Below are 144,179 nucleotides of genomic sequence, written 5' to 3'. Positions count from 1 at the left end.
AAGAAAAGTTGTTTAAATCCTAGTCAGAGTAACAATCAATCAAGAGAAAAAAAACTGTCCACGGCAGTTTAATAACAAGAGTGTTGTCCATTGCTTATATTTGAACTGTGTTAAGGAATATGATAGTGTCCACATTTTGCTTTAATTAAGGGATGACTGGCACTTGCTTACAATCTGCCCAGCATTACTGAATACCTGGGGACTGACGTTGCCAGGATGCTTAATACTTCTGACCAAAGATACAACCTTTGGAACGATCTTGGTTGTTTTTCTTAATTTTTGTTTAGGGGTATTTCAAATGAATAAGAACATAAGAGCATAAGAAAGTTTACAAATGAGAGGAGGCCATTTGGCAGATTTTGTTTTAAGTTTCTCCAGAGGTTGCTTTACACAGAATCCTGCGTTACATACGCAGGACATTTTAATAAAACGCAAACAAGAATACCAGTGCATTTCTAAAACACAGATGTAAAAGACAACATTGCCCCTTTTCATACCTATCCAGATATTTTGTTTATATTACAAAGTAGTTTTATGCAATGCAATGTATAGAAATGGTTCCACTGCTCCCTGAATCCTCTAAAAAGACATTGGTACATGTTCTACAACACTGATTTTCAAAAAAAACATTTCTATTTATTTATTTTTTTAATTTGGAGTTTGCAATTGTTCTTATTTTCTCCCCAATTTGGTAAGCCCAATTATTATTGTTTATTTTAAGCTGGGTCACCGCCGCCACCCCCACGCTGACTCGGGTGAGACGAAGACAGACACACGCGTCCTTTGAAACATGTGCCGTCAGCAGTGAGCTGAGGATACCCTGCCTGACCTAAGCTTGGTAGATAAAGTATTTATAATTCTAGCACAGTGCTTTTAACTAGCTGTGTTACTTTGAAGACTCCTGCACAGATCCAGTCCCATCAGTAAAAACTCACAGGGGGTGGGGCAGGGAGAAGGTGGTGAGCTCAATCACATGCAGATTTAATGAGTCAGACCTGAGGGGAGCAGATAAGCTCCACTGCTTAATGCAAAAAATAATTGCAGATTCCAAATTTAATAAAAAAAATTATTTAACGCTTTGCGGTCCAATGTCGGACCAGGTCCGACATTACAATTTTCCCTTTCCAGTCCAATGTCAGACCCTGTCCGACATCATCAAAAAGACTTAAAGCACAGATCTCTAGTCATTTTTTCTCCGGAAAAAAAAAACGAAAAAACCTTTTAATGGCCAAGTGAGACGAATAGGAGCCGAATGAAGCCGAAAAAAGTACATATCTCACAGCCCCATGCACTACAGAGATAACACAGACATAAACAAAGGAGATAGCTGCTTCCGCATCCAGCGCTCAAAGAAGATCAGACATTTGCAGAGCTTTTTGAGATGTTATAGTAATAAAATAATGACTTGGATTGCATTATTAAGGAGTTCGGTGATAAAACGAAAGGAAAGGATCAATATGCACGTCTATAAAGAGGTATGTGAAAAATACAGTGGACAAGGGGTGGGGTTTGGCTTGAGATACGGTACCGAGTCTCCTTTTGCGATTCAATGCCTTTTAAACCTGTTTTACTCTCGGGGAGGGGGGGAGGGAATATTTTAAACAGTGTGTGTAAAATAAACCGTGTGTGTGAAAATAAATTGGACCTGATGCGCCTGACAAGCGCTGAATAAATGGACTGCAAAGGGTTAAACCCTTTACACAAAAACTATGCACAGGCTTGACTATCGATAGGTGTCAAACGATACAGTGCATCGATAAATCGATGCATCGCCTCAGCCTTATTGAATTGCAACAACTCTCTCTAAAACCTTATCTAAGATGGTAGTTTGGAAATTGGCCTATTGTGATTGAGGACTTTAGGGTCCAAATTGTGTTTCTTAACCACAGCTACCTCAATTACTGTGGGAATTATAATGGAGGAAAGTGAGCCATTTATAATTTTTAAAATGTGGGTAATTTGAAAACTGTAATGGTCCCAGCCTCCCTGACAAATGAAGGCAGAGCATTCCAAATGTAGGAGCTTTTGTTGAACTAGCTCTGTCAATTCCTGTAAGGTAATCAAATATAAAAAAGCCGTTGTAGCCTTAATAGATGTGGTTGGTAAAATTGTGCTGGAGCCATCCTTAATACCTCAATCTACCACTGAAGCAGCAGGAAAACTCTGGACTCTGAGGCCTGCAATTTACTTCAATCCACCACTGAAGCTCTGGAGGCCTGTAGCATATAACAACATAAGAACATAAAAAAGTTTACAAACGAGAGGAGGCCATTCGGCCCATCTTGCTCGTTTGGTTGTTAGTAGCTTATTGATCCCAGAATCTCATCAAGCAGCTTCTTGAAGGATCCCAGGGTGTCAGCTTCAACAACATTACTGGGGAGTTGATTCCAGACCCTCACAATTCTCTGTGTAAAAAAGTGTCTCCTATTTTCTGTTCTGAATGCCCCTTTGTCTAATCTCCATTTGTGACCCCTCGTCCTTGTTTCTTTTTTCAGGCTGAAAAAGTCCCTTGGGTCGACACTGTCAATACCTTTTAGAATTTTGAATGCTTGAATTAAGTCGCCACGTAGTCTTCTTTGTTCAAGACGGAACAGATTCAATTCTTTTAGCCTGTCTGCATATGACATGCCTTTTAAGCCCGGAATAATTCTGGTCGCTCTTCTTTGCACTCTTTCTAGAGCAGCAATATCTTTTTTATAGCGAGGTGACCAGAACTGCACACAATATTCAAGATGAGGTCTTACTAGTGCATTGTACAGTTTTAACATTACTTCCCTTGATTTAAATTCAACACTTTTCACAATGTATCCGAGCATCTTGTTAGCCGTTTTTATAGCTTCCCCACATTGTCTAGATGAACACATTTCTGAGTCAACAAAAACTCCTAGGTCTTTTTCATAGATTCCTTCTCCAATTTCAGTATCTCCCATATGATATTTATAATGTACATTTTTATTTCCTGCGTGCAGTACCTTACACTTTTCTCTATTAAATGTCATTTGCCATGTGTCTGCCCAGTTCTGAATCTTGTCTAGATCATTTTGAATGACCTTTGCTGCTGCAACAGTGTTTGCCACTCCTCCTACTTTTGTGTCGTCTGCAAATTTAACAAGTTTGCTTACTATACCAGAATCTAAATCATTAATGTAGATTAGGAATAGCAGAGGACCTAATACTGATCCCTGTGGTACACCGCTGGTTACCACACTCCATTCTGAGGTTTTTCCTCTAATCAGTACTTTCTGTTTTCTACATGTTAACCACTCCCTAATCCATGTACATGTGTTTCCTTGAATCCCAACTGCGTTCAGTTTGAGAATTAATCTTTTGTGCGGGACTTTGTCAAAAGCTTTCTGGAAATCTAAATAAACCATGTCATATGCTTTGCAATTATCCATTATCGATGTTGCATCCTTGAAAAAATCAAGCAAGTTAGTTAGACACGATCTCCCTTTCCTAAAACCATGTTGACTGCCTCCCAGGATACTGTTACCATATAGGTAATTTTCCATTTTGGATCTTATTATAGTTTCCATAAGTTTGCATATAATAGAAGTCAGGCTTACTGGTCTGTAGTTACCTGGTTCAGTTTTGTTTCCCTTTTTGTGGATCGGTATTACATTTGCAATTTTCCAGTCTGTCGGTACCACCCCTGTGTCAAGAGACTGCTGCATGATCTTGGTTAGCGGTTTGTAAATTACTTCTTTCATTTCTTTGAGTACTACTGGGAGGATCTCATCCGGCCCAGGGGATTTGTTTATTTTAAGAGCTCCTAGTCCCTTTAACACTTCTGCCTCGGTTATGCTAAAGTTATTTAAAACTGGATAGGAACTGGATGACATGTGGGGCATGTTGTCAGTATCTTCCTTTGTAAAAACTTGTGAAAAGTAATCATTTAATATATTTGCTATTTTTTTTTCTTCATCTACGATTTTGCCATTTGTATCTCTTAAACATTTAATCTCCTCTTTGAATGTTTGCTTGCTGTTGTAATATTGGAAAAACATTTTGGAATTGGTTTTAGCTCCCTTAGCAATGTTCATTTCTATTTCTCTCTTGGCCTTTCTAACTTCCTTTTTGACTTGCGTTTGCAGTTCCGTGTACTCTTTCTGCGTACTTTCTTTTTGGTCCTTTTTTAATGCTCTGTAAAGTGCCTTTTTTCGCTGAATATTTTTTTTAATTGATCTGTTAAACCATTTTGGCAATTTAGTTTTACATTTAGATTTGTCTACTTTAGGGATGTAATTGTTTTGCGCCTCTAGTACTACATTTTTGAAGAACAACCATCCTTCTTCTGTGGGTGTTTTCTCTATTTTACTCCAATCTACTTCTGTTAGTCTCTGTTTCATACCTTCATAGTTTGCTTTTCTAAAATTGTAAACCTTAGCTTTAGTCATTACTTTTGGGCTTTAAAAAACACTTCAAATGAGACCATGTTGTGGTCTGAGTTTGCCAGTGGTTCTCTGACCTCTGTTTTAGTTATTCTGTCTTCGTTATTTGAAAAGACTAAATCAAGGCATGCCTCCCCTCTAGTCGGTGCCTTGACAAATTGTGTTAGGAAGCAGTCATTTCCACCATTTCAATTTCATCCTTCGTGCTACCCACCGGGTTTTCCCATTTTATTTGGGGGAAGTTGAAATCCCCCATTAGTATGGCTTCTCCTTTGCTACACGCATTTCTAATGTCATTGTATAACAGATTATTTTGCTCACTGTCTGAATCTGGCGGTCTATAGCACACTCCTATTATTATGCCCTTTGAATTTTTGTCTGTTATTCTGACCCATATTGATTCGGCTTTATTTTCTTTGCCCAGGTTTAACACCTGGGCTTCATCACTCTCAGACAACCAAGTTTCTGTAACACCTATCACATCATAGTTCCTTGTTAGTGCAGTAGCTTCAAGTTCTAACGTTTTGTTTCTGATACTTCTAGCATTTAGATAAATACATTTAATGGTTGTCTTACCTGAGTTGTTGTTCTTGTTTTGATGCGGTCTCCCTTCTGTTTTTTTGTTGATTTCTCCCCCCTTCCTTTCAAGTTTAAATGCTTCTGAACCTGCTCGAGGATCTTTTCTTCAAGTAGACTAGTTCCCTTGTTATTTAAGTGCAGTTCGTCCCGTCTATACAAATAGTCCTCGTTGTAGAATGTGGTCCAATGATCAGGATAGGTGAAGCCTTCCCGTGTGCACCACGTCTTCAGCCATGTGTTTTGATTAATTATTTCCAGCTGTCCATATGGTCCTTTGCAAGGTGCCGGTAGTATACCAGAAAATACCACAGTTTTGGTTTTCTCTTTTAATTTCTTTCCTAGCTCTCTGAATTTGTTTTGCAGGGATTTTGGTCTGTCTCTTCCAATGTTGTTTGTACAGATATGGACGACTACTACCGGGTCGTCTCCTGTTCGTTGTAGGAGAGTTTTATTTTCATTCAAGTGATTGTCTTATGAAAAGTAAGAACTAGATATTTATTGCTATTTCTGTGTTTTAATAGTTCTACATTTTGTTGCCTGATTTCCTTGTTTTAGTAATGTTTTCTGAAAATAAGAAAGTTATGCTATGTTGTCAGTGTAATATGTTCACTGTGGTTAGCTGCATTGAGTTTACTAGTGAGTTTACATGTAAAAAATGCTATTTTAATCAGGAACTTGCAGCTAAAGTAGTTGCTTTAGAAAATCATATTGTTACCTTATAAAAACTGAGCAGTTCATAGAGGACAGCTTTAATAACACTAGACTGTCAAACTGAGATAGAGGGCATTCCTGGCTCTTCGGTTTCTATCCGGGATGTTGGGGGTCACCTTTCAGTTGCTGGAGAGGTGCTGGAACACAGGCCTTCTCTTTTTCAGTTGCTGGAGAGGTGCTGGAGCACAGGCCTTCTCTTTTTCAGTTGCTGGAGAGGTGCTGGAACACAGGCCTTCTCTTTTTCAGTTGCTGGAGAGGTGCTGGAGCACAGGCCTTCTCTTTTTCAGTTGCTGGAGAGGTGCTGGAGCACAGGCCTTCTCTTTTTCAGTTGCTGGAGAGGTGCTGGAGCACAGGCCTTCTCTTTTTCAGTAGCTGGAGAGGTGCTGGAGCACAGGCCGCCTCCTTTTCAGTTGCTGGAGAGGTGCTGGAGCACAGGCCTTCTCCTTTTCAGTTGCTGGAGAGGTGCTGGAGCACAGGCCGCCTCCTTTTCAGTTGCTGGAGAGGTGCTGGAGCACAGGCCTTCTCTTTTCCTTTCTCCTCCATGCAATAAATAGGAGTGGATTACTGTGAGAATGGGGCTAAAGAGAAGGCTGCTCCTTCTGTTCCTGTAGTTAATATTAGGAACAGATTTGATGCTCTAACACAACATGAAGTTCTTTTAGTTGGAGACTCCATTATTAAACTCGTTGGTAGAGCCTTTAGCATTACAAACAAAATTAATGTTAAATGTTTCCCAGGGGCTAGAGTCAAAGATATTACCTCTCAGTTAGATCATTTAATAGAGCAACACAGATATATTTCTACTGTAGTTTTACATGGTGGCACCAATGATATAAGGTTGAGAGAATTGGAGATCCTTAAAGATTTTAAATCACTCATTCAAAAGTTAAAGGAGTATAAGAGGAACATTATTATTTCAGGCCCTTTACCCGTTATGGGCAGAGGTGGTGAAGCTTTTAGTAGACTGTTCTCTCTTAATACCTGGTTAAAAGTTTGGTGCGCTGCAGAGAATATTGGATTTATTGACATCTGGGATACTTTCTGGGAAAGACCTCGTTTTTTTTTTAAAAGATGGATTACATCCCAGCAGGTGGGGTTCAACTGTACTCGCTGTGCATTTGGAAAATAATTTTACTTATCTTTCTAAGTGCTGACTACATATCCCCAATCTTGGTTTTCTCCCTGAATCTAGATACTTATTTGTACAAACAATTGTTCTTTCAAAATAATCTCTGAGCTGTCCTGTAATAATCCTATTAAAACTATCAAATTAAATTAACATCCAAGCATTATAGCAGTAGGCATGGTAGTTTACCCCGAAGGGTTAATGTAAATAATCTTATTAGAGTCCTGATCATCACAGCTATACCTCCAGTAGTTGATGATGTAAACTATGCCTTGCCTTACTCAATGCTCGCTCATTATCAAACAAATCTTTTCTTATCAGTGATTTAATTTCACATTATAAACTTGACTTTATATTTCTGATGAAACTTGGCTTACTTTGGATGATAACAGCTCCTTGATTGAAGCCTCTCCTTTAAATTACTTTTGCTCAGAAAGTTCGTTCAGAAGGGTGAGGGGGTGGGCTAGCTACTATTTTCCGAAATGACTATAACTGCAAAAAAAAAAAAAGCAGAGGAGTTTTCTTCATTTGAATCCTTATCTTTACTATTAGCTGGCCAAACACCTGTTCTTATTGTACTAATTTATCGCCCACCTAAACCTGGTCAGTCTTTTCTGTCTCAATTTGCTGAATATATGTCTATACAATTAATTAATTATGATATGTTTCTTTTACTTGGAGATTTTAACCTACACATTGATAATGATGCTGATTCAAAGGCTGTTGCCTTTTTAAGGCTCTGCACTCTCTTGACTTTATTCAGCATGTTTCAAGGCCTACCCATAATCATGGGCACACCTTAGATCTTGTTATATCTTGGGGCATAGTTGTTCATATTTCATCCATAATTGATCCTAATATCTCTGATCACTTGTGTATTTTATTTGAAGCCATTATAGTATTGATAGTAGGCTCTCAGCATTAAATTGACATCAGAAATAGATTTTGGGGGATTTAATTCCTAATTTGAAGTCTGAAGTGAGAATTTTGGACGTTATTTTTTATTCTACCTTAAGCTTTGAGTCGCGTATTAAAAAGATTACAAAAGATATGTTTTTATCATCTAAGAAACATTGCCAAAATTAGATCATTTCTGTCTTTATCTGATGCTGAACAATTAATCCATGCTTTTATTTCATGTAGACTGGACAACTGTAACACTCTTTTCTCTGGGCTTACCAGCCAAGCTTTATTAAGGCTGCAGCTTGTGCAAAATTCAGCTGCAAGGGTCCTTACAAGAACTAAAAAGAGATCACATATAACACCTGTGCTTGCTTCTCTGCACTGGCTTCCAGTGAAATATCCAATTGATTTTAAAATTCTATTGCTTACATTTAAAGCATTAAATGGAATGGCACCAGATTACCTCTCAGAGTTGTTGTCTCTTTATCAGCCTCGGCATGCACTGAGGTCGACTGAAAGTGGCCTTCTCTGTATTCCGAGGGTGAGGCTCAAGAGGAAAGGAGAGGTTGCTTTTTGGTTCGGGCTCCGCAGTTATGGAACTCTCTCCCCAACCATGGCCGGGGTTCACCTACAGGATCTACTTTAGGTTTAGGTTTAAGACCTATTTTTATAATTTAGCTTTTTGACCATATATATATATATATGTTTTATGTTTATGTATGTATTTGTCTACATGTATGTGTATGTATGTGTGACAGTGTATGTAATGTATGTTGACAGTGTCGACCCAAGGGACTTTTTCAGCCTATTTTTATAATTTAGCTTTTTGACCACAGATATTGTGAGGGTCTGGAATCAACTCCCCAGTAATGTTGTTGATGTGGGATCCTATGTATGTATTTGTCAATACATGTATGTGTATGTATGTGTGTGCATTTTAACCTATTTTGAACCTATTTAATTTTTATTAATCAATTTATGCAGTTTGATTCATTTTAATGGAAGATAAGAAATTCTATAATTCACAAAACCATCTGTGGTAATTTATGTATTTGTGTTAATTTATTAATAATAATAATAATAATAATAATAATAATAATAATAATAATAATAATAATGAATACATTAAATAAATAAAATATGCCAACATTTTAGTGCAGTAATTTCATCTTGGGGCTAGTGTCCTGTTGGTTTTTATGTTCTCATAAGCCTTGATGCAGTGATCGCCTTATTATGTACAGTATGGTGTACATAATTCCTTATGTAATTATTATAATAATAGTGTTAGCTTTCCTTTCTCTCTAGTATAGAAGCAGGCAGGCAGGGCTTGCTGAAAGAGTATGAGCTAACATCCTTCCCTCCAAGGTCAGAGATGTGCAGCGCTGCTCTCTGACAGCCTCTGTAAATTCAGCACTTCCTCCAACTACTTCCGAACTCAAACAATGGGGAGTGCTAGCGAGGAGATCTTATCACTGCCGCCCCCCCAATCCCTAGAGTTATTTTTGGACTTGTTGCTTTGACTAACTGTGGGACTGTGTATTAAAAAATACTGTATTGTACGGCAGGATCTGAGTGGGAGTCTTTTTTAATACTTACTAATTGTAATGTAAAAATAACAAATCCTATTGAAGAGGAAAGAAGTGTTTCTTACCTCGTATGATGATCACCACACACAAAGTGAACTCCCAGTCTCCATTTTGCCTGGTCAGGAGAAAAAAAAAAACATCTCTTACCCAGAAGTCATTATGATATAGTCCTTTTCGACACCAAAGCTGTGTCCCTCCTCCATAAAACCAGACTTCTCTTCCTGATCATTGTGCAGATTTTTCCTGTTTTCATAGGGGCATGTGTAAGCACAACACACAGAGTCAGAGTGTTTAAAATAAAGTGTTTCTTCCTTGCAGGAGGGGCCCTTTTAGTGTTAAAAATTTTAGTTTTGTTTTGAAGTGGTCGGCCACTGCTATGATGGCAGCGCCTAGATCATTTTCTAGCGTAGTAATGGGGGAACTGGCACAGCAAGACTGGCTTCTGTCCTAAAAAAGAAGAAATTTAGTATGTATTTAGATATACAGGGGACGTTAACTATATCCTATTAAGAGAGTTTGTTGGAAGAAGACTGTTGAAAGAGTCGCTGGGTTTCTCACCAAGAAAAGTATTTGCCCTCACACAGCCTGAAAATACCATAATACCTGGATCAATTCTGTAAAAGATAGTAAGAAGTCAAAACAACACAAAAATTAAACAATTTCCTGGTCATCCTAGTATCCCAGCCTGAGGTAAGGTAAGAACTGTGTCTGCATTTTTCTGAAATGAAAACTGTACCTGGTGTTTGATGCTGAGGGGTTTTGGACTGTAGGCTGGAAGTTCAGAGTGAGACTGAGAAACCACATACCAAACTGACTGCGGGAGATGCCGGGAAACTGGTTTATAAAGAGACTGAAAATATTGTAACCTGTAGCCTGTGTGGTAAAGCTGGATATATATTCTCAGTGTTCTTGTGCTGCTAAAAACTAAGAAACCAACAGGACCTCGAGAGTTTGGAATCAACCTACAAAAGAGCAGAGAAAGCAAAAGGAAACAAGAAGAAATAAAAACACAGAAGAGGGAGAGATTGGGGCCGCTGTGCCTGTTGCAACTAAAGGCTGGTTCATACTTCTCTCTCGGATGAATGAGATACGTCAGGCGCAGACAGATATAAAAGCTGGCAGGCAACCCCGGGCAGTGCAGGGTTGGCATCCCTAGGTGGTGGAGGCAGAGGCAGCTCCTGCTTCTTTCCCACTGGCGGTGGAGGCGGAAGCAGCGGGTCATCTCCCTCTAATCCTGGAGACTGATGCGACTCTACCTCTAGAGCTGGAGACAGCAGAGCTTCTCCCAGTAGTGCCGGACGTTCGGGCTCCCCCCTCTTGGGCACCGGATGCTTCAGCTCCCCCCACATAGACGCTGGATGCTTGAGCTTCCCCCTCTTGGGAACCGGACGCTCGGGCTACACCCACTTTGGCGCTGGACGCTCTGGCTTCTTCCTCTTGGGCACCGGACGCTTAGGATCCCCCCTCTTGGGCACTGGACACTCCAGTGGTGGCGTTGGGCACTCTGGCACTCGGGCACAGCAGCAGTGGCGATGCTGGCAGTAGCACAGGGCCCTCTGGTAGTGGCAACACTGGTGGTGGCGTGGGGCACTCCAATGGCGGCGGCACCTCTCTCTCCAGCACTCGGGCAGGCAGCACCTCCCTCTCTGGCACTTAGGTGGGCAGCACCTCCCTCTCCGATGCTGGAGACAGTACCGGCTCCCTTGCTTTCCTCCAGGAACAGTCGCCCCTCCTCCTCTTTTGCTTCGAGCAGGCAGATCCTTCTCTACCTCTTGGAAGGGACAGCACACCACCTTGTGCCCAAACTCCCCGCATCAAGGCACGAGCCTTGGTCCTCAAGGCCACTGAGGAGGTCCTCCAGTCTGCCATCCCACCAGGTCTGGGATGGGAAGGGGTTCCAATAATCCAGTAGTCCATCTCTTATTGGCCCTTGCTCTTTACTGTCCTGCTTATGATGCCAATGTAGCTCTTGAGCAAGAGGCAGAAAACAGGAGACATGCTTTGTTCCTTTTACAAATCCTTTCCTTTATTTGGATGCTCGTTCAGCACCCACACAGTCCACAGTCCTGAACAGCAACACAGGATTCAACCAGAAAATGTAACGCTAGGCACAGCCCTTTCTTACACCTTTAGCTGCGCCCTTATGCAGATCAGGGTACCAGAACTCATGCGCATCCCATTGGTCCTCAGCTGCACACTAGATAATAGATAGATAACAGCCAGTGACAGGGGAGACATAGAACACACACACACAGGCTAGGATTATACAGACACAGAGGTAAACAAAGCAGCAGCGGGAAAAGAGCAGGTAACACAATTACAACGGGAATTGCAATACAGGAATTACAGTAGAAACAGCGGCAATTACAGTACAAAACCACAAATGGACAGATCATTACATTACTTTAAATACTGCATTCGCGTAACTGGAAAAATGTTTATTTTAAGAGATGTGTTGAGGTTGTACCTCTTATACAAAAGGTTTAAAAAAACATAAAAATTGACATTGTTGGTACAACCAACCGATAAAGAATCTGAAAGGGAGAATTTTATACATTAGATAGAGAGATTCGGTTATGTGACAGTGAGATTTTTTTATTTTTTAAATGAGAGGTGAAATGTTTAACGATCTGTTACACAGATTGGGAGCATCGCTTCAATGCAAAAATACACAGTGATGACACCTGCAGACACATCTGCAGTCACACTGCACGGAGCAACTGGCAATGCCCAGGGTTTCCTTGCTCTTCACAAATCTATCACACAGTTTTCTCCATCTGGCTTTACATTCTCTCTCTCCAGTCCTTTTCATTTTCTGAAGGCACACCGATGCTGTTTCTATTATTTGGGCATCTCTATTCTTTGACAAGGGGTTATATAAATGTGGATATTTTAAGAACTTCTTCTATTAAGGTCCTTGAAGTCTTGCACCTCGAAGTGTACAACCATGCAGCAAATGTTGAAGTTTTCAACATCACCCGACCCCATGCAATTTCAGGTTGCAGTAGCACGACAAAAGGCTATACGACTTTCCAAAAGACAGACGACGCAAGTGTGTGGATGAATAATTCTGACTTGAAATGATGTTGGAGTCTGAAGTATGAACCAACCTTAAGAGAGATGCATCTAAAGGAGGCTTCATCACTGGTCAGAAAAAGAAAAAAGAAAACGAAACAATAGCATTTTATTGTTTGTGCTTTTTAGTACTTCTTAAAATGATTTTACCATGCCTTTTACGATGTTTGGGTTTTTATTATTTTAACAATGGCAGCTTCAGTATCTATAGCAACATGAAATGTGTATAGCCTATTAAACAAGGCAAAGAGGGACTTCATCCTTGATGCATTAGATCAGGAATTTTTTACAGGAAATATATCAGTTGACAAGTTTATCCATGTCAGAGAAAAGGGGTTAGTTGTTCCAACATTTGGTCTGTTGGTGTCAATAGGTCAGACAAAATTGCCATTCTTTTTCAAGGTCATGATTTCAAGTTTTAAAAAAACACATAACTTGATTCTGTAGCTGAATTCTTCAATAAATCATCAACTGCTAGAATACCACCTTCAGACATAAAAGGGCACTAATGATTTTGTCTATGGGTTTGACAGGTGCGAGTGGTATGGTGAAAAAGTGAAGGCCCAAACAGCGTTTAAACTTCCAAAAATGTCAGTGTTTATTTTAATAACAAAAAGAACCCCCCCTCTTCCAGCAATGATATCGAGGGTGTGTGTGTGTGTGTGTGTGTGTGTGTGTGTGTGTGTGTGTGTGTGTGTGTGTGTGTGTGTGTGTGTGTGTGTGTGGCTGGCTTGCAGGCCCAAAATCAAAACAATAATAGTCAATAATTCCCCAATCCACAGTGCCGTGCATGAAAGTGTACTCTTCAAGCCGTGGGTGGTGCTCCGTTATGTGGGCTGGCTCCGTGGCTGCAGCCCCTGGCTCCTTACTCCTCCTCTACAAAACACAAAACAAAACAGCACATAACAAAACAAACAAAACACTCCAGTTGTCAGTTACATTCTCAGCACAAGGCAGCGTACTAACGTAGCTACTTCCCCTTTGTATCCACAAACTCCTCCCTGCAATCAACTCTTCACCATGGTTTCTCCAAAAGAGGGCCGTCCTGCAGCTGATTGCAGTGAAGTCTACGCGCTCCCCTTAATACGGTCGCCTTTTGGTTTCCACTTACCGTCAAGGCAGCCCACCTAGGAGGCAGCATCTCGCCATCCTTACACAGCGCCTTTTCTGGTCAGGAGGGAGATTTACAACATTGATCGAGGACATAATTTATCAAAGCTATCAATCTATAGTTTTTTGTTAATTTATTCATTTTTATTAAAGATATTAAAGTTGTACTTGTTCCCTTTTCCGATCACAGTATGGTAGGTCAGAAATAAAAGAAAAGTAACTGTGGTAAAGGAGTGTGGAACATGAATAATTCATTACTGGGGGATGAAGGTTCTAGCACAGAATCTGAGGCATATTTTAAAGATTGACTGGATACTCAATTGTTATGTGGTTTTAGTGGTAAATGGTGGAAAGAAATTAAGACTAGAACAAAACCTTTTTTTTTTTTTTAAACAAAGCTTTTAAAACAAGTTGAGTTGTCATGTAAATAATTGTATTAATAATGATTTACCAAGAGGGAAAATGTTTCAAAAGAAGTACAAATGTTAAGAAAGAAATTGAGTTTTATTACAAAAAAATTTGGAAGCAGTTAAAATTACTAACACTCAATGGAGTCAAAAAGAAATCAGTCATTGTTGCTTAAACAGTATAATAATAATAATAATAATAATAATAATAATAATAATAATAATAATAATACTATCTTTATTTTTATATAGCGCCTTTCATAATGGACCACCATCACAAAGTGCTTTATAGAGGTAGGCTGAGAACTGTGCATTATTATAATAATAATGATAATAATAATAATCTTTATTTATAGAGTGCTTTTCATACCACAGGGTTCAAGGCACTGCACAAAAATCAGAAAAGATAACAAAAGAAACAATTAACACAGAAAAATTCAATGAAAATTAATAAAACTCCATAAATTGATGAATAAAAATGAAAGAGGTTAAATAGGTTAAAATGCACACACATACATACAGTAGTCACTTACAATAGGACCCCTTGATCGAACATCTCATACACAGCATTAAAGAAAAAATTGAAAAGATACGGAAGGACTGTATGTCACTGGTGGAAACTCAAAACTGAACATGCTGAGATTTTAAAATATCAACAGTTTTATATTAATTTATTTATTTTGTATTAGATCTAATATGATATAAAAGTACATAGGAATGAAATGTTCTTGTATGTAAAACCATAACACTGGGAGTGTTAGAGATATTGGACAGCAGTCATAAATGTGATTTATACAGTTATTTTACTACAAACGCTCAAATGTTTGGTATGTACTGAACGCGTATGTTATGGTGAATGTGAAACTAAAGTACGTAGTTTATTCCAAGATACTTGGAAAGAGTTACCTTACTATGAGAGTTTTGGTTTTAACCACACGTTTCTCAGTGGTTGCAAGAATGTTAATTGAGTTGTGGTTTTATGGTATGTTGTAAGTACCATCTTATTTGAAATCCACCTAACACAGAGTCCGATGTCTTCTTTATTGAATTAACCAGTCCTAAAAGGTTGCCAAGAGCTTCTCTTATTGGTTATCCTAAATGCATTTAAGCTTGTGTTTGTCCTATTTTCGGGGTGCTCTCTTCCATCTAAGGGTACTCTCACTCATCCCAGAAGTTCTCTCTTATTCATCCAAGACATGATCACTTCAAGGAACGTACTGTCCCTTCATCAAGATACTCACTGCTAACATTCTAGGAAGAAATCTCCGTCACAGCACGAGTTAAGTACCCATTGCTATGGAAACCATCTGATACAATCTTCCAAGCAACGTGCCTGCCTGCCTGAAAGGCCATATGCCTGAAGGTTGACACCATTAAGCTGTGCCTCTCCAAAAGGAATGTGAGCGAGATCAAGTACTTTGTTTTAGAAGCTGACATTTCTCCACTAGACAAGTAATGGAGTGCACCTTCCGAGATCCGTAAGAACTGGGTACTTGTGGTCTTGTATCTTCCATTGACTGTGCATCAACTAAAGTATCCTGTTCCTGCTTGCAAGATTGCGCTTTTGTTTGGCCTTCCCGCTGCTGACATCACCACAAGACATCCAGCTGCAACCCTGCTGCCTGCATCACTGGGAATCTTGTTGCATAACTGTTAAATATAAACTCTATTTTTCATTACTCCGATTGCCGCATAGATTAAGCATATGATTACTTATCTAAGTAATGTTTGTTGAAATGTATATTACCGGTAACCCAAGTTATTACATATTAAGAATTCAAAGTTTATATGGTAGCATTTCTGACTTATGTAACTGTAAGGTACAAATTCAGCTGTTCTATGCACTACTGACTGTTAAATATATTTTCTTTTCACATTAAGCTAGTTTGACCACTAGTATTTAGGAGTTCTCTCTTTTGTAGTGCTAGTCTGTGCTATAATTATATAGCACAGACTGGGAGTTCACTTTGTGTGTGGAATTCATGATTCTATGAAAAAGCCACATTATAGGTGATCTTTGTATTTCTTGTTAAGCTTCACGTCAAATGCTATTGTACATTGTACAGAGGGTAGCTCAGTGATCGTACAGTAGCTGAAAGGTTATAAATATTTGTAGTCATGATTTTATCGGATTATAGCCGAATGCAATCTGAAACATCTATAGGCTGGACACTGTCAGCACATATGGGGGTTCCCATTTTTTTTTTTTATGAGGATCCAAAAAAAAACTTCACCAAAGGTACAGAGATATGGACTCTTTTAAATGTCTGTTTTAATTCAGATTCCTGCCAGCAAATGACACTTAATAATATTATATAATATATTACAACAAATCTTAACGATTCATTGTTTGAAACAAAGTGGTTGACATGCCATCTGAAAATACCGGTATTAGGCTGGAGATACACAACCATTATTTTCTTGGCACCTTAAATGGACAATACAAATTGACAGGGTGTCACTAATTCACAACTTGAGCTGTCAACAAATTTTAGATTGGCAATCGAGTTGCTGGAATAGACCACTACTCTAATTTTAGTAATTTAGTTTACAATTTTTTACATGCCTGTGTGTGTTCAGCCAATTATATTTTTCTAATCACCTGATTTCACTCTCCATTTTGCTAAATTGGAAGTATGGCTGCAGACAAGTGGACACAGGAGGAAACTTTGCAATTGATCATTTTCAATTGATCGAAAATGTTTATTGATGTTAGATATGCAGATATAAAGGGTGCAATAAAAAAGATGACAAATATAAGGAATTCGCAAATATTTTCAGGAATTCACCAGTCGAACTGAAGAACCTCCAAACTCAATATTTTGCGGGGAGAAGACAAATATCTGCAAATAAATCAGGATGTGCAACAGATGATTTTTCCAAATGTTTTTCTGTGACAAAATCATTCCAGTAGCTGCTGAAACATGTTTACCGCAAACAGGGGCCATCTTAAAATTGCTTTAAATAGTCAGTGTTCCAGTGTGCATGTGGCACATTTAGCAGCAGCAATTCAGTTGTCAATTTTTTCTTGTCAATTGAATTGACAATAAAAATTGCTAATGTATCTCAGGTCTTAGTATTAACAGGGTATTCTAATCAGAAGATGAAGAAATACATGTAATTAAAGAGCAATATCACATTATCTTAGTTGATGTACTGTGCTGTTGTTTGATGCCTTTGCATTATTTGTTTATTTAGCAGACACTTTTATCCAAGGTGACTTGGTCATCACATCCTAGTGACTTTTTAAAACTTAAGTTTAAAGCACCCCTGTGCCCTCAACATGTCCTCTCTCTAAGTACATCTGGTACAGCAAAGTGGAACCATTGACCTTAAATAATTAAATAATGTATCTTTCAGTCAATCAAACTGCACATTCCATCTGCATTCCATGGCACATCACATCACGTGACTCTGGGAATAACCAGTAGCCCCATATCCTGTGATCTCAGAGTGTGGGTTGGAAGATACGGGGTCAGTAACTCCTGCAACTAACTAGGTGCTAATCCATTCAGGGCTTTGTAAGTTAACAGCAAAATCTTAAAATCAATTCTATACTGCACAGGGAGCCAGTGTAAAGCGACCAAAACAAGGGTAACATGTTCACTTTTTCTGGTTTTAGTCAGAATTCTAACGGTGGTATTCTGTACAAGCTGCAAGCAGGATACCACACGTTTTGGGACACCAGAATAAAGTGCATTACAATAATCAATTCTAGGTGAAACAAAGGCATGCATTACTCTCCCGGCATCAGATACAGAAATAATTGGTTTGACTATGTTAATCAAATGGTAAAAATATACTTATATATACTACATATACTATATATAAATATAGTCTCAATTTAAAGATCAGGACCCCCAAGTTTGAGTTTTGATGAGAGACTGAAGGGTAAAGCTCATGTAATCCCACCTTTCCTTTTTAGTTGTTTCTGTGATCCCACTAGCATAACTGCTATTTTATCTGAATTCAACAAAATTTTGTGGCATCCAATGCTTGATGTCTGTAAAGCAAGTAGCTAATAACGCCCAGGCAGAAGAAATTCCTGGCTTTAGGGACAAATATAGCTGGGTATCATCAGCATAGCAATGGAAGTTCACTCTGTGTCTGCGGATAACGTCACCTAACGGTAGCATATATAATGAAAACAACAAGGGACCTAGAGTGGAGCCCTGTGGAACACCACAGACAACCTCCGATAATGTCAATTTTACCTCCCCAGTAACAAACTAAAATCTATCAAAAGATAAGATTTGAACAAGGATAGGCCAGACAGTCCCACTGTGCATTCAAAATGATTCAGTAGGATGGAATGGTCTACAGTATCAAAGGCAGCACTTAGATCTAAGAATTAATACTAAAGGAAAGCCTGAGTCAGAGCTTATCAGCAGACCATTCACAACTCTGACAAGGGCCATCTCAGTGCTATGTGCATCACGATTACAGATGTTGTCAAGTAAAAATGTATTGTTTGACTACCTTTGATATGATTATTAAAAGGCCCGTAAAGGAGTGAAGTGAAAAAGAACCGTGAGTGTTTTGTGTTGTTTTGTTTTGTCGTATTAACTAATATTTGTTTATCTTTATTAGATGGCTAAACTATCCAGGAGCTGGTGCTACAAAGCCAATATTAAACCCGGTCTGCACTGCATCATTGTTCACCATTAACTTGTGTTGTGATTGTGTCTGTGTTTGGTGTGTCTTGTTTAGTGTCTTATTATTTTGGGACTGAAACCAGTGGTTTAACTGAGCGATATGCATTGGTGTGTAGAGCCAGTTATTATTTATCAGCCAATAAAGAGCTGTCTAACTGTGAGCTGTTGTTTCCAGTAATTCCTGAGCACTGCATCACCTCTACACCTGCACACTGCAAACCACACTACCACAGGAAGGCAATATTATCTTAAGGGTAGAGACAGGAAATACAGTAGCGAATATGCAGATCATTTTTGCAAATAAGCCACAGTGCAGCCTAGGTGGACTGTAATAAATATCCCTCTGTGGCAAAGTGTCCGCCCCTGTGTGTATTTTGTGTTGTATGTTGTGTGTTAATGTTGGTGTATAGTCATTGGTACATGGGATATAAACTGGTAGGTGTAACACGTGTGTTTAAAATATATATTTGTTTTTAGGCACGAGGATTGCACAGCACGTGCAAGTAAAAAGTAATAATATGCAAGCACGGGGAATTGCACTTTATTAATTCACGTGCAGTTGTACCACGACTCCAATTGAATGATTGATTAGCAATCGAGTCTCGGTACAGCTGCATAAAAACAGCATGTTTTCACTCACTCAGGATTGTGTGTTTGGGAGTGGAGAACAGGAGAGAGAGAGAGAGAGGAGAAACGTAAACTATATCAATTGATATGAGTGCTGGAAGGACCAGCATCATACTTGTTTTGTGTAGCGTTCGTCCACCCTATTTTGTTAGTGTCTACTCATTTTGTTTGTCTATTTATTTTGGCCACAAGTGCCGTCTCCTGTTTTGGTGTCAGTGTTTTTGTACAACTGTTTTATTTTCTGGTAATAATAAACCGCGCAGCGGCGCATTCATTCATTTTTTTGCTCTCAGTGCTGCGTATTCATATTCTGGTCTGACGTTACCTGCTACAGCCGTCTTTGTGACACCCTCTCTTTCTGTTTCAGGCATCAGGCGCAAACTGAGAGATTCGGATACAAGGAGGTATGTCATGTATTGTAGTGTGTCTTGAAACTGCTCCCTCTCATGTTCACCGTCTCCCTTTGCAAGAGGGTGTTTTTGATAGACAGTCCTTGGAGCAAAGGGTTGGTAAGTTGTACAAAAATAACAGTTTGTGATTATCACAAATCTATATTTGACAACCCTAGATTACAGAAGTATTTATTTAGGGGATTGGTAATGTGTAACTCCTGTCTTCTGTATCATGGAAAGGCGCTGATTTAAAATACTTTATGTATTTCAGGTTGGTTTGTATTTTCAGACAAAATAACAAGTTTACTTCACTGTGTTTAAAAAAACTTCATTTATATATAAATATATAAATATATAAATATATGTGTGTGTGTGTGTGTTGCTGCGTATTGCCAGCAAAAACAAAAATAAACTTGATCCAAAGTGATCGATCAGTAGATACCGCTAGCTTGTCTATAAAAACAAAGCCTATATCTATGGAAGACAATCCAAGCAACAGCTTCTGAACTCAGGTGAAAGCACCTTAACACAAAAATGCAAAAAGCACAGTATTCAATTAATTCAGAATGACTGTGAACATCATAAAAAGGTAACAGGACATTTAAAACATAACAAGAAAATACATTTTGAAGGTACTTGCTCTCTGATGTACTGATATGAAATTAAGAAATATATCTGCTGCCAAGTGTTATTTGAAATATACTGTAAATATCTCAAATAGAAATAGAAAAATTTATAATTTATATAATTTGGCAGTCTTTGTTTCCCCCTAGGTTGTATTGAAAGGAGATCCAAAGAAGTTAAACCTGCATGGGGTAAGTGCTTCTAAACATGTGAAGAAACCATTGGTTTTGCTCACTCTCGCTACTAGTTAATAAAACCGTGCCTGGCTAGTTCTCGGTTTCAACTCTAGTTCCTCTGCTCTGTTCCCCAGTTCACCATGTTAAATAAAGATCTGAATTTAGCATACCTGGTTAAATGACATAAGAACATAAGAAAGTTTACAAACGAGAGGAGGCCATTCGGCCCATCTTGCTCGTTTGGTTGTTAGTAGCTTATTGATCCCAAAATCTCATCAAGCAGCTTCTTGAAGGATCCCTGGGTGTCAGCTTCAACAACATTACTGGGGAGTTGATTCCAGACCCTCACTATTCTCTGTGTAAAAAAGTGTCTCCTATTTTCTGTTCTGAATGCCCCTTTTTCTAAACTCCATTTGTGACCCCTGGTCCTTGTTTCTTTTTTCAGGCTGAAAAAGTCCCTTGGGTCGACACTGTCAATACCTTTTAGAATTTTGAATGCTTGAATTAGGTCGCCACGTAGTCTTCTTTGTTCAAGACTGAACAGATTCAATTCTTTTAGCCTGTCTGCATATGACATGCCTTTTAAGCCCGGAATAATTCTGGTCGCTCTTCTTTGCACTCTTTCTAGAGCAGCAATATCTTTTTTATAGCGAGGTGACCAGAACTGCACACAATATTCAAGATGAGGTCTTACTAGTGCATTGTACAGTTTTAACATTACTTCCCTTGATTTAAATTCAACACTTTTCACAATGTATCCGAGCATCTTGTTAGCCTTTTATAAGCACATCATAAGATTAGCTTTTCTTAATGTAATCAGACTTTTTATTATTGGGATATGCAGCCATATTGTAATGAAACTTTCTAAAGTTCAACTTCCCATTTCTAATGGGTTTTAAAACCTTTAAAGTACAATATCATAATATAGCTCTCAACAGAAGCAGGATGGTTCCTCTTGTATAATGTTAGGTTATTACCATAACCCTGGCTCCCTAGAAAGAATGATAACCATTACCGAATGGGAAGCTGTACCAAAGCTGTCGTGGCTCCAGATTACCGACAGTATAGCCCCACATGACGCCTAAGGGCATGCCGCCTGCAACACCCTAGAGCCCAGAGAGGGCTCGCTCGGTTTGCAACATCAAGGTGGTAAAAACGTGCAAGTGTCTGACTACCTGTCCATATAGCAGCATTGCAAAGCTCATCCAAGGAGACGCCATGAAAGAGAGCCCACAGAGTCGCTTGGCCCCTGGTAGAATGGGCAGTAATGTCCCCCGGCTGGGGAGTCCGTCTGTTCACATGCCAAGTGTATGGCATCTGACACCCAGTGTGCTTCGACAGGGCTTGACTTCTAGAGCTGGACCCAGAGCAGACAAACAGCTGGTTGGACTGTCTCCAGGACGCTGTCCTCTGACTCATGCAGGGGAGGTCTGAAAGCTTCCAGAACCACTGGTTTGTTAATATGGAATGAAGAGACCACCTTTGGCAAAAAGGCTGGGTTAGTTCTTAATGTTACCCGTGAGTCATTACCAGTGAAAGCCATACATGTGTCATCGACGTAATGGCTAATAAAAACACCACTTTGAGGGAGACAGGGCGCAGCTCTGCTGAGGCCATGGGCATCCCATTTAGGGGCCATGCTTTTCATCGGAGGACGGTGCCTCCGGGCCCCTTTAAGAAATTGCACTGCCAGGAAGTGTGCCCCAGCGGGCGCAGAGTCTATTATATTGTGGCACGCTGATATTGCTGCCAAGAAGACCTTCAGAGTAGATGCAGATTTTCCCGCATCAAGCAAGTTTTGATGAAGGTTTGAATTGTCTCAATAGGGAAGGTCACAGGGTCGTGATCCCCAGCAATGCACCAGTTTTGGAAAACCTTCCATTTATATGGATACTGGGCTCTGGTGCTAGGCGCCCTAGCAGACTGTAGGGTCTGTACCACTCAAAGGCCAAACCCAAAGTTGGAGCTGGACCAGGTTCAGGTGCCATAATAAGCCCTCCACTTGGCTCAGAAGGCCCTTGCAGAGCGGGAGCTGCCATGGTTGGCCCCACAATATGTTAGAAAGGAGAGCAAACCAGGGGCATCTCGGCCATCTGGGTGCGACCAGCAAAACCTGGGCTCTCTCCACCCTGATCCTCTCTAGTGTCAGGGGTAATAGCGGTAGCGGAGGGAACGCATACAAGAGCCCATGTGGCCAGGGGTGAGCTAGCGTGTATACTCCCAGGGGACCCCCTTCTCTCTCCATAGAGAACCATAGGGGACAATGAGTGGACTCGGCTGTAGCGAAGAGGTCGACTTGTGCTGTACGAAACCTCTCCTGGAGGGGCTATTACCAACGCACAGCGTTCTTCTGTTGAAGATTGGCGATCTCCTGTTGAAGGAGTATCGCGCTTGCTGGTTTGATGGTGGTGAGGAGCACACCCTTGAAGGGTGGCGAACCTAAACGGAATTGTAGAGTGTGTCCGTGTCTCATTGTCGATAGCACCCAGGAGTCCTGGGTGCAGCCTTGTCATGGGTCATGGCAAGGCTGCACCCAGGGGCGTTGGTGGCAGCCGGGGCCCCTCTGGGGCGGTCTCTCTTCGGCTTGGGAGGGGGCTGGTCTTTCTTAGGCCCTGGCCTCGGCCTCCAGCCGGAGAACTGGTTACCCCTGGCCGGCGGCTCTTCCTCTGCCTCCCTCCCTGCTTGTGTGTTCTGGGGTGGAGGGCGGTGTTCAGGCCCTTTTGCCCCAGCAGGCAGTGAATGCCACCTTGGGTGCTGACGGTAAGCCGGAAGGCGCGAGAATTTGGAGGCGACCTCTGTCGCCTTGTGGGACCTCTCAAGGCTCACATCAATGGTTGCCCCAAATGTCTGCCCCGGTGTAATGGGGGCATCCAGTAACGCCACCATCTCTGGCTCCATGACCTTGGCTTGCGTCAGCCACAAATGCCGGCGAGCTGCCACCATCGCCTCCAGCGACCTCCCTGATGCCTGATCCCCAGTTAGGTCAGTCATTGCCCTTGCTACCGCCTGGAGCTCCCCTATGTCTGCCTATCCCCTATGATCTTTCCTGCAGCCTCTCTGCTAACTGGGTTTGTTGGAGCACCAGTATAGCCATGGCGTTCGCTGCTCTGACTGACAGCGCTGCTGTTGCATACGCCTTTTTTAGCATAGCGTCCGTTGTCCCTCAAGGTTTGGATGGACAGATTGGGTCCTTATCCCCCTTGGTGAAGGTGGAACCTTGCACCAATACCGTGACTGTGACCCCGATAGTAGGGAATATACCTAGGCCCACTTTTTGGACTCCTGCAGTGTGCAGTAAAGACTCTGCTGTTCTGGAGGCTGAGGGTGCAGATGCTGGGTTGCTCCAGAAGGAGTGCACCAATTCCAGGAAGTCCTGGCACAAAGGGAGGGCTTGCTGTGGGTGCCCTTTTTGTTGGAGGAAGCGGTTCCCCTTTCCGTCCTGTTCTGCTGGCCAGGGAACGTTCGTGGCTGCAGCTGCACACTATATTAGTGCCCGGAACTCTTCCCTCTGCAACACATGCGGCAGGGGCGGTAAGGAGCCCCCCGCTGTGGCCTGCCCAATGGAGGTTGCTGGGCCTGAGACGTCTGACCTTGACGCCGTGAACAACTCATCTGGGCTAGGAGGTCTAGGTGCTGGGGATGGGGAACAAGATTGTGGAAGCTGGGGCTGCCCGGTGGTAGGGGGCAGTCGGCCCTGCGACTTAAGTAGGGTCTCCAACATAGTTTGCTGAGCCCTCACAGTCTCCGCCAACTCCTGGAAGCGTCGCTCAGCCAAGCTTGCACGCCTCTGAGGCGACTGTGACGGTGATCATCTGCATGGTCTGGCCCTAAGCATCTGGCGTGGGACAGGTGCTCATCCTGTCTGGGCAGCTTCGCTGCGCACTGGTCGCACTGGTGGAAACCAGCGGAGGACCCAGTTGACTGCATTGACATGGCGTCGTAGGCGAGGCTGCTGCGCTCGGTGCTGAGACCGAGTGGTCGGTGCCGAGTCAATCAACACTGAGGTCGGTGCCGATGAGTAGCGCGGTCGGTGCCGGGCTATGCAGCCGATTCAGTCGGCGTGGTCGCCGAGGGCAAGTGCAGCCATGCTAGGTGAGCCCGAGGCTTGAGAGGGGCGCTAGGCCCGAGCTGTATTTATTTTTTTTTCCCTCACTATGGCTGATTAAATTGGCGTAGAGGACAGCGCTGCGAGTCTCCTTACAGCACCAAAACAGCTCCCAACACAGTATCTGAAAACTACACAAGGCTTCGTGTAGTGGAAAAGAGTAACGGCCGCTCGCCAATCTCGCAAGAGGGGTTGAAACCAGCTCTAATCAGCAAACTGATGGGAGAATTAGGCAAGAGCACTCTTAATAATGCTCAAAAGCGTGATTTTACTGTGGATGTAAATAAATTTGAAGGTCAAAACCAACAAATCAGCCAAATTCGGACAAGAAATAACGAAGCAATCCGTGACCTGTCTCAGTGAAGTGAGATTGAAAATGGCAATGTGCTACTGTGAGGACGTCCCTCTTTAGCAGGAGGTGGGAGGGACTTCCCCCTCACAGCAGGGCCCTGACAGGGTAGCTTTTTTTTATGTATGCTCAGTGATTGAGGTCAAAGAGGGCTCTTTCCCATTCGGTAATGGTTGCCATTCCATTGAAAGGGAAATAGGCATTACAAAGGTTTTTTTAAAGTTTTTTTTTTAAAGAGTGTTTATACATATTCTATTAGATTAACATTGAAAGTGAAAATGAAGTTATAACTTCTAAAGGTTTAAACTGTACACTGGATTGCATTAATCAAATTGTTCATTAAAGAATCCAGCCCCGGAACAATCCAGTGTTTGGAGTGTCAGGGGTTCAGAAGGTCATACCTCCTGTCAGTACTCATGGGGTCAGGGTTTGTCTGCAACTGACACCTTGACAATCCAAACTAGGTGTTTGTTTTAATGAGTGCTTTTTTAAAAATTGAAATACTGTATTACATTTTATTGTCTGGCTTAGGGATGGGACTGTATAAAATTTGCACGGTATGACCATTAAAACCTTAATATCACGGTATACAGTTAGTTATAAAATAAGGTTTAAATGAAGAAAGACTAATGTAAATCACTTAAATTACTGTAATTCACAAAAATAAAACCAACAAAACAGACTTCCTTTCATGGAATGATTTAAACATTTGGTATTTAGTATTTTACTATGCCAGATAACTTGGTATGTTTCTTTTTATAAAGACAATCAGAATAATAATTAAAAAAACAAAAACAAACAAACCAAAAAAAAACTAAAGTATTAAAATCTATTATTTGCTCAGCATGGTGTGGTATTTTGTTAAAACATTTTACTGTATAAATTAAATAAATAAATAAATAAATAAATAAATACTTTGTTCAGCTGATGGAAAATAGAATTGGGAAGTGATCAGTCTTATTGCTTAAAACACAAACATGTACCCGTACAGGTTATTATTTAAGAGCAGAGATGAGTTGTTTATTGTTTCAGCCGGATAAATAAAATATGTATAGCAAAAAAAAAAAAAAAAAAAAAACATAAGAACAACATGTTATTATACAATGAAGACATGAACAGCCTTGTCAACGATGCATTAAATAAATCAATTATTTAAACGAACATAATGTACTAAATCTGTAATAAGTGATTATGAGGCGTGTGAGTAAAAATGGATTTTCCAGACAGTGATTTACGTGTAAAAATTAAAATTTTATTTAATATTACACAGAAAAAAGAAAAATAATAAAGAAGGATGTGAGGGAGGGAGTGCTGGAGTAATCAAAAATAAAGGAACGAAAGCCTCTTAGTCCTCTTCGCGTTCTGCTTAAATCCAAAAATAAAACAAAAAGGAATAAAAACAGAAAAGAGCCAAGTTAGTAAAGCCTCCGTTCGTGACACAGTCCAAACTCCAACGTACTTCCCTCCAGCCTTTTTTCCCCCGCCTCTATTCCTTAGGACCAACCCCGAACACAGTAGCACGTTCCCTTTAGTATGCAAACCCCGCCCCGGTAGTCAGTGGATCACCAATCCCAAACTGACAGGTATCCTTAATTTCACTTGACTCCAATTTACATACTCGTACTTCCGCCCCTCACCAAGGTGCCGCCCCTCAAAAAGATGACTTTTGTCATGGTCACAAGACCTTGGTAAGGGAAGTCCTGAGTTGGTTTGATGCCTTCTACTGTTGGGAGGCTGAATTGCAGACCGAAACCCCTTTGACTCATCACAGTGATGTATCATTTTACAATAAAGTTCATGTTAATCAATTACATTAAACTGACAAATGTCAATCCAGACAAATGTAAATATAGCACTGTGTGGCAAGGTTTGGAGGAGGCTTTTCTCTAAAAGCTGCGTGTGGCGTCAGAAAGACAGCAGCCAAGAGCAGCCGGCGCAGCAAGCTCTGGGTAACAGAACGCAGCAATTGAAACGTGTATTCTGTGTTGTTGACAGTTTCCTTTAAAACCATTATCAAAAGACAATATCAGTTCACAAAAAGATCTTCCTCAGACACTTTGCTAAGGCTGCAAGTACCGATATTAATACCGTAATGTACCTAAACCGCGGTGAACCGAAAAACCGGTATACTGACTCATCAGTATGAATCAGGCTGCCCTGTTCATTGTAGCCCTTGTATAATTAATTCTCTTCAATAATATACACTTACATACTTTTTATAGTCGTAATAATAAGTATGAATTGGAGACTGAAATGTAAATTAAAGTGCTTGCTTTGAACATCATACACATTTTCAATAAAATAGTTGACATTAATGTAGTTTTAAAGTTATCATTATTTTTATTGAACATTGGTTTTCACATAACAGTATTCTACTAAAGAATTTACAATGCAAGATACTAATTTTCAGAACATTTGAAGATTTAAAAATGTGCATTATAAATACCATATGGGAGATACTGAAATTTAAGAAGTTATGAGTTTATGTTGACTCAGAAATATCTTTATCTTGACAATGTGGAGAAACTGTAAAAAAAGGCCAACAAAATGCTTGGATATATAGTGAAAAGTGTTGAATTTAAATCAACGGAAGTAATGTTAAAACTTTACAATGCATTAGTAAGACCTAATCTAGAATACTGTGTTCAGTTCTGGTCACCTCGCAACAAAAAGGTTGTTGCTGCTCTAGAAAGAGTGCAAAGAAGAGCAACCAGAATTATTCTGGGTTTAAAGGGAATGCCATGTGCAGACAGGCTAAAAGAGTTGAATCCATTCAGTCTTGAACAAAGAAGACTACGCGACGATCTGACTCAAGCACTCAAAATTCTAAAAGGTATTGACGATGTTGACACAAGGGGCTTTTTCGATGTGAAAAAAGAAACAAGGACCAGGGGTCACAAGTGGAGATTAGGTAAAGGGGCATTCAGAACAGAAAATAGGAGGCACTTTTTTACACAGAGAATCGTGAGGGTTTGGAACCAACTCCCCAGTAATGTTGTTGAAGCTGACACCCTGGGATCCTTCAAGAAGCTGCTTGATGAGATTCTGTGATCAATAAGCTACTAACAACCAAAATAACAAGATGGGCCCAATGGCCTCCTCTCGTTTGTAAACTTTCTTATGTTCTTATTAAGGAAAGATCCCCATAAAACAGGTCATTTTTGATTAACATTTATTAAAATGTGTTTAGGTTTACTTATGTGTTCCATTTTAAATCTTTACAACCACAGTAATAATGATATTTTCCCAGTATTTTAATTTGTTCTCTCTCTCTCTCTCTCTCTCTCTCTCTCTCTCTCTCTCTCTCTCTCTCTCCCTCCCTCCTTCACATACACAGCAAACCTGTGCTGTTTGCCTTGAAGATTTCAAAGTGAAGGATGAGCTGCTAGTGTTGTCATGCCAGCATGCCTTCCACAGGAAGTGAGTAGCCAATCAAAATGGGTTTATGAAGGATTACTTCAGAAGTGGCCTCCACTTCTGTGCTTTGTAAACTTGTCTCTAGGGTTATGCCTGTAAGACAGATCAGTGCTATTCCTTAAAGCCCCTGAGTAACTTCTTGTACGACCATGTGGTGAGCAGGGAGAGACACTGGGGGACAGGAGTTTAGCTATATAATACTTTTGGAATTGGGAATTTTTACTCTCTTAACCCTATCAATCAATCAATCAATCAGTCAATCTTTTATTTACATATCGCGGAAATGAGGACCGCGCGGTTTTGGAGCGAAATGTACCTTTTTTATTTTATTCATTATACAGTAATTGTAATAATAACAAGAACAATACAGATAAAACAGTATTTAAAACACATAAAAGTAACGTAACGCTAAATATCAAGCATAGTCAGATATGCTTGTGACAGGATTGCTCTGTGGGCCCACATTTTCTCAGACACAGAGAAGCTGCAGTTTGAGCACTGATGCGCAATTTTAATTTACAGTTAAACAAAAATAAAAGATTTGCACAAAAATAACACAAACCAAACAGAAACAAAAGGGCACAACAGCCAAAGTAAACAATTAAACAAAAACACTAAGTTGGATATGGCAGATTTAAAAACATCAACCGAGGGAGCTTCCCTTACAGTACTGTGCAGATCATTCCATAATTTCGGTGCAATACAGCAGAAGCATCTACCGCCTGAGTTTTTTTTCTGAATAGTGGGTAGAGAAAGTAACCTGCCATGACCGATTGTCAACATATAGTGTTAAAAGATTGTTAACGTAAGGTGGAGCAAGACCATTAGAGCCTTCTAGGTTAATAACAACTTAAAATCTATCCTAGGTCACACAGGATGCCAGTGTAAAGATGCCAGCATGATAGTGGTATGATCTCGTCTCTTAGTCCCAGTTAACTCTTGCAGTAGCATTTTGTACAAGTTGCAGATGAGATATCACATTGCTACCAATACCAATTAAAAGACCATTACAATAATCAATTCTTGATGACATAAAAGCATGCCTCAATTGCTGAGCATCCTGTCTGGAAAAATACCTCTCCATCTAGCCGTGTTTCTTAAATGACATTTTTTTTAAAAAATGTGTGCCATAAATGAGAGGTCTGAGTCAAAAATGACACCTAAGTTTTGTATTTCTGCTCAAAAAACTGTACAAAATCAGACAAGTACAGTATATATTCTTGTATTATTTCTGAGGTCCCAATATCATCAATTCTGTTTTGTCTGAATTTAGCATTGGGATGTTTTTAAATATCCAATTTTTGATGTGACAAAGACAGGTATTCAAAATATGAGCAGCAGATCCATCATCCTGCTTGAGGAATGGTAAAGCTGAGTATCATCGGCATAACAATGAAAATTAACTCCACGTCTATGAATAATATTACCTAAGGGCAGCATATAAAGAGAAAACAGAATTGGGCCAAGAATCGAACCCTGGAGAACCCCATGTGTAACTATTGAAAAAAGAGGTCTCCTCCTCAATTTTATCAAACTGAAACCTATTAGAGAGATAGGACCTGAACCAGGACAGGACAACCATATTTCAAACAGGGTGGTCAATGGTGTCAAAAGATGCACTTAAATCCAGTTAAACAAGAACCGAAGGTGAGCCCATGTCAGAGAATCACAACACGTAATTTACCACTTGTATTAGTGCCATCTCAGTGCTCTGATATGGCCTAAAACCAGACTGAAATTTCTCAGAAGTGTTGTGTGCTCTGCTACCACTCTTAATAACACCTTGGATAAGAAAGAAAGATTGGATACAGGTCTGTAGTTATAAGCACATTTGAATCGAGGGTGGGCTTCTTGAGCAAAGATTTTATTACTGCTGTCTTGAACATATTAGAAGCAATGCCTGATGAAAGAGAGCTGTTTACAATATTTAAAACTGTGGTATTTATTTTTTGATATACAGTCAAACCTGCTCATGCGACCACCTTTATTTAGTGACCACCTGGTCTGAGTGACCACTTTAAATTCCTCCCAATGATATTTGTGCTTTTACTTAACTGTATTAAGCGACCACCTGTCTAACGAGACCAGTGACCACAATTCTGGAGAGGGCGATGTTGTCCGTGGCCTGCCTACCAGCGATGGTAGACAGGACCACAGGAATACCAAAGTCGGTAAACAGTTCAAGTGTGGGCTGTTCGCCGGTGCTCAAAAGAATAATCAAAAACAAAAGGCGAAAGAAAGAAGGAAAATGAAACATGGTAATCAAACTACAAAATAAAGGTGCTGCACTCGGCAGCGTTACTCCAGTGTTGCTACCCTATCTGCGCACGGGAGTCCACAAGGAGCTGGTGCATCTTTTCCCAAGCGACTACACCTGTGTGCAAATCAGCTGCAAACTGGTGACCAAGGCCCCAGCAGCCTCATAGACCGGAACAGCCAGCTGTAACTGTGGCCAGAGGTGGTTTTCATAACCGGGGCTTTAACAAATTCTGCCACAAGGTGCAAAACCAAGTCTCTGACTAAGCCATAAGCCCAGCAGCAGTGCTAGGAGTTTCTGCCACAGACCCAAGGCATCTTTTCAGGGAGCCACCTGGATTATTGGCATCAGTGTACCATGGACAGCATAGGTGATTACTACTGTTCAGACCAGCTATTCTCTGCAATTCAGGAAAGGTCCCCCTCCCATTTGGGGCTTGACTTCAGTATTAGCAGGGGACCTGCATTGTTTTAGGAGGTGACAGCTCTGCTGCAAAATCAGGCTATTTTAGACCCTCGCCACTTGAAGGAAGAGTTCTACTCCAGGTACTTCCTGATGCCCAAGCGGGATGGTGACCTCAGACCAATCCTCGACCTCAGACAGGTCAACCTGTGTCTGAGTCGAAGGAGTTTCAAAATGTTGACTATGCAACAGCTGTTCCAGTTCCCAATTCCAATATGCTACTGTAAAAAATAGATTTTTCAGTGAGTCAAGTACAGCCCAAAAAAACCCTGGTACTGGGGGAGCATCCCACTGAAAATGTTTGGTCCTTAAAGGCAACACATTTCAAACTGCCTAAACGACCCAGTCCAAGGTGTAACCTCAAAAATGCATTTACAATGTTTTCTCGCCTGTAAAAGTATGACTGTGGGGCGTGCTGGGTGAATCAGACAGTCAGGGGACTGCAGATTCCTACCTGTGCGAAGTCGATGGTCTTTGCTGGGGATTCTAGAGGGAGTGTCGCATTGGCTCTTGTGCTAGAGAGAACTGTCGGGCTGTTTCTCCTAATCGCTCTACAGTGAACCAACTGGCCAGGTGCCTGGTTCCTGGCTGGCCTCTGGATATAAGATGCAATTGGCTTGATCATTGTATCAGAGTCACCCCCTGACTCAGTTTTCATGAGCTGTTGTGGGGAATTACTGCAATGAGGGAATGTAATTGGACATTCTAAATTGTGGAGAAAACTGACTTGCCTTGTCTTTGTTGTTGCAGGTGTTTGCTGAAATGGCTAGAAGTTCGCTGTGTCTGTCCAATGTGCAACAAACCCATAGCCGGATCTACAGAGCCAAACCATGGTGTTGGAACACTTCTAGATGAACTGTTGTGAACGGAAATTGAGAACAACACTAGACTAGACCACTTATTTAATTAAAAAAGAAGGTGCCAATACTAGGCTGTACACATTCCAGTGCATGAAGAGATGATGGTGGTGATGATGATGATAGTGCTGTTGCTGTTGATCTGGCCTTGGATATTGTTGAAGTCAAGTTGAAGCAATTTAATCTATGGCACTGACGGAAGATATGAAAACAGTCAAAAGGATGTTTTTTTAGTTGCAGCTGGCGCTATCTTCAGTGATGTTTTTACTGTACGTAGAGCGAGGACAACTTTTTGCTAAATAAAAATAGGTAATACCCAAATAGAAGCATCCTACATTTTAAAATGATAAAACCGGAAATGTATAAATCAGTGTATTTTTTGAATAAGGGATATCTTTTTTTTGGTTTTAATTCAAAGAATTTCAAATGTCAGTATTTTCGTAAGTCAATTGTCAGGCTTATAGAAATATCATTACTACAGCATATACACTAATTTGTGCCTAGCATATGATTTTCTATATCTAGTGGGAGTTTTCCTATTGAGTCAACTGTCAATAAGGTGTTAGCTCAGTTGATCCCCTGAATAAATAGTGAGGGACCCCTCTGAGCTCCAGTAAGGCACAGTGATGCAGAGTCTTTACATTGTTTTGTTCTTATGCCTCTGAGCTCCAGTAAGGCACAGTGATGGCAGTCTTTACATTGTTTTGTTCTTATGCCTCTGAGCTCCAGTAAGGCACAGTGATGGCAGAGTCTTTACATTGTTTTGTTCTTATGCCTCTGAGCTCCAGTAAGGCACAGTGATAGCAGAGTCTTTACATTGTTTTGTTTTTATAAACTTGTTTTTTCATGAACGTAATTTCCCTGTATTTTGGATGTATCTAGTAATGTAACAAGTGAATTGATAAGGTGTGTGTGTGTGGTGGGGAGGGGGTTTATTATAGAGTTAAAGGGTGGCAGTGTTTAGATCATTAAAATAGACCCCCTACATTGTTTTTGTAATTTTGGAGGATTAAGCATGTTGTAAATACTTGTTATAGAGCAACGTTTTGTAATTTCCTAATCCTGGGGGAGCCCAAAGCAGCTGTCTAATTTACCAATCTCTCCTGTTGGAGGTGTGGGTTAGCTACTCTCATCACATATGAAATCAGTCCAAATCATACAGAATCACATGCAGACAAGCCCAGTTCTTTTTCATAGTGGTTAAGACGTTTGCTTGTGGTGACCACCGGTTCACACCCAGCCACCACCCATTTATTGTTAACTTTTTCTTAGTCGGTGGGAGCACATAAACTTGGGGTTGCACTGAACATTTCACTAGTCAAATAGTTGAATTGAAAAGTGATAGTTACATTTTAGCACATTAATAGTTTGTTTCTGTGGAGACTAGTCGACCTTATTCACTGTGTTTACCTTAACTATTCGACTGTCAAATTAGTAGTCTTTCTGCACCTGATATTAAAAAGTACCATATGTAGGGAAGCATTAACATAAGTAATCAAACAAATGACACGGTAATTATTTGCTGTTGTTTCCAACACATCTGTTTGTTTGTGTAATTTTAGCGTCGTGTATGGCAGTGGACTAGAGTGCTAGGCCCTTGAGGTTTTAAGGAGCAGGTGCTTCTGTCTGCAGACTCCCTGTTTCTTTATTCATTAATGTGCTTTTCAGACAAGCTGTCAAACACAGTGCTCCTGTAGAGGTTAGGGTAAGAAGTCAAGAGTTTACTTCAGACTGGAGGCATGTATGCATTATAAAGAATATTATTGTTCTGAATCAGTGACACTACCTGCAGTATTACAAAACGTTCTAAATGTTAAGGGTGTTAATATTTGTATGTACTGTATTTAATAACATTGATGGTAAAAGGACAGTGTTACATAAAGTGCTGTTTTGAATATTCAGAGATTTTGTACACAGTTTTTGGTTTTTTTTTTTTTTTCATTTAATTTAATTTTTTTAAATAAATATTTCTTTAAACTGGTCATGTATTTTTTTCGTAAAGCAGCTATAGTAACCGTGACCCTATTTGCACTATCTAAGTATTATAAGACAGTTTTGCATTTGACCTTAAGGAGAGGAAAAAGTAATGGTCAGGGACCTTTTTGGATAAATATATGGTTATAATATGTTTTGCCCTTAGGCTATGCATGCATAAAGCTAAAAGAACGCCCACCACTAAACCCTAAAGCATCCAATATATCACTTTCTAATGCTAAAACATAAATCCTATACTTTATTAGCAATGCGTCAATATAAAAAAGATATAGATTAAAAATAGTTCTTACCTTCCAAAATATATATGGAATTGTAGAATACAATGTAAAGACAGGCACTGTCTTCAAAGGCAAAGACTTCTGAATATGACCCCAAACAGCAATCAGTTTGATCAGAGCATGGATCACGCCAGCAAGTTGAGTGATACTTGGCTAGATTTTACCTCGGTTTTTGCTTTGCTTCTTATGTCATAAGTCTTAATTAAACATTAGTATGCTTTGACAGCTCCTGTCCTTCAAGTAAATAACATTTTCAAATACACCCTTTTAACTCCTTTTATAAGATTAATTGGCCATCATCCCATATCATCTGAGGTGAACTTTATAACTGATTGTAACAGGGCGAGGAGCCCTGTACACTTATTTGTTCAACGGGGTCTCCCCCTCCAACCCTGTGTCATATTTGTGTTTTGTATTATGATATATATATTTTTTTATTATTTTTTGGTGGAACATGGGGAGGAAGAGCAGCAAAAAGCAGCAGAAGTGGTAGCAGCCGCAACCACAGCAGAGCAAGAGGTGGTGGTCCTGGGTGCCAACTCAGTTTGGACCCCCGGATTGGGCAACTGAGCAGGAACAATGGAGGGCTGAAGGGGCCTCCATGTGTGGGCCTGTTTGGGCGTGGCTGGGAGGACTGCCCCTATGGTGATCCCCAATACCAGGAGGCCTGGAACCAGGGCTTGGTAGGGGACGCTGCAGAATGGTTCTGGGCAGTAGACCAGACCTAGTTGTCGGCACCCAAGAGGGAGGAGCCTGAACATCCACAGCCCAAGCCTGCAACATCAGAGGAAGCGTGACTGCTGGCCCCACCAGAGGAGAGCAGCTGGGAAGCCATCCTCCGCGCTGTCATGACCAACTGCTGGTGCCCCGTCTTTGGAGAGCTAGGGCATTCCCCACTCAACTCCCCCCTCCCACCAGAGGATGCCTGCTGCGCCATCCCCACCAACAGAGGGAGAGTGCCTGCTGGTCCCACATGCACCATCCACAGCAGAGAAGGCAGACCTGTTTTGTCCATCCCCACCAGCAGAGGAAGCATGCCTGCTGGTCCCACCCACTGCAGCCAGAAGGGGAGGAGCCCCTGCCATCTTTGCCGCTAGAAGGGGAGGAGCCCCTGCCATCTTTGCCGCTAGAAGGGGAGGAGCCCCTGCCATCTTCGCCGCTAGAAGGGGAGGAGTCCCTGCCATCTTCGCCGCTAGAAAGGGAGGAGCCCCTGCCATCTTCGCTGCTAGAAGGGGAGGAGCCCTTGCCATCTTTGCCGCCAGAAGAGGAGGAGCCCCAGCCGCCTTTTCCGTCAGGAGGAGAGCAGCAGGAGCTTGCCTGCTGGCCCCCCACTGCAGCCAGAAGAGGAGGAGCTGCCTCTGTCTCCACCACCATCAGAGGGAGAGAAGCAGGAGCTGCCTCTCCCTTCATCACTGGAGGGACCAGGACAGGATCAACATTAGCCACCTCAACATTAGAGCAGAGACTCACCTGGTACGGTTCAGGGTGTATGAAAATCCCCGGAGACAAGCCCCAGGGTGGTTGCGGAGCGATTGTGTGGCCACATGGTACACTGGCTGACCCCAGAGAAGAAAACCAACCTGCAAATGGGGGAAGCAGTGGCTGTGGAGCAATTCTGCCATGTAGTCGGCACTGATATCCAAGCCTGGATACGGTGCCAAAACCCCCACACCCTGGAAGAAGGTATGAAACTGGTCGAGGATTATGAGGATTCCCTGGTCTCCGTCCGGACAGGGATACTGTCTGTGCCCGCCCTTTGGAGCAGCCAAGCCCCTCTCTCCTCTGTCACCACCACTACCTCCACCACCGTCAACACCTCCAGATCTTCGGCCTCAATAGGCAACTTTGCCTCCTATTCATGGAGGTCAAGGTTGGCCCCCATTGGAGGAAAAGCTGCTACCCCAGCCTCATTGCCATATTAGCAACAAGACACATGTTTAACAAATGCTCCCTCCTTCTCCCATTTCTGTTTTAGATGCAACCAAAAGGGGCACCAGGCCACTGTCAGCTAGTAGCGCCGGGTCGAGGGTGCCTCACCCATTTGGTTCCATTGCCAATTATTTCTACTTTTGAACACATTGCAATGGACATAGTGGACCCTTTGCTATCTTCTGACTCTGGGTATACACATATATTAGTAGTGGTAGATTATGTAACGTGATACCCAGAGGCAGTTCCGTTGAGGTCCACTTATGCCGCTGCAATAGCCACAGAGTTAGTACAGATTATGGCTAGAGTAGGGATCCCCAAGCAGATTTTGACTGATCATGGAACCAAGTTTTTGTCTAACATGTTACAGCAGGTATATAAAATATAAAAAATACATCCCATCAGGACATTTTGTTTATCATCCAAAGATGGACAGTTTGGTGAAACGATTTAATCAGACCTTGAAGCAGATGCTGAGATGTTTTGTAATGTAAGAGCAAAAACATTGGGCATCGATTCTTCCTTACCTCCTTTTTGCAGTGAGAAAGGTGCCGCAGAGCGTGACAGAGTTTTCCCCCTTCAAGCTCTTGTATGGCCGACAGCCTTGCGGCAACCTCGATTTGTTGAGAGGGGGTGGGAGGAGCACAAAGGCTTGTCCAAAATTGTAATAAAGCATGTGCTCCTATTAAGATCGCCTGGATTTGGGTTGTCGTTTGGCCCAGGACATCCTCAAATCGTCTCAACTCCGGCAACAGCAGCATTCCAACAAAAATGCACTAATTCGAACCTTTTGACCAGGAGACAAGGTAATGCTGCTGCTTCCCTCCTCAGAATCGAAATTATGTGCTAAATGGCAGGGGCCATATGAAGTGACTCGGGCTATAGGAAAGGTGAATTATGAAATTAGACAGCCCGATCACAGTAATGAACGTGACATTTATCATGTAAATTTAGGCAAAGTTTTTTCTAGACTCTGGACCTGACAAAGGGACACTGGTAGATCCCCTTAACCCACAGTTCTAGAGAGAAAACCGCATTTTGAACACCAGAAGGGCTGTTTCACTTCAAAACCATGCTGTTTGGGCTACATGGTGCGCCTGCTGCCTTTCAGAGACTGATGGACCAGGTTTTACACCCACATCATGAATATGCAGCAGCGTATATTGATGATGTGGTGATTTAAAGCTACACCTGGCGAGAGCATTTGGCTAGGGTTACAGCCATCTTTAAGTCTCTGGCTGTCGTAGCCTGGCTGACAGCTAAGAAATTGTGCATTTGCCAAGACAGAAACTCAATATTTCAGATTTTTAATGGGAAATGGAAGGGTGAGATCTCCAAAATCCAGGCTTTGGTCAAAGCGGCGATCCCCAAAACCAAGACTCCGGTGAGGTCACTACTGGGATTAGCCGGTTATTACCCTCGCTTTATCCCCAAGTATGCCACAGTGGTTAACCCTTTAGTCGACCTCACCATAAAGAGTGCTCAAAATTTAATTAAGTGGTCAGCTGCGTGTCGGGGCGTTTTGATATTATTAAGCGTAAACTGTGCCAGGCCCCCACCCTCATCATACCTGATTTCTCCAAGAGATTCATCCTCCACACCGATGCGTCTGACATAGGTTCGAATTCAGTCTTGTCCCAAAAGGTAGACGGAGTTGAAAACCCGATACTGCATCTCAGTAAAAAGATGTTACCTCAGGTGCACACCTACTCCATAGTCGAAAAGGAGAGTTTGGCCATTAAATGGGCTCCTCATTCCTTATGATATTACCTGCTGGGACATTCGTTTGATCTTGTAACAGACAACGCCCCACTCAAGTGGTTAAGCACAATGAAGGACAGCATTGCCCGGATAACTTGATGGTATCTAGCATTGGAGCCCTTTATGTACTAAATGGTACACCATGAGGGAAAAAAAACATTAAAATGCTGATTGTTTTTCTCGGGAGGGGGGGAGTAATGGAAAAGATTGATTCAGCACAGTATTCCTTCAGCTCCACTCTGAGTGGTGGGATATGTGACAGAAATGCAATGATTCTTGGTTGTAAATCTCCCTCCCGACCTGTGAGGGCGCTTAGCAGAGAGAACAGAGTTCCTTGGACGGGCTGGTCTGACAGTTATTTCCCAGTGTTAAAGGGAAGTCTGCCAGCCTGGAAGGGGGCGAGACTCCATTGCAATAATGCATTGACCTGGAAAGGAAACGACATGGCAGCCGCAGATTGGAGAGGCAATTGCACTTGTTTACTAAGGGGTCATGTGTGACAGCATAAAAGGGGACGGATTATCGCAATCGTTCCTTCGTTTGGTTTGAGCATTGAACCTGTAAAGACAGTGAGAGACCCTATGAGAAATAACTTTTGTGAGTGTTTTGTTTATTTGTCTGTAATTATACTGTTTTGTAAATTACTACTGGCTAGCACGATTCCAGAGCTGTCACCAAGGACCAGCACAAAGCCGGAACAGCACTGCACGATCGTCACTAATAGACTGTATCACCCATCACATGCACTGCTGCACGCACCCAGGACTGGTAACCGTGTCAGTATTATTGTGGGGTGGATATTTGTGTTTATTATTTGGGACTGCAATCCTATTGTTATTTACCCTGTGCGGTACACATTGTTGTGTATTGCCAGGGGATTATTGTTTGGTCTCCAGACCTGGAAACAAACTCGATTACAACCATCTCTGCCTGTTTCATTCACACACTGCATCACTCCTGCACCTGCATCCACTCACTTTGTCACAGGGAGTTACTGGAATTGGAGAAGGAATCTATGAAAAGGACCTAGGAGTTTATGTTGACTCAGAAATGTCTTCATCTTGACAATGTGGGGAAGCTATAAAAAGGCGAGCAAGATGCTTGGATATATAGTGAAAAGTGTTGAATTTAAATCAAGGGAAGTAATGTAACTTTATAAAGCATTAGTAAGACCTCATCTGTTAAGTTCTGGTCACCTTGCTACAAAAAGGATATTGCTGCTCAAGAAAGAGTGCAAAGAAGAGTGACCAGAATTATTCTGGGTTAAAAAGGCATGTCATATGCAGACAAGCTTAAAGAATTTAAGCTATTCAGTCTTGAACAAAGAAGACTACGCAGCGATCTGATTCAAGCATTCAAAATTCTAAAAGGCATCGACAATGTCAACCCAAGGGACTTTTTCAACGTGAAAAGAGAAACAAGGACCAGATGTCACAAATGGAGATTAGTTAAAGGGGCATTCAAAACAGAAAATAGGAGGCACTTTTTCACACAGAGAATTGTGAGGGTCTGGAACCAACTTCTCCCCTGTAATGTTGTTGAAGCTGACACCCTGGGATCCTTCAAGAAGCTGCTTGATGAGATTCTGGGATCAATAAGCTACTAACAACCAACCGAGCAAGATATGCCGAATGGCCTCCTCTCATTTGTAAACTTGTTTATGTTCTTAATAACAATAGGCTTCAGTCAGCCATTCTGGCTTGGAAGCCTAAATTAATTTTATGATATATTATCCCCCATGATGGATGAGGCAGGCTGTGTATCGGGGGTCTGGAATTACAGGGGGGTCGGATCCTTTTAAGGGACCCGAAAAGGAGTTTATGCCTGGGGGTTGAAGTGAACACGTATCGTACAAACACCTCTATGAACCGTAGGAGGGATCGATTTCTCCTGGTTCCTTATCCATCGATCACTTAAGGGACCCAAAGTCGGGATTCCAGAACACCCTGTTAGTGGATCAGGGAACCTGGCTGACCGTCAGGCAGGGGGAATACTCCCGTCCACATTACCAGCTTTATCTTCCGCGACGTTATCCGGGGTGATGACCAGGCATCCTTGGGTGATGCGGGACAGACAATCCCGGGCGGTGCAGGCTTGGCAACCTTAGGCGGTGTGGGACAAATCATGAGTGGTCCCTTGGGAGGCGATGGCAGGAAGTGACCCTTGGGAGGCAGTGGCATGAGCTGAGCCTTGGAAGGCGATGGCAGAAGCTCCTCGCTCCCTCTGGTGGAGGGAGTTCCAGCTACTCTGGGGGGGGCGGAGGCAGGAGCAGAGGGTAGTCTCCCTCTAACACTGGAGACTGGTGTGGTGGCTCTGGCAGCGGCAACGCTGTCTTTAGTTTGAGGCACTCTAACTGCTGTTAAGATGCATTTAAATTTACAGGTATGTAAGGGCTTGGTACAGTATGGCTATAGATGGTTCTCCACTGACTATTTGTTAAGCCGAGCGAGAACCAAACCTTAAAATTCTGGCTTCAAGACATCTGAATCCGGCTGGCAAACTCAGACCACAACATGGCCTCATATGAAGTGTTTTTTAAAACCCCAAAAGAAAAGACTAAAGCTAAGGTTTACAATTTTAGAAAAGCAAACTATGAGGCATGAAAAAACAGAGACTAACAGAAGTAGATTGGCGTACAATAGAGAAAACCCCCACAGAAAAAGAATGGCTGCTCTTCAAAAATGTAGTATTAGAGGCACAAAACAATTACATCCCAAAAGTAGACAAATTAAAATCTAAAACTGAACACGTATCGTATGTGGACATGACCTTAATGGTCCCGGGCTAGGAAAAATTCCCTGGCTTTTTCCTCTCGCAGGAGTGGAGGCAACAACAAATCCCTGGGGATCAGCAGCAAAGGACCCCCAGGCGAGATAACCTTCAAGCATCCCCGAGCGGTGATGACCAGGCATCCTTGGGTGATGCGGGACAGACAATCCCGGGCGGTGCAGGCTTGGCAACCTTAGGCGGTGTGGGACAAATCATGAGTGGTCCCTTGGGAGGCGATGGCAGGAAGTGACCCTTGGGAGGCAGTGGCATGAGCTGAGCCTTGGAAGGCGATGGCAGAAGCTCCTCGCTCCCTCTGGTGGAGGGAGTTCCAGCTACTCTGGGGGGGGCGGAGGCAGGAGCAGAGGGTAGTCTCCCTCTAACACTGGAGACTGGTGTGGTGGCTCTGGCAGCGGCAACGCTGTCTTTAGTTTGAGGCACTCTAACTGCTGTTAAGATGCATTTAAATTTACAGGTATGTAAGGGCTTGGTACAGTATGGCTATAGATGGTTCTCCACTGACTATTTGTTAAGCCGAGCGAGAACCAAACCTTAAAATTCTGGCTTCAAGACATCTGAATCCGGCTGCGAGCTGAGCCGAGCCAGTGGTGGGGTTAAGGATTTTTGTTCTTAAATTGCACCAGTCAGAACACTCCTGAAAGAAAAGCAACAAACATGGTGGGCAGAGCGAAAAGTATGAGCATGAGAGAAAAGTACAGCCTTGGGATGCTAAGGAAGTGCAGGCTCTAGAGAGAAGTGTTCAGGAAGACCTGAGTCCTGTGTCAGAAATGAGAATGTTTATGCCTGAATTTCTAAATGTTTGAAGCAAATGGACATAAACCGCAGGTACGATACAACTTATTTACACACTCAAAAACATAAAGTCCTACCAAATTTCTCATCCTTGACCTTTATTCATCATGATCAAAAAACAAGACTGAACAGTATAATCACATAATTAACAGAATACAATGATATTAATAATGACAATAAATAGCAAATATCTAGATAGGACAATTAAAAAATGAAAAACACACAGGAAATAAGTAAAAATAAAAACAATAAAATAATAAATAGGAATAACAAATAAAATACAAAGTTAGCAGATAAAAATAGATAACAGCAACTTTATATCTAGATAAGTTTAAAAAAAGCTGACCTGTAAAAATAAGTGTTCATCTTTATTTGAAAATCCTGACTGAAGCAGCATCTCTAATAAAGGAAGGCAAAGCGTTCCACAGCTTGGGAGCTTTGAAACACAAATGCAGAAAAGTCTAGTGTTAGCTGACCTTAAAGTGTGCAGAGGTGCATGGGGACAGAATCTCTCTTAGGTACTCTGGTGCTAAGCCATTTAATGCTTTATATGTTAATAGTAAGATTTTAAAATCAATTCTAAAATGTATTTTGGAATACCTAATTTTAGCAATGTTGTGTAGGTGATAAAAACACACTTTTATAATTTTTGGAATATGTGCCTCAAAACCCAAACCAGAATCAAATAGAAACCCCAAGTGTCTTATATCAGAGTTGATCTTAGAGGTCAGGCTGCCTAAATCATTTTTTAGGGGGTTTGCAAGCTGTAGGTGTTGTTGAGAACCGAACCTAACAAGACTTCCATTTTACCTGCGTTTAACCCTTTGTGGTCCATTTATTCAGCGCCAGACAGGCTTGGCAAAAGTGTCAGGTCCATTTATGTCACCGGCGCTGTTTTAAATGTTTTAGACCCATAAAAGTATTGTATGCAAAGTAAAACAGATTGAAAATTTACTAAACGTGTACAAAATAAAAAATGTGCGTATTAACAAAGTTTAATTAACTAAGTTATGTCATTGTTTCCGGCCCCCCAAGAAATATCTAAAGGGAATGAAATGAAACTTATTTTTGATTTAATAATCTTCAGAAACATGTTACCAGTCAGACATGTTCTTACATCAGTCTCCTTTGCAGAGGCCGTCTTTTACGTATGTTTTCTTACACCCAGCCACACCCTTGTTCACTGTATTGGATCCATACGCATCATCTCGTGCATGAATACTGATAAATCATCTCCTGATCACTCGTTTTATCACCAAACTCCTCAATAATGCGATACAAGTCATTATTTTATTACTATAACAGCTCAAAAAGCTTGGCAAATGTCAGTGATATTCTTTGAGCGCTGGATGCGGAAGCAGCTATCTTGTTTGTTTATGTTCGTGTTATGTCTGTGGTGTAGTGATATGTATTGCTTAGATCCACCCTCTTTTTTTTGGCTTCTCTCGGTTTCATTCGGCAATTGAAAAGTTTTCTCGATGCGGGAAGGAGTGAGTGGGTGGGAGGGGAAAGGAAAGTATGTCTCTTACAGAGAAAGTCTGTGCGTCAAGGACTATGTAGACAATTAAGGGGGGGGGCTTTTTTACAGATGGACCTGTTTGGACAGGGTCCGACCTCGGACCGGAAAGGGAAAATTGTAATGTTGGACCTGGTCTGACATAGGACCACAAGGAGTTAATTTCAAAAAAGTTTAGAGACATCCAGCTTTTGATGTCAGCAAGACACTGTAGTAAGACTGAAACAGCAGTAGAGTCACTAGGTTTTACAAAAATATAAAGTATTATCAGCAAAACAGTGAAAGTTTATACTATGTTTATGAATTATTTCCCCCAGTGGTAGCATATACAAAAGAAAATAATATTGGACCAAGAATGCAAGTAACATTGCATAACCCTGATACAGACTCCCCTAAAGAAACAAAATACTGTCTGTTAGTTAGATATGACTTAAATCAGTTGAGAACAGTTCCAGTCAGCCCAACCCAGCGTTTCAGATGATCAATTAAAATAGCATGATCCACAGTATCAAATGCAGCACTGCGGTCTAAAGAACTAGAATGGATCTGGAGTTAGAGTCAGCACTCACCTGTAAGTCATTCACCACTCTAACAAGGGCAGTCTCTGTACTACGAGGAGATCAAAACCCTGACTGAAATCTCTCAAGGACATTGCTATTGTCCAGATATATGTTAAGCTGTTTGACTACTACTTTTTCAAGAACTTTAGCTAAGAAAGGCAAATTAGAACCTCAGTTCGACGACAGTTCAGTAGCCCACCGCGTTTCCCGGATGATCACTCACCTCAGCCTGATCAAACACACGTTCTACCCCCCACTGCACGCCGCCCACCTGCGCCCACCCGGTCAAGACCTAGCTGGCTGCCGGAGTCCGTTCGACACAGCAGCACTACCTGTCCGTCATCGGCACTACGCCTTACCAACCGGGCCCCCCGTCTCTGTAATCGAGGACGCACCCCCCCCCGCCATCGTCTAATCTCCAGCCCTCGGCTATAAGCTCTAGGTTAGGTTTGACCATCCCCTTTGCCACGCACTTCGGACAGCCAGCAGCACCAAATTCGCCCAGGGTCCCTCCCTTTTCTCACACTATTACGCAACCCTTTAATATCAATAATTACCATGAATGTTAGTCAACTCTTGTCGAAGGGTCAGTGCCCTCCCACTGGGTCCAGCGTAAAGTATATAGTTAATTGTATATGCGTACTCGTGGCATAGTTAAATCGTCGTGATCTCGCCCGATTTTCAGAGTTCTTGATCTTACCTCCCCACGACCACTCAATCGCAGTCGTGAGTGGCACTATGTTTAGTTAAGTCCGGTGTAGATTGTTCCGGTCAGAGAAATATCTGACTGTGCTCCTCTAGTTTGGGACTGACTTTGTAGATCCTTTGACTGTTCCCAGCTAACCATAACAGGTCTAATATACATGGATTCCCCCCCCTGACAATAACTGATGTATTCAATTCTCACGCCCTTTCAAGAACTTTAGCTAAGAAAGGCAAATTAGAAATGGGTCTAAAATTCTTCAGGTCAGTAGAATCTAAGTTAGATTTTTTTAAGTAAAGGCTTAACCAAAGCAGTTTTGCAGGCAGCAGGAACTATTCCTGTTGACAAAGATCTATTTGTTATAATAAGAATATCATTACACAGCAAACTAAATACATCTTTAAGGAATCAAGTAGGAATTGGATCCAATGAACAGGTCAAGGATTTCATCTGCATTACTAATGTATTCAAATCATTGGGAGTAATCACAGAGAATGAGTCCAAAACAGAGACGGTCAGTCTAAGATGCACAGTTAAATAAGAACCATCTTGAGGAATTAGATTCCTAATATTAATTACTGTGTTCTGAAAATACTTAAGAAATTCCTCACGCCTCTCTGATTATTTTTATTAACATCAATGAGATTTGAAAGTAGCAATGTCTGGCTGTCCTCAAAGCATTATTGTATTTTCTTTCCAAATATCATAGTAAATGTGCAACTTAGTAGCCCTCCATCTACATTCAGATTTGCAACATTCCCTTTATGTTGTCGCAAATAACGTTGAATCAGCTAGGCTGGTCAGTAAAACATTGAATCCTTTTGTATGGAGAATCTCAGTAGCTAAGGCTCATGGTTCGTCAACTGATTCAGATTCAGTTGTATTGAGTTTGCCCACTAATGATGATGAACAAACTACAAGTTAGGTGCCTGCTGATATGAAAAACAGTAAGTTTTGGCCCCCTACTGTATTCTGGATGAATGGCATCCCTTCTAAAGTGCCTCCATGTGAGCAGAAAGAAGTGTATAGTAACAATGTGTACACATCCATAACTATTGTACATGGTGCAGAAGTAACCCTGACACATAAATTAAAACATAATCCTCTTGTTAATTGTGCATGTAATATGTGCCAAAGCAAGTCATCAGTGACTGGGCTCAGACTTTGTCCGGCATGCAGTCATTTGGCTAAACACTGTAGAATCTTGTTTGAATGCAATGATTCTGTAGCAGTTTCTTTCTCTCATTTAAATGTAAACCCAAAAAGATATTAAGAGGATTGAATGCATGAGTTGTGAAATGGTCACTTAGTAAAATGGGCGCATCTGGGAAAATTAGAATGTGAGGAAGGTGTCCCTACTAAGCGTGTTCAAGTGTCTTGTAGGTACGAAGTCAAGGCCATGGCGACTCACACCTGTGATGCGAGACGATGGATTCGAGAGCCTATTATCGTGTTCGCTGAGCCTGCCTGAGCTGAACCTGAGACCGAAGTGGAGTCCTGCTGGGAGTGAGCTGACACCCTGGACATGGATTGGAGAATTTAAAATGAAATGTATTAATGCAATAATATGTGTTATAATCCTTTGTATTGTTTGTATAATCTTTAGTTTGGAAAATTGTGTAAGTGTGTAATCAAAAGTAACGCGTAATGCTGTTTTAATTCTTAATTGTGAAACTTATGTATTTTCTTTATATAAAATCATGCAGTAGAAGCTGATATAGTTTGATACAAGTGACCAGTTTTTAGGCAGTTTCTTATCAAGATGGGCTTGATTCCCAGAACTGAATGCAAGTTTCTGCAACACCCTTTTTAACCTAAGAAAATGTTGTTAAATGTTGAAATAAGGTTTAATATGCTTGCTTTTTACTAGAAACTATTTGTGCGTGTAAGACCATATGCTTAACACTGCCTGTTATAATAATATGCATGAAATTGTTTCTCATCGATAGGTTCGCATTTAAAATAGTTAATAATCGTGTTCTATAGGGAATAAACTGTCTAGTTTGACTCTGAGTTAAAAGATGATGCAACATAAAGAGATGTTGTTTGAAATATAAAATAAGAAGCTTAAAAAGTAATTTTAAGAAAAAGAATAGAAGATGGGTTTTAAGAAAGTAAAAACTTTATAACTTGCTGTGAGCCTGTCTTGAAGTCGTGCCAGAAAGTGAAGGGATAGTTGGCATGAAGACCGGAGTTCTCTTATCAAACAGCATCAAGGTTAGGGTGTCTTCTCGCCATAGAAAAATTGGAAAAAACCTTGATTATCACTGGAAATTGGAAAGCTAAGAGCACAACTAGAAAACTGGTTTTAGCTGGTTTTTGTGCAGCTGAAAAAAATAGGAGGTTGTCCGCAGTTCAGCTGAATTCGTGCTGTTATGTCATATGCAGACAGGCTAAAAGAATTGAATCTGTTCAGTCTTGAACAAAGAAGACTACGTGGCGACCTAATTCAAGCATTCAAAATTCTAAAAGGTATTGACAGTGTGGACGCAAGGGACTTTTTCAGCCTGAAAAAAGAAACAAGGACCAGGGGTCACAAATGGAGTTTAGAAAAAGGGGCATTCAGAACAGAAAATAGGAGACACTTTTTTACACAGAGAATTGTGAGGGTCTGGAATCAACTCCCCAGTAATGTTGTTGAAGCTGACACCCTGGGATCCTTCAAGAAGCTGCTTGATGAGATTTTGGGATCAATAAGCTACTAACAACCAAACGAGCAAGATGGGCCGAATGGCCTCCTCTCGTTTGTAAACTTTCTTATGTTCTTATGTTCTTATGTTCTTATAATATCTGTTAAGCACACGCCTGTAAAGAGAGAAGGAAAACTAATTTGAAGAATAGAATGGCATGAGGGAATATATTATTAGACATTAATACATATAATCAAAACTAATAGTGTTGTATATATTTCAGACAACACTCATATATTCAAAATAATATTATTTTCTTTGTTTCACCTAGCTTTTTAGATAGAGGAGGGGTCGAGAAATGAGCGGGTGAGATCATGATTGGATGTGTAGACCAGGTGTTGTATTTTTTTTAATTGTTGGCACAAGGCTCTAAATTTTTAGGCTTTTGTGTGCCAGAGATAAGAGTTAGACTTGATAAAGATTCTCCATATATTCCTATGGAGGTGAATCCTATAAAAACTCACACTTTTCGCAAAAGGGTACCACATTCAAGACCTTTGCTTGACAGGGTGAAGTGGTCCATCACTTGCAGATCTCCACCAGACTGATTCCTTTGTTCACGCTACTTTTCCTTATAATAGGAGGTAAGCATATTACTAACATTATTATATCTTACATGTATTGGTTGCATTGCTATAAGGTTTTGAAACTATGTTTTGGTTTTAAGAGAGTGTTATATTGAATGAAACTGAAATGTAGAAGTGGGTGCTTGTAGACCGCATGTGTTGGAATTTGGAGGTCTGATCAACCTAACTTTTTCCAAATATTAAAAGCATTTTAATAAACCGAAGGAGCATTGCTCTGATTCGTAAAACTTAAAATGAATGAGTCTTGAGTGTCTTTCTTTCCGATTAAATAAAGGTTATATGGACTTACTTACAGCTCGTCCAGTGCTCGAACATAAACCACTAGGAGTTTATAACATCTCTGTCCTCCTAACGTCTCCCCTGAGTTAAGAGTGTGTGCAGAGTGAACAGAAAATAAATAAGACCGAATAAAAAGAGTAGGTGAGAATCTGTGAAACGCAGCAGACGTGACAGTTGTATAAGGCACTATTAACCCAAGGTGCAGTTTTTTTTGCAAGGAACGGTTCGAGTTTTAGCTGTAGCCACAACATCAAATGCACTTGTTAAAAGGTGGTTAAAGTTGTCAACTAACTCATCAGTAGGAAGAGAGTGGGTAGTGGTGAGGGGTGATAGTCTCACTATTTCGGAAAACCTGTTAATGTTGAAGAATTTATTCTGCGAGTTTTAATAGTATGTGCCACCCTCTATTGAATAAAGGCAGTATAGCATCAAAAAGAATGCAAAAGTGATCAGAGACAGTAAGATCTACAGTTAACAGATGTTGAATATCGAGGCCCAGAGAAATGACCAAATCTAAGGTATGCCCATGATATGTGTAGGTCCTGTAACATGTTGAATATAATCAAGAGAATCTAAAAGCCTTACAAATTCCAGTCTTAGGATCAGATTCAGTGTTAACATGAATATTAAAATCTCCTAGCAAAATAATTTTATCATGTTTTGCAGATAATGTAGACAGGAAATCAACAAATTCTGATAAAGAAGAAAAAAAAACTGCGGTTGTATTTCGGTGAGCGGTAAATAACACCGTGTAACAATTTTTTTTTTTTTTGTTCCTGGGTAGTAAGTGTTATTTTCTAATTGCTTATGCCTCAAAAGTATAGAAAATGGCTATTATTCCCCACAAACTTTGCTTTTGTGACCAGGACAGTGATATTTCAAAATATCACTATTTCCAATGGGAAAACGGGCAAATGTGTATCTTTTCAGTCACATAAAGTCAGAAAAAAACAACATATGAGTCCAAATCAACATGTATTTATACTAAAGTAATACAAAAATGACTACAAAAGATTTAGAAGTGAGTAGTTTTTCGAGATTTACGATTATACTGTAAATACGGTATAATCGTAAATCTCGAAAAACTACTCACTCTAAATCTTAAATAAAAAGTCTAGGTTGTGGTATATAACAAAATCATTAATTAAAGAAACTTTACTTGAGAGTGATCTTATATTAAGTTAAGCTATGTGTACATTAGTAGGGGGGTTGGGGGATGAGCTGAAGAGATGAGAATGCATGGAAGATTATTTTGGCAAATCCCTTGAATTTTCTTCTGACTATAGAACAAGAAGAGGGATTAATGACTTCAGTTACATTTGGTACACTGACTTAAAATCCTCCCTTCCCCCATTTCTAGTTTAAAATAGAGGTAGTTGTTGTTTCAATATTTGCTGCAAGCTTGCTAGCCCCCAGTTTGTTTAAGCTCAGACCATCTTTCCTATAATATGCAGGTCTTCCCCAAAAGCAGTCCCAGTTGTCTATAAAACAATGTTTTTTTTTTTCTTTCATACGCCAGTGCTTAACCAGTTGTTTAGGTTTCAATTCTACTGAACATTTAAGAACATAAGAACATAAGAAAGTTTACAAACGAGAGGAGGCCATTCAGCCCATCTTGCTCGTTTGGTTGTTAGTAGCTTATTGATCCCAAAATCTCATCAAGCAGCTTCTTGAAGGATCCCAGGGTGTCAGCTTCAACAACATTACTGGGGAGTTGATTCCAGACCCTCACAATTCTCTGTGTAAAAAAGTGTCTCCTATTTTCTGTTCTGAATGCCCCTTTTTCTAAACTCCATTTGTGACCCCTGGTCCTTGTTTCTTTTTTCAGGCTGAAAAAGTCCCTTGGGTCGACACTGTCAATACCTTTTAGAATTTTGAATGCTTGAATTAGGTCGCCACGTAGTCTTCTTTGTTCAAGACTGAACAGATTCAATTCTTTTAGCCTGTCTGCATATGACATGCCTTTTAAGCCCGGAATAATTCTGGTCGCTCTTTCATCCCCTTTGCCCAAAACAGGCAGCAAACTAAACATAGACTTTTCATCCCTACTGCTTTTAAGGTAGTTGTGAGAGATTTGAACTTTAAGAAGCTCAGATTTTCTATCCCTGACATCACTGGTTCCAATCTGCACAATAATAACAGGCTTTTTATTATAGGTCCTTAAAAGACGGTCCATTCTTGATTCCACATCTTTGACCCCAGCACCTGGAAGACAAGTAACAGTCCTGTTTAGTGGGTCAATGTGGGAAAAATCACTATCAGCAAAGCGTAGAGTGGAATCACCTACTAAAAGCACCTCACTTTTGCTTTCTTCAAATTCTTGAACTGTCCTGAGAATAGTTATCTGTTAGTATTTTGACAATATCCTTACGATGCATTCTTTCTTTTTTACTGTTCCTGGTAGAAACACAGTTTGCTTTTTCTTCAGCTAAACTCTTTGGATGTTCTTCTGCAGCCCTTGTATAAGCATGACTAATCTGTTCCTCTGGCTCACAGTTTCTAATTCCAGGAATAGGAGAGTGATTAAACAAATTAAACATTAGAGGTTTCTCCTTCTGAAACAACAACAGCTATCCTTAAACGAGATATCTTTGGCAAATCATATTTTTAAAAACTTATTTTTTACCCTTCAACAGAACTAACTGAACTCTAGTAAGTCGATATAATGAGTAAAATTTGTGAATTATAAAGACATTCCTAAATATATTTACAAAATATAGCCATACAAAATACAGATGTAATATTAATTTTTGAACACCACTGGTTTGTGTTTGGCAAACTGAATTATTTTATTTAAAAAAACGTTCTTTCATTGTGGCTCGGTTGCATGGTGGAAAAGAAGCATTGGATACCGCTTTAATGAATTAGTCTGACTACAGCACTATTATTCAGCATTGACAACTCATTCCACTCTCTGTGAAGGAAGACAGAGCCAAAAACAGAGGGGGGGGGGGTGGTCAGAGAGACAAGAGGCAGACAGAAAGACACAAACAAAGACAAAGAAAGAACAATGAAGACAAGGTTGATAGGAAAAGCTAGAATGAGAGGGAGGGACACTGAAGAGAAAAGAAAAGGCTGAGCAGGTAAGGTGGTAGGGAGGCACCAGGGAGTGCCAGTCACACACCTGTCTCCAACAGTCTGTGAAGGAGCAGAAGGATTGTCACTCTGCTGGTTTTAGCTGCTCAAGATACTCCTGGTACTAGTTTGGTGAGTTTCTAATCTGCACATTTCTAATTTATAGGTATTTTGTTTGTGTTTCTGTATGGAAAGTGTTGTTTTGATATGAAGTTTGTGTTTTATTTATGTAGGAGAGTCGTTATGTATGTTTTTTCCATGTGTTTTTCTGTGTTGGTGCTGTGACCCCCAGAGTGGGTGAGTTTCTTGGGACACTACTCCCTGTTTTGTATGTACATAAATATAAGTGTAATGTACCATTTAGGAATAATTGTTAGTTTTGCTTTTAAAAGTGTTTTAAAGTAACACACTAAGGGGTAGATGTAAGTATTGGAACTGTGCAAATAACTGTGGATGCAAAATTCAAATTGCATTGCGGCCACAATTGTTTTGTACTGAGCTCTATGTAAGTTTAAGAGCAATGCAAATTACTCAACACACACAAATAATGTGCGTTAAAGACCAAGGTGACGTTCATTTAAATGTATTTCTCTGTACAATGACAGTGGATCTGATATAAAGATTAAAACAATTATTTTACAATAATATCTTGTGATGGGGTGTTGTTTTGATGGGAGGTTTGTGTTTTAGTTCTGAGAGTCGTTATGTATATTTTCCATGTGTTTTTCAGTGTGTTGGTGCTGTGACCCCAGAGTGGGTGAGTTTCATGGGACACTACTCCCTGTTTTGGTGTATGTACTAGGGCTGCCAAGTAATTACAAAAATGAATTGTGATCAATCTCATGATTAAAAAAAATAATCTTCGTGAATCTTGGTTTTAATTGCATATTTAATTGATACAATTACTGCATCCATCTCATTTGTTTGTTTTATTATGGATGCTATTATTATTACTATTATTATTTTAAAGTTCTTCTTATTACCTAGAAGGACTTACATGGTCCTGGACCTTCTTATCTACAAGATCTGCTGACCCCGTATGTTCCTGGTCATTCCCTGAGATCGGAAAAATGCTAATATATATATATATATATATATATATATATATATATATATATATATATATATATATATATATATATATATATATATATATATATATATGAATTTATTAGGGGTCAAAGCAACAAAGTTGTGTGAATCCTATTGTTATTAATAAGGATACTAGGCTTCTAAGCTGGCTTGGGAAGCCTATTGTTATTGTGATCAGGAGATGATTTGTCAATATGCATGACTATGAAGAGGTATGTGATAAGTACAGTGAACAAGGGGTGGGGCGGGGATGGAGATGCAGTACTAAGTGTCCTGTCGATGTGCAGTACCTTTTAAATCTGTTTTACTTTGAATAAAATTACTTTTAAACAGCGCTTGTGAAATAAACAGCGCGGATGAAAATAATGGACCTGACACGTTGAATGAATGGACTGCAAAGGATTTAACTTGGCAGGTATCATCCCGTGTAGATTATAGTTCAGATGCAAAAACAATTGCGCTCCTGCTTTAACCAAGATGCCGGCCTAACACAATTTTTTGGAAAAGACTTTCAAAATCTGCATCTTGGGAGCCAGTGAACCGATTGATCTGAAACTTCACATATGTTATCAGCAACCAAACCTGCTTGAAGTTTGTGAAGCAGAAGTTGCTGCGATAAATTTTACTGTCAAAATGGCTGCCACCAAATTTGCCAAAAAATCAAACTGATTCTGTTTGCAAACCATTTAAACAACTAACTCCTAACTTGGTAGATGTCATCCTGGGGACAATAGAATTCAAATATGCCAAAATGGTGTTCTTTTGTAAAACAAGATGGCTTGTTCTTAAATTTAAAACTGCTTCAGTTGAAAAAATGGTTTAGTTGATTAACTCCAGAGTTGACAAGCATCATCCCTGTGTCAATACAATTGACTTTTTCAAAAATGGTGTCTGTGCGTAAACCAGTATGGCCACCTAACATATTTCTTTAAAACCCTTTCAAAAAATCTTTAGTCAAATGTAAAAGTAGCTTATAACTCCTTCCTCCTTACTTATTGGTATTGACAGTGTCGACCCAAGGGACTTTTTCAGCCTGAAAAAAGAATCAAGGACCAGGGGTCACAAATGGAGTTTAGAAAAAGGGGCATTCAGAACAGAAAATAGGAGACACTTTTTTACACAGAGAATTGTGAGGGTCTGGAATCAACTCCCCAGTAATGTTGTTGAAGCTGACACCCTGGGATCCTTCAAGAAGCTGCTTGATGAGATTCTGTGATCAATAAGCTACTAACAACCAAACGAGCAAGATGGGCCGAATGGCCTCCTCTCGTTTGTAAACTTTCTTATGTTTTTATGTTCTTATGTTCTTATTCAAAACACTTTCCATTTCCAAGTTCATTCTAGCTCTCGGCTATTTTAGGGATATCATATGCGAGTTCTAGCCCAACCGCCGGCGCGAGTTGATTAATTGTATGGTGATCATTTTAGACTTCTCGGTTAGATCCGGAGCTTCCCTTTTCTTTGAATACTACAAAGTCTTTTCTGCCAAAGCCGCTGCCCATCTCCAACAATGGAACGAGAACATCTACTGGACCGCACTGAATGCAGTTCAACTGCTCACCCCACTGACCCTCCTTCACGAACCTTCTCATCTTTTCATCCCCTCCAGACCAAAAGACGGTCAGGGCTGCAATACTGCATACTCTGGAGGCTGCCAGATTTGTAATAACTTCAACAAAGGAACCTGTACTATTCCACCTGTAACTTCCTTCATTTCCGCTCACCATAACTCCACCACACCCAGCATCAATAGTTTTAATCCTTCTCGAAGATTTCTCTCTGCAATATGCAAAAATCGACCACCCCTTATTCTTAATCAAAATTGCTGGGAAAGCGAGCCATGGTTTAAAGTCGATATATCAAACACATTTTTTTAATCATGCCCATTTCAAATTTTATTTTTCTGTTTGCCTGATGAAATCTTGGCATCCCCTAGCATCAGAAAAAACTTGGGTCCTCTCACTTCCATCGAGTTTCTAGGCTTCACCCTGGATTCCCAATCCTTTTCAGCCTCTGGGAGCAATCGTGTAGTTTCTATTTCCACTTTTCTGTCCGGTCGCCCTCCTACCAAATGCAATCTTCTGTCCCTCCTAGGCCATTAAAACTTTGAGGAAAATTCCTCAAGAAAGAGCTGTCTCCTATCTTCTCTTGATCCCATCTGTTGATTCACTCAACAATGTCATACTCATGGATCCTTTTTACCACAAGGCACTCTGCCTTTCCGTTGAGTATCTCCTGCTGCACGAAGACATTCAACTGTTCACAGATGCAGCTCCCTCTTTCGGCTTAGGGGGATATTACAAGGGAAAATGTTTTTCTGCTCCTTGGCCTGAAGAATTCATTAGCATTCCTATCCCCAATCATTCCTTGTCATTGTACGAAATGTATCCAGTTGCTTTAGCCGCATTCCCTTTGGGTGTCTTCCTGGGCCCAAAAAATCCGTTCTTCTCTACTTAGATAATTCAGCTACAGTCCAAATTAACAAAAGTCATTCATCCTCCCACCATATAATGATAATATTCAGAAAGATTATTTGGTTCCCTGTTACTCATCAGTTCATTTTGAGAGTTCAGCACATTCTCAGCAACCTGAATGTAATCGCCGATTCTCTTTCTCATTTCCAAATGCAGAGATTCAGAGCATTAGCTCCTGAAGACAACTTTCTGCCAACTCAGTTTCCTCCCTTTTCAGACCTGATTTGCATATGAGCCACCCACTGCATTCCCTAATTCTGCAGGCTCAAGAAACAACTGTTCTCAGCATCACTCCCAGCTCACTGGTCATCTTGGAATTGCATTCCTTTCCCTTCATTTTCAATGCCTGCAGTATCATCTTATATTATGTCCCTTAAGAATGGTGCTGTAAGTTTCCTCCATCAATATTTCAATTTCCAGCATCCAGTTTTTCTACAAACTCATTTTCGGGATCCTAGCTCTACACTCAGCAACTCACACATTTCTCTAATCTTGAAAGGGCTTCAACGACCAGAATCTCTTTTTCCACCTGCTTGCTTACCTATCACCATCAACATACTCTCTTGGTGCCTCTCATCCGCTCCAGCTACTCCTTCCCGTTTTTAGATAAACCTTAAAGCCCTTTTCTCTTAGTCTTCTTGGGTTCCTTAGGTGCTCCAGAATCTACATTGCTCTCAAATTCAACCCTGTATCTCCGACCTCGCAATTACCTCATCTGATACCCTTTCCTTCCTGCTCAAAAGAAGTAAAACTGTCCAGGAAGATTAGGGAACCCTTTCTATTTCATTTATAAATAAAACTCCAATGTAAGCCCATATGATCCCTTTCTCTATTATCCATTTCAGTCTTTCGCAGGGCGCATCACCCTCAGACCTGCTGTTTATTAGCGAAAATGGAACAATCATCACCCGCCATTGGTTCTTCTTTCATCTACGCCAGATTCTTTCCAGGTCCAGATTCACAGCTGAGCAGTTCTCCGGTCATTCCTTCATAATCATAGCAGCTTCTTGCCAAGGAGTTCTAAGCTCCCTTATCAAATGGTTAGGTTGTTGGTCATTCAGTGCTTACCAAGTTTACATTAGAACAAATATTATGAATCCTAAAAATACTTTTACAAAAATGTACTCTTAAGCGTTAATACCCTGCCCAGAGGAAGGGTAATTGGATCAGCCATGGATTCTCAGAGGTTTATTTCCGAAAAATGGGTTTTGTTTTCCTCTCCTGTGTGCTAATGATCATTTGTTAAAGGTTGCCTAAACCTTCAAGTGGGCTATATTTAATACTAATCGCAGCATTGAGACCAGCCTGTTCTTTTTGGGGGTCTCCGCCTCGTCCATTCAGCCAGGCAGTGAGCCTTCAAAACAAGCTAGGTTTGATGCCAAATGAAAGCGTCTATACAACATAATTCTCTGTAAAATTGCATACTCCGTATTCTCCACAATAAATAGTTGTACTAAAACATTTCGTAATTGGTGTTTGTCCTGAACTACTGAATTGATATTTATAATTAAAGTTCGGGAGGAATATATTAAAGCTGTTGTCTTACTTCTGGATTAATATTGTTTTTCGTTTTATATTTATTTACACAGAATTATACAGAAACATTCCAGCATTTGTTGTTAAATTTTTTAATCAGATTGAGATGAGTTACTAAATTTTCAGGTCCTGGTAATGTATAGACTGTCAGCATTAATATACCAAAAAGGTTTTTATTCACTGATATGTAAACTTAACTAATATATATATATATATATATATATATATATATATATATATATATATATATATTATAAATAAAAAGTACCTGCAATAGGAGTCAAATTTCACTAATGAGAAGAATATTCTATATAAAACAGGCAATGCTAAGTTTGGTAAAATTCTTTTGTTACATCGCATGTCAGTGCCTCACATCAGATGTGATAGAAAGAGGCACTTACTGGAAGCAGGAGTTCTTTCTTTCTTTCTTTTTTTGTGCATGCTCTTCACCTCTGTTACCAGGGGAGATCAGGAAGCAATCAGAGCAGTGAACAAACAAGCTAGATGCTGATAAAAGCCTGCTGTATTAATAGAAAAATTGTATTAAAAAGAAGTTTAAAAAAAGTTAAATGTCGAACTGCGATTAACTGACACCCCTAGTATGTACACATGAATATGTGTGTAATTTACCAATTTAAAAAGTTACGTATGTGAGGATGTGTAGGGTTATTCTGGTTGGCTTGGCTTCAAATTTATTTTTCTGTTAACTTTTTGTTTATCTGCTGCTACCTCATAATAAATGGTTATATAGAGCAAGCCTCTCTAGCATGCATGCTACTTTACCAGGAACTTCAGTACTACTGGGGACTACAAAGTAGCTTGCGTCAGCAAAACATGTTGGTACTGTGAGTTAACTCATAGAGACCAAGGTTTTAAAGACATGTTAAACCTGTTTTCAGTGAATTAAATAAGATTTATGTTAATATTTTGCTCAACTGTTAATCTGTTTAAAAAACTGCACTAACTTGGGGAATGTTTTGAAAATTCATTTTATGAAGTCCCATACTAAAGTATTTTGCTTTTTTAGCGAATAGTATGTTTTTTTTATGGCAGTGTATTTTTTTGTTACTTCACTAGTAAGTTATGTTTGTTTTGTATGAACATAAGAAAGTTTACAAACGAGAGGAGGCCATTCGGCCCATCTTGCTCGTTTGGTTGTTAGTAGCTTATTGATCCCAAAATCTCATCAAGCAGCTTCTTGAAGGATCCCAGGGTGTCAGCTTCAACAACATTACTGGGGAGTTGATTCCAGACCCTCACAATTCTCTGTGTAAAAAAGTGTCTCCTATTTTCTGTTCTGAATGCCCCTTTTTCTAAACTCCATTTGTGACCCCTGGTCCTTGTTTCTTTTTTCAGGCTGAAAAAGTCCCTTGGGTCGACACTGTCAATACCTTTTAGAATTTTGAATGCTTGAATTAGGTCGCCACGTAGTCTTCTTTGTTCAAGACTGAACAGATTCAATTCTTTTAGACTGTCTGCATATGACATGCCTTTTAAGCCCGGAATAATTCTGGTCGCTCTTCTTTGCACTCTTTCTAGAGCAGCAATATCTTTTTATAGCGAGGTGACCAGAACTGAACACAATATTCAAGATGAGGTCTTACTAGTGCATTGTACAGTTTTAACATTACTTCCCTTGATTTAAATTCAACACTTTTCACAATGTATCCGAGCATCTTGTTAGCCTTTTTTATAGCTTCCCCACATTGTCTAGATGAAGACATTTCTGAGTCAACAAAAACTCCTAGGTCTTTTTCATAGATTCCTTCTCCAATTTCAATATCTCCCATATGATATTTATAATGTACATTTTTATTTCCTGCGTGCAGTACCTTACACTTTTCTCTATTAAATGTCATTTGCCATGTGTCTGCCCAGTTCTGAATCTTGTCTAGATCATTTTGAATGACCTTTGCTGCTGCAACAGTGTTTGCCACTCCTCCTACTTTTTGTGTCGTCTGCAAATTTAACAAGTTTGCTTACTATACCAGAATCTAAATCATTAATGTAGATTAGGAATAGCAGAGGACCTAATACTGATCCCTGTGGTACACCGCTGGTTACCACACTCCATTCTGAGGTTTTTCCTCTAATCAGTACTTTCTGTTTTCTACATGTTAACCACTCCCTAATCCATGTACATGTGTTTCCTTGAATCCCAACTGCGTTCAGTTTGAGAATTAATCTTTTGTGCGGGACTTTGTCAAAAGCTTTCTGGAAATCTAAATAAACCATGTCATATGCTTTGCAATTATCCATTATCGATGTTGCATCCTCAAAAAAATCAAGCAAGTTAGTTAGGCACGATCTCCCTTTCCTAAAACCATGTTGACTGTCTCCCAGTACCCTGTTACCATATAGGTAATTTTCCATTTTGGATCTTATTATAGTTTCCATAAGTTTGCATATAATAGAAGTCAGGCTTACTGGTCTGTAGTTACCTGGTTCAGTTTTGTTTCCCTTTTTGTGGATCGGTATTACGTTTGCAATTTTCCAGTCTGTCGGTACAACCCCTGTGTCAAGAGACTGCTGCATGATCTTGGTTAGCGGTTTGTAAATTACTTCTTTCATTTCTTTGAGTACTACTGGGAGGATCTCATCCGGCCCAGGGGATTTGTTTATTTTAAGAGCTCCTAGTCCCTTTAACACTTCTGCCTCAGTTATGCTAAAGTTATTTAAAACTGGATAGGAACTGGATGACATGTGGGGCATGTTGTCAGTATCTTCCTTTGTAAAAACTTGTGAAAAGTAATCATTTAACATATTTGCTATTTTTTTTTCTTCATCTACGATTTTGCCATTTGTATCTCTTAAACATTTAATCTCCTCTTTGAATGTTCTCTTGCTGTTGTAATATTGGAAAAACATTTTGGAATTGGTTTTAGCTCCCTTAGCAATGTTCATTTCTATTTCTCTCTTGGCCTTTCTAACTTCCTTTTTGACTTGCGTTTGCAGTTCTGTGTACTCTTTCTGCGTACTTTCTTTTTGGTCCTTTTTTAATGCTCTGTAAAGTGCCTTTTTTCGCTGAATATTTTTTTTAATTGATCTATTAAACCATTTTGGCAATTTAGTTTTACATTTAGATTTGTCTACTTTAGGGATGTAATTGTTTTGCGCCTCTAGTACTACATTTTTGAAGAACAACCATCCTTCTTCTGTGGGTGTTTTCTCTATTTTACTCCAATCTACTTCTGTTAGTCTCTGTTTCATACCTTCATAGTTTGCTTTTCTAAAATTGTAAACCTTAGCTTTAGTCTTTACTTTTGGGGATTTTAAAAAACACTTCAAATGAGACCATGTTGTGGTCTGAGTTTGCCAGTGGTTCTCTGACCTCTGTTTTAGTTATTCTATCTTCGTTATTTGAAAAGACTAAATCAAGGCATGCCTCCCCTCTAGTCGGTGCCTTGACAAATTGTGTTAGGAAGCAGTCATTTGTCATTTCCACCATTTCTATTTCATCCTTCGCGCTACCCACCGGGTTTTCCCATTTTATTTGGGGGAAGTTGAAATCCCCCATTAGTATGGCTTCTCCTTTGCTACACACATTTCTAATGTCATTGTATAACAGATTATTGTGCTCACCGTCTGAATCTGGCGGTCTATAGCATGCTCCTATTATTATGCCTTTTGAATTTTTGTCTGTTATTCTGACCCATATTGATTCGGTTTTATTTTCTTTGTCCAGGTTTAACACCTGGGCTTCAAGACTGTTTCTTATGTATAGCGCTACCCCTCCTCCTCGTCTGTCCTGCCTGTCTTTCCTATACAGTGTATACCCACAAATATTATATTCGTCCCCATCACTCTCAGATAACCACGTTTCTGTAACACCTATCACATCATAGTTACCTGTTATTGCAGTAGCTTCAAGTTCTAGAATTTTGTTTCTGATACTTCTAGCATTTAAATAAATACATTTAATTGTTGTCTTACCTGAGTTGTTGTTCTTGTTTTGATGCGGTCTCCCTTCTGTTTTTTTGTTGATTTCTTCCCCCCTTCCTTTCTAGTTTAAATGCTTCTGAACCTGCTCGAGGATCTTTTCTCCGAGTAGACTGGTTCCCTTGTTATTTAAATGCAGTCCATCCCGTCTATACAGATAGTCCTCGTTGTAGAATGTGGTCCAATGATCAAGATAGGTGAAGCCTTCCCGTGTGCATCACGTCTTCAGCCATTCGTTTTGATTAATTATTTCCAGCTGTCCATATGGTCCTTTGCAAGGTGCGGGTAGTATACCAGAAAATACCACAGTTTTGGTGTTTTCTTGGGTTTATGGGTTTAATCTTAGTTAAAAGTGTTGTGTGCTAGACTGTAGATAGTAAAGTATTTCTGTTTTTGTTTTGAATGACACTTGACTGGTTCACAGATGTGTCACGTTGAGGGTGGGGGGGTTATAGTCCCTAGAGCAATGAATCTTGGCAGGTTGTAGCGCAACACCATATGAAGAGAGGGGTGGTTGTCACCTGTCATCATTGGGGCTCTCTTATAGCATACCTATAGGTGTTCATGACCTCAGGTATCAAAAAGTGCCACTTTTTTCTGGTGAGACTGTAACCTTCCCCTTCTGTCTCAAAAGCAGCTACTGATTTCTGAACACCCCATTTTGTTGTTGACAAGAGTTTGTGCAGGATACAGCAGGCAGTGGCAATTTTGGGAATAAACACCTGCTGCACTTCAGTCCATTTCATCAGTATCTGCCCCCTCCCTTTCAAGTGCCCACTACGGGTATTTGCCAAAGCATGGTGTTGAATTCCTCCTCAGCAGCTGCCAGCCGCCTGGACAGGTAGGCTTTCTAAGCCAGGGTAGTATACGCAGCATCACCTGATCCCCTATATGGTATATTGCCTGAATGAAAGGGAGATTTATACAGTGGCTCTCAAAAGTATTCACCCCCTTGGACTTTTGCACATTTTATTGTGTTACAACATGGAATCAAAATGGATTTAATTAGGAGTTTTTGCCACTGATCAACAAAAAAAAGTCCATAAAGTGAAAAATAAAATCTACAAATTGTTCTAAATTAATTACAAATATAAAACAGAAAATTATTGATTGCGTAAGTATTCAGCCCATTGAGTCAATATTTGGTAGAGATACCTTTGGCAGCAATTACAGCCATGAGTCTATTTGGATAAGCCTCTACCAGCTTTGCACATCTGGACCGCAATTTTTGCCCATTCTTCTTTGCAAAATTGCTCAAGCTCCATCCATCAATTACCCATACATCCTGGATAATTAATTCTTCACTTACTGTTAAGCTTTCTGATGTATTGAGCTCATTACCACTCTCTGAGTCCTCATCAGTCGATGAGCTGGTTAATACCTACAACACTACCTGGACTGGTATCTGATCTCCATTACATGAGAGTAGATGTTAAAACTTCATGCTGATTTAAACTCGGCTATCACCAAGATAAGCACCAACTAAGATGTAGCTTTACAGTAAACTGATGTGATCCATCTGCATCTCCATCCATTTGTGTTGCTTTCCATCTGATGATGCAGATATCCTTCTGTCTGGTGAGGATGGCTGAAGTGTAATGCTGGCTCCAGGGATCAGCTTATTTACCTCCCTGGTGCATCAACACACAACGGCTGTGATGCTGGCTCCGGGGATCAACCACAGTGTGGTCTCCCCAGCGCATCAGCATGAAAACCGTGTGGATTGAGCTAAGTAGGGTACATCTCTGGTTTCTTCAAGTGGACACCTTCCATCCTCTGTGTTTCGTCGACTAGCCCATGACACCTCAAGAGGGCTCGACAGTGATTCTGGCACCCCAGCATCACCCCCCTCTGTCCTTCACTCAACTCAGCCCAGCTTAATTACCCTTACATCAGCGTTGCTTTCTTCTGAATTTGAAGGGCAGCCTTAGCATCTTCCATAGCTTTCTTTGCTACCTACTTTCTTCCAGTTTTCAACACAGGTGCTGCCTCCCTTACGCATTTGTCGTATGAATCTACTAATGTCATTTCCAGTCGGACCTTGGCGCACTTAAACTCCTCGGTTAGAGCTGAGACTGGTGGCTGCAGTATTCCTTTACCATAAAGTCCCACTCTGCTGAGGCAACATGGAACACCCAACCATGTCCTGACGTATGAACAGATTCAAGCTTCCAGCTTCTCAACTGTTGTCAAGGAAACCTTGTACACAGTCAGTGGCCACAGCCTTGAATTGCATTCATGCCCATTCAATGTTATTGGTTAGTTTGCCCAATAACCGATTAGTGCAGGCTACTGTTGTAGTCATTGTTGTCATGTCATCCATGTATACTCGAATTGGTGGTAGTCTCATTCCAGAAGCCAAGTGCTCTCCTCCCACTACCCATTTTACTACCCTAATAATTGCTTCAATTGCCATGGTAAAAGCCAGTGGAGAAATGATACATCCAGCCATTATTCCAACTTCTAGGCATTGCCATGTAGTGCTGAATTCTGAAGTTGAAAAACTAAATTGCAAATCTCCAAAGTAGGCTTTCACTAAATCTGTTATTGTCATCGGTAAGCTGAAAAAATCAAATGCTGCCTAAAGAAGTTCATGTGACACTGTGGCGGAGTGTCCCTCCCCTTTGTGTTTATTAGGGTTTTATGTTGTATGTAGTGTGTTAATGTTGGTATTTATGTATAAAATACACAGGATTTAAATATTGGTTACGAGCACAAGTGTTATAAAGTGTAATTTGTATTTAGGCACAAGGATTGCACAGCACTTCACTTGCAGGTAAAATGTAATAATATGTGAGCACGGGGAATTGCACTTCATTAATTCACGTGCAGTTGTACCGAGACTCTAATTGAATGATTGATTAGCAATCGAGTCTCGGTACAGCTGCATAAAAGCAGCATGTTTTCACTCACTCGGGGTTGTGTGTTCAGGGCAAAAGAACGGGAGACGGAGAGAAAAAGGAAGCAATTGCTACGTCGTGCTGGAGGACCAGCACTGTGCTTGTTTGTTTAGTGTTTGTGCTGTTTGTTAGTGTCTGTTCATTTTGTTTGTCTATTTATTTTGGCTCAAGTGCCGTGTTCTGTTTTGTTAAGCATCTTTATTTTCTGTTTGTTCATTTATTAAATGCTGAGCGAAAGCAAGTACTCAGCTTCACCAAAACTCCACGTCTCTGTCCTGTGTGTTATTGTTCCGGGTCTGACGTCACCACTCAACCAGCCTTGTGACATATGGTGTCCGAGGTGAGATAAACCACAGTCTCCAAGTCAGACCAGGGAAAGTGCATTTTTTTTGTTTGTTTTTTCAAAGTGGTTTTTTGTGTTGGTTTCTGGAAATAAAAAAATAAAGACATAAATAATAAAGAAATGGAAAGCTGGAGCTGGAGAGATGACTGCCAGGAACTGGAGGGCCTCCTTGGTGGTCTAGAGGACCCCAAGGCTGGTGACTTGCCTGTGGGGAGTTCGGGCACCAGGTGGTGCACTGTCCCTACCAAGAGGGAGAGGACGAACTGACCCAGGAGAGGAAGGTGAGGAGAAGGAGGCAGAGAGGGGGAAAGGTGAGAAGGAAGCAGAAGGAGCCAAAGTGGTACACCCTGTGCATTGCCTATGGGCATGAGGACGAGGACTGCCCAGAGCAGGAGCCAGAGGATGAGAAGCCCGAAAGCAGAGGAGCTGCAGCTGATGATGCCTTCACGTCACCGCGTGGGGATGTCTGCCTCACTTCACCCTAGGATGCCTGCTGCTCCACATCGCCCGGGGTTGCAGGGTACGAGGGAGAAGTGGAGCTCCTGCTGCCGCCTCAATGGCCAGGGGCTCCCCTCCCGAGTTCGCCTCCCGGGGGTCCGCTGCTGTTATCACCGGCTCTGCTTCGCCTGGGGTCGCCAGAACTGCTTCGCCTTGGGTCGCCAGAATTCCTTCGTCTGGGGTCTCCGCAGGAAATACTGTTGCCGGAGCTCCAAAAGTGGAACTTACAGCTATAAAGGGGTGGAAGGTCAGGAGACCACCCCCAATTGCGGCCGGGCGACCGCAAGATTGCCTTGGTTGGAGGTCAGCTTTGCCACTGCCAGCAGGAGGACTGACTATCTTGCCCATTGTGGGCCAATGGAAGCCTTTGTACCTATCGCTGGAGCATGGAAAAGACTTCTGGGGCTTTAAGGGAGGAGGTGTGCTGTGCGTGCTGTGCACAAGGGGGGACTTATGTGGCAAAGTGTGCACCCCTTTGTATTTATTTATTTATTTATTTATTTATTTATGTATTTATGTGTGATATTATTATTATTATTATTATTATTATTATTGTATTTTTATGCAGGTGGACAAAGCCGTCCTTATTTTGCTGTTTTGAGACGGTGGGGATGAGAGTTTGCCACTTCTTTGTAAACTGGAAATTAAAATTAACACTTATTATTAAATAATAGATAAAATATCCTATTAGAAACTGTTGTTACATTTTAAACACAAATATAATTGCACATAAAAATAAATCGCACGACATGCGATAAATTATATCTTAACCCATATACTGTTTAAGAATGTCATAACCCATATGCTGTACAAAATAATGCATGTATTGTATTTATTTCTCTTTCACTAATATTTGCAAATATATTGCAAAGAAGAAAACTTATAAAGTAGCCAGCAATTAACTGTAATCTTTGTAAACTACGTAGCCTAAAGTTAACCTATTATTAAATAATAATATGAGAAACACATTATCAATATTACAACAACATGTTATTGGTTTTTAACACCTATAATGTAGCTTTTAATAAAGATCTTGACAACATTATTCAGAGTATAATGATGTACTAGACACATTGGAAAGATTGCAATAACAGCCCTTTCTGAATTAAATTTTTCAGAAAGAAAATGTCGACTGCTTAACCTTGCCTTTAAGGTACATATTTAAATCTCCAATTTGTATGCATGGCCGCCTCCACTATATCCCAGAAATCAAGGATAAGCAGACTCACAGGTCACTTAATTTGATGAAAAAATATGTTTGTGGTTCATCCTTGGATTCAAATCAAGATAAATAATACCTTGTTTGTCTTACATTTATAAAAATTGTCAGATTCTATTGTGAACATTCTTACATGAATAATCAAAAACACTTTTACATGAATGATCAAAAACTTAACAGTAGTATTTTCTCCCTAACTCACACATACAGTATTAACTCTTTCTGATAATTTCTATCTTTTCTGAGAAATAGTTATGTGTAAATATGTGTTTATAGCCCTATAAACTGTGTGTCTCTGTTTCCTGTAGGACTGCAACAAGAATGGACGTGTTGTGTTGGAGGAAGCCTGGTGTGTGCTCTAGAAAGTTATTGATGGTGCTCTCTGCAATGTACCTGAGCACAGGTAAGAAACAGAGGTGAAAATGAAATGGAGACGTACTTAGAACAGAGGGAAATAGGCACTTCTTCACAGAGTAGTGAGGGTATGGAATGGGCTATCTCGTCATGTTGTTGAGGCAGAATCACATGGATGCTTTAAGACAAGCTCATATGGTCCAAATGGCCTCGTTCATACCTGTTCTTATGTTCCTACAAGAACATAAGAAACTTACAAACGAGAAGAGGCCATTTGGCCCATCTTGCTTGTTTGGTTGTTAGTAGCTTATTGATCCCAGAATCTCATCAAGAAGCTTCTTGAAGGATCCCAGGGTGTCAGCTTCAACAACATCACTGGGGAATTAGTTCCAGACCCTCACAATTCTCTGTGTAAAAAAGTGCCTCCTATTTTCTGTTTTGAATGTTCCCCTTTATCTAACCTCCATTTGTGACCCCTGGTCCTTGTTTCTTTTTTCAGGTCAAAAAAGTCCACTGGGTTGACATTGTCATACCTTTTAGAATTTTGAATGCTTGAATCAGATTGCTGTGTAGTCATTTTTGTTCAAGACTGAATAGATTCAATTATTTTAGTCTGGTTAATTCTGGTTGCTCTTCTTTGCTCTCTTTTTAGAGCAGCAATATTCTTTTTGTAGCGAGGTGACCAAAAAGGCACACAATACTCTAGATGAGGTCTTACTAATGCATTGTAAAGTTTTAACATTACTTCCCTTGATTTAAATTCAACACTTTTCACTATATATCCAATCATTTTTTTGGCCTTTTTTTATAGTTTCCTCACATTGTCAAGATGAAGACTTTTCTGAGTCAATAAACTCCTAGATGTTTTTCATTGATTCCTTCTTGGTATTTATGGTCTTTATAATGGACATTTTTATTGCCTGTGTGCAGTACCTTACACTTTTCTGTAAACGATAAGCACTCGCTACATTCACTCTTTGACAAGCCACGACTCACGGGTAGAGGCGGGTGTACTGCTGTTATTGATAACTCTGTGCTTGCTGCCTCAGCTCTCTTTATTCCAGCCTTCTCTTCATTTAAGCATCTCACTATCAAGCTCCCCTCTTCCATGTCTCTCACCCTTGCTGTTATCTATTGTCCACCAAAGAATAACTATGCAAGTTGTCGCAATTAGTCTCTCTAATCTGCACTTCTACTGACAAAATTCTACTCCTAGAATCCATGTCGATTTGCCTTCTTCACCTCTAGTGACTGACTTTGTCAGTCAATGGACTGTCTTGGACTCTCAATCTGTCAACATTCCCACTTTTCCCATGGACACACCGTTGATCTGCTCCTCACTAGGGGTCTTAATATCTCCAATCTCTCAGTCACAGATATCTTTCTCTCTCTGACCATTTCTTAATCACTACCAATATTAATCTTCCAGCACCTTCAACTACTACAATACTGTGCTTTCCTTCCATCCCAAAAATCTGCTAAATCTTATAATACTATCAGAATATGTCTCTTCTTCCCTTCTGACTGGTACTCTCCCGAAATTGGTCAATGATGCGTTGTCCCTCTACAACGCTACCCTTGCTCAGATCATCGACACAGTTGTCCTGCCTACAACTAGAACAGTGAAGAAGCATCGCAGCTGTCCATAGTATACCCTTGAACTTCAACTGCTTTAGTTTGCCTGCCGCAAGTCTGAGCACAAATGGAGGTTGTCCGGTCTAAAAGTTCACAGACAGATTTGGACCAATCACCTCAGTAGCTACAGGCGTGCAGTCGCTGCTGCCAAGGTGAAGTACTTCTCAGATATCATATCTATGGGAAACGGTAAACCAAATATTCTGTTCAAAACCATTGATCAAATCCTGCATCCAGCCATCGATAAATCCACCTCCCATTCATCCTTCTCTCTTACCTGCCATGATGTCTCCTTTTTCTTTTAGAACAAAATTGGTACCATTTATTCTACTCTCTCCTGCCTCAAACCCAGTATAGTAGTTGACCACCTTGAATCCCCTCTGATTGTCCCTCCTGCTCTCTCTTCCTTCTCTCCTCTCTTCATTACTGATGTCTCCAGCATACTGCTGAAATCAACTACTGCCACGTGCCTCCTGGACCTCTGGCCAACAAATCTTGTCCGTCTCTGTGCTTTTGACCTTGCTCCTTTCATTATGCACACTCTCAACCAGTCCCTGGATCTCGAGGCCTGGATGTCTGCCAGTTTTCTTCAGTGCAACACCAACAAATCTGAACTTCTTCTAGTTGGATCGAAAACTCAACTCAAGAATCTCAATATTGTCTTCTTGAACCTCGGAATCTGTCTGCTGCTGCCTTCCCCCACTGTACGAAGCCTTGGTGTACTTCTGGATAGTCCTCTCCTTTGATGTCCAAATCTCCTCTGTAGTCAAATCCTCCTTCTACCACCTCCGAAACATCTCAAAGGTCCATGCCTACCTTTCCCTCCAAGATGCAGAGATACTTTGTCATGCATTCATCGCCTCTCAAATCGACTACTACAACTCTCCAGGTCTCCAGTTACGCGCCATAAACCGATTACAGCTGGTTCAAAATTCAGCTGCTAGGATCTTTAGGTAAAAAACATGATCAAACTGTCACTGCACTGGCTACCTGTAAAAATTCTCCTCCTTCTCTACATGGCCCTTCATCGCACAGGTCCAGAGTTTCTCTCCAACCTGCTGACCCGCTAGGTCCCTGCACGCAAGCTGAGCTCCTCTGACTCAGACCTGCTTGTTATACCCAAGCAAAAGTGCACCACACTCAGAGATCTCTTTTTAGCTTCATGGCCCAGACTCTGAAACTTTCTCCTAGCTTTAGTGTGTGCAGCTCCCACAATCACTAACTTCAAATCAACTCTCAAGACCCACTTGTTCTCTCTTGCTTTTAACTTTAACCCTTTGTGGTCAGGTCCGACATTACAATTTTTCCTTTCCGTTTTGATGTCGGTCCCTGTCCTACATCATCAAAAAGACATCAAGCACAGGTCTGTAGTCGTTTTTTCTTCGGAAAAAGCTGAGAAAAGCTTTCAATGGCCAAGTGAGGCCAATAGAAGCTGAGAGAAGCTGAAAAAAAAGGAGGCGAATCTGAGCAATACACATAGCCCCTTCACCACAGACACAACACGGACAAAAATAAACAAGATAGCTGCTTCCACATCCAGCGCTCAAAGAAGCTTTTTGAGATGCTATAATAATAAAATAATGACTTCGATAGCATTATTGAGGAGTTTGGTGATAAAACAAGTGATCAGGAGATGATTTATCAGTACACTCTACTATGAAGAGATATGTGATAAATACAGTGAAGAATGAGAGGGGCAGGGCTGGAGATGCAGTACTGCGTGTTCTGTTGATATGCAGAGCCTTTTAAACCTGTTTTACTATGAATAAAATAATAGCACGTGTAAAATAAACAGCGAGTGTGAAAATAAATGGGTCGCTAGGGGTTAATGCTTTCTAAGCCTGGTAACTGTTATTAGCTGTTGTCTAAATTGCTTTTTCAGGTTTTTTTACTCCATCTTATTGGTATGATTCTGCTAGACACACACATCCACAATGTTTAGAATTCACATCCTAGCCTTGTATTTAATGTATTACGCCTATATTTAATGTATTTGCATTGTTTTTACTGTTGTATTTAATGTACTATGCCCTGCATTTCACTGTATTTAATATATTATGAATTGTTCCTCACTATCTTGTAAAGCATTTTCTGATGGTGGTCCACTATGAAAGGTGTTATATAAAATAAATATTGATTGATTGATTGATATTAAATGTTATTTGCCACATGTCTGCCCAGTTCTGAATGATGTCTAGATCATTTTGAATGACCTTTACTGCTGCAACGGTGTTTGCCACTTCTCCTATTTTTGTGTAGTTTGCAAATTTAACAAGTTTGCTTACTATACCAGAACCTAAGTCATTAATGTAGATTAGGAATAGCAGAGGACCTAATACTGATCTCTGTGGTACTCCACTGTTTACCTCGCTCCGCTTTGAGGTTTCTCCTCTAATCAGTACATTTTTTTCTATATGTTAATCATCCCTAATCCATGTGCATGCATTTCCTTGAATCCCTACTGCATTCAATTTTAGAATTAACCTTTTGTGAACTACTGATGTACCTGGCACATCCAAACAATTGCTTCCCCAATGCTAAGCACGTACGTGGTATGTCCAATTGAAATACATGGTAACCCGTCCCAAAAAAAAACAGAATGCCATTTTTTCACTCAGGGTCACTCATTGAGGATTTATTACATATTCAATCCTTGGCTTTAATTTCACTATATTCACAGACAAAATATATATTGCTGTGACGCAGTTGTTAAATGTAATTTACAGCCTATTTGCAAGCGGTTGCTATCTTTGGCTTGTAATATGAAACATCCCAAATGTGGATTGATAATAAAAAAAGTTTACCTTTGATTAGTAGCTGTTTTATTGACCTGTGTTTCATGAAATTAGCAGTACAAGGCTACATCTTGTTTTGTTTATCTGACGGTAGAGGAAGATACTTTCTGCTCCTGGCTGTCATCACATGGCACTGTTGTAACCTATCTAGTCTGTGAGAGGTACTGCAGTTCAAATCTTGTCAATTGTGAGAAGGACTGACTTAAAAAAATGTCTTTTTTTAAAAAGAATAATTATCTCCTCTTCTCTCACAACATAATAGGATATAATTGTATGTCACAAAGACGGCTGTAGGGGGGACGTCAGATCAGAAGAAACACACAGTACAGAGAGGAAATGATAAATGGATGCGCTGCTGCACAGTTTATTATTACAAAATAAAACAGGACAAAAACAGGACAAGGCACTGGCAGCCAAAACAAAGAGACAAACAACACGGACTAACACTAAACAAAACACAGTGAGCAGATATTGTACTTCTATTATTATCTCCATCTCCTATCCCATTCTCCACTCACCGAACACCCAACCCCGAGTGGGTGAAAACATGTAGCCTTTTATGCAGCTGTACCGAGACTCGACTGCTAACACTATGTAACACAATTTTTGTTCCTGGGTAGTAAGTGTTATTTCCTAATTGCTTATGCCTCAAAAGTATAGAAAATGGCTATTATTCCCCACAAACTTTGCTTTTGAACCAGGAGGGTAAATACAGTATAATCGTAAATCTCGAAAAACTACTCACTTCTAAATCTTTTGTAGTCATTTTTGTATTACTTTAGTATAAATACTGGTTAATTTGGATTCATATGCTGTTTTTTACTGACTTCATGTGAACGAAAAGACACAAATTCACCAGTTTTCTCATTGGAAATAGAAAATAACACTTACTACCCAGGAACAAAAAAAAAAATAATTTGTTACACGGTGTAATCAATCATTCATTTGGAGTCGCTGTACAACTGCACATGAATTAATAAAGTGCAATTCCCCGTGCTCACATATTACATTTTACTTGCACGTGAAGTGCTGTGCAATCCTTGTGCCTAAATACAAATATATATTTTAAACACTCATGTTACACAGACCCGTTTACATCCCATGTACCGATGAATATACAACGACATTAAAACACAACACATGCAACATATACAGAAAATACACTATTTTGATTAGTATTTATTGATTTATTTTAGGTTATTGATTTTCTACAATTTCACAGTAATGAAGGCTTTTTGGGGGTTGGTTTTTCATATATATTGTACAGATCCAATTTTTTTCTCCTTTCCCAACAATTTGAATTGATTTTAAGTTTTCATTTACTTCTTCATTTAAAAAAAAAAAAAAATATATATATATATATATATATATATATATATATATATATATATATATATATATATACACACACACAGCTCTGGAAAAAATTAAGAGACCACTGCAAAATTATCAGTTTCTCTGGTTTTACTATTTATAGGTATGTGTTTGGGTAAAATGAACATTTTTGTTTTATTCTATAAACTACTGACAACATTTCTCCCAAATTCCAAATAAAAATATTGTCATTTAGAGCATTTATTTGCAGAAAATGATAACTGGTCAAAATAACAAAAAAAAAGATGCAGTGTTGTCAGACCTCGAATAATGCAAAGAAAATAAGTTCATATTCATTTTTAAACAACACAATACTAATGTTTTAACTTAGGAAGAGTTCAGAAATCAATATTTGGTGGAATAACCCTGATTTTCAAGTATAGCTTTCATGTGTCTTGGCATGCTCTCCACCAGTCTTTCACATTGATGTTGGGTGACTTTATGCCACTCCTGGAGCAAAAATTCAAGCAGCTCGGCTTTGTTTGATGGCTTGTGACCATCCATCTTCCTCTTGATCACATTCCAGAGGTTTTCAATGGGGTTCAGGTCCGGAGATTGGGCTGGCCATGACAGGGTCTTGATCTGGTGGTCCTCCGTACACACCTTGATTGACCTGGCTGTGTGGCATGGAGCATTGTCCTGCTGGAAAAAACAATCCTCAGAGTTGGGGAACATTCTCAGAACAGAAGGAAGCAAGTTTTCTTCCAAGACAACCTTGTACTTGGCTTGATTCATGCGTCCTTCACAAAGACAAATCTGCCCGATTCCAGCCTTGCTGAAGCAACCCCCAGATCATCACCGATTCTCCACCACATTTCACAGTGGGTGCGAGACACTGTGGCTTGTAGGCCTCTCCAGGTCTCCGTCTAACCATTAGACGACCAGGTGTTGGGCAAAGCTGAAAATTGGACTCATCAGAGAAGATGACCTTACTCAAGTCCTATATGGTCCAATCCTTATGGTCTTTTGCAAACCTCAGCCTGGCTCTTCTTTGCTTCTCATTGATGAAGGGCTTTTTTCTAGCTTTGCACGACACCAGCCCTGCCCCTAGGAGCCTGTTTCAAACTGTCCTCGCCGTGCACTTCACCCCAGCTGCCATTTGCCATTCTTTTTGTAGGTCACTTGATGTCATCCTATGGTTGCTGAGTGACATTCGAATGAGTTGACGGTCATCCATGTCAGTGGAGAGTCGTTTTCGCCCTCTGCCGGTCTGTAGCTTTGTTGTCCCCAATGTGTGCTGCTTGACCTTGTTCTTATGAACCGCCGTCTTTGAAATTTTAAGGTTGGAAGCAACCCGACGCTCACTGTATCCCTCTGCCAGTAAAGCCAGAATTGAACCCTTCTTTTCCTCACTCAAAACTTTCCTTTTCAACTCTTGGGCATGGTCAATAGTTATTTTTTGATTCCAATTACTTTTGAGGTACTACTAGCACTGTTTTGCCATCCAGCTGGTCCTATTGCAAGAGGATAGTGATGACCACAGGAGTGGTTTTTATACTTTTCCTCGTTAAATAAGATTTGGTTCAGGTGATCCCCTAATCAGTAGAATAGGTGTGACTGTGTTGGAATTCAACAGACACTGGAATGAAATGGCTGCCATACATGTAGAGATGCTGATTTAAGAAAATCTGCAGTGGTCTCTTAATTTTTTCCAGAGCTGTGTGTATATATATATATATATATATATATATATATATATATATATATAATTCTTTAGAAATTGTGATAAATCGGTCTTGAAATTTATTTGTGTTTGTATTATTTTATTGTTAAGCTTTATTCAGTAAAATGGCAAGAAAGTGGCTCAGCGCAGAGGCTAATGGAGTCAGACTGAGAGAGTGATTTTGTGCCTGATGACTCTGGTAGTAAAACTGTACCGAATGACTCTTCCTCCAGTGAGAAATCCAGCAGTAGTGAGGAAAAGGAGCTAATGGACATTGAGCCTGAGCCCCTAGCAGAACAGGATACAGTAGGTCCTGGGTGGTGAATTTCAGCCACTCTATGATTGGACCCCCCCTAACAACATCCAGCCTCAAATTCCACCTTTTTCGGGCACACCAGGTACCAGGGTGAACATAACTGGATTGACCCCAATTGACTTCTTGCAGTTGTTCATCACTCATGACTTTTTTCAGTACAGTAATCCCTCGCCAACCGCGTATTTGACAACCGCGAAATTCATGTATACACGGTTTTCCTTTTGTATACCAATTTGCCAACCGCGACACATAGATTTGTGTATACGTGGTTTTGCACGGAAACATATGACGCATCTGCATTTGCCTCCGTGTCATCTTGTGTGCTCCCATCTCTTCAGCATCTCCCACTACCAGCATCATCTCTCGCTTTGTCTCGTGTACTAGTCATAGTAGCATGCGCATGCAGTCTCGTTGCTCCGTGTTAACTTAGCGGAATTGTTACCAGTCAACAACACCTTGGCCTTGAACTTGATTCAAGGTAAATAATGCATTACTTTTTATTACGTTATAATTTTATTACTTTTTACATGTTACATTACAGAGTATGTTATAGTATTTACATTGTTTTATGTTATTGTGTTTTTCATTTGTGTTTAGTGAAGAAAAATGCAACTTAGATAGGCTTTAATAAGTGTAACCGCGGCTGTTCACTCTTGCCCCATTGTCCCTGCCACCATGAGCTGGGACAATTAATTTAAAATTGTTACACTATAATGACAATTCTAATGCTCCCCAAGGGACCCTCCTGAATTTGACAAGCCTGAGTGTGTGCTGGACTACAATAGACACATGGGAGGTGTAGATAAGTCGGACCAAATGCTGCAAGGAAGACCATGACACGGTATAAAACCATGGGCTGCGTTTTTCAAAGTGGCAAATTCAAAGTGGCCTGGCATCTGCATAGAGCATGTAAACCCTCCATAACCAATGAAAAGATTTCCACACGGGCACAGACACATCCACATCCAAATAAACCACAAAAACTTGGCACCAATAGAAACTTCAGAGTCTGACTATATATATATAGAATATATATATAGAATTCGTTGTCGTCTACCAGGTTAAAGACATTATGTTGTGTAGAATATTTGAATAAATCCAAACAAGAGCCATTCTTACAGTGAAACACGCCAGAGTGTGGTTTTATGTGAAAACAAAACAATCAGAAAAAACAAACAAAACCTACCCCGTTTTCGGGTCCTAAACTAAACACTTATTTTTTTCTCTCTCCAAACTAAGCAGGGCAGGCTAATTCTGCTTACCCTGAAAACAAAGTTGCCGTTCACTTTAAAGTTCTCCGTTACTTCAACGTTTGGTGTCTTCTCCTGATCTCTCCTCTCTCTTTTCCCAGACCATCTCAGCTTTACCAATTTTAACTCCTAGGCAATCAGGTAATTACACAATTAAAGCATTTAGTTTGCATTAATTTATTTTTAACTATAATTTTGTTTTTAAACCCATTACTTTATTTCCCAGTTGTTTACTAGCCAGTTGGTTTATGTTGTCTTCACGTTTTCTTATTTTAGCTTCCTTTCAACCCATCCGTATAACCCTTATGCAGATGGAGTGTGCATTCCTTACAGCCACAGCCCCACAGCTGACCAAGATTGTTCTGGAATGTACACTCCATCACTATATATATATATATATATATATATATATATATATATATATATATATATATATATATATATAGTATATATAGTACTGTGCAAAAGTTTTAGGCAGGTGTGAAAAAATGCTGTAAAGTAAGAATGCTTTCAAAAATAGACATGTTAATAGTTAATATTTATCAATTAACAAAATGCAAAGTGAGTGAACAGAAGAAAAAACTACATCAAATCCATATTTGGTGTGACCACCCATTGCCTTCAAAACAGCATCAATTCTTCTAGGTACACTTGCACACAGTTTTTGAAGGAACTTGGCAGGTAGGTTGGCCCAAACATCTTGGAGAACTAACCACAGCTCTTCTGTGGATTTTGGCAGCCTCAGTTGCTTTTCCCTCTTCATGTAATCCCAGACAGACTCGATGATGTTGAGATCAGGGCTCTGTGGGGGCCATACCATCACTTCCAGGACTCCTTGTTCTTCTTTACGCTGAAGATAGTTCTTAATGACTTTCGCTGTATGTTTGGGGTTGTTGTCATGCTGCAGAATAAGTTTGGGGCCAATCAGATGCTTCCCTGTTGGTATTGCATGATGGATAAGTATCTCCCTGTACTTCTCAACATTGAGGAGACCATTCATTCTGACCAAATCCCCAACTCCATTTGCAGAAATGCAGCCCCAAACTTGCAAGGAACCTCCACCATGCTTCACTGTTGCCTGCAGACATTCATTCGTGTACCGCTCTCCAGCCCTTCAGCGAACAAACTGCCTTCTGCTACAGCCAAATTTTGACTCATCAGTCCAGAGCACCTGCTGCCATTTTTCTGCACCCCAGTTCCTGTGTTTTCGTGCATAGTTGAGTCGCTTGGCGCTGTTTCCACGTCGGAGGTATAGCTTTTTGGCCGCAAGTCTTCCATGAAGGCCACTTCTGACCAGACTTCTCTGGACAGTAGATGGGTGTACCAGGGTCCCACTGTTTTCTGCCAATTTTGAGCTGATGGCACTGCTGGACATCTTCCGATTGCGAAGGGAAGTAAGCATGATGTGTCTTTCATCTGCTGCAGTAAGTTTCCTTGGCCGACCACTGCGTCTACGGTCCTCAACGTTGCCCGTTTCTTTGTGCTTCTTCAAAAGAGCTTGGACAGCACATCTGGAAACCCCTGTCTGCCTTGAAATTTCTGCCTGGGAGAGACCTTGCTGATGCAGTATAACTACCTTGTGACTTGTTGCTGTGCTCAGTCTTGCCATGGTGTAAGAGTTTTGACAGTAAACTGTCTTCAGCAACCTCACCTTGTTAGCTGAGTTTGGCTGTTCCTCACACAGTTTTATTCCTCCTACACAGCTGTTTCTGTTTCAGTTAATGATTGTGTTTCAACCTACATATTGAATTGATGATCATTAGCATCTGTTTGGTATAATTGTTTAATCATGCACCAGACTATATGCCTACAAAATCCCTGCCTTTGTGCAAGTGTACCTAGAAGAACTGATGCTGTTTTGAAGGCAAAGGGTAGTCACACCAAATATGGATTTGATTTAGATTTTTCTTCTGTTGACTCACTTTGCATTTAGTTAATTGATAAATATAATCTATTAACATGTCTTTCTTTGAAAGCATTCTTATTTTTCAGCAGAGAAGGGGTTAATCTTTTATGTGGAATTTTTGTAAAGCGGTTTGTGAATAACTTATTTCATTTATTTGAGTACTACTAGGAGGATCTCATCTGGCCCAGGTGATTTGTTTATTTTAAGAGCTCCTAGTCCCTTTATTACTTCTGCCTCAGTTATGCTAGTTATTTAAAAATGGATAGGAACAGGTCAACATGTGGGCATGTTATTCATATCACAGTCACACCTAAATGGTGTCAGGTGAATGGTGGCAGTATTCCTTCCCTGTTTTAAATAATTATTTATTTTAATGCACCTTTAATCTTTTAGTTTAGTCTGATTACCCTCAATGCTTTAACCTAAACCTCACAGATCGTCTCTGCCAATCAGGTTTCCAAGTAGAGCGCTCATTAGATACCCTCTAAAATCCAACTGGACTTTACAATCATAAAACTTCAATGACAAGCTTAGGCAATCCAACCTTAAAACACATTTAAAAAATGTCTTCGCACAAAAATATTTGTTTGGTTTAGAGTAGAATTTGACCTCTTTTTTGTTAAGTGCACTCTCTTACCAATTGGAACACCGAACTGTTGTGGATGTCAGTTATCTACCAGATAATGACCACTGTTAATCCCTAATTGATATAATCATGAAACAATTATCACCAAGCCCTCATAAACAACTACTACAGTAAGTGTCAGAAGTCTATTTAGTATCCTGAGGCATTCTATTGTTTGTGTTTTTATTAGATTTTTCAGCATGATGTATTAGGGTTCATTTTCTCATGAGTTAAGGGGGGGATCCCATATTCTCTTACTATATAGGCAAACCAGCTGTATTTCATAATACGAGTCAGCTGGAATCAGTTCCCTTGACAGGGTGTGTGCATGTGTGTTGCTCTCTCATAACTGGGTGTGCGCTCTCTCCCTCCCTCCCACCCTTTGTTTCAGCTCACCAGTTGAACCGGCTTGCTCAGTAAGTCCTTCAAGGCTGAAACTTTGCTTCAGCTAGATAAGTCTGAACCTGTATCTAGTGGAATGAGGGAAAGAGAAATGTAAACCATGAGGGCTGCACGTTTACTCATAGTAACGTGTGTTATAGTAAAAGTGGAGTCTGCCCCACTCTTCAGGCATTTCACGTGATTTAGACCTTATGGGTAAATTATTACCACCTGTTGGCCAAAACAGGTATTTGATTTTTGTACATTTTTGTTTATTTGCTGTTCTCGTCAAGATTGACTACGCATATCTTCAAGTGTTGCAAGGCATGTGTTTCTCTCTAACCCCTGGTGAAGCTTCTCAAGTTTGTGTTGTACTCATGAAACATTTTGATAAAGTTTAGACTAAAAATATTCAGTTCCCTCAACATTCATACAACTCATACCCGGTTGCTTTTCACTATAAAGGTAAATTTATGTAAAGTAAGATCTTCCTGTCAAATCTTTTAGCACATGCCAAACAATTAAAGTTTAAAATACATTGACATGAAATATAGATTCTGTATTTTATCTATTTTAGAAGCACAGGCACTGCAGAAGGCCCTTATGTGAGTGATCTGTCAATAATCTCTATGGTATCTGAGTTACTTCCTTGCCTACCTGATCACTAAGGGGTCAATATGCACTTGACCACCGAGACACTGCTTGCATTCAACAAAGTGCAAGCAACATACACTACCATGTTTATTATGAGATATTGGGCCACACTATTACTGTATTCCTTTGAATTTAAGACACATTTTTAAAATAATTTTCTTCTCAAAAACAGCCTGTGTCTTAAATTCAAGTACAGTATAGTGATGAGTGTATTAAAATTGCCAACAAATGACATGACTACCAGAGTACACAAACAGCTATGTGACTTACTGCTGAGAAAAGAGGAACCAGAATGTTACTGCCCGGTTTTGAATCAGCCATGACATACAGGCAGCCATTTTTAAAGAAACGTCATTAGCTTCATGAGGAATTGAAAAAGAAGCTTTTACAATTTCAGCATTTCTAAAAAAAGTACCAGCTTGGACAGAACAGAAATGTGACAAGCAGCACATAACTGCAATGCTGTGTGATAGCAGACCGCTGCAAACTACCCCTTTACTGCATGCTTTGTACACCTGCTGTATTTGTTAACCAGTGGCAGGAAACAAAGCGTGCAGAAAACGTACCGCGTTCGAGTCATTTAAATATAATTAATAATGTTAATGTGTGGAAAAGTATGCAAATTACTTCACAAAATACCGCAAGGGAGGTATTTGATATGCAAACCATACTCACTCAAGGGCACTAACTTTATTAGGTGTCTCAGCGTGTTGTCAGAATTTTCGCACATACTTTTTATTGATATATATGCTCTGAGCACACTCTTAAACTCAGGGGAAACGTTCAAGGAGGACAAAGATGTTTTAAACTCCTGTAGTGGTTTTGTTCGTGCACTGGGCCTGCAACGTATCCAGATTAATTTTTAATAGTCAAGAAAAACACACAGACTTTTAGTTTTAACGAATCAGAGCAGTACAAGTGCTCCTTTTGGTTCATTAAATGCTTTAATGGATCGAGTAGCTTCAAGCTACTTTGGATCCCTGCTAATCCCAGCCTGGGTGTTTCCAGTGCCTTTACAGGTTTAACAGCATTAGTACTTCAATATGTAATATGAATATGGTTATTGTTATGTATTGTGGGTAAGGAAATAAGTGAGCCCAGACAAGGAGGACTGTATAAAGTCAAACGTTGTTTATTTAACATTTGTTTGTTGTTTATTATTCACAGTTACACACAGAACACAGAAGCGCAAAAAACACCTTTGCTTTTAAAACCTAGCTAACACGTGGCCTTACATGTGTTGATATACACTGTAACAATTTTGTGCGTGTAACAATAACAACACTGTAACAATTCAATCTGTTAGGAGGCTACGGTTACGTGTGGAACGTGTTACAACAGGACTTGCTGTACCTGACTCCGTATTTACGCTTTCCCCATTTGAAACAGTTACAGGTATTGCATTTCCGAGTTACCTACACTTTCAGCATTTCCAACCTTTTCAGTGTTACATCCAATTGACTCTGTGGATACAGAAACATCATCATGCCATGCAATATTTCTTTCATTTGTTTCAATCTCGGATACATCATTCTCTTTCACAGCCCACATTATGATTAATGTGTCTCTTTACAAGTTGACCTGCTACCAAAACCATGTACAGCTGTTAAGTCAACCTAGTACCTTCTTAATGATCCCGTTTTGCCATTTGTATCCTCCTCCCCTGTTATCTTTTGCCAGTACACATTGTTCAGGAAGCAGAGACCTGAGTGAAGATCTAGAATTTGTCTTTGTTGTTGAAGCTGCGTGTGTTGTGATGTGTCTGGTCTCAGCAAACAGCAAACAGGAGCCAATGACGGTGTCACGGGAAATAAGTTAGCCCTGAAATAAATTAGTGTTTGCCTTTTCGAGCCTTTTTGCACAACGCGAATTTTACAATTTAAAGGCAAGGTTAAGCCGTCTCCATTTTCTGTCTGTAAACTTGAATTCAGAAAATTGTTTTACTTTCAAAAATGTTGTCAGGATCAAATCGAAAACACATTGTTATAATATTAATAATACTTTTTATTGTATCATGTTGTATTTTATTTAATAATAGCGTTAACTTTAAGCTACTACAACGACGTGGTCTGCAATGTGCGATTTAGTTTTAAGTGCAATTATATTTATGTTTAATCGTTATAATAACACTTTTTAAATAATATGACAATATCTATTATTTAACATTCCCAGTTTAAACCATCATCAGAGTTGTCATTTTAAGTTTGTAATTGTCGGTTATTTACATTATAGGTTTTCTTTGTACAAATATTACCAAAAGAGAAATAAATATAATATTCTGTATGTTGGTTACGACATATCAAAAACATTAAGCATTAAGATGTATTTTTATGCGCAATTGTTAAGTCACAAACCCCTCCCCTCTATAATGTATACTGCCCAGGCTCACCCCAAAAAAGGTGCAAAATCTAAAACAATTTATTTTTATAAAATATACAAAAACAAAACATCACACGCATCGATCTGTAAGTACTGAACTCCAATTTATCATGCATAATACAGGTGTGCATATACACGTTCATATATATAAAGTCTGCGTGTTTCTTGGTATGATCGTATGAAAGTAAAACAGAGGTCAGAGAACACTGGCAAACTCAGACCATGTATAGGAAGGCAATCATTTTGTGCGTTTCTCAAATTTTACAGAAGTAGATTGGATATATATATATATATATATATGGTTGTTCTAAAAATGTAGTACTATAGGCGCATAACATATATATCCCTATATAGATAAATATAAATATAAAATATATAAAAATGGTTTAATAGATCAATAAAAAAATATTCAGCGAAAAAAAGGCACTTTACACTTAAAAAACCAAAAAGAAAGTACGTTTTCTGTATATATTAAAACAGGTTTAGATATTCCCACACGTAGCTAAAACCAATTCCAAAATGTTTTTCCAATATTACAACAGCAAGAGAACATTCAAAGAGGAGATTAAATGTTTAAGAGATACAAATGGCAAAATCATAGATGAAGAAAAAAAATAGAAAAACTGAGGCAGAAGTGTTGTTATTTATTAAAACGTCAAAAACAGTATTCTCTAAGTACGTCAATCAATAAAAGTGTTTGTAACAGCGGTCCACAGGGAGACATTCACTTCCCCAAAACATGTATTAAAAAAAAATAAAATAATACAAAACAACCAAGGATTTTACCGTGAAAATAACTTGAAATAAACTTGAGCCTGCATACTGTAGAATAAACGCTTATATTTGCATATAAAACCTGTTTTCGTTTCTTAAAAAAATACAAATGGCATCTGTAAAATCTTGGATAAATTTCCACAGAACCTTACCTTTAAGTTCTAAAATTCTTGCCTGCGCAGAAAGGCTCAAAAAGGCAAACGCTAACTTATTTCACGGGTAACTTACTTCCTGTGACAATGGTACTCCTGTTTTAGGACCCAGAATTTTAACTAAGGGCTTATGGTCTGTCATGAGAGTAAACTTTCTTCCCCACAAATATTCTTTGAATTGCATAACTCCGAAAATTATACCCAGTGGCACTGGCACTACTGGCAGTGTCGGGTCACAACTCTCAGATCATTTCCATTTTATATTTTTCCACAGTAGCTCAGTCACAGGGCTAATCAGTGTGGACAAATTCGGAAAAAAAACTTCCCGTAGTAATTTAGAAGGCCCAGGAACGATCTACAATCTGGCAAATTCTTGGGAACAGATGCTCCAACAATAGCTTCTGTTTTCTCAGTGATGGGACTAATTCCCTGCACATTTATTTCATGCCCAAGATATTTTACTGAATCCTGGAAGAAACTACATTTGGCTTCTTTAAGCCGTATGCCATGACTTTCTAACCTAGACTGCACCATTTCCAGGTTTACCAGGTGTTCCTTGTCATTTTTCCCCATTATCAGTATGTCGTCCAAATAACAGATGACCCCTTCCAGACCCTGCAAGATCTGGTCCATAATTTGCTGAAAAGCATCGGGGGCGCCAGCTACTCTATACGGTAGTCGGTTATACTTAAACAATCCCAGTGGCGTGTTTATTGTTAAGTATTTCTTTGAGTTTTCGTTCGGCTCCACCTGCTGGTAAGCTTGGGAGAGATCTAACTTTGAGAATTTAGTTAGACCTCTGGTTCTTGGAATTGGGTATTGGTCCACCTCTAACCACGGATTTATGGTAACCTTGTAATCCCTGTAAATGCGTACACTACAGTCCTGTTTTGGAACACATACTAAAGGAGCAGCCCATTCACTAAAATCAACCTTTGAAATTATATGCTGTTTTTCCAGCTCTTTGTTTTAGTTAAAATCCTGGCAGCAGCATTTTGTACAAGTTGCAAACGGGATAAAACTTGACTTGGAATGCCAGAGAATAGACAATTACAATAATTAATTCTAGATGTTACAAAGGCATACGTCAGTCTCTCTGCGTCTTGCAGTGAAAGAGAACGTTTTATTTTGGAAATATTTCTAAGATGAAAGAAAGACACTTTAGTTACTCTCTTAATATTTTGAAAGAAAGAACTGGGTCAAAAAGTATACCCAAGAGTCTAATTTCAGCCTTCAGTGCAAAAGGGAAGATGTTTCGAGTAGATGCACAAAGGTTGGTCTTACTTAATTGTTTTTGTGAACCTAGCAACGTTACCTCTGTTTTATCTGAGTTTAACATAGGACGTTTTTTGACATCCATAGCTTAATGTCAGTGAGGCATGTAGTCAAAATATTTACGGTTGCAGTGTCACCTGGTTTCAGAGATAGGTATAGTTGAGTGTCATCGGCATATAAATGAAAGTTTACAACATGTCTGTGAACAATATTGCCCAAGGGTAGTATATATATAAAGAAAACAAAATCAGTCCTAGAACAGAGCCCTGCAGGACCCACATGTGGCTTCAGATAGAAAAGAGGAGTCATCCCTAATTTTAACTTATTGTGACCATTTGAGAAACAGGATTTAAACCAAGACAGAACACTTCCAGACAGTCCTGTGAAGTTCTCAAGACGTTCAATCAAAATTGAATGATCAATAGAGTCAAACGGTGCACTTACATCTAAAAGAATAAGAACTGAGGGGAGACCCATATCTGAAGATAGTAGCACATCATTTACCACTCTTATAAGGGCAGTTTCAGTACTATGACCTGGGCAAAAAACCTGACTGAAATGTCTCATAAACATTATGTATGGCAAGAAATGAATTAAGCTGGTTTGCTACTACGCTCTCTAAGACTTTAGATAAGTATTTTAAGCAGGGTTTGTACCACAGCAACCTTAAACGAATTTGGAACAAAACCAGATGAGAGGGAGTTGTTAAAACGGTAGTATCAATCATAGAATGCTTCTGTAAATAATATTGTGGGAACAGGATCTGAAACACAGGTAGTTGATTTTGTCTTAATAACCAAGTCAGTTAAATCTGACTGGTTAATCAGACAAAAGGCTACAAAAGATTGGCATGGGGCAGCAGGACCTGAGGAAGTAATATTTTTAATGTTAGAGGATGAATGCTCTAAGCTGGGTGCACTATCCAAAAATCTGATTTCTTATATTGCTAATTTTCCTATTAAAATGATTAATAAAATCATTGCTGCATGCTGGTAATCGGGTACTTACAAAGGCTCATTCTGCTTATTTGTTAGTTTAGCTGTTGTATCAAAGAGAAATCGAGGGTTATCTTTATTTGTTTCTTAAGGGCTGGGTAATAGGCTGATCTAGCTGAGGACAGCACAGCCTTATATTTCAGCACACTTTCCAAGCAAGATACAAAACCTGTAGTTTGGTGTTTTTCCATTTTTGGTCAAATTTACCACATGTTTGCTTAAATATACGTGATGTATCATTGAACCATGGTGAGCATTTTTTAGAAAACACTAGTTTTAATAGATGCAATGGTATCCAAGATATTACGTAGAGTTATGTTATAGTTATTAACAAGTACATCGACTGATGCTGGCTAAATAAAGGCTGAGGTTGACAATACTTCTAGGATTTAGCAGTGGTGTTGGAATTGAGAGATTGAGTTTTTGTGAAAGTATTATTGAATTTGGTATTAATAGTTAAAAAATTATAGCAAAGTGATCTGAAACTGCGAGATCAGAAATATGCAGGTTCTGGAGGTCAACACCAAGCATGATAACTAAATCCAATGTGTGGCCATGGATATGGGTCGGGCCAGAGACATGCCAACAGAATCAAGTAATAATATAACATATTTTCCAAGAGATCTAGGTTAACATCAGCATGTATATTAAAATAATCTACCATCATAATCCTGTCGTACTTGACAGCTAGTGTTGATAAACGTTCACAAAATGATAAAAACAGAGTTGGATATAGGAGGATGAACAGGGGTTGGATCACAAACAACAAAGGATAGAATTTCAAATGATGAATAACCTTCTGTCGTCTCATTTTAAAGATCAAATTCTTTGCCAAAAATCGTGGCAATGCCACCACCACAACCCACAGGACATGCTTTCTGAAAGAAAGAAAAGCCTCTAGGGTTATATTATCCTCCTGCTTCAACCAGCTCTCAACTACGGCTACAATATTTATATTTGATTCCAAAATAAAGTTGTTGATTAGGAGAGATTTATTATTCAGAGACCTTCTGTTTAATAATGCTTGACAGAGAGGGTCGATGAAGGACTAATAGGCTTGTCACTAGCTGAAATATTAATTTGAATTAGATTCTCAGAGCATGAACCCCGGAAGAAGGCAGGAAATTGATAATGGGGACTGATATTACTTCAAGGAAGCATTCTGGACGTAGTTTGGGTACAAAGCTGAGGTTTGTGAGTTGATTCACCAAATAACATACCAAGTAATGCTGTGCTTATGTGGGCAGGGAGTGATTGAACTGAAGAGATAGGGATGCATGTAAAATTATGATGTCATGCATTATTACATTAATTCTCTGTTTTGTGTTAATATGAATGAGCCTTTCCTGTTTGAGTGCAGATCATGTCTTTTAAAGAGCCCCAGTCTTTCCTAAAAACTATCCCAATTGTCAACGAAGCCTAGGTTCTCTAAGGCACACCATTTAGATAGCCAGCGATTCAGAGAGAAAAGTCTACTAAAGGCTTCACTTCCCCTCCTAACTAAGAGGAGAGGGCCAGAGATAATTATATTGTTTCATAGATTTTTTTTTGCTTTTAGACAGTGATTTAAAATGATCCTTAAGAATCTCGGATCACCACATATTGTTCATGGGCCAGACCAGATATCGGTACCACCTGAGGTGGCAAATTCTCATTGTGATTTTTGTTAAGATCTATGTCTATGGATTATATTTTGAAATGATAACCATGGCAGAGTGGCAGCTTAGTATTAGTTTACAGCATCTGAACATATCCCCTCTCAGAGTGACTTTTTTACAATTGGATAGGCATTATGATGTATGAAAATGTATGAAATGATCAGTCTGACTTTTCTGAATACACTATGTAACACAATTTTTGTTCCAGGGTAGTAAGTGTTATTTCCTAATTGCTTATGCCTCAAAAGTATAGAAAATGGCTATTATTCCCCACAAACTTTGCTTTTGTGACCAGGAGTGATATTTTGAAATGTACCTATTTCCAATGTGAAAACTGGCGAATTTGTGTCTTTTCGTTCATATAAAGTCAGAAAAAAACAACATATGAATCCAAATTAACATGTATTTATACTAAAGTAATTCAAAAATGACTACAAAAGATTTAGAAGTGAGTAGTTTTTCGAGATTTATGATTCCACTGTAAATCACTTTCATGAATCAGCCCCCAAATGTAATCTCCCATCATGTTCTCGTTATACTGTCCTTGGTAGCGGCGTTCAAAGTCCAGTATATCCTGGTGGAAGCGCTTGCCTTGCTCCTCCGAGTACGCTCCCATGTTCTCCTTGAATTTATCAAGATGAGCATCAAGGATATGGACTTTGAGGGACATCCTACAGCCCATTGTGCTGTAGTTCTTCACCAGAGTCTCAACCAGCTCCACATAGTTTTCGGCCTTGTGATTGCCCAGGAAGCCCCGAACCACTGCGACAAAGCTGTTCCAAGCCGCTTTCTCCTTACTAGTGAGCTTCTTGGGGAATTCATTGCACTCCACGATCTTCTTTATCTGTGGTCTGACGAAGACACCGGCTTTGACCTTTGCCTCAGACAGCTTAGGGAAGAAGTCTTGAAGGTACTTGAAGGCTGCCGACTCCTTATCTAGAGCTCTGACAAATTGTTTCATAAGGCCCAATTTGATGTGCAGTGGTGGCATCAGCGCCTTCCGGGGGTCCACCAGTGGCTCCCACTTGACGTTGTTCCTCCCCACAGAGAACTCGGTCCGCTGTGGCCAGTCCCGCCTGTGGTAGTGCGCCTTGGTGTCCCTGCTGTCCCAAAGGCAAAGATAGCAGGGAAACTTGGTAAAAGCGCCTTGGAGACCCATCAGGAATGCCACCATTGCAGCATCTTGATGCCATCTCAGAAAAATGCAGATATGTATCCACTTAGGCAGCTGGAACTAAACTGAACTGGTGGGCTTAAGGCCCCTGTATTTATACTACTATTTATATTACTGGAAAGTTCTAGAAGTTACTTCAAGTTTACTCAGCACTGAATCGATCTGGAATGTTCTGGAAAATAGGTACATTTCAAAAAATCACTGTCCTGGTCACAAAAGCAAAGTTTGTGGGGAATAATAGCCATTTTCTATACTTTTGAGGCATAAGCAATTAGGAAATAACACTTACTACCCAGGAACCAAAAAAAATAAAAAATTGTTACACAGTGATATCACTGCACCTTGGCCAAGGGAACACATGTATTGACATGATCAAACTATTAAATGTCATCAAAAAAGTCTTGGAACTGAACTGTGGTCATTTAAATATGACATTTTGCCATTTTTCCAACACTATTGGATTTATTTTGTTATAATTCAACCATAAGCATTGCTATCACACTTCTTTTTTCACTTTATCCCATTCCCCTGTTATTCAAGTATATGTGGTGCATAAATTTTATAAAAAAAATTAAGCTAATTCCTGCTGAGCTATGCAACATTTTCATTTTCATGATCACTCCCATAGGCAAGGCCATCATCCTCAGAGTCCCCCAGTTTGACTGAAACCTCTGTCTTTTTTCCCTAGTTACTGCATGTCTGCAGCTTGCCCATGTCAGTGCAGGTCAGTCCACGTGCAGCTTGGCAATTTACAGGAACACACACTTGCATGACAGCAGCTCCAAAACTGCATCTGGAGCTGGTGGTGCATGCATCCACTCAATGACAAGATTGCATTCGTCAACTGTCGTCCAACCACACTCTTCTGGGTCTGGTACAATTGGTTGGTTCTGAAGACAATGCCTCCAAATGGGTGAATGCATTAAGAGACAGTCTTTGCATGGTGGAAGCTGACTGGATTCCACTTCTCCTCGCTTGGCACAGAAAGGTTGATAGCGCAGTTCATTGACTGCACTGGTGCAGGTAGTCGGCATGTAGAGGTGAACTGCTGTGTCTTCAAACAGTTATGGAGAGACTTCCCATGACTGGCCAAGTTGACTGATGGAATCCTGGTAGGTCTTATCCTTTCTCAGCTGTTTCAGGGCACTCAAATTCCCACAACCTCCAAGAGCGTTCACAGTGTCACAGCCTATGAAGGCATATAATCCAATTAGGGCATTAAATACACTGCCTCCCACTGAACTTGCCAGTTTGCCAATGTCAAGGACCCTGGTACAGTTCTGTGTTCCACACTTCAGGTACATGTAGCAAGGTATGTCACTCACAATGCCAAGGCACAGTATCAGCACATCTGTGTCTTCACCAGTAATTACTATAGCCTTTGACTCTGTCTCTGCAGTGCGTGCACCAGCATGCAAGTGTCAGCTTCTTCTTGTGTAGACCTCAGTGATTGTGGATTCGACACCAGATTTATTGCATGTTGATCAGTTGACTTTTGTATTCAGATTGGTCAATTCTGAGGGGAAAATTGTAGAATGATTTATTGGGTTTGAGCCACTAGAGAATCATACAGTTGCTAGCCTTGCTGAATGTGTACTTGCAATGGTGAACAACTTGGGTTTGGACATCTCTAATTGCAGTGGACAATCAAATGACAATGCCAGCAATATGCCGGGTGATACAATGATGGTCTGCAGGCACAAATGACTAAACCCACTTATTCATTATGTTCCTTGTGCTGTTGACTTTTTAAATTTAGTGGGAGTTAACAGTATTAACAACAGCTGTTCAAATGCTATACATTTTTTCTGGTTTCTACAGTCACTATATGCTTTCTGCTCAGTGTCCACATATCGCTGGAAAAAGGTTTTCTGTAATGAGGGTAGCCAGTCATTTTTGACACTCAAAAGTCTGTCAGACACAAGATGGAGCAGTCATGCAGATTCCACAAAGCTCTGTGTCACTACAATGCAATACAATTCAGCAAGCCCTAGAAGACCTGTCAAAAGATATGTACTAGTCACATGACACCCAACTGGAAGCTGCTTCCCTTCAGAGCAAGATGAAACTATTGGAAACCACCTTTATGGCACGATTTTGGGACATTGTTCTTAAGGTTTAAATGACCAGTTTGCAGTTACAGAAAAGCAACATTGACTTGAATAAGCAGTTATTACAATCTCTTGAATTATTTGTGGCCTCCCTGCGAGACGAGTTCCATAATTTTGAAAATGGTGCTAAAAACACTGCACAACTGTTTCACAAAATTATCAAAGTGCTCTGACATACCCAAAAACGAAAACAATCTGCAGATAAATTGGGAGCACCTGAGACCTTACATGAAGCTGATTTGCTTTATTATTAATGTGTAAACATTTAACGGGTCTATTTATTAATGCATTTGCTACATTCATGTTTTTAATAGGGTGTGGGGGCCTCCAATTTTCTTTGTGCCCAGGGCCCCAATAAATCTTAATCCACCACATTATGTTTAAAGCACTAAATGGAACAGCATCAGATTACTTGTCAGAGTTGTTGTCTCTCTATTTGCCTCAGTGTGCATTGACGTCAGTTGATAGTGGCCTGCTCTGTGCTCCAAGGGAAAGGTTTAGGAAGAAAGAAGAGGCTGCTTTTTGTGTTCGAGCTCTGCACTGTGGAACTCTCTGCCCAAGCGCGTCAGGGGTTCGCCCACAGTGGCTACTTTTAAATCAAGGCTTAAGACTTATTTCTATAATTTAGCCTTCTGATTTTATTCTGACATGTCATGGTTATTTTAATTGTTTTATTTATTTGTATGTTTTTATGTATTTATCATTTTATGAGTGTATTTTTTTCCTTTTGTTAGTTAGTGCTTTTATAATATTTGTCATTGTAATTGTTGTTTATTTTAACCTGTGTGCAGCGCCTTGAATCTTGCGGCATGAAAGGCGCGCTATAAATAAAGATTATTATTGTTATAATATGAGAAATTTCAGGCTGGGTTTCGGCCTTGTCATAACACTGAGACAGCATTAGAATTAATGATGTGTTGTTATGCTCTGACACGGGCACACCTTTGGTTCTTATACTATTAGACTTAAGTGTTGCATCTGACACTTGATCATTCTGTTTCAATTGATGGCCTTGAAAATCTGGTAGGACTGTCAGGTTGTGCTCTGTCTTGGTTTCGAACAGGCTGCAAATCTGTTTTCTTTATCTATGCTGCCTCTGGGCAATATTATGCGTAGCTATGGGGTTAATTTTCATTGTTACACTGATGATACACAGCTATATTTATCCCTGAAACAGGGTGACACCTGTCTTGATGACATAAAAAAAATGATGCTTGAAAACTTTTTAATGCTAAATGCAGATAAAACAGAAGTGATGATTCTGGGATCTCAGAAGCAACAAAGTAATATGTGCGATTTACTCCTTGGTGGCTTCTCTCATGAATTTACAGACGAAATGAGAAATCTGGCTGTGACCTTCAACCCAAATCTTTCTTTTTAGACACACATCAGGAACATTACTAACATTTTTTATCATCTAAGAAATATCGCCAAATTGAGAAGTATTTTTCCTACTCAGATACTGGGAGATTGATGCATTCTTTTGTATCCTCTAGAATTGATTATTGTAATCCCCTATTCTCTGGTACTCAGCCACGTTATATTTCAACTGCAACCTATACAAAATGCTGCAGCTCGAATTTGAACCGGGACTAAGAGATAAGATCATATTACTCCTGTGCTAGCATCTCTGTACTGGCTTCCGGTCCGATTCAGGATAGATTTTAAGGTGGTGCTTTTAACTTATAAGGCTAAATGGCTTTTAATACCATTCCTAGATGTCCACTCAGATCACAGAATGTCAAGCTGCTTACTGTCCCACAAATACAAGTAAAAAAAGGGTGCTAGAGCATTCAGTTATAGGGTGCTAGAGCATTCAGGTAGGGGGTGCTAGAGCATTCAGGTAGAGGGTGCTAGAGCATTCAGGTATAGGGTACTAGAGCATTCAGGTATAGGGTGCTAGAGCATTCAGGTATAGGGTGCTAGAGCATTCAGGTAGAGGGTGCTAGAGCATTCAGGTAGAGGGTGCTAGAGCATTCAGGTAGAGGGTACTAGAGCATTCAGGTATAGGGTGCTAGAGCATTCAGGTACAGGGTGCTAGAGCATTCAGGTAGAGGGTGCTAGAGCATTCAGGTATAAGGTGCTAGAGCATTCAAGTATAGGGACCCAAAACTCTGGAATGATCTGCCTAGCTCTGTAAAGGAAGCACAAATGTCACTCCTTTTAAAAGAAGATTAAAATTGAATTGAAATAAAATGAATTTCCTTTTATTCTCTGGCTTGTTTTATTGTTCTGTGTTTCTTTTGTTTTTATTGCTTTGCTTGCATTATTTTATTAAATAATATTTGTCAATGTTTTTTATTCATGTGAAGCGCTTTGTGACGTGACTTTTATTAATTAATATTACTATTAATAACTAATCAATAACGTATCAGTCATAATACTTTGGGTACAGTGCTACCAATTATGTGTGTTTGTATGTGTGTGTAGGTGAATGTTTCTGTGTATTTGTATGTGTGTGTAGGTGAATGTTTCTGTGTGTTTGTATGTGTGTGTAGGTGAATGTTTCTGTGTGTTTGTATGTGTGTGTAGGTGAATGTTTCTGTGTGTTTGTATGTGTGTGTAGGTGAATGTTTCTGTGTGTTTGTATGTGTGTGTAGGTGAATGTTTCTGTGTGTTTGTATGTGTGTGTAGGTGAATGTTTCTGTGTGTTTGTATGTGTGTGTAGGTGAATGTTTCTCTGTGTTTGTATGTGTGTGTAGGTGAATGTTTCTCTGTGTTTGTATGTGTGTGTAGATTAATGTTTCTGTGTGTTTGTATGTGTGTGTAGATTAATGTTTCTCTGTGTTTGTATGTGTGTGTAGATTAATGTTTCTGTGTGTTTGTATGTGTGTGTAGATTAATGTTTCTGTGTGTTTGTATGTGTGTGTAGGTTAATGTTTCTGTGTGTTTGTATGTGTGTGTAGGTGAATGTTTCTGTGTGTTTGTATGTGTGTGTAGGTGAATGTTTCTGTGTGTTTGTATGTGTGTGTAGGTGAATGTTTCTGTGTGTTTGTATGTGTGTGTAGGTGAATGTTTCTCTGTGTTTGTATGTGTGTGTAGGTGAATGTTTCTGTGTGTTTGTATGTGTGTGTAGGTGAATGTTTCTGTGTGTTTGTATGTGTGTGTAGGTGAATGTTTCTGTGTGTTTGTATGTGTGTGTAGGTGAATGTTTCTGTGTGTTTGTATGTGTGTGTAGGTGAATGTTTCTGTGTATTTGTATGTGTGTGTAGGTGAATGTTTCTGTGTGTTTGTATGTGTGTGTAGGTGAATGTTTCTGTGTGTTTGTATGTGTGTGTAGGTGAATGTTTCTCTGTGTTTGTATGTGTGTGTAGGTGAATGTTTCTGTGTGTTTGTATGTGTGTGTAGGTGAATGTTTCTGTGTGTTTGTGTGTGTGTGTAGGTGAATGTTTCTGTGTGTTTGTATGTGCGTGTAGATTAGTTTCTGTGTGTTTGTATGTGTGTGTACATTAATGTTTCTGTGTATTTGTATGTGTGTGTAGGTGAATGTTTCTGTGTGTTTGTATGTGTGTGTAGGTGAATGTTTCTAAACAAGGGTAGTGTGTGTAGATTAATGTTTCTGTGTGTTTGTATGTGTGTGTAGGTGAATGTTTCTGTGTGTTTGTATGTGTGTGTAGGTGAATGTTTCTGTATGTTTCTCTGTGTTTGTATGTGTGTGTAGATTAATGTTTCTGTGTATTTGTATGTGTGTGTAGGTTTGTTTCTATGTGTTTGTATATGTGTGTAGATTAATGTTTCTCTGTGTTTGTATGTGTGTGTAGGTGAATGTTTCTGTGTGTTTGTATGTGTGTGTAGGTAAATGTTTCTGTGTGTTTGTATGTGTGTGTAGGTGAATGTTTCTGTGTGTTTGTATGTGTGTGTGGTGAATGTTTCTGTGTGTTTGTATGTGTGTGTAGGTGAATGTTTCTGTGTGTTTGTATGTGTGTGTAGGTGAATGTTTCTGTGTGTTTGTATGTGTGTGTAGGTGAATGTTTCTGTGTGTTTGTATGTGTGTGTAGGTGAATGTTTCTGTGTGTTTGTATGTGTGTGTAGGTGAATGTTTCTGTGTGTTTGTATGTGCGTGTAGATTAATGTTTCTGTGTGTTTGTATGTGTGTGTACATTAATGTTTCTGTGTATTTGTATGTGTGTGTAGGTGAATGTTTCTGTGTTTGTATGTGTGTGTAGGTGAATGTTTCTCTGTGTTTGTATGTGTGTGTAGGTGAATGTTTCTGTGTGTTTGTATGTGTGTGTAGGTGAATGTTTCTGTGTGTTTGTATGTGTGTGTAGGTGAATGTTTCTGTGTGTTTGTATGTGTGTGTAGGTGAATGTTTCTGTGTGTTTGTATGTGTGTGTAGATGAATGTTTCTGTGTGTTTGTATGTGTGTGTAGGTGAATGTTTCTGTGTGTTTGTATGTGTGTGTAGGTGAATGTTTCTGTGTGTTTGTATGCGTGTGTAGGTGAATGTTTCTGTGTATTTGTGTGTGTGTCGAGGTGAATGTTTCTGTGTGTTTGTATGTGCGTGTAGATTAATGTTTCTGTGTATTTCTATGTGTGTGTAGGTGAATGTTTCTGTGTGTTTGTATGTGTGTGTAGGTGAATGTTTCTCTGTGTTTGTATGTGTGTGTAGGTGAATGTTTCTGTGTATTTGTATGTGTGTGTAGGTGAATGTTTCTGTGTGTTTGTATGTGTGTGTAGGTGAATGTTTCTGCATGTTTGTATGTGTGTGTAGGTGAATGTTTCTGGTGTTTGTATGTGTGTGTAGGTGAATGTTTCTGTGTGTTTGTATGTGTGTGTAGGTGAATGTTTCTGTGTGTTTGTATGTGTGTGTAGGTGAATGTTTCTGTGTGTTTGTATGTGTGTGTAGGTGAATGTTTCTGTGTGTTTGTATGCATGTGTAGGTGAATGTTTCTGTGTGTTTGTATGTGTGTGTAGGTGAATGTTTCTGTGTGTTTGTATGTGTGTGTAGGTGAATGTTTCTGTGTGTTTGTATGTGTGTGTAGGTGAATGTTTCTGTGTGTTTGTATGTGTGTGTAGGTGAATGTTTCTGTGTGTTTGTATGTGTGTGTAGGTGAATGTTTCTGTGTGTTTGTATGTGTGTGTAGGTGAATGTTTCTGTGTGTTTGTATGTGTGTGTAGGTGAATGTTTCTGTGTGTTTGTATGTGTGTGTAGGTGCATGTTTCTGTGTTTGTATGTGTGTGTAGGTGAATGTTTCTGTGTGTTTGTGTGTGTGTGGTGAATGTTTCTGTGTGTTTGTATGTGTGTATAGGTGAATGTTTCTGTGTGTTTGTATGTGTGTGTAGGTGAATGTTTCTGTGTGTTTGTGCACCACTAGATTGAAAACCCCACCTGTTTTCATGCCAGATGACTGAGAGATCAGGCATGTTTTTGCACATTCAGACATTCCATTCACAATTTTAGGGCATTGTTGTTAAATGTCAGAACAATTTTTACCACACCCTGCCCCTAAACAAGGGAGGAAATAATAACAGAAACTCAGATAACATTATAGCAAAAAGCAGGGCGGAGGAGTAGATACTAAATACAGTTGAATATTCATTAATTTATCTTACTAACGTTTTTGTTTTAAGTTCTAGAAAAATGAAACCATAGTTTTGTCACTAAATTACTTAATTACCAACTTGCTGTAGGTATGTGAATGCAGTTATAGTTACAGCCTTTACTACTAACTTGCTGTAGGTATGTGAATGCAGGTATATTTACTGTATTTATTATTGCTGTGGGTATGTGAATGCATGCTGTGGGTGTGTGAATGCATGCTGTGGGTATGTGAATGCATGCTGTGGGTGTGTGAATGCATGCTGTGGGTGTGTGAATGCATGCTGTGGGTGTGTGAATGCATGCTGTGGGTGTGTGAATGCATGCTGTGGGTGTGTGAATGCATGCTGTGGGTGTGTGAATGCATGCTGTGGGTATGTGAATGCATGCTGTGGGTATGTGAATGCATGCTGTGGGTGTGTGAATGCATGCTGTGGGTGTGTGAATGCATGCTGTGGGTGTGTGAATGCATGCTGTGGGTGTGTGAATGCATGCTGTGGGTGTGTGAATGCATGCTGTGGGTGTGTGAATGCATGCTGTGGGTGTGTGAATGCATGCTGTGGGTGTGTGAATGCATGCTGTGGGTGTGTGAATGCATGCTGTGGGTGTGTGAATGCATGCTGTGGGTGTGTGAATGCATGCTGTGGGTGTGTGAATGCATGCTGTGGGTGTGTGAATGCATGCTGTGGGTGTGTGAATGCATGCTGTGGGTATGTGAATGCATGCTGTGGGTATGTGAATGCATGCTGTGGGTATGTGAATGCATGCTGTGGGTGTGTGAATGCATGCTGTGGGTGTGTGAATGCATGCTGTGGGTGTGTGAATGCATGCTGTGGGTGTGTGAATGCATGCTGTGGGTGTGTGAATGCATGCTGTGGGTGTGTGAATGCATGCTGTGGGTGTGTGAATGCATGCTGTGGGTATGTGAATGCATGCTGTGGGTATGTGAATGCATGCTGTGGGTATGTGAATGCTTGCTGTGGGTATATGAATGCAGGTATAGCTACAAACTCTTTCAGGGCACTTACTTGGGTTTCAAAGTGGGACAGCAGATTTTTGATTTTTGAGTGTATTTGTCTCCCCATCTGCAGATATCACTGTGGCAATGAAGGTGACCTCTATTGGGCCACAGACAGTCCGCAAAGCCCGGGGTGGGACAGTAGTTCTGGGATGTACTTTCATCGCTGATGTCACAGATAGGGGAGAGCTGGACATTGAGTGGTCGAACATGAACCCAGATACAACGCAGAAAGATGAGCAGGTGAGAGAGAGGTGGGGAAGAGAGGTGGGGGGGGGAGAAGGGGAGAAGGAAAGACATCGATCAAAAAAAGCTCTTACTTTTTCTTTCATTTACCTACACTCAGTTACTATAAACCTACTTTTTACCTCTTTTGAGGACACAAATAATCAAGTTTTAATCAGCTAATAATAATTTACAGAATAATTAGTACCTGATATAATACTCATTGGTTAAAAACTGTGTAAAAAAATCTGTAATTTATCAGTAAAACATGGTTTATAAAAGTGATTCATGAACTGAAAACTTGATTCAATTAATTAAAATTAGTTTAAATCGACCCTATATCTTCTTGCTATTACAAATCAAGGGTACTCTTTTAGCTTTGTAGATCTAACCAACACAGAAAACAAAGGATGACACTACAAACCAGATCACATAAACTAAAAATGTCACCCCATAAAATGGTGCAGTCATTTGACTACTATGGTGATGCTACGTCTCTCCCTGGACAAATTTATTACTGTTTAGCTGTACCTTTTGCAGCACGACAGTCAGTGCCATTGGGTTAATATTTGTTACTAATGTAACAATTACTAATGTACCAGAATGCTTGGCTATGGCATTAGGTGTAGAAAAGTCAATGATTTGGTACGTGTGTACATTAGTCTAATAACCCTGTACAGTGCTTAACCTATAAAGCTGTAGTCGAGTGCCATAGGTAGGAGACCATGCAATTTGTGTTCTGCCTTATAAAGAGAATACAAGTGCTAGTGTAATAACATTATAAAGAGTTCTCTTATAACTAGGGAGCACTGTATTAGTTTATAGAGATAGCTTCAAATATGATTGTTTACCCTCCTCTTCCGTTTTTACAATGTTTCTCCAATACTGAGACAATTATTTTATCCATAAATGTCTGAAAACTGTAGTATACAAGTCCAGTGATGAGGTTGTATAATGCACTGGTGAGTATTGTGTCCAATGCTGGTCATTACAGTACTGGGCCCTCAAGAGAGTCCAACAACGATCAACCAGGCTAATCCCAGTTCTTACAGGATTAAGTTGTGAAGGCAAGCTGAAATAACTGAATCTATTCAGCCTGGAACAAAGAAGGATTAGGGAAGACATGATTGAAGCCTTAAAAATCTTAAAAGGAGTTGACATAGTTAACTCTAACTAATACACAGTCAAAAACTATGAGCTTGTTAAACAAGAGCCCAGTGCTTTTTTCAATAATCCAATCAATCTATGTAGCAGCAGTGCCTATAAAATGAGATTTTGAGTGGTGGGTGACAGTTCTGATTAATAATTATTAATGTTGCATTATTGATTCCTTCTCCAGATCCTGGGGTTTTCTGGGGGTGAGGTGTTTCATTACGGCAGCCAAGATCTCAGCAAACGTTTGAACTTCACAGATAAGAACCCAGCATTGGGTGATGCCTCTATTTCCATAACAGACCTGGAACTTGGAGACACATCAACCTACCAGTGCAAAGTGAAGAAAATGCCGGGCATTGATACACGCAAGGTTACATTGGTGGTGGAGGGTAAGACACATGTTTAATTAAATATTATAATATTTTTTTGAAGTGCATCAGTCTTAAACATATTGAGTTATCAGCCACTATTTCTAAAGGTGCGTTTACACTTACAACTCAGACCTGAGCTGGCTTAGGGTTAATCAGATTAAACGATTCTTATCACTTGAGCTCCCATTTACACTTGAGCACAGACCTAAACTTGGCCCTGTATGTGCACGCATAGCCCCTGAACTGTAATATGTACCTGATGACATCATATTGACCAAACCTTGTGTGAAGACATTTCCCCACACCAAAACACAGAGGTGGAAGTGTTTAAATCAAAAACAAGCCTGTCATTTGTGTCACTTGTGTGTTTTTACTTCAAGGTGGTAATTCCATGCCAATTCAAATTAAACTCTGCAATCAGAAATGGAGCGAAGTACCGAAAACTTGCATATCGGTACCGTCTACTTGACAGACCTCTGATTTGTAAATAACACCTGTTTCTATTTCCACTTCCAAACACTCTTTTTAAGGGGTACGTGAGCATTAAAGAAACAGGTGTTATTGTATAAATGTACACACCGGTCTGACAGCTCTTCTTATATGTAAATTTAGGCTAATGTCACGATAACGCACCCCTGGGACCTGGAGAAATGTTTGTCATATCTAGATGTTTATTATAATAGGGTTTGGCAATTTGCTGCATCAGAATAATGAAGAACCACCCAATTTGAATTGCACATCAACAGATTGTACTTTTATGAAGACTATTTATTTATTTATTTATTTATTTATTGCATTTATATAGCGCTTTTATACAAAAGTATCGCAAAGCACTGTACAGTACAGAAAAAAAAAGAACAGAGCACAATGCATTTGTATAGCATGTCACGCATACAGCTGCAACAATCAGACTATTTAAATAACAGTATACGCATAATAATACAAAAGCAGTCATTTTAAAGTTACATTAAAACCCACTAAGATAAGAAAGACGTTTTATAAAAGTGCATTTTTTTGTCTTGACTTGCAAACTGTAATGGTTCCAGCTTCCCTAGAAAGGCAGAGCATCCCATAATTCATTCCAAGGCATGGGTGCACAAACTTTTTACACACACACACCCCCACACACACCCCAGACACATAAAACATAAAATGTCAGAATTAACTTTACATTTTAACAGGTGTTTTTTTTCCCCCAATCGTTTAAATCACATATTTTTTCCTTAATCACAAAAAGTCCAGATTTAGCTAAATACATAAGTGTATCTCACATTCAACATCTCACTTAGTGAGTGAACGTTTAGCTGACATGTTAAAACTGTGTTTCTAAGAAATAAATCAATAAATTTCAATATTTTGTTTATACTTGGCAAGTCAACATTTGCTAACAGTTCTAACAAATAAATCTGTGAAAAAATACATGTAACTGAAGTCTTTGTTTTTTTTTAACTTGGCAATTCCACATTTATTTGTGTTTTCACAAAACAAAGTATGCACACCGAGAGCAAAGTGAACAACACAAATACCCACGAGTACAACAAAATGATGTCGCTACTTATGAAAAGAAAAGACTCTCTTTGCTCCTTTTGTGGAGACGAAATAAAATAAATAAAACACAAAAAACATGTGGCAGTGTTGCCTTGCCCCTGTGTGTTTTACTGTGTTGTATGTTGCGTGTAGTGTGTTAATGTTGGTGCATTGTATTTGGTACATGGCATATGGGTTATGCACATGAGTGTTTACACAAAGTATATTTGTATTTAGGCAGGAGAATTGCACATCACTTCACATGCAGATAAAATGTAATAATATGTGAGCACGGGTAATTGCACTTTATTAATTCATGTGCAGTTGTACCGAGACTCCAATTGAATGATTGATTAGCAATCGAGTCTTGGTACAGCTGCATAAAAGCAGCATGTTTTCACTCACTCAGGGTTGTGTGTTCGGTGAGTGGAGAACAGGTGGGGAGAAGGAGAAAACAAAAAGACAAGTAAAAGTAAATTAATTTAACTCACCGTGTTTGTCTGTTCGTCCACTCGTTTGTCTGTATGTTTAGTGTTAGTCTGTTTTGTTTGTATATTTATTTTGGCTCAAGTGCCGTGTTCTGTTTTGGTGTCAGTGTTTTTGTTACAAACCTTTTATTTTCTGTCTGTTTAATTATTAAACAGCGCATCAGCGCCTTCATCATTTCCAAACCTGTGTTCTGTGTTGGTTCCTGTTTCTGGTCTGACGTCACCCACTGCAGCCGTCTTTGTGATACACACACACACTAAAACAAAGGAAACAGTTCAGGGAATACCACCAGCTTGTTAAACAGCTAATGTGATTATTATTATTGCTCAACATTATTAAAACAAAGAAGCTTTATTTTATAGAAATACGAAACCAGCTGGTGCTCCCCGTCACTTTGACTAAAATTAAGGTGAAATAGAGATAGACATACAATAATTTTTCAATTGTTCTGCTATTTCTTGCTATGGGGCATCCTTTGTTTTATTGTCTTTATAACCATGAACACTGGCATCATAAAGGACATTATATTTTTCGACTTTAATAATTACATTCTCATTGTGGCAATGTGGTTTACAGTGCGCCGGTGTAGAGGTGATGCAATGCGTAAACAGATAACAAATAACAAAGTTCACGGTCCAAACAATTATTTATTTGTAATCCAGGTTGTGTTGGCGGCCGCAAATAATAATCCCAGGCAATACACTCAATATGTATTACACAGTTTAAACCACGGGTTACAGTCCTGAAATAATAAACACACAAAGACACACAAACACGATCACAAGTCCAGAGTGGGTGCTAATGTGCAAGTGGTGAAATATAGTTTATTAGAGCACAGTAGTGCAGCACTGTCCGGGTTGGTGCTGGCCTTTAGTGACAGCAGGTACTTACGAGTTTGCGAGTTCCAGGACCCACGGCATATGCAAAATGCAATATTGCGTGCTTTTCGCCTGTTGATTGACATTTCAATACATACAATGTTGCACTGAAGCAGAAGCCCACTGACAACTACAAGATGATTCCTGGTCAATGCCCTTGGAGGAATTAGAAGCTAGTATTGCACTAGTATATGCCTGTGGAGCATTTGGTGCCAGAAGCCTGTCACTGTACAGTTTCTGGATCAGTAAGTGGGGAGTTGCTTTTTTTCTCAGACAATGTCACGGAATCGTTTTGTGAAATTTTGTGATTGCTGCATTTTGATCTTAACCAAACCAGAAGCGCCCAACTTCAAAATGATAAATTTGCCCTGTCATCTGAAATTTTGACCCGCTTCACTGACAATAGCATTCTCTGCTACAAACCAGGACAGAATATTACAGTGGAAGAGCAGCTTTTCCCAACACAAGCAAAGTGTTTCTGGACTCAGTACATGGCTAATAAACCACACAAATTCTGGATCAAGTTTTGGCTGGCTGCGGACGTCCAGTCCAAATATTTGGTAAATGGTTGGTTACCCCTACTTGGGAAAGGATGAGACTCATCCAGCTGGACAGAGACTGGGTGAAAACATGGTACTTTGGCTACTTGGACCCTATTTAGGGAAAGGGAGGAATGTTACCACTGACCATTTTTTTTACTTCGTTGCAATTGGCAAGAGTTGCAGAAGAAAACAAAAAGCCTGATTGGAACAATGACTAAGCAAAGGAGAGAACTACCAGCAACTGCAAAAAACCTGCAAACACAACAGTACAAAATCCTCAAACACTCTGACTGCACACTGACTGTTCATAAATGCAAACCGAGAAAGAATGTAATTATTCTCAGTGCCCTTCACCCATCAGTTTCGATTGGGACAAGTGAAAAAAAAAGACTTTTGAGTTCTACAATTCAACAAAATATGGAGTTGATATTTTAGATCAGATGACAAGGAAATATTATCCAAAAGCTAGTTCTCGCAGGTGGCCTGTCCAAGTTTTTTTCAGAATGTTCTAGATCCTGCAGCTATCAATGCCTTTGTTCTCCACAAGGAATGCACTGGTGATAACATAGGAAGGAGATACTTTATATTGAAGTTAGCCAAAGAGCTTTGCCAGATGCATTTTCAGCAACAGACTGATAACCCGGTACCAGCTGTAAGAGACGACAATGCCAGATTGCAAAATGTAATGACAATAAGACTGCTGATAGTTGTGCCAATGCTCAAAGACAATCACATAGATTGTGTGCTGCATATGTTGAAAAGAGTGCTATCTGTGTTATTTGTGCCAGCACTTAGACATTGTAAATGAATCCCATTCTGTTCAAATGTTTATGTGGAAATGTGACAAAGTGGCTGCTTATAGTATCCGCCCCACAGTAATACAAAACAGTCACCAGTCCAGGTCCGTGCTGTAGTGCTTGTGGTGGGTGGTAACAATACAATCATGACTGTGGTGCAGTGTTGTTCCGGGTAGTTCTGGGTAGGGTTAGCCGTCTAGTGAATTTACAAAAAATACTAACAGTGACAAACAAACAAAACACTTACAAACTCTTTTCTCTCTTTTTATTTGGGAACTCTCCCGGTCCTTCCAATTCCTTGTATCTTAGAACCAAGCGAAGGAAAAGATTTAGGATTCTCCGTCCCCTTTATGCTATCACGTATAACCCCTTGGTAAACAATTGCAGCTGTCTCTATTGCCTTCAGCTGCTACATCGTTTACCTTCCAGGACAATACGGAGTCTCGTCTTCTTCCAGGCTGACCAACTTCCCTACCCTGGAAATGAACTGTCAGGCCAGCCTGTCCAAAGACTTCCCCTTTCACTACTTAGTGCCCTCATAGGTCAGGAGGGAGATTTACAACCAGAACTCATTATATTTCTGTCACAGGAAGTGACAGCATGGGAGAAGTACATTCATGGAAAAGTACATAGCAGTTAGAAGCAGGAAGGTGAAATTACATATTTAATTGCTTTAATCAGAAAACACAGTAAATTGGGAGTAAACTGCAGCTCAAAGTCTAACAGCTGAATGTCTTTTTCTGATAACAAGCTGAAGCTCAGAGAAGCTAAACTAAACTTCCAAAATTTTTTTTAAAAAATAACATGGTCTTCAAGCGAGTAATCTGTGACACCTGCATGACTTGGGAAATCCGAGAAAACCCAGCAGAGCTAAACCAAGTGTGCGTAAAATGCTGCACGATCAAGGACTTGTTTAAACTAGTAAATATGCTAGAAATGGAGCTGCAGGAAATGAGACAGCAACAGCAGCTTGAGGACCTGGCATACCCACAATTCATGGAAGTTTGCAACCCTAACAGACTGAAAGCCACCAGGGAGATAGAATAAGATAAAAACAGTTGGGTTCAGGTAGGCAGAAGCAGGGAAAAAAATAAACTTTGTCAAGCACAACCAAAAGAAATCAAAACATCCAACAAATTTGAGCCACTTCAAAATTTAGATGATCAAAACCAACATCAAGAGAACGAAAGGAACAACATCCAGGTCCCCATTAACAGTGATGGTCAGACAGCAAAAAGAAGGGAGGTCATGATTGTTGGGGACTTCATATTGAGAAACACAGCAAGTTCAGTTCGCAGTCAGTGTGCTGCCTTCTGGGAGCCTTTGTCACGCACATCACTGAGAACGTGGCCAGGCTCCTAGAATGAAGAGCAGATGACCTGGTAGTAGTCGTCCACATTGGTACAAACAACATTGGAAGAGACAGACCAAGATTCCTGCAAAACAAGTTGAGAGAGCTAAGGAGGAAATTAAAAGACAAGACCAAAACTGTGGTATTTTCTGGGATACTGTCGACACCTTGCAAAGGAGCATATGGACAGCTGGAAATAATTAATCTACCCACATTGCTGAAAATGTGGTGCACACGGGAAGACTTCACCTTCCTTGAACATTGGACCACATTCTACAACAAGGACTATCTATAGACAGGAAGGACTACACTTAAATAAAAAGGGAACCAATCTAGGTTCAGAAGCATTTAAACTAGAAAGGAATGGGGGGAGAAATCAACAAAAAACAGAAGGGAGAGCACATCAAAACAAAGACAACAACTCAGGTAAGACAGCCATTAAATATATTTATCTAAATGCTAGAAGTATCAGAAACAAAATTTTAGAACTTGAAGCTATTGCACTAACAAGTAACTATGATGTGATAGGTGTTACAGAAACTTGGTTGTCTGAGAGTGATAGAGACAAATATAATATTTGTTGGTATACACTGTACAGGAAAGACAGGCAGGACAGAAGAGGAGGAGGGGTAGCGCTATACATAAGAAACAGTCTTGAAGCCCAGGTGTTAAATCTGGATGAAGAAAACAACGCCGAATCAAGTGGGTCAGAATAATGGCATAATAATAGGAGCATGCTATAGACCGCCAGATTCAGAAGGCAAGCAAAATAATCTGTTATACAATGACAGTAGAAATGCTTGTAGCTAAGGAGAAGCCATACTAATGGGGGATTTTAACTTGTCTCATATAAAATGGGAAAACCCGGTGGGGAGCATGACAGACAAAATTGAAATGGTGGAAATGACAAATGACTGCTTCCTAACGCAATTTGTCAAGGCACTGACTAGAGGGGAGACATGCCTTGATTTATTCTTTTCAAATAACGAAGACAGAATAACTAAAACAGAGGTCAGAGAACCATTGACAAACTCAGACCACAACATGGTCTCATTAGAAGTGCTTTTTAAAAACCAAAAAGTAATGACTAAAGCTAAGGTTTACCATTTTAGAAAAGCAAACTATGAAGGTATGAAACAGAAACTAACAGAAGTAGATTGGAGTAAAATAAGAAAACATCCACAGAAAAAGGATGGCTGTTCTTCAAAAATGTAGTACTAGAGGCGCAAAACAATTACATCCCTAAAGTAGACAAATCTAAATCTAAAACTAAATTGCTAAAATGTTTTAATAGATCAATTAAAAAAAAACATTCAGCGAAAAAAGGCACTTTACAGAGCATTAAAAAGGGACCAAAAACAAAGTACACAGAAAGAGTACACGGAACTGCAAATACAAGACAAAAAGGAAGTTAGAAAGACCAAGAGAGAAATAGAAATGATCATTGCTAAGGGGGCTAAAACCAATTACAAAATGTTTTTCCAATATTACAACAGCAAGCGAACATTCAAAGAGGAGGTTAAATGTCTAAAAGATACAAATGACAAAATCACAGATGATGAAAAAAAAATAGCAAATATATTAAATTATTACATTTCACAAGTTTTTACAAAGGAGGATACAGACAACATGCCCCACATGTCAACCTGTTCCTATTCAGTTTTAAATAACTTTAGCATAACCGAGGCAGACGTGTTAAAGGGACTAGGAGTAAAATAAACAAATCCCCTGGGCCGGTTGAGAGGCTACCAATAGTACTCAAAGAAATGAAAGAAGTTATTTACAAACCGCTAACCAAGATCATGAAACAGTCTCTTGACGCAGGGGTTGTACCGACAGACTAGAGAATTGTAAACGTAATACCGATCCACAAAAAGGGAAACAAAACCGAACTAAAATTGAAGTTTCTGGAGAATCTTCGTCTGCATTGTAAAACGCGAGCATTGACGTTGTTTGCCTATTCAACTGGTCGCTTATAAGTGTAGTACAAGTGAATTCAAAGGCCATAATCAAGTTTTTTTTAAAGGAATTAAAAGCTGTCAAAACAGTCACTTGTCCATTTGACCTTGTACCAGAGGTCAAAGGTCAAAGTCCAAGACATTTTTAGAAAGCTTATTTAGGAGGGACTTGATATAAAAACCATATTTACTTAATGGTGCTAACTTTCCAAAGTCTCTCAGCGCACGTTAAGTTTGCCGTTTATTGAAACCAGGCAGTGTCTGTCTAAATCACAATATAAATAGAACAGACCACAATAGTGCTGTGTGGGAAATATGATAAACACGTATATCTGCTTTCAGGTACTGTATTAAATTTTTTCCAAGATAAACAATTGTCTGCGTTCCATAGAACATTACAAATAAAATGTCAAATATAGACTAGGATGTATTTTGTTGGTTTTGTGGATTAAGGGCAATATTTTAACATACAGTGTTGTAATACTGTACATAATGATATGATTCTGAAAATACAACTTACCAAAAAATGACAGCGTGTGAACTGAAACACATAATCATTTCCTTTATTCAGATTACAAACGTGATGCTTTCTCAATGCAAGATGCATTGTACGAGTAGACAGTGCTGCATAAAATCACATGATGTACTGTATTTTTTCCATTATGACTTTGCATTGCCGAAACGGCCAAGTGACAATTGTGCTCCTTTAACACATGCATTACACTGACTTATTTTGGCCCTGAAAACATTATAATTGTTGTTATTGAAAGGACAACAGTGAGTACTGCACAAATTGTGACTGGCCTGTACAGCATGTTGAAATCGTCGGATAAGCAACTGGAAGGTTAAAGTTTCTTAAAAGAAGAAAAAAAGAAATAAACAGCACGCTTGCATGCCTTCAAAAGAAACACATTTATATTGAGCCAAAGCTTCGATGCTGGAGTACCTTCACAATAATCCAGAGGGGGATAAAGGTGAACAAGCACATATTTGTTTTCAGTTAATTATTTTCTGTTTCTCTGCTTTGACCGTCTCAAACATGACATTCCCGGTGTTAAACTGTATAAAACTGTATTTTTCTTTTAAAACACATTTTAATTTTATTACATGTAAATACTGCTCAGAAACATCAAGAGTTCACGTATAGCGATCTGGAGCTATGCAGGCGTCAAATCTAAAGGGATACAGAATTCTATGGAGAGACAGAAATTTTGTAACACCGGGCCGCCTCCCCTCCCCTGAAGATGTAGCTGGTGCCGACAGGTGCCTCCTTGGTCGCTATCATTCTAACAGAGTGAGAGCTGGACTACCTGTCCTTTGGAGTGCCCATATACCAAAATAAAGGGTGTGTAACGCGTGCAGCATTTCACCTGCTGTGATGACTGGCTAATGAATCATATCGCTCGCCTTATTCATGCATATTATTATCTTCGTGAGTAGAGTGGTCACGCCTTCCTTTTTGCACGCAGTATGGGTTTCTCGTACCACAAAGTATTTCAGGTAATTTACCACTGTTTAGTGCATGAGGCCCATAATTCCTTCACCACAGACAAACAAGATAGCTGCTTCCGCATCCACTGCTCAAAGAATTTCACAGACATATGCTTTTTGAGATGTTATAGTAATAAAATAATGACTTCGATTGCATTATTGAGGAGTTTGGTGATAAAACGAGTGATCAGGAGAGGATTTATCAGTATGCACGACTATGAAGAGGTATGTGAAAAATACAGCGAACAAGGGGTGGGGCGGGGCTGGAGATATGCAGTGCCTTTTATTCACTGTTTTACTGTGAATAAAATTACTTTTAAACCATGCGTGTAAAACATATAGTGCATGTGAAAATAAATTGAATCTGACGCGCCTGACAGGTGCTGAATAAATGGTCCGCTAAGGGTTAACACTGGAGTTATCATTTACGACTTTTTGAAAATCCTGCCCCTGGTGTCATTTCAGAGCGATACCGAGAAAAGGTTTACATATTATAATAAATACGATTATTCTAATAGTAATTATAATCCTGAAATACCACAGACATCCATTTAAGAATTATAATATCAAATGATACTACTCACATTATGGTAAAGGTTTGGTAAAATTAGATTTTTTGTTGATTTATTGTTATTTTTTCAAAGGTATTACTGAAGAAAGTTTATTGATTTCTTCTTGTAAATATTTTTTTTTAAGTAAATGTATGACCTTGCCTGGGAGACCCTGCAATCCTTTCAAAAGTAAATGTATTTATTTACAGTGTTTCTATTTTTTCCCTGATTCAGATACAACGATATAGATGAAAAGTTTCCGCTGATTCTTAATACCCAATCACTTCCTGTGTTTATAGACAATGTAACCTAAAGTACAGGTAACACAATGCAGCAGTTTATTAAAATAAATATTTATATTGCCAGAATTAACATAAAGAAACAAGTGAATACCAAAAGTACATAAAACGCAGAGCAGTCATGATGTTAATAAAGTCAACAAGAGGTAAGAACATTGATTTTAAAGCATTGTTTAGCATTTTTTTTTTTTAAATAAGGAGTCCTAGATTTTGTCTGAACACTTAAGGATAGTTTTAAATCTCAACCTGCAGAAAATAAATGTGATACTGTGACAGAGAAAGAATGAATCTTGGTTTCCCCTGTGAAGAAGGCGCTGTGTAAAGAGTAAGTGCTCATTCAGAAAATAGGAGGCACTTTTTTACACAGAGAATTGTGAGGGTCTGGAATCAACTCCCCAGTAATGTTGTTGAAGCTGACACCCTGGGATCCTTCAAGAAGCTGCTTGATGAGATTCTGGGATCAATAAGCTACTAACAACCAAACGAGCAAGATGGGCCGAATGGCCTTATCTCGTTTGTAAACTTTCTTATGTTCTTCTTATGTTCTTATGTAAAGGAACAGAGTGCCCCGGACTGGATGGTCTGACAGTTCATTCCAGGGAAAGGTGGAAGTCAGCCATATAGAAAGGGGGTGGAGCTACGATACACAAAGTCATCGCCCCAGAAGGGAAACGATGTGGCAACCGCAGGTTGGAGGAGAAATGGTTGCACTCGCTAACCAAGAGGGTGTGACTGATAGTACAAAAGGGGACGTGGCTAAGCGATCTGTTCCTTTGTAATTTTTGCGAGCGAACCACTACAGGAGAACTAAAAACGTACTGTGAGTGTTTAGTGTTTGTTTGTTTTGTAGTGTCTAATTATATTTGTTCATAATGACCCGTTTTAAAAACCAAAAATAAAGATCTGTTTGGACCGTGAATTTTGTTGTCTGTCTTCTGTTTCGTATCACATCACCTCTACACCTGTGCACTGCAAACCACTTCGCCACAAATACATATAGGGAGATCTTTTTTTTTTTTTATCTTTGTGTAACATTCGGTTGCAGATTGTTTTGTATACCAAGGAGAACTGGAGGACTAGCATACTGGTAACACTGTGTGTCTCTTGTTTACTCCAGTGCCACCCTCAGTGCCCAGGTGCTCAGTGGAGGGGGGTCAGGACGAGGGGCACTCAGTATCTCTCAGCTGCAAATCTGATGAGGGCATGATCCCCCTCACCTACAAATGGGGGAGGGAGAGCGGAGAAGGACTACCGCCCACAGCCATACAGAGTAAGTACTGAACTGAAACCAAGGAGAGGCAGGGAGGGGAAAGGTGGAGCGCTATCCAATGTAATATCAAGTGATGGAGAGATGAGGGAGATAAATGGAGAGGAATAAGAAGAGTGAAGCAAGATGTTTGGCTGTAACATTAATAAAACTGAAGAGAGAGGGGAAGACAAAAAACAGGAGTGAGGGCAATATTCTGCTGTACACAACATGGTCCAGGACTAAACCAGTATAGGGAAGAGAGGGGTAAAGGTGAAAAAGGTGATTTATTAATTCATATTAGCTTTTCTGTCTCTGTGACTACTGTTGGGCTCCATAAACATTTATTTTCTTTGTGAAAACAATATTTGTATGCAGTTTAACACATATTCATGTTCTCTTCTCTCTCCTGCAGATCCTGGAACAGGCATACTCCTGATCCAGAATCATACCAAGAGTTTCTCAGGATCGTATCGATGCACAGTGAGAAACGCTGTTGGAGAGGAGCAGTGTGTGTTGTCGCTTGGCATAAGCCCATGTGAGGAATATCTCTGTCTCCTCATCTATGTTATTTGGACTGCCTTGCCTCTTTCTGTCTGTGTGTTTCTGTCCTTCCATATGTCTCCCCCTCCCCTCACTCTTATTTATAATACTCCATGGTCATCAAGCAAAGCAAGTCCCTGTATCATCACAATTACACAATGTTTTGTTAGTTACAAGCACAGCTTTTTGTAAGTAACAGAAAGTCTCGAGAAGCACAGTATATCATAAGAACAAGAGGAGGCCATTTGGCACATCTATGTTGGCCAGTTCCTAGAAGCTGATTGATCTCAAAACTTTGTAAAGTTTGATTTTAAATGATTTCAGTGATTCAGCCTCAACATGAATAGTGTAAGAAATATAAAAATGTTTATTGGTATAGCTCAGAAAAAGAATAATTTGAATGAACAGAGTCGCGACACTCCCAGCTACAGTGATTGAGAACTGAACACAGGACAATGCATTCACTTTAGTTTTGTAGATTCCAAAATGCACCCTTGTAATGATGTCATTTATGACCCCTCTTTCCTATACTCTGTGTACTCGTGGCAGATTTCCAGACCTAACAAAGACATTCCCTTTGAATCTGTTATCGCTGAGATTCACCCATCCATCCCCCATGCAAGCAGAGGGCGCTCTCTCCTTACATTCTTGTGCTCAGATACCACACCCAGCTTCTCAGTTTATTTGCTGTAGAAAATCTCATCCAGCTTTCTGTGCTTGCTTAGTATTGTTTAAGTTTAACTAAAGTATGTCAAATCTTTTAAAGAGTGTTAAGACTTCAATCATGTCCCCATAACTGTTCTTTGTTCTAGGCCAGGTACTCAAACATTTTTCTGAGGGACAAATTTTCCCTCAAAAAATGAAATGAAAGTTCTCAAGGGCTGGACATACTCAAACATATTTCTCTAATTTGGCAATGGTCCTTTACAAATGCAGAGTACATTCACATAACTATGTACAAATGCTTCCCTGTTTAATGGGATAGCTGAGTTTTCTTTTTCTTCATCACAATATTTGTAAACTGCAGCAATGTATTACTTTTCTGCCAGTCTTAATAACTGGTGTAGGTGTGAATCATTATAAGTACTGCGATGCACGGATTTCGCTTGCTTCACTGACAAAAAAGCACTTTCACAGCAATATGTGGATCCAAATACGACTATTTCTGGTCAGGAATCAGAGGCCAAAATGCAGGGCTTGTTATGTAATTTTCTCATTGCCTTTAATGATGTGTCTTGTAGCAGGTCAATCAGTTCGATTTGCACATCAGCTTTAGAGAAGCCCAACACTTCACATGCTTCTGATACTTTTGTTAAATTGGCTGTATAAGGATCATCAATGCGTTTAAGCAGAGGCGCCAGGGTTTGAAAATCCTGAATGCGAGAGGAGACCTATATTTTTTTGTTATTACAAAAAGTGCTGTCACAATTTTTTTTTTTTTTTCTCAAAACAAGAATGTTGTCAACCAAAAAAATTATCATTCTGACTAATGAAAATGCAATCCTCTTTGCGATTTCCGTCCGGTAATCACATCTTCATCAGACCTCAATCTGACCAATAAAAAAAACGCAAGTGTACTCTGTGAAGCAATCAGTGAAGGCAAGTATTTCAAGCAGAGATGTAATTGTGCATTGGATTACTACAGAACTCTGTTGGATGCATTGGAGACGCATCAATTTATAACCATATAGTTTCCCATTTTTACCAATTTCTGCCAATAAAAACAATGTTACTTCAAGTATATCTGACTTTAAAACAAAGAAAATGATCTCATAGCTAAATCTAGGTGCAATACATCTTATGACACAAATAAATAAATAAATACACATTTCTGACGGTACAAATTGTTTGATCGTAAGACCTTTTGTAAAGTTCTCATACCAAGCACAACTCTGTTTAAATGACTCACGCATTGCAATGTTTCTCGATGACTAAGGCCAAGGTTGAAATAAAAGTGAACAATTTCTGGCAAATCTGCCATTCCTGTTTAGCTGACTGTCCAGCTGTAACCAGTACACAGTGGAACAGCTACTCAATGATTTCACTGGGTAATTATGAAAAGTTATTATTATTTTTGTTATATGTCACAGCACTTTTTGTTTTAAGATTTTTTTTTTTTTTTTTTTGGTGACAGCACTTTTTGTAATAATGAAAACATTGTCTAGGTGGCAGCAACACACTTCCATAGTTATACTATTCTTGTACCAGTACTGAGAAAAATACCAGCTTGTTCTAAGAGTACTTGAGAAAAACATAACCAATGACTTGAATATTCTAATACAAATTCTAATTCTAATTTTGTGACAATACTAACACCAAACTAACGCAGATTACAAAATCAGAATCTTCCATTTGCAGCAGTACAATTTACAAAAATGGATGACTTGGAAACAATTTACTGCAGCCCTCGATATACTCAGTGTTTTGCAATGTTTTACATCCGACTAACATTAAAACTGTATAAACTTTTGTTTTACTGTTAAACACAGAAAAGTATGATGTTAAATGGTAACTGGGGAAAAAAGGTCACTGGCCAAGAAAATAAACATTGATTGCGTTCAACCAGAGGCACGTCTCCGAGACTGCCTGCAGTCACCTAGGCAATGTGATCAAATACAACCGGCAGACTGAGAAAATTAAACAATAAATAAAAATGTTTTCTCATTAAATGAGGCCAGATTTTATGCGTGTATATTTGTAACATAGTCACTCTTTTCAGGTGTGTTTCACAGTTACGAGAATAGCAGAGCGGTCTATAACTTGGCTCTCATCCCTTTAGACATACAGTACTTCCAACATCGGGCCTCTGGAAATCACTAAAAGAGCTGTGTACAGCCCACGGGTTGTATGTTAAGTACCACAGTTCTAGGCTAAACAGATTCAGTCCTTTCAGCCTATTTTCATAGCTCATTCCTTTAAGTCTAGTTGCTCTTTGTTAAACTCTCTCCAGGAACGTACTGTCCCTTCAGTACTACAGCTATGGTCAAAAGTTTTGCATCGCCTAGAATTTTAGGATTGAGACATAATTTAAAAAAAAAAAACTATATGAACACAATTTTATTTAAAGTGTAATCATCAGGAGTTCCGAAAAATATTGCATTGCACGTCCCCACGTGTTGCTACAACTGTTTAAATAATCTATATGTCATGTTTTCATTGTTAACATCCTGACAACTTTTTACACTTATAGCTTTAAAGTCTGTTTCAAAGCTTTTTTCAAAATGGCCGCTCTAGTGCACTGATAGTGTAAGGATTATTGCCCACATTGTGAAACAGGTAACACAGCAATAACAATTCATAATATGACGCGGAACAGAAGAAAAGCCAGAGCACTTTGTTCTGTGTTCTATACAATGATATAATTGCCCCTGCAACCTTTTACATTGTTAAGTCTGGCTCGCCTTTATAGGCATGGACTTGATAAAAGCTTTACTCTGCCATATTGTGGGCAACACAGTGTTAACCTCAGAACAGAATTGTGACAGGGAGACCCTGTCACTGGTTTTTGGGTGTATGTGAGGCTTTATGGAAGCAGCTGGGATGTGCAACAGGAGACACGTTGCTAAGGAAATAATTGAGCAGTTAGGCTTGCTGAGCTGATCGGAAGGTTCGGATTGCCTGGGGGGGGCATGCCCGGAGATCAAAAAACATTTGCGCTACAGCTCAAGGCTACCGCACGGCCATAGCCATCAGATGAGCACTGAACAAAAGAATGCTGGAGCTGAAATACCTCTCTACGAAGACAGCCTTTTTGTTAGCCATCACCACAGCCAAGTACAGCTTTCCACTTATACCAATAAGTAGAACTAGAGACTTTTCATCCCCCACCCTTTTCTTCGGAGGAGGATCAGAGACTGAACTTCCGCTGCCAGGTTCTGGCATTGAGATATTATGTTGACAGGACGATAGCTCTGTGTCAGTCTGATCAGCTCTTCGTCTGTCGTGGTGTAAGGACCCTGGGTCAGGCTCTATCAAAGCAGCGGTTGTCATTGGTTTGTAGACATAGTTTCAACTGTATATACTAATGCAGCCCTACCCCCACCCGACTGGATGGCCGTGCATTCTACTAGAGGAATGGCTCCATCATGGGCCCTCTTTAGAGGAGCTTCATTGTCTGATATATGTACAGCAGCTAGCTGGGTGGTAGATCCCTCTATGCCTTCTTTAGGCACAAGGGTCCTTGAGGTTGCATGCTCGCACTGCTAACCGTAGGTTTTGCAGTCTCGAGACATATCCCTTAAATATTGTCTGTTTAATTATATATTCATTGCGGATGATGGTGGCAAGCCCACCTCCCTACCCTCCCCGTGCTTTATCTATGAAAGAATAATTTGGAGAAATAAATACTATGAGTGGTAAGATATTCTAGCTTTATTTTTTTTTAACATTCAGCACAGGGCAAACCTCTTTAAATCCCCTCCCCTCTATAATTTTTAGTTTAAATAATTTACTAAATGGTTTTCTAGCCTACTAGCCCCATCTTCATTTTGGGATCATTCCCTCTTTCTTGAGGAATCTAGTAGTTCCAAAAAATCAATCCCAGTTATTTATAAATGCCATCCCTTTTGTGCTCACCCTTGACTTTGGTTACCTTGCAGTCATCTGTAGTTAACACTTGAAATTTATTTGATAGATTCATTTCATCTGTATCTTGGCCGCTGAGCCTCAGCCTCCCCTTTCCTACTTGTCTAACAGTCTCCCAGTTTCTGCTCTTTCTGACTTTCGTCAATTTTCACCTTTTCAAGTTCCTCAGCAATACATATTCATCATAGTCTTGTTGTAAATCCAAAATGGTGCTTTCTCTCTAAAATCTGAATCATGTGCATTCTCTTCTACAGAGTCCAGAACTAACCAAGTGTTATTGATTTGGTTAATAAATGGCTCATTTTACTATTTCTAATTGTTTTTCTAGTTCAGTAATCTTCTGTAATAAGATCTATGAAAAAGAACATTTCTGGCAATTAAAGTCTTCCTTAAATTTAACAAGTTACTACAACCCTGATCAAAAAACATGTTTTATTTAAGCAGCTCACATGTTTTTGAAAGCAGTAAGAATTCTAGACCCACAACATGTTTGCAGTTTGGATAAAGAACCCCTCCCGTTAGATTGTACTCCAGGGTTTGATGCTTACTTTAAATAAGAATGGAGAGATATCATCTATATGCAAAAGGTTCACACCAAATATAAATCTTTCTTTCTTTCTGCAGCTGTGAATAAAGCCGGAATGATAGCGGGTGCTGTGATTGGTTCTCTGCTTTTGTTGCTCCTCCTCCTGCTCCTCATCTGGCTTCTTATTTGCTGTTGCAACAAGCGGCGATATCAGAAGGAAGTGGCCAATGAGATCAGGTAGGGAGCTCTTGTGTGTTCAGAACAGGTTTTAATATAAAATGTTCTTCTAATTGTTAACAGCATTGCCACTGCCCCCTCTTTTCTTGTGTTGAAGATATTTGGGTTCTTTGCTTGTCTTAAACTGTATTCATTGTATATAGTTACAAACACCACAACGAACTCACCGGGCAACCAAACACACTGCTTGAAAGCAGAAGATCCAACCAGTTAACACAGCTCTCCAGGTTGATTTTCTGTGTTCTTGTAATTAAAATAATACAGCACACAGATATATCATTGCAATGAATACAAGTCTCAGAAATACAGACATTTCTGATATGTGTTCATAACTTGTGTTGTACAGAAGTACAACACACACAAAAAAACAATCTCATCACTTCCTGTGTGGTGGTCAAATGATTGCAGTTAGATGTTGAATGAAACCATTCTATAGCACAAAGTGAGTTTCTACCAGGTAGCCGTGGCAACTTTTACTTCGATGCCATTGCAAATAATTGAAGTATAAAATACATGCAAAGAACCAAAATATAGCTTACAGAAAAAAGGGGACCCGTGATAATATTAAAAGTGCTACTAATAGGTAATAAAATTGATTTTCAATAACATTAGAATCTCTATTTGTTTCTTGTCTGTCAGGGAGGATGTGGCCCCTCCAGTCAGTCGCTCAGTCACGCCCAATGCCAGTGTCCACTCCAGCTTCCGCTCCATCCTGGGCTACCGCTCACATCCCATCATTGGCTACCATTACCAACGAGCCAACCACAGAGACATCTACAAAGGGCAGCTTATGGACAGCAACAAACCATCTAATAACAACCTGACAAAACCTGGGGGGGTTCCTGTTATGACATCCGTTCAAAACAGAGAAGCATATGCTGTCTAAAAGACAGAAAAATTGTTAGGGCATAGGATAAAAAAAAGACGTGACAAAAGAGATATAGGTAAGATAGAGAGAGGGAGAAATTGTGTAATTTAAACCCTTTGTTGTCCATTTATTCAGCGCTTGTCAGGTGCGTCAGGTCCAATTTATTTTCACACATGCTGTTTAAATTTATTTTTTTCAGAGTAAAACAGGTTTAAAAGGCACTGTATCACAGAAGAAGTCAGTACTGCATCTCCAGCCAAGCCCTGCCCCTCCTTCGCTGTATTTTCCACCTACCTCTTCATAGTCATGCATACTGATAAATCCTCCCTGATCACTCATTTTATCACCAAACTCCTCAATAATGCAATCCAAGTCATTATTTTATTACTATAACATCTCAAAAAGCTCTTCAAATGTCTGTGATATTCTTTGAGCACTGGATGCAGAAGCAGCTCTCTTCTTTGTTTGTGTCCATGTTATCTGGTGCAGGGGTTATGTGTATTGATCAGACACACCCCTTTTTTCGTGTTCTCTCAGCTCTTATCAGACTCACTCGACCACTGAAAGGTTTTCTCTGCTTTTTCCGGAGAAAAAACATCTAGAGAGCTGTGCTTGACGTCTTTTTGATGATGTCGGACCGGGTCTTGAGGCATGGGCAGTGTTAGGTTTGCGCCACACATAGCGCTTTGAGTTTTGGCCAAAAAACTCTATCTTGGTCTCATCTGACCACAAAACCTTTTCCCACATCGCAGCTGGGTCACTCTCATGCTTTCTGGCAAACTCCAGACGTGCTTTCAGGTGGTACTTTTTGAGTAACGTCTTCTTTCTTGCCATCCTCCCATACTGGCCTGTGTTATGCAGAGCTCTTGATATGGTTGACTTGTGCACCATTACTCCACTCCCAGCCACTGAACTCTGTAGCTCCTTCAAAGTGATTGTTGACCTCTCTGTGGCTTCTGTCACAAGTCTCCTTCTTGTTTGAGCGCTGAGTTTTGAGGGACGGCCCAACCGTGCTCACTGGGATATCCAAACACTTGGATATTATTTTGTACCCTTTCCCTAATCTGTGCATTTGTATTACTTTATCTCTAACTTCTGTAAAATGCTCTTTGGTCTTCATTTTTCTTCAGATTCACAGCCTTACCAATGATCCTTCAACAGTGGGGTTTTTATCCAGAAAATGTGACAGCAACTTTAATGGTTCACAGGTGGAGGCCAATGGTAAGGTAATTGTGTCCTCGTTAGGGCAATTTCTTTCATCAGTGCAAACTGGGAGCTTCCACAGCACAGGGGTTGAATACTTATGCAAGCAAGATATTTCAGTTTTTTATTTTTCTTAAAAATATTTCCCAACATAAAACCAATGTCACCTTACAATAATTGATTTTGAGTTTAACTGTTTTAAAAAAAAATATCAAACAGAACGAAATTTCAATGTACCATTTGTAATTCAGTAATATGAGAGAATTGGTCAGGGGTCTGAATACTTTTGCAAGGCACTGTGTGTATATATATATATATATATATATATATATATATATATATATATATATATATATATATATATATATATATATATATATATATATATTTATACTGTACCCAGTTTGGTAACACTTTACATTAGGTATCCATTATAAGTGACTATAAACAATCTCTAAACATGTTATTAATTATGATATTAACAGTTATAGAATATTATTACAAATAATAAAAGTATAATAATCCAGTTCAGCCTTCTTTGTATTGCTATAACGTTAGAAAAATGTTATAATTTGAGCATTAAAGTGGTCTAACTACATGTTTGCCATTTCTGAGATACATTTATTTTTGTACTGTCTGGACCATAATCTAATAGATGGTGGAAAACTAGATTTACTGGCTAGGGTTTGTTTATCACTGTGGGATGTTACATGATACTGTGATTGAAAATGGGCCATGGTAAATTACAATGTGCAAAAGTGGTCTCTCTCACACTGTAAACAAAGTTGGCGTCTGAAAGAGGAACGAAGAAAGCTGATAGAAACTTTTTGAAGATACCGATTTATCTCTTAGTGGATCAGGTACACTTTTTTTCAAATAAATGTATAGTGCTGGTTGTAATACTGTAAAACTAGTTAAGTAAATACAGTTACTGTAATGACAATGTTATCTATTTTAAGCAGTGCTTTTGGCGCTGGTTTTATAGCATGGGTGCGGTTGCTTAACCTTAATGCTAGATTTTCAATGTAGGCCTATCACTTGCTTCATTTATTTTGCATGCCATATTTTAATAAAACATATGTTGATAAAACGTGGTATCATCCACAGTGGAATTTATGTAATCATGTTACAAAACTGGTTATTCATACTGCAAATAGTGCTGATAGTTTTTAAAGGGGGTTATTTTCAAAACTTGTTTAGTGGATTCTCAGTACTATTATTACCCACTTTTATAGTTAAAATGTGCTTTCTTTTTGTACTTCTAATTAAATGTTTGCTCATTTATGCACACAGTATGATTGTTTTTATTTATTTTCATTTTTATTTTTTTGTTTATTGATGGAAAGTTTCTGAGTAGCCATATTGGTCCACAAGAAGTAGACACAGACAGCATTTATCACATGCTTTTCCCTGCTCTCTTCAACCTGTACATTAATAACCATGTTGGTCCATTAACATGTATCAAAACCGTCTCTACAGATTTATTCAACGATTACCAAGGATTCCAAGCTTTGAAAATAACCACTCAGTGTACTCAAATACTTACTTGAAAGCCTATGCAATATACCTATTTGTTTTCTCTAAATATGTGTTTAAAGGTATTAGTTTCTTTTTTTTTAATAGAATATGTCCTGTCACAGGACAGTGAGGAAATAAATGAAGGGTAATTTAGTGTAGCTGGGACAGTGCAGAATGAATCCAGTCAAGATACTTGTTACAAATCAGTAGCAGAGGATAATTTGCAATTCACGGAAGTGCTTAAACTACAAGGGAAAGGAAATTCCTGCAAAAGAGGTAACCCCAGCTGGTCATACATGTATGCAGAAATGTGGTGAAAAAGTAGATGAGGATGAGCAGAGAATTTGTTTCTGGTAGTGTAAAACAAGTAAGCCCTGGACATAGATGTTCTGATCAAGCTACAGTACACCGGAAGAACAAGTGTACACTTTATCCACTTCAAGTGCAACTGTAACTGTGTGCAAAGAGTTCTTTCTACAAACAATGAAAATAAGTAATGGGTGACTGGACCGTGCCTTGAGATCACAGCTGTTGAATGATGATGTACCTAAGCCGATGGAAGGGGAAAACGTGGTAAAAAGCCTCTAAAGGATACTTGTAAAGTGTGTGACAGCCTCAAAGTTAAAACAACTGTTGAGAAAACTACTGAGGAAAAACAAACCCTACAAGCTGAATGGGATCTCCACCTCAGAAAGGCTGAAAAAGCAAGAGATTCTCTAAGGAGTTTAAAAACAAACTCAGACCCAAGCATGGACATCTTCACTTTCGACTTAAAAAAGACGTTTCCAACTCCAGACAGATGTACTGGCATTGCCTGGTATACCTGTCAACCCTGGACCTACAATGTCTGTGTCCACAGAGTTAAAGACGGTGATGTTTTCATGTATAAGTGACATGAAGGACAAGCATCCAGAGGCCCGGATGAGATTGTATCATGCGTTCTGCATTACTGCAGTAAATGTCTTCATGAGCGGAAGCAAAGCTTTACAATGCTTTCAGACAGCTCTGGTGGACAGAACAGGATCTTTAACATGGCAATGGTTTGCTCTTATTTGGTACACAATGGTACAGATATGGTTGAACAGAAATGTATGAGATCTGGGCACAATTTTCTTCCCAATATGCAGACTTTGGAGTTGTTGAACGATCCAAATCTAAACATCATGATATATTTATTCCTGAACACTGGATGAGAGTAGCTGGAACTGCCAAAAAGCAGAAACCATTCAAGTGGTAAAAATGATGCAAAATGAGTTTTTAGTTTGCAAGACTGGGCTCACTCTAAAGCAGTCCGCAGAAAGGAAAATGCTGAAGGAATGATTGAGAATGGTAACTTTGGTTTGTTTGCTGTTGCAATTGGTAATCTCTCAGTTGTTTTTTTTACATGGCACTGTTATTCAGGGTAATGAATACAAAATAATTCTTTCAAGGTTATTACCTGAATGAGTAGACCCTGTTTTTGTTTTAATTAAAGTCTAGATTAAAAAGTTGATTGAGGGTTACAATTTTTTATTAATACTGAAAATAAAAATATAACAGTATCCGAAAATATAAACACTACTGTTATTGCTAACACTGTTTCAAAGTGCCTTAAATAACCTCAAGGAGGTTCAGAAGCTTTTAAACTACACTGAACAAAAATATAAACGTAAAATGTAAAGTGTCGGTCCCATGTTTCATGAGCTCAAATAAAAGATCCTAGAAATTTTTCATATGCACAAAAAGCTTATTTCTCTCAAAGTTTGTGCACAAAATTACATCCCTGTTAGTGAGCATTTCTTCTTTGCCAAGATAATCCATCCACCTGACAGGTGTGGCATATCAAGAAGCTGATTAAACAGCATGATCATTACACAGGTGCACCTTGTGCTGAGGACAATAAGAGGCCACTCTAAAATGTGCAGTTTGGTCACACAACACAATGCCACAGATGTCTCAAGTTTTGAGGGATCGTGCAATTGGCATGCTGACTGCAGGAATGTCCACCAGAGCTGTTGCCAGAGAATTTAATGTTCATTTCTCTATCATAAGCCGCCTCCAACGTCGTTTTAGAAAATTTAGCAGTACGTCCAACCGGCCTCACAAAGGCAGACCACTTGTAACCACTCCAGCCCAGGACCTCCACATCCGGCTTCTTCACCTGCGGGATTGTCTGAGACCAGCCATTCGGTCAGCTGATGAAACTGTTGGTTTGCACAACTGAAGAATTTCTGCACAAACTGTCAGAAACCATCTCAGAGAAGCTCATCTGCGTGCTCGTCGTCCTCACTAGGGTCTTATCCTGACTGCAGTTCGGCGTTGTAACCGACTTCAGTGGGCAAATGCTCACCTTTGATGGCCACTGGCACGCTGGAGAAGTGTGCTCTTCACGGACGAATCCCAGTTTCAACTGCACAACAATGAACAGCCTGATCAACTCTATGCAAAAGAGATGTGTCACGCTGCATGAGGCAAATGGTGGGCACACCAAATACTGACTGGTTTTCGGATCCATGGCCCTACCTTTTTTTTTTTAAGGTATCTGTGACCAAAAGATGCATATCTGTATTCCCAGTCATCTGTAATCCATAAATTAGGGCCAAATGAATTTATTTAAATTGACTGATTTCCTTATATGAACTGTAACTCAGTAAAAATTTTGAAATTGTTGCATGTTGCACTTCTATTTTTGTTCAGTGTAGAAAGGAAGGGAGTAGAAATCAACAAAAAAACAGAAGGGAAACTACATCAAAACAAAGGTAACAACTCAGGTAAGATAGTGATTAAATGTATTTATCTAAATAATGGACACAAATTCAAAGGGCATAATAATAGAGGCATTCTATAGACCACCAAATTCAGACAGCAAGCAAAATAATTTGTTATACGGTGACATTAGAAATGCATGTAGCAAAGGAGAAGCCATACTAATGGGGGATTTCAACTTCCCACATATAGAATGGGAAAACCCGGTGGGGAGCATGACAGATGAAATTGAAATGGTGGAAATTACAAATGACTACTTCCTAACGCACTTTGTCAAGGCATCACCTAGAGGGGAGGCATGCCTTGATTTAGTCTTTTCAAATAACAAAGATAGAGTAACTACAACAGAGGTCAGAGAACCATTGGCAAACTCAGACCACAACATGGTCTCATTTGAAGTGCTTTTTAAAACCCATAAAGTAATGACCAGTGGCGGCTGGTGAACTCTGAGAGGGGTGGGGCGTTGGAGAACCAACTCCTGTCCCCCAACCATAACCCTCGTATTTCACCTCTCCCAAATACACGTATAACATAAAAACATTGCACACTACTTACACTCAATGTACTGGATTGAACTGTTATCCTCCCGTAATTGCTACTGTGCATTACTTTACTGAAACAAAAGCCTGTGATATAAATGACCAGAGATACTATGCTACTGATTTCTGTATATTCAAATAAATAGGAATACAGAAATAGTAGACTATGTAAATAACTAGCATTTGATATAAATAATAATATAAAGAATAACCATATCGCCCTATGCTTAAGTATTACTTTTAGTGCAGAGCAAAAACAAATGTAGGGTACCAGGTTTAATCAGACAATAGATGACACATAGCAAATTACATTTAATAGAGAAAAGTGTAAGGTACTGCACGCAGGAAATAAAAATGTACATTATAAATATCATATGGGAGATACTGAAATTGGAGAAAGAATCTATGAAAAAGACCTAGGAGTTTTTGTTGACTCAGAAATGTCTTCATCTAGACAATGTGGGGAAACTATAAAAAAGGCTAACAAGATGCTCGGATACATTGTGAAAAGTGTTGAATTTAAATCAAGGGAAGTAATGTTAAAACTGTACAATGCACTAGTAAGACCTCATCTTGAATATTGTGTGCAGTTCTGGTCACCTCGCTATAAAAAAGATATTGCTGCTCTAGAAAGAGTGCAAAGAAGAGCGAACAGAATTATTCCGGGCTTAAAAGGCATGTCATATGCAGAAAGGCTAAAAGAATTGAATCTGTTCAGTCTTGAACAAAGAAGACTACGCGGCGACCTAATTCAAGCATTCAAAATACTAAAAGGTATTGACAGTGTCGACTCAAGGGACTTTTTCGACCTGAAAAAAGAAACAAGGCTCAGGAGTCACAAATGGAGATTAGACAGGGCATTCAGAACAGAAAATAGGAGGCGCTTTTTTACACAGAGAATTGTGAGGGTCTGGAATCAACTCCCCAGTAATGTTGTTGAAGCTGACACCCTGGGATCCTTCAAGAAGCTGCTTGATGAGATTCTGGGATCAATAAGCTACTAACAACTAAACGAGCAAGATGGGCCGAATGGCTTCCTCTCGTTTGTAAACTTTCTTATGCTCTTATGAATCTCTGTGATTTATTTTATTTTACTTTCTATTCTGCGGGAGCATACTGTAGTTATGACATTAAAATATGTTTCACCTATTTTAAAGTTGCTTGATTGTTTAGAATATCATACTGTAGTCATGACAGCTATACACTTTCATAACTGTCACAGGCGCTGGGTTCAGCGCCCCAGAGCTTATTGAAAACTCACATTGCTTCTACACACGAAGAGCTCAGAAATCCCTACTGTGCATGTGCTCCAGGGGCGAAAGGCTTCAGCACCCAAGAACCAATTGGAAAAGCAGGCTTCTGATCTGTTCCTCCCACCCCATTACTGTGTGAGGCAGGGGTGAGAAATAATACGTTGTAATGCAGATAATAATAATAATGGTAATAATAGTAGCTAGCATTTAATTTAGATTATTATTAATACTTATTAATTTAAACTGGTGTGGAGGTGCCCTTTGCGCCCGTATACGTGAGCCACCACTGGTAATGACTAAAGCTAAGGTTTATAATTTTAAAAAGGCAAACTATGAAGGTATGAAACAGATACTAACAGAAGTAGATTGGATAATAAACATCCACTGAAAAAGGATCATAAATCAGCATTTTATATGTAAAGTGTTCTAAATAAATATACATTCTGCAAGATAAAATTCACAATTTTAAATGAACTTTACAAATTATACCCCAAATTGATATTCCAAAATGGTATATGTTCAAGCATGTCCCATACCTCTTTTCAAACGCCACTTCATCAACTTTCTGGGATCCGGTAAGGTCTCTCTCGTACTGTGACCCCTGGTGGAGAGATAAAGTCATATTCAACTAAGTTAGTTCTGCCGGGTAAGTCAGCAAAAACATCGCTGAACTCCTCAAAAAGCTCACGCAGCTCCCTCTGCTGATCGGAACCAATTATTCCATCAAGATGCTTTTAGTGCTATGGGTCTATGGACAGGGGCCTAAATCATCCCCTATATTGTCTGGGGCTATAAACAAGGCCTCCCTTGTCTGCCAGGGCTTTAATAAATTTACATGATAAATTTCATATTCAAGCGCAGACAAGTATGCTTTGGGAAGACACACGGACAACATGCAGGTAAGGCACAGGTAGATCAGGGCACACACGGACAGACATTTAGCCCATACATACAAGAATAAGTGAAAGAGCATGAAGCAATATATTTCCAACAATGAAGAGGATAAACAAGACCAATAATGGGAACGAGTGCAAGGGATAATGAGAATGCAAGGTAAGTGTATGGGAAGTGACAGCTGATAGGGCAGGCATTTTTTACATTGGCAATGTTTTTGTTGTAGATATCACTTCATTTTTTACTTCATCAAATAATGAATAAAGCGAGGGAAAGCTATTCAAGAATGTGTATGGTAAATAGACACAGACAAGACAAGAGAGTAATATAACAGAAAAGATTTGAAAGTAAAATAATGGTAGAAGGGACTTTTGGACAGTAATGTAAATGTAAATATTGTATTCTTTTAGTTACAAATGTACATCCATCAGTGGTGAAAACAATATGTCTATTTTGGTAGGTATTAATATATTGATATGTACAAAACTACAATGTTATGAATGGCTAAAAAGGTACGTATGCATGTCAGTGCTAAAGGGTAGTATACTAACACATTTTAATACTGAAAAATAAAACATTATTCTCCTTGTTATAGAGGTGTTATGAACTTAGGCCAATGTAAGGCATTTGCAAAGCATTAGCTCTCTTCATAAAAGGCCATATCCATGTCCTTTGCCTTTCTTGGCCATGGTTTGACTTCAATGAATGCATCATTTGCATGCACCCATTTTCCAGTAGCACCCACAGCAAGGAGAGACACACATAGAGACCACATTGTCCAGTGGCCATGCCCCCCTGCTTGCACCTCAATTCTGACTGAGGTCTCAGCTGTCAGTCTCATGCGCAGGGACACCGAGAGTGTGAGTGTAGAGGAGTGAGCCAATTGTATATGGAGCCAGGAAGCGGAGCGGTGTAGTTCCATGAGCGGACATTTCTGGCCTGCTCCTTTACAGCCCTGAGAAGAAATGAGCAGTTTTATTTTTCTTAAATATATGTTCAGCCATGGATTTTGGATTAAAGAGTTTTTTAAAAAAAGGTGATAAATACAGATGCAGTCACTTTACAGTATTTTCCATCATGCCTGTGCATGGTAACCACTCATTATGCAGATTGTGGATTGTGGCCGAGGGGTAATAGAATGATTATGAACTAGTTAAACCCCTCGGCCCCTGTATTTAAGCCTGCAGCTCTCCCTGCTCTGTGTGGGAGTTCAGAGTCGGAGCGAGAACGGAGAGAGCGATATAAGTGAGAAACTTGTAAAGATATAAAAGATCAGTGAAGGCTATTGCCCAGCCTGATCACATTTTGTGTTTGTGATTTGTTTTTGTTAACCCTTTTTTATTCCTGTGCTGTGAGCAGTGTTTGTTTTGTTTAAATCTGTTATTTAATAAATGGTGCACGCTGTGTCTTTTTGCAACTGCAGTGCCTGTTTCTTGTTCCTCATTCTGGTCTGACGTCACTGCAACACTATTTCCTGCCATTTGGTGTTAGAGTGGGATCACCAGCGCCTCCTGGGCTCAGGTCAGAAAAGGGTACTGCAGTTTTTTCATTTTTTTTTTGTATTATAACTTTTTGGAGTGAGGAAAAGGAGGATGGATTGGAGGATGAAGAGGAAAGATGGAAGGAAAAAGAAGGTTGGGAAGGAGACAGCAGCCACTGCCGCAGCAAGTTTGCCTCACCTGTCTTTTTGGGGAGGAGTTGTGCTTTAGTTGTGGGGAGCCCTGGCACGTATCCCCTGGCAACTTCCTAATATGGTAGGAGGAAGAAGTGTCCCAGAAACCTAAAGAGAGGTGAGTAGAAGGAGGCAGAGAGGAAGGAAGGCACGGGAGGAAGAGGAGTGGTGCACCAACTGCATGCAGTACAGTATGAGGAGCACCACTGCCTAGAGGTCTTCCAAGACATTGACCTGGAGTGGGAGGAGCTTGAACGTCCTGTGCCTGAGTGGTAGGAGCTCGAACATCCTGCACCTGAGTCAGAGGAACATTCCACAGCCCAAGAGGGGGGAGTCACTGCATCCACAGCCCAAGAGGGGGGAGTCAGTGCATCCACAGCCCAAGAGGAGGGAGTTGGTGTGTCCACAGCCCAAGAGAGGGAAGTCACAAGTTTTTACAAAGGAGGATATGGACAACATGCCCCACATGTCAACCTGTTCCTATCCAGTTTTGAATAACTTTAGCATAACCGAGGCAGAAATGTTAAAGGGACTAGGAGCTCCTAAAATCAACAAATCCCCTGGGCCGGATGAGATCCTCCCAATAGTACTCAAAGAAATGAAAGAAGTTATTTACAAACTGCTAACCAAGATCATGCAACAGTCTCTTGACACAGGGGTTGTACTGACAGACTGGAAAATTGCAAACGTAATACCAATCCACAAAAAGGGAAACAAAACTGAACCTGGTAACTACAGACCAATAAGCCTGACTTCTATTATATGCAAACTTATGGAAACTACAATAAGATCCAAAATGGAAAATTACCTATATGGTAACAGGGTCCTGGGAGACAGTCAGCATGGTTTTAAGAAAGGGAGATCATGTCTAAATAACTTGCTTGATTTGTTTGAGGATGCAGCATCGATAATGGATAATTGCAAAGCATATGAATGGTTTATTTATATTTCCAGAAAGCTTTTGACAGTCCCACATAAGATTAAGCATCAAACTGAACGCAGGTGGGATTCAAGAAACACATGTAGATTGATTAGGGAGTGGTTAACATGTAGAAAACAGAAAGTACTGATTAGAGGAAAAACCTCAGAATGGAGTGAGGAAACCAGTGGAGTACCACAAGGATCAGTGTTAGGTCCTCTGCTATTCCTAATCTACATTAATGATTTAGATTCTGGTATAGTAAGCAAACTTGTTAAATTTGCAGACTACAAAAAAATAGGAGGAGTGGCAAACACTGTTGCAGCAGCAAAGATCATTCAAAATGATCTGGACAAGATTCAGAACTGTGCAGACACATGGCAAATGACATTTAATAAAGAAAAGTGTAAGGTACTGCACGCAGGAAATAAAAATGTACATTATAAATATCATATGGGAGTGTAACAAAGTGCCCGCCCCTGTGTATATTATCTGTTATGTGTTGCGTGTGGTGTGTTTAAATGTTGGTGTATAGACATTGGTACACGGGATATAAACGGGTCTGTGTAACACGAGTGTTTAAAAATGTATATGTGTATTTAGGCACGAGGATTGCACAGCACTTCACGTGCAAGTAAAATGTAGTAATATGTGAGCACGGGGAATTGCACTTTATTAATTCACGTGCTGGGATTCAAGTGAATAATTAATTGGTAATTGAATCCCAGCACAATAGTATATATAGATGCACGTTGTCACATACTGGGGTTGGGTGTTCGGTGAGCGGAGAACGGGATTGGAGACGGAGGAAATAAGTAATAATAGTAGTAATAATAACAACAAAGTATCTGCTCACCGTGTTTGTCAGTGTCTGTCCGTGCACCGTTTTGTTAAGTTTAGTCTGTTTTCGTTTGTCTATTTATTTTGGCGTAGAGTGCCGTGTCCTGTGTTTTTCGTGTTTGTGTAAACCTTTTATTTTGTATTAAACCGGCGCCAACAGGCGTCTTCATCACTTCATTTCATCCGTCCTGTGTTTTGTGTATTGCATTACCTTTCCTGGTTCTGACGCCGCCCACTTCGGCCGTCTCTGTGACACGTGGTGTCCTGCGTGGGATAACAGCGCCTCCAAGCGTCAGACCAGGAGAGGTGTTTTGTCAAAAAAAAAAAAAACCACAGCAACAACAAAAAAAAAAAAAATAAAACATGGAAGGCTGGGACTGGAGAGATGGCTGCCAGGACCTGGAGGAGTTCCTCGGTGGTCTGGAGGACCAGGGCTGGTGCCTTGCCTGTGGGGAGTTTGGGCACCCGGTGGTGCGCTGCCCCTACCAGGAAGGAGAGGAGGAACTGCCGCAGGAGAGGAAGGTGAGGAGGTGGCAGAGAAGGGGAAAGGGGAAGAGGAAGGCAGAGGTCCCACCGCTGTCTCCACAGCCGCACCAGTCTCCTGCAAGGGAGGAAGAGCCGCACCAGTCCCCTGCAAGTGAGGGAGAGCCGCACCAGTCCCCTGTAACAAGGGGAGACTACACACCGCTCCCACCTCCACCACCAGGAGACTACACGCCGCTCCTACCTCCATGGGCAGGAGCAGAGCAGCAGGAGCTGCCTCTGCCTCCGCCACCTCCACCGGCAGGAGCAGAGCAGCAGGAGCTGCCTCTGCCTCCGCCACCTCCACCGGCAGGCGCAGAGCAGCAGGAGCTGCCTCTGCCTCCGCCACCTCCACCGGCAGGAGCAGAGCAGCAGGAGCTGCCTCTGCCTCCGCCACCTCCACCGGCAGGGGGAGAGCAGCAGGAGCTGCCTCTGCCTCCGCCACCTCCACCAGCAGGGGGAGAGCAGCAGGAGCTGCCTCTGCCTCCGCCACCTCCACCGGCAGGGGGAGAGCAGCAGGAGCTGCCTCTGCCTCCGCCACCTCCACCGGCAGGGGGAGAGCAGCAGGAGCTGCCTCTGCCTCCGCCACCTCCACCGGCAGGAGCAGAGCAGCAGGAGCTGCCTCTGCCTCCGCCACCTCCACCGGCAGGAGCAGAGCAGCAGGAGCTGCCTCTGCCTCCGCCACCAGCAGAGGGTGAATGCCTGCTGGGTCCCTGTCCACCAGCAGAGGGTGAATGCCTGCTGGGTCCCTGTCCACCAGCAGAGGGTGAATGCCTGCTGGTATCACTTCCCCCACCAGCAGAGGGTGAATGCCTGCTGGTATCACTTCCCCCACCAGCAGAGGGTGAATGCCTGCTGGGTCCCTGTCCACCAGCAGAGGGTGAATGCCTGCTGGGTCCCTGTCCACCAGCAGAGAGTGAATGCCTGCTGGTATCACTTCCCCCACCAGCAGAGGGTGAATGCCTGCTGGTATCACTTCCCCCACCAGCAGAGGGTGAATGCCTGCTGGTATCACTTCCCCCACCAGCAGAGGGTGAATGCCTGCTGGTATCACTTCCCCCACCATCACGAGGAGAGGAGCTGGAGCTTCCTCTGCCTCCACCTCCATCAGGGGGAGAGGAGCAGGAGCTGCCTCTCCCTGCACCACAAGGGCCAGGACTAGATGCTGGCGGTCCTCAGCAGCCCTTGCATAGGCTGCTGAGGGAAGCACGGGGAAGAACCTCCCGGCTGCAGTGGCCGAAAAGAGGGCCAACACCCGCACCCCAGCTTGTCCTGACTGCCAGCCTCGCTTCGCCCAAGGATGCCAGCCTCGCTTCGCCCAAGGATGCCAGCCTCGCTTCGCCCAAGGATGCCAGCCTCGCTTCGCCCAAGGATGCCAGCCTCGCTTCGCCCAAGGATGCCAGCCTCGCTTCGCCCAAGGATGCCAGCCTCGCTTCGCCCAAGGATGCCTCTGCTCTGCATCGCCTGGGGTTGCCCGCCGCTCTGCATCGCCTGGGGTTGCCCGCCGCTCTGCATCGCCTGGGGTTGCCCGCCGCTCTGCATCGCCTGGGGTTGCCCGCCGCTCCGCATCACAGCCGGAAGTACTGTGGCCGGAACCCCACGAAGGGGAGCTGCCGGCCACGAAGAAGGGGGAGGAGGTCTGGAGACCGCCAACCCCAGCAGCAGTTTCGCTGCCGGAGGAGGGGGAGGAGGTCTGGAGACCGCCAACCCCAGCAGCAGTTTCGCTGCCGGAGGAGGGGGAGGAGGTCTGGAGACCGCCAACCCCAGCAGCAGTTTCGCTGCCGGAGGAGGGGGAGGAGGTCTGGAGACCGCCAACCCCAGCAGCAGTTTCTCCGCCGGAGATCGTGGGGGAGGTCCGGAGACCTGCTCCCTCTGCAGTTTCTTCCCTGCAGGAAGAACGGTGGTTGAAGCCCCACCAAGGGGAGCTGCCGGCGCCGAAGGAGGGGGAAGGTCAGGAGACCACACCCCAAGCAGCCTTTCCGCTGCTAGGACTACCCTGGCAGGAGAATGCTACCCTGCTGACAGCATTACGACCTGTGGGCCCCTGGAAGCCTCTGGTCCTGGCCAAGGACTTTGGGCGGGACTTTTGGGCTTTTAAGGGGGGAGGTGGCCATTGAGGCCATGTGTGCTTTGCACAGGAGGGGGTATATGTAACAAAGTGCCCGCCCCTGTGTATATTATCTGTTATGTGTTGCGTGTGGTGTGTTTAAATGTTGGTGTATAGACATTGGTACACGGGATATAAACGGGTCTGTGTAACACGAGTGTTTAAAAATGTATATGTGTATTTAGGCACGAGGATTGCACAGCACTTCACGTGCAAGTAAAAAGTAATAATATGTGAGCACGGGGAATTGCACTTTATTAATTCACGTGCTGGGATTCAAGTGAATAATTAATTGGTAATTGAATCCCAGCACAATAGTATATATAGATGCACGTTGTCACATACTGGGGTTGGGTGTTCGGTGAGCGGAGAACGGGATTGGAGACGGAGGAAATAAGTAAAGTAGTAATAATAACAACAAAGTATCTGCTCACCGTGTTTGTCAGTGTCTGTCCGTGCACCGTTTTGTTAAGTTTAGTCTGTTTTCGTTTGTCTATTTATTTTGGCGTAGAGTGCCGTGTCCTGTGTTTTTCGTGTTTGTGTAAACCTTTTATTTTGTATTAAACCGGCGCCAACAGGCGTCTTCATCACTTCATTTCATCCGTCCTGTGTTTTGTGTATTGCCTTACCTTTCCTGGTTCTGACGCCGCCCACTTCGGCCGTCTCTGTGACAGGGAGATACTTGAAATTTGAGAAGGAATCTATGAAAAAGACCTAGGAGTTTTTGTTGACTCAGAAATGTTTTCATCTAGACAATGTGGGGAAGCTATAAAAAAGGCCAACAAGATGCTCGGATATATTGTGAAAAGTGTTGAATTTAAATCAAGGGAAGTAATGTTAAAACTGTACAATGTATTAGTAAGACCTCATCTTGAATATTGTGTTCAGTTCATAAGAAAGTTTACAAACGAGAGGAGGCCATTCGGCCCATCTTGCTCGCTACAAAAAGGATATTGCTGCTCTAGAAAGAGTGCAAAGAAGAGTGACCAGAATTATTCCGGGTTTAAAAGGCATGTCATATGCAGACAGGCTAAAAGAATTGAATCTATTCAGTCTTGAACAAAGAAGACTACGCGGCGACCTAATTCACGCATTCAAAATTCTAAAAGGTATTGACAATGGTAACCAATGGAGATTAGACAAAGGGGCATTCAGAACAGAAAATAGGAGGCACTTTTTTACACAGAGAATCGTGAGGGTCTGGAATCAACTCCCCAGTAATGTTGTTGAAGCTGACACCCTGGGATCCTTCAAGAAGCTGCTTGATGAGATTCTGGGATCAATAAGCTACTAACAACCAAACAAGCAAGATGGGCCGAATGGCCTCCTCTCATTTGTAAACTTTCTTATGTTCTTATTGCTTATGACACACATTGAAGCAGAATACACAGTAGAAGAATCCAGTACAGGTGTCGGGTCCATTCCATCAGCAGAGGAAGAATGCCTGCTGGTTCCGCCTCCACCGCCGTGGGAGGACTGCTTGCCGCTCCCACCTCCACCAGCAGAGGGAGAATACCTGCTGGTTCTGCCTCCACCGCCGTGGGAGGACTACGTGCTGCTCCCACTCCACCAGCAGAGGGAGCATGCCTGCTGGTTTCCCCACTGCAGCCAGAAGGGGAGGAGCCCCTGCCGCCTTTGCAGCCAGAAGGGGAGGGACGGCCGCTGCGCCCTCGCAGACACCGAAGGGGAGATCACCGCCGTGGGAGCGTCGGTCTTCAGCCTCCTCGGGACGGCGATAGTGTCGGACTGCCCCTCCTCCGGACGGCGGAAGTGGTCTTCTCTCTCGTCGTCCTCAACGGAGGACAGAGGTGGTGGGTTCCCTATCCTCGCCTCGACGGAGAGGCAAGTGCTGTCCTGACTGGTCTGTTCTCCGACGGTCCTCAGTCGTTGGGGACGATTCAACAACTCCCCTCGTGCCCCCTTTTGACGGGTACTGTACCAACGTTTCTCCCGACAGTGGGGTCAAAGGTGTGATCCCACAGCACCACAGCTAGTTGACGGCCGCACCTCCTTGCAACGGGAGACGAAGCAGAGCTGCTTCCAGGGGTCCCTGCCGGACGCGAGCGCGGCGGACTGCGATCGTCCTACTATCAAGGGGATGAAATCTTCAGGAGATCAACTCCCCCGTCAGTTTCTCTAGTTGAGGGGGCAGTGGCTGAAGCGTCGTCCTCTTTGTCACCGATCTGCGGGGTCTTCGAAGGAGTGGGGGGTGAAGTGCTTCCTTTGACTGTTGCACTTCATTTCGGATTAAACTGACATGACCTTTTCCGTGTAAACTGTACTTGACCTACACATTGTTAGCTATGTTTACTCTTTATTACTCCTATTACAATATGTTGTAAGAAATAATTCGAATATTCAATACAAACATTCAGACATAAAAGAAAAAATTCGTCAGAGTAAATATTATTGAAAGTCTTGACAAAGAAGCAGTCAGTTCAAGCGAATCACAGGTTTTCATTGAAACTAATTCGTCAGAAATTCGATTAGTGTCCATAAAGTTTGCATAACATTATCTTATGTCACGTGAAGAAATATTCTAGTATCGTCCCGGGCCAACAATTCTTGTATAATTACACATATCAGTTTACAAACGAGAGGAGGCCATTCGGCCCATCTTGCTCGTTTGGTTGTTAGTAGCTTATTGATCCCAGAATCTCATCAAGCAGCTTCTTGAAGGATCCCAGGGTGTCAGCTTCAACAACATTACTGGGGAGTTGATTCCAGACCCTCACGATTTTCTGTGTAAAAAAGTGCCTCCTATTTTCTGTTCTGAATGCCCCCTTTGTCTAAACTCCATTTGTGACCCCTGGTCCTTGTTTCTTTTTTCAGGTCGAAAAAGTCCCTTGGGTCGACATTGTCAATACCTTTTAGAATTTTGAATGCTTGAATTAGGTCGCCGCATAGTCTTCTTTGTTCAAGACTGAATAGATTCAATTCTTTTAGCCTGTCTGCATATGACATGCCTTTTAAACCCGGAATAATTCTGGTCGCTCTTCTTTGCACTCTTTCTAGAGCAGCAATATCTTTTTTATAGCGAGGTGACCAGAACTGAACACAATATTCAAGATGAGGTCTTACTAGTGCATTGTACAGTTTTAACATTACTTCCCTTGATTTAAATTCAATACTTTTCACAATATATCTGAGAATCTTGTTGGCCTTTTTTTATAGCTTCCCCACATTGTCTAGATGAAGACATTTCTGAGGCAACATAAACTCCTAGGTCTTTTTCATAGATTCCTTCTTCAGTTTCAGTATCTCCCATATGATATTTATAATGCACATTTTTATTTCCTGCGTGCAGTACCTTACACTTTTCTCTATTAAATGTCATTTGCCATGTGTCTGCCCAGTTCTGAATCTTGTCTAGATCATTTTGAATGATCTTTGCTGCTGCAACAGTGTTTGCCACTCCTCCTATTTTTGTGTGGTCTGCAAATTTAACAAGTTTGCTTACTATACCAGAATCTAAATCATTAATGTAGATTAGGAATAGCAGAGGACCTAATACTGATCCCTGTGGTACTCCACTGGTTACCTCACTCTGTTCTGAGGTTTCTCCTCTAATCAGTACCTTCTGTTTTCTACATGTTAACTACTCCCTAATCCATGTGCATGCATTTCCTTGAATCCCTACTGCATTCAGTTTGAGAATTAATCTTTTGTGCGGGACTTTGTCAAAAGCTTTCTGTAAATCTAAATAAACCATGTCATGCTTTGCAATTATCCATTGCAAGATACATAACATAATTTTTGTTCCTGGGTAGTAAGTGTTATTTCCTAATTGCTTATGCCTCAAAAGTTATAGAAAATGGCTATTATTCCCCACAAACTTTGCTTTTGTGACCAGGACAGTGATATTTCAAAATATCACTATTTCCAATGGGAAAACGGGCAAATTTGTGTCTTTTCGTTCACATAAAGTCAGAAAAAAACAACATATGAATCCAAATTAACATGTATTTATACTAAAGTAATACAAAAATGACTACAAAAGATTTAGAAGTGAGTAGTTTTTCGAGATTTACGATTATACTGTTTTCCCATTGGAAATAGTGATATTTTGAAATATCACTGTCCTGGTCACAAAAGCAAAGTTTGTGGGGAATAATAGCCATTTTCTATACTTTTGAGGCATAAGCAATTAGGAAATAACACTTACTACCCAGGAACAAAAAAAAAATAAATAATTGTTACACGGTGTTATCGATGTTGCATCCTCAAAAAAAATCAAGCAGGTTAGTTAGACACGATCTCCCTTTCCTAAAACCATGTTGACTGTCTCCCAGGATACTGTTACCATATAGGTAATTTTCCATTTTGGATCTTATTATAGTTTCCATAAGTTTGCATATAATAGAAGTCAGGCTTGGATTGATTCTGATAAGAATTCATTCGCCAAAGCGGACCGATTTGATTGCTGTGGTACAGACGACAAACTTTTAGTTTGAGAATGATAAGACATCTTACCTGGCTGCAGTGTCAAGGGTTGACGTCACATTACCCAACTGGTGATCTACAGTAGATGTCAGACGACACAAAAATAGGTCATTCAAAATGATCTAGACAAGATTCAGAACTGGGCAGACACATGGCAAATGACATTTAATAGAGAAAAGTGTAAGGTACTGCACGCAGGAAATACAAATGTACATTATAAATATCATATGGGAAATACTGAAATTGAAGAAGGAATCTATGAAAAAACCTAGGAGTTTATGTTGACTCAGAAATGTCTTCATCTAGACAATGTGGGGAAGCTATAAAAAAGGCTAACAAGATGCTCGGATACATTGTGAAAAGTGTTGAATTTAAATCAAGGGAAGTAATGTTAAAACTGTACAATGCACTAGTAAGACCTCATCTTGAATATTGTGTTCTGGTCACCTCGCTATAAAAAAGATATTGCTGCTCTAGAAAGAGTGCAAAGAAGAGCGACCACAATTATTCCTGGGTTTAAAAGGTATGTCATATGCAGACAGGCTAAAAGAATTGAATCTGTTCAGTCTTGAACAAAGAAGACTACGTGGCGACCTAATTCAAGCATTCAGAATTCTAAAAGGTATTGACAATGTCGACCCAAGGGACTTTTTCAACCTGAAAAAAGAAACAATGACCAGGGGTCACAAATGGAGAGTAGACAAAGGGGCATTCAGAACAGAAAATAGGAGGCACTTTTTTACACAGAGAATTGTGAGGGTCTGGAATCAATTACCCAGTAATGTTGTTGAAGCTGACACCCTGGGATCCTTCAAGAAGCTGCTTGATGAGATTCTGGGATCAATAAGCTACTAACAACCAAACGAGCAAGATGGGCCGAATGGCTTCCTTGCATTTGTAAACTTTCTTATGTTCTTATGTTCTTATGTTCTTATGTATACACGCCCACGAAAAATCCACAGCTGCTTTCCTTAACGAATTATGGCTAATAGTCAATTGGTTAACTGCTTGTTAAAGTTAATGACACCTTGATAGAAATGGCTTAGCTTTATGATGGGGGTATGGAGGCGTAAGGAAGCAGAAGTAACAAAAAGAAACCAAAACTAAGATCAGGGATCTAGTGTTTGCGCTCCAGCTGAGAGCTCGGTTTATTTTGTTTGTTTTAGTAGCAGTTGTTTCGCCACCGCAGGGTAAGTAAAATAAAACCAACAATGGTTTAAAACTGTAAATCAAGACTCCAGCCTGGTGATTTACTCTGTCACGTGACAATTAGCAAAAGCATGCCATCAGCAGTTTAAATACAGTATATAGATGCCAATGGTGCTCAATCACTGAGGACAATACATTGAAACAAGTTCTCGTGGGTAAGCAGCTTGTTATATGGTCACGATTATGTTTACTCAAGACTGCAGAATCCTATTTTACTACAGTATACTTGAGAAGCGATCGTCTCGTGAGGGTGCCTAGTTTAACTGCCGTGCGGTGTTATGTGTAATGGCCTTTGAATTAACATGACATCACAGTACAGTATTTTACTGTTAGCACTACCACTGTATTTAAGCATCTGTGGCTTACTTATTTTCTGTTGTGATGCAAATCTTACAGTTTTTCATTAAACAGAGATGCAAACCTCTGCAATCCCTCCTCCTTCTCCCCCTACTCCTCCTCACCACAATCCCACTCCCTCTACATGCATATCACACAATTACACTGCTCTACTCAGTATGTATTCAATGAATATATATTCACTTTATTGAAACAAATTTTCACAATAGAGAACACAAAAAAAAACATACCTGCAAAAACCAGTGGCGCAGTCAGGTTTGATTACAAACAATGCAGTGTTTCCTGCATCATTGCACTATCTATGCTGCATATGTGCCTAATCACGCAAGATCTGATTAAATTCAAATTCAAAAACAGATTTATTGGCTGTACACATCATTGCACTTGATCAAGTACCATATTACATGTAGTCAGTTTGCCCCAAAATGATTCTTATAAGCGGATTGCTTGATTCTTACAAGTAGATCATTTTACATCTGTTAGTATAGGAATGATTGTGTACCACTGGTTTTGATCACCATATGAGGTTGATTCTTATAAACGGAATGCATGGTAGAAGTATAAAGTTTTTACTGTAATAGAAAACAGAAGAATTATTACAGGGAAACTAATATATAAAACCATAAAATATAACTATAAAAGCAGAGGCAAGACTCTTGTAAAGCTTTCATTCATTCAACTTGGTAACATAAGCTGTTTGTTCCATTCTCTGAGGATCTCTGAAAAAGCTAATTGTTCTTTGGCCATATTCAGACGCTTCTGCCTTCGAAGACAGCTCTTGTCTTTATTTATATTCTACACAACTCTTCCATATATTGGGAGGTAAGCATAATCTTGAATTTATATCTGCTTGCATTGTAACATTGCTATAGGGATAGGAATTATATTTTAGCTTTAGAGTTACATAGTGGATACTTTAGGATTTAGCAGTGGGTGTTTTTGCATTTTGTATGTCTTGCCTAAGGTTGAAACATGTGATAACCATAACTGTTTTGAAGTGTTAATGCTGTGTGATTGTTTTTCTATTATTTAAAAGTTGTCTGATAATTTCCATTACATGAGTTCATGCTGGTTTAAACTCGGTTCTCGCCAAGATAAGCACCAACTAAGACGTAGCTTTACAGTAAACTAATGTGATCCATCTGCATCTCCATCCATTTGTGTTGCTTTCCATCTGATGATGCAGATATCCTTCTGGCTGGTGTTGATGGCTGAAGTGTAATGCTGGCTCCAGGGATCAGCTTATTTTGCCTCCCCAGCGCATCAACACACACAATGGCTGCGATGCTGGATATATTTTAAGTCAGTACATGAACAATCCACTTACAGGAGTTCAAAACATTTCTGTGTCCTCCTTAAACGTCTGCCCTGACTTTAAGAATGTGCTCAGAGCATAAAAGAAGTATGTGGAATCTGACAGGTCTCTGAACCGGAGATCAGGGTCCAACCCAGAATGCCTGCCTTCTACCTTTCTATCTGCGTCTCTGTGGTTTATTGTACAGGCAGACAGGTACATTCATGTCCATCTGCTTATAAAGTGTGCTGATGAAATTAAGAAAATATAATTGTGTTGTAATTTTAGTTTTGGTATTGAATAGTACATTCAATACAGGGTTATCTGTAGATTGAGAAGCACAAAGAATGTAAAAATTGGAGGAAGTACAATGTACATACACCACAGGTACAAATACAAAACCTGAGGTGGGGTGGGAAGCATATTCAGTCATGCTTAAACCATAAGTTCCCAAATGCAAATGTCAAAAAGCATACAAATTTCTAAACCACATTGTAAGGCCTCACAGTTTCAAGAACAATGGAAGGTCATGGTGTTTGCAAATTGATAACAAAGGTAGTGGAATATTTTACTCACATCCAGACACACGGCAGCAAACAGACAAATCCAACTAGATTTCAGAACGGATTTAACCTCAATAAGCATCCAGAAGCAGTGATGCAATCCTGTTTCGTCATGGTTCGGGGGGCGATGCGCTTTTGCAGTTTTCAAAACAGCTGCTTATGTTTTAACTTGTATTACTTAAAGGGGCAGCAGTGAATTTCTGGACACTACACTCTGTACAACTCATATACTTCGATTGAAATAAGAATAAATAAAAATCCAACCACAAACTGTTGCCTATACTCTTAGATATTGGCTGTACTGTCTAATTTGACAACTTAAATAGCAAAAGTTAACAAATGTAGATTATACAGAATTAACTCAGTAACAAAAACAATAATAAACAACTTACAGTTTCATACAGAAATAAAGCATTGTCGATTGTTTCACATGCAAAAACAGGCGCTTTGAAAGTTCTGCTGAAGAGCTTGTTATCCTGAATAACCTGAGCTTCATAAAGCCAATCGAATGAGAACTCATTTTCACTTTTGAGTCATTGTGCACTGATACTGTAACCAGCTGCACGTGGTAGCTGTGAGGGAATGAATGAACTGTCCCTTTCCAGTCAGGGCTCAGTCACGTGAAGACAGTGTTGAGTTATCCACTAGTCTTTTTAACAGTTTAAGTGTCAAATAAAAAAAATAAGTGGCAGGTGTTGCGTTATCTACCAGTCGAGTTGACCGAGGTTGACTGCATATATATATATATATATATATATATATATATATATATATATATATATATATATACACACATCGTGCCGAATGTGTTATATGAATATGACGGGCACTATTTTTTTATTTATTTTGTCGTGATATGGGAGAAATGTTATCAAATGTATAATTCTGGGATGCAATACACCCTACGTTATAGTTTACAACGTGTCATACGGCACAGTCACTGCGGTATAGTGAAAGCCAGATATATATATATATATATATTCTTACCTTAATGAAAGGAAGACGATGTCCGCTGACATTACCAACAAAATCAAACTCGCTCAGTATGTCCCGTTTTATATTTAACGCAGCTAATCCAGAAAGTCTTTCCTGTCCGATTGTGTTTCACGTGTGGTTTTTCAGTCGACGAAGACAGGAAAAGCTTTGCTCACATGCTGCACTACTCATGGGTATTGTAAGGAAGAGTTGAAAGAGGCTGTCCGTGTTACCCAATCTGTTTCGAAGGTTTTATTCCTTAAAAAATGCCAGTCGGTGTTCAAAGTTATCTATGGAACTTTTTTCTTTGAGCATTTTATTGAATACAGACAACTCTGCTGTCAATTCCTCCTTACAAATGCTGTAGTTTTTGCCAATCAAATCCAAATGAGACTCCTTGATGCTTTCAGCAGGTGTTGTCAGGATGCTGTTAAGCACAGTCAGGGCCTCCATGTCGTTTTCCTTAACCCTTTCTTTAATTTCATCAGCAGTTTTATCCAGTACTGCAAACAGAACTTCTCTTTGTAAAAATCATGAACTTGTTAGGTTTCGTTTACAGGATGTCCACCAGACTTTGCATGGATATGTCTCTGCCTTGGCAGCTGTGGGCCTTTATAGCTTTTCTTAGTGCATATGTCACTTACCTAGTTCCACAACTGCAAGAAGAAATCTTCAGTTCTCATGGACACAATTGTTTCCCTTGTAGCACAAGCCATATCCTTACAGAGGCATAGTTGAAGTTGGATGACTGCAAAGCTTTCGAAAGTGCATTGCACTGTTTTAGAACTCGCCGCATCAGAGGCTTGACCTCCCAGTTTCGATCATTTTCAGAAATTTCAGCCAAAAGCAGTGACAACTTGCTCAAAATTATCGAGAAGGCTTTTCAATGCTTCAGAACGACAGTTCCATTGTCTACCCCCCCCCCCCCCCCCCCCCCCCACATATTTGCTGCACCATTGTAACACTGGGCTCTTAGCTTGACTATATCAAGATCGAGAATTGACAGCGTGCTTTTCAGGAGCAGCATCAATGATTCGCAGTCTATTTTTGTAATTTGGTAGAAGCCAACAAAGGATTCCTGCACTTAAAACTCACTGCCTTATATCTTGTGTTTCATCAACGATTTAAGTGATCATGCCTGCATTCTGTACACATTCTGCAATTTCACGTATTATTTGGTCTTTCATTATTGACATCAGCTCATTCTGATGTTTGTCCTGAACGTAACTGAATGATTTCTCCCACTTTTTAAAAAAAGCCATCAATATTAGAGTTGTCAGTTGCTCTCAGTTCCATTAACTCTAAAAAGTTCCCACAATTAGAAGGCCCTACACTCTCATCATTGCCACGCAGTGCAGTACCGGCTCGTCCACAGAAAATTTAACTTTGACACACAGCTTTTAAGTATTGCCTGTTTTCCTCAACTTTAGAAGCAACATTACCCGTCTTTTGGGAATCTTTGTAGCAGAAAGCTTCACTGCTGCAGAAACATGAGCAGTACTTTAGTGATCACTAAATCTGTCTGTTGCCTTTTCCAATTTGAAAATCCTCTCATCCGAAAGGTTTCCTCTGTGCACCCACTTCCACCAAATCTGTGGCAAGGAAAACAAAATGCTCCATCTAATGCCTGACTGTATTCATGCCAAGGGTAGGTTACATACCACTCTTTTCTAAATTTCCTCCCTTTACTCACGGGGAATGAAGTATCTGGTTGGTATGGTCCATTTTCAGTTAATCTTATACAATTTGCGAAACCATGAAATGGATCCCTTTCTGAAGGCTCAGGTGCTGGCCCTGTGTTTCTCGTGCCCATGTCCTGCTGCTCCGAGATGGAAGCTTCATTTTCTTCTGTGAGTGACACAGCAGGTGATTGTGTTTCACTTTGAACACTGGTAGCGGTATTGGTAATTTTATTACATTTTGTGAAATATGAATCCAATGTATAAGTGCGTTTAGCCATTCATAAATAACCAAGGCATTACTCTACTGTCGATGAAAAGAGAGTACCACAGCTATGCAATACAAGATGGCACAATAGAAACATGCTGCCCCCCCTTGCCCCACCATAATCCCACCTATGGACAGACGCATTTGCCAGTGCAGCTTTACCTGGCAGTGCCGACACCAGCCATCCAAATTCCTGCAAATCAAGAAAGAGGTGGCGAATATTGAGAGTGCCAAGGAGAATCCAGAGTTGTTAAAACTTCTTAATGCTTGGTTTCTCCCCCGGAAGGACCAATGTCACAAACACTGTATACTCACCTCTGAAGAAATTCCAGTTCACAGTCAAAATGATCTAGACAGCATTCAGAACTGGGCAGACACATGGCAAATGGCATTTAAAATCAAGAAACGTGTAAGGTACTGCACGCAGGAAATAAAAATGTGCATTATAAATATCATAAGGGAGATAATGATTTAAATAAGGAATCTATGAGAAAGACCTAGGAGTTTATGTTGACTCAGAAATGTCTTCTAGACTATGTGGGGAAGCTATAAAAAAGGCAAAGAAGATGCTTGGATATATTGTAAAAAGTGTTGAATTTAAATCAAGGAAAGTGATGTCAAAACTTAACAATGCATTAGCAGACCTCATGTAGAATATTGCGTTATGTTCTCGTCACCTCGATACAAAAAGGATATTGCCACAATTATTCCAGGTTTAAAAGGCATGCTGTATGCAGACAGGCTAAGATAGTTTAATCTATTTAGTCTTGAACAAAGAAGATTGTATTGACAATGTCGACCCAAGGGACTTTTTTGACCTGAAAAATGAAACAAACCAGGGGTCACAAATGAAGATTAGATGAAAATAGAAGGCACTTTTTTACACACAGAATCGTGAGGGTCTGGAACCAACTCCCCAGTAATGTTGTTGAAGCTGACACCCTGGGATCCTTCAAGAAGCTGCTTGATGAGATTCTGGGATCAATAAGCTACTAACAACCAAACGAGCAAGATGGGCCGAATGGCCTCCTCTCATTTGTAAACTTTCTTATGTCCTTATGTTAAAGTTGCAGTTTATCTGTGTTCATTTCAAGTAATGACAAAATGTTTGTCTTTCAGGTACTTTCTTTTTAAATAGATTCATAGCTTTAATTCATAAGAATCTTGCAAAATGAACTGTTTATTGCTACCCTAAGTTTGTAACAGTCACTACAAATTATTCAGTCCTTTAAAGAATGATGAAAAAGAAAGAACGATGAAACAACAGTGTAACGTAAATGTCCGAGTCCAGCAGTGCAGCAAACAAAAAGGCTTCCAAAGCCAAAAACCGAATGCCCATTCAAAAAACATATTTGTAATCCAAACTGCATTGCCCAAACCATGCAAATAGCTCACCACTCGCTGAGTCAGCTGTCTGGATCCAATGCTGATGCAACACACAGTTGGAAAGCCATTCAGAAAAAAAACAAACAGTGCATCCAAAATAGAAGAATAAACAAAAACAGAACATTGGCTGGCAGGGACGAGAACATGACGGATAACTAGTGTAACTATAAAGAGCAGGCAACTGGGGGTAGTGTTCCTGTAATGGTAAATACTGTCTAAAAAACAAAAATAATACTTTGGTTGACTGCTAGTTATACATATAAGCACAAACCAGACTAACAGAATACTTCATTGCTAAATGAACATAACCAGGGTCTACTTAGATTGCGGTAAATTTACGTATTTTTCACGGGTAGGTTACGGAATAAAATTAGGACTTTGGCTGACATTTCGCGGACCTGTTTAAATATTAAATAACCCTAAGTAGACAGTATTTCAGAACACTGTAAAGCCTAAAATAGTGATACTTGCTTTCTTACTAAAACAGAGTACTGTCATTTGTTAAAGGCAAGCATGCAGCAAGAGCGCTGGAACTAAGGGTGCTGGGGGTGCGGTAGAGTGGTACAGTGATACAGGGGTTACAGTTTTGTTCAATAGCTTTCAGCACCCCCACTTTAAAAACTATGCCAGTGCCACTGGCATGCAGCATGCAGTTGACTTGCCCATACACTGAGACTGCACGTTCTGCATCCACTCAATTGGTTGGAAGTTAAGGCAAAGCTTTGCAAGTTACACAGATTTGGAAATCGATTAGAAACAGTCCCAAAACTTAAACTTGTTTATCCAAGGGCATTTGGCATCTTTTAATAAAGGCAATGTATGCAGCACGTTCGTTGTCATGTAATTTAAACTAAGGTTACAACTGGGGATATATGGGGTAAGCAGTTCTCTTAAATAGGTTGGTGCCAAATTATTTAGTGCCTTATAAGTTAATAACAGTATTTGAAAAACAACTCTAAAATTTACAGGAAGCCAATGCAAGGAAGCCAGCACTGGGGTGATATGTTCCCTTTTTCTGGTTTTAGTCAAGATTCTAGCAGCAGCATTTTGAACCAGTTGCAAATGAGATATAAACATGTTGGATGCTTGAAAATAATGCATTGCAATAATCAATTCTGGAGGATACAAAGGCATGTACTAGTCTTCCAGCATCAGGTGTAGAGATTATAGGTCTAAGTTTTGCAATATTTCTCATGATAAAAAGACCATTTTGTTCTTTTTGATATGTACTCAAATAAAAGAGTAGGGTCGAAGATCACACATAATTTTTTAATTTCTAGTACAGGTTAAGAAGTTTGAAGTCTGCAGAAATCCAGGCCAAATGATTCAGGCTTATCTAACTGGTTTGATGAACCCACTAACAAAACCTCAGTTTTTACTGCATTCAACATTAAGAAATTTTGAGACATCCAGTCCTTAATGTCAGTAAGACAAGATACTATAATAGTCCCAAAAGAGGCAACACCAGGTTTTAGAGACAAATACAGCTGGGTGTCACCTGCATAAAAATGGAAATTGACTCCATGTTTGCTTATACTATCACCCAGAGGGAGCATATAAATGAAAAATAATAAAAGGACCTAAAATAGAGCCCTGAGGAGCACCACTAACTAATTCAGACAATGCAGATTGCTCATCGCCAATTAAAACAAGTTGAGACCTATCAGAAAGATAAGACTTGAACCAGAATAAAACAACTCCAGATATACCCACAACATTTTGCAGGCGATTGATTAAGATACAGCGAGCCACGGTATCAAAAGCAGCACTTAACTCTAATAACATTTAAACTGATAAATAACCAGAGTCAGAGCCGATTAATAGATCATTTAATACTCTAACGAGAGCCGTCTCAGTACCATGTGCATGGCGAAAACCAGATAAACTTTTCTAGAGGTTGTTTTGTGTCAAAAATTGATGCAGTTGATTTGCAACTACCTTTTCTAATATCTTTGTAAGAAAAGGAAGGTCTGAACAGTACAAGGTTCCAGCAAGTAGAAAGCAGACCTCATTAATACATTGAGGAAAAAGAAAGCAACCCTATCTTACCATCCTCTCTCTCCCTTTAAACTTCCCGGCAAAAGGAAGAAAACAAATCCCTGCCCACCTTGAACTACGGCAAGCTGACTGGGTAAAACACAAAATGCGTGAGAAAACAAAACTGGAGAGAGAGAGAGCGCTAAAACCACATAAGGCAATATAATTATAACAATATAACACTTAAGTTACAGCAGATGAAGCATTTATTGCTCCATGTTGGGTGGCAGGAGCGTGATAGTAAGGGGTTTTATTTGATGTGAAACCAGTGCTCCTTGTAGTGGATCAAGATTAACTATGAAGGAGATACTAGAAACTTAGAAAGTTGTTCCAGTACACGTCATCAATGTGATACAATCATAATGCAATTAAAGAGGATTTGTGCTCTACACTGGCTCTAGTTATATTTTTATTTTCAAACAAAAATATTTAAACAAAAACACTTTGCTCAGATCGAAAATAGACGTTTAAAATAAAACAAATCACGAACATCAAAAATAATCCCAGGTCAGGCTGGGCAGCTGCTGTCGCGGTTCTTAGAATGGTTGGTTTTGGTTTTACTTTTCTTTCTCCTCTCGCTCACGATCTCCTATACTCTCCTCTTTAGTCCCACCCAGATTGCAGAGAGCTGCAGACTTTTATGCAGGTGACCATCTCCCGATGTAGCAATAAATTAAACAATTAATTAATTCAGGAGATGGTTTATATTTTTCAATTGATCGAACCTGACTTAGAAAATCATAGAACTAAGAAACCTCCAGCGACGTTCTAGGCATGCAGGTCCGGCGGTGAAGTCCTTTCTCGACGACAGTGTGCGTGGCCTTGGCCTTTGTGAAGCGGGCCTATTTGTAGATTTTTAAAATAAGATCCTGGTTAAATTATCCCACTATCTGAATAGTTTATTTCCAGTATTACAATCTTTTGTACAAGTGATTTCTAAACTTCATAGTTGAACTGAAATTGGATTAAAAAAAAAAAAAAGTTCTGTTGTTTCTCTGAAAGCATTGTTTGGGATTTATCTTGTAAAAACTCCTTAGGAGAAATTCTTTAGCACAGTGCTCTTCCATATAAGAAATGGCTAAGGCTAATGTTACTTCGCTTTGGAGATTTGAGGTAATACATTCTTGTTTTACAGACCTCAGATAGCCTTACTCTTCCATTAACTTAACTAAAGTAACATTGGGTAGTCAAAGGTAGTGCTAATTGAGACATCTGTAATTAATCTGGATGCTTGATCTGTCAGGGTATTAAGAGATGAAATACATTTATTTTGGACCAAAAACACAGGAAGACCTCCTTTACCATAAGAAAAAGGTACGGAACAGATTA

At 40.1% G+C, this 144,179-nt stretch overlaps 2 protein-coding genes across 5 annotated transcripts in view; both read left to right on the top strand.

Moving 5' to 3' along the window:
• rnf122 (ring finger protein 122) overlaps positions 1–33,726 on the top strand; it is a 241,334-nt gene extending 207,608 nt beyond the window's left edge. The window contains exons 3-6 of the mRNA XM_041233491.1: positions 19,538–19,574; positions 20,336–20,377; positions 28,154–28,236; positions 31,703–33,726. Of these exons, the coding sequence (XP_041089425.1) occupies positions 19,538–19,574; positions 20,336–20,377; positions 28,154–28,236; positions 31,703–31,817 (277 nt within the window). The 3' untranslated portion in view covers positions 31,818–33,726. The remainder of the gene's footprint in view (positions 1–19,537; positions 19,575–20,335; positions 20,378–28,153; positions 28,237–31,702) is intronic.
• A 17,065-nt stretch (positions 33,727–50,791) lies between these two features.
• On the top strand, positions 50,792–114,581 carry vsig8b (V-set and immunoglobulin domain containing 8b). 4 transcript variants are annotated; one of them, XM_041233374.1, is made up of 9 exons: positions 50,792–50,893; positions 65,071–65,165; positions 74,251–74,290; positions 94,863–95,032; positions 96,354–96,558; positions 107,541–107,693; positions 108,085–108,207; positions 113,421–113,559; positions 114,199–114,581. In XM_041233374.1, the coding sequence occupies exons 4-9, from the start codon at positions 94,877–94,879 to the stop codon at positions 114,443–114,445; spliced, it is 1,023 nt and encodes a 340-aa protein (XP_041089308.1). In that variant the 5' UTR covers positions 50,792–50,893; positions 65,071–65,165; positions 74,251–74,290; positions 94,863–94,876; the 3' UTR covers positions 114,446–114,581. The 4 variants fall into 4 exon arrangements, with proteins under 4 accessions (XP_041089308.1, XP_041089305.1, XP_041089307.1 ...); XM_041233373.1 differs by lacking the exon at positions 74,251–74,290 and adding an exon at positions 64,662–64,696 and having other exon boundaries at positions 50,803–50,893; XM_041233372.1 differs by lacking the exon at positions 74,251–74,290 and adding an exon at positions 51,492–51,518 and having other exon boundaries at positions 50,804–50,893.
• The last annotated feature ends 29,598 nt before the right edge of the window (positions 114,582–144,179 follow it).

This window comes from Polyodon spathula, chromosome 31, assembly GCF_017654505.1.
Source record: "Polyodon spathula isolate WHYD16114869_AA chromosome 31, ASM1765450v1, whole genome shotgun sequence".
In the NCBI taxonomy this organism is placed as follows: Eukaryota; Metazoa; Chordata; class Actinopteri; order Acipenseriformes; family Polyodontidae; genus Polyodon; species Polyodon spathula.
This window is presented reverse-complemented; position numbering and strand designations above follow the sequence as displayed.

Excerpts from the sequence above, each read along its gene's own strand:
- vsig8b (XM_041233371.1), top strand. The coding sequence starts at position 65,084 with ATGGACGTGTTGTGTTGGAGGAAGCCTGGTGTGTGCTCTAGAAAGTTA. Across the intron at positions 107,694-108,084 it reads ACCGCCCACAGCCATACAGA|ATCCTGGAACAGGCATACTC; the intron begins GTAAGTACTGAA and ends TCTCTCCTGCAG. Across the intron at positions 113,560-114,198 it reads GAAGTGGCCAATGAGATCAG|GGAGGATGTGGCCCCTCCAG; the intron begins GTAGGGAGCTCT and ends CTTGTCTGTCAG.